This window comes from Mobula hypostoma, chromosome 23, assembly GCF_963921235.1.
Source record: "Mobula hypostoma chromosome 23, sMobHyp1.1, whole genome shotgun sequence".
Taxonomy (NCBI): domain Eukaryota; kingdom Metazoa; phylum Chordata; class Chondrichthyes; order Myliobatiformes; family Myliobatidae; genus Mobula; species Mobula hypostoma.
In genome coordinates this window covers 57,101,933-57,225,149 of record NC_086119.1, presented here as the reverse complement: position 1 = coordinate 57,225,149, position 123,217 = coordinate 57,101,933, and the positions used below count along the sequence as shown (strand labels likewise).

General features: G+C 45.0%; 2 protein-coding genes across 9 annotated transcripts in view; both read right to left on the bottom strand.

Moving 5' to 3' along the window:
* Window positions 1-4,978: 4,978 nt before the first annotated feature.
* On the bottom strand, window positions 4,979-84,867 carry LOC134336968 (coiled-coil domain-containing protein 74A-like). Of its 5 annotated transcripts, none has more exons than XM_063031700.1 (9): window positions 84,806-84,867; window positions 78,894-79,621; window positions 77,731-77,775; window positions 69,812-69,877; window positions 56,301-56,378; window positions 19,236-19,377; window positions 17,167-17,395; window positions 12,302-12,402; window positions 4,979-5,250 (listed from the first exon to the last, which is right to left on the bottom strand). In XM_063031700.1, the coding sequence occupies exons 2-9, from the start codon at window positions 79,201-79,203 to the stop codon at window positions 5,115-5,117; spliced, it is 1,107 nt and encodes a 368-aa protein (XP_062887770.1). In that variant the 5' UTR covers window positions 79,204-79,621; window positions 84,806-84,867; the 3' UTR covers window positions 4,979-5,114. The 5 variants fall into 5 exon arrangements, with proteins under 5 accessions (XP_062887770.1, XP_062887771.1, XP_062887775.1 ...); XM_063031701.1 differs by having other exon boundaries at window positions 17,167-17,380; XM_063031705.1 differs by lacking the exon at window positions 12,302-12,402 and having other exon boundaries at window positions 17,167-17,262.
* Window positions 84,868-103,441: 18,574 nt separating this feature from the next.
* med15 (mediator complex subunit 15) overlaps window positions 103,442-123,217 on the bottom strand; it is a 184,527-nt gene continuing 164,751 nt past the window's right edge. For all 4 annotated transcript variants that reach the window (XM_063031694.1, XM_063031696.1, XM_063031695.1 and 1 more), the window contains 3 exons: window positions 118,850-119,016; window positions 118,580-118,678; window positions 103,442-103,767 (listed from right to left, as the gene is read on the bottom strand). In XM_063031694.1, the coding sequence (XP_062887764.1) occupies window positions 103,631-103,767; window positions 118,580-118,678; window positions 118,850-119,016 (403 nt within the window). In that variant the 3' untranslated portion in view covers window positions 103,442-103,630. The remainder of the gene's footprint in view (window positions 103,768-118,579; window positions 118,679-118,849; window positions 119,017-123,217) is intronic.

Genomic DNA, 123,217 nt, shown 5'->3' with positions numbered 1-123,217 from the left:
GACAGAGTAGATGTGGAAAGGGTGTTTCCCATGGTGGGAGAGTCTAGGACAAGAGGGCACAGCCTCAGGATAGAGGGGTGTCCATTTAAAACAGAGAAGCTGAGAAATTTCTTTCACCAGACAGTAGTGAATTTGTGGGATTTATTATCACTGGCAGCTATGGAGGCCAAGTCTTTGGGTGTACTTAAGACAGAGCTTGCTAGGTTCGTGATTGGACACGGCATCAAAGGTTACGGGGAGAAGCCAGGACCTAAAGTTGAGGAGGAGATTAAAAAAAGGATCAGCCATGATTGAATGGCAGGGAAGACTTGATGGGCCAGATGGTCTAATTCTGCTCCTATGTCTTATGGTTTTATGGTCTATTATCTTACCATTTGCTCAGACCTGGCTGGATCTGAGTTGCCAGATTTCTAAGGTAGAGACATGTTCGGCACAGCTTTGTGGGCCGAAGGGCCTGCATTGTGCCATAGGCTTTCTATGTTTCTACGTTTCGAAGCACCCAGTAAGGCCAGTACCCTGTTTACTGGAGCTCGCTGTATGCTTCATATTAGCACTAACACAGTACATGGGATATAACCATATAACAATTACAGCACAGAAACAGTCCATCTCAGCCTTTCTAGTCCATGCCGAACTCTTACTCTCACCTAGTCCCACCGACCTGCACTCAGCCCATAACCCTCCATTCCTTTCCTTCCATATAACTATCCAATTTAACTTTAAACGACAACATCGAACCTGCCTAAACCACTTCTGCTGGAAGCTCGTTCCACACAGCTACCACTCTCTGAGTAAAGAAGTTCCCCCTCATGTTACCCCTAAACTTTTACCCTTTAACTCTCAACTCACGTCCTCTTGTTTGAATCTCCCCCACTCTCAATGGAAAAAGCCTATCCACGTCAACTCTATCTATCCCCCTCATAATTTTAAATACCTCTATCAAGTCCCCCCTCAACCTTCTACATTCCAAAGGATAAAGACCCAACTTGTTCAACCTTTCTCTGTAACTTAGCAGATGAAACCCAGGCAACATTCTAGTAAATCTTCTTCGTTCTCTCTCAATTTTGTTAACATCTTTCCTATAATTCGGTGACCAAAACTGTACACAATACTCCAAATTTGGCCTTACCAATGCCTTGTACAATTTCAACATTACAACCCAACTCCGATACTCAATGTTCTGATTTATAAAGGCCAGCATACCAAAAGCTTTCTTCACCACCCTATCCACATGAGATTCCATCTTCAGGGAACTATGCACCATTATTCCTAGATCCCTCTGTTCTACTGCATTCTTCAAAGCCCTACCATTTACCATGTATGTCCTATTTTGATTAGTCCAACCAAAATGTAGCACCTCACATTTATCAGCATTAAACTCCATCTGCCATCTTTCAGCCCACTCTTCAAACAGGCCTAAATCTCTCTGCAAGCTTTGAAAACCTACTTCATTATCCACAACTCCACCTATCTTAGTATCATTGCATACTTACTAATCCAATTTACCACACCATCATCCAGATCATTAATATATATGACAAACAACATTGGACCCAGTACAGATCCCTGAGGCACACCAGTAGACACCGGCCTCCAATCTGACAGTTATCCACCACTACTCTCTGGAGTCTCCCATCCAGCCACTATTGAATCTATTTTACTACTTCAATATTAATATCTAACAATTGAACCTTCCTAACCAACCTTCCGTGTGGAATCTTGTCAAAGGCCTTGCTGAAGTCCACATAGACAACATCCACCGCTTTACCCTCGTCAACTTTCCTAGTAACCTCATCAAAAAATTCAATAAGATTTGTCAAACATGACCTTCCACGCACAAATCCATGTTGACTGTTCCTAATCAGACCCTGTCTATCCAGATAATTATATATACCATCTCTAAGAATACTTTCCATCAATTTACCCACCACTGACGTCAACCTCACAGGCCTATAATTGCTAGGTTTACTCTTAGAACCCTTTTTAAACAATGGAACAACATGAGCAATATGCCAATCCTCCCTGTTTCTAATGACATTTGAAATATTTCTGTCAGAGCCCCTGCTATTTCCACACTAACTTCCCTCAAAGTCCTAGGGAATATCCTGTCAGGAACCGGAGACTTATCCACTTCTCTATTCCTTAAAAGCGCCAGTACTTCCTCTTCTTTAATCATCATAGTTTCCATAACTACCTTTCTTGTTTCCCTTACCTCACACAATTCAATATCCTTCTCCTTAGTGAATACCAAAAAAAAGAAATTGTTCAAAATATCCCCCATTCTTTTGGCTCCGCACATATCCGTCCACTCTGATTCTCTAAGGGACCAATTTTATCCCTCACTATCCTTTTGCTATTAATATAACTGTAGAAACCCTTTGGATTTATTTTCACCTTACTTGCCAAAGCAACCACATATCTTCTTTTAGCTTTTCTAATTTCTTTCTTAAGATTTTTTTTACATTCTTTATATTCCTCGAGCACCTCATTTACTCCAAACTGCCTAGATTTATTGTAGATCTCTCTCTTTTTCTGAACCAAGGTTCCAATATCCCTTGAAAACCATGGCTCTCTCAAGCTTCTAACCTTTCCTAACAGGAACATAAAGATTCTGTACCCTCAAAATTTCACCTTTAAATAACCTCCATTTCCCAATACATCCTTCCCATAAAACAAATTGTTCCAATCCACTCCTTGTAAATCCTTTCGCATCTCCTCAAAGTTAGCCTTTCTCCAATCAAAAATCTCAACCCTGGGTCCAGTCCTATCCTTCTCCATAATTATACTGAAACTACTGGTATTGTGATCACTGGACCCGAAGTGCTCCCCAACACATACCTCCGTCACCTGCCCTGTCTCATTCCCTAACAGGAGATCCAACACCCCTTCTCTAGTTGGTACCTCTATGTATTGCTCCAAAAAAACTATCTTGCACACATTTGACAAACTGCAAACCATCCAGCCTTTTTACAGTATGGGCTTCCTGGTCTAGGTGTGGAAAATTAAAATCTCCCACAATCACAACATTGTGCTTACTACAAATATCTGCTATCTCCTTACAAATTTGCTCCTCCAGTTCTTGCTCCCCACTAGGTGGTCTATAATAGACCCCTATAAGCATCACTACACCTTTCCTATTCCTCAATTCCACCCAAATAGCCTCCCTAGACAAGCCCTCTAATCTATCCTGCCAAAGCACCGCGGTAATATTTTCTCTGACAAGCAATGCAACACCTCCCCCTCTTGCCCCTCCGATTCTATCACACCTGAAGCAACGAAATCCAGGAATATTTAGTTGCCAATCACACCCCTCCTGCAGCCACGTTTCACTAATAGCTACAACATCATATTTCCAGATATCAATCCATGCTCTAAGCTCATCCACCTTTCTTACAATGCTCTTAGCATTAAAATAGATACATTTAAGAAACTCTCCACCTCTTACTCTCTGTTTATCCCTAATGGTGCAAACAACTTTGTTATCTTTTTCTTCCTTGTCCCCTACATCTTCGGTCTGAGTGCTCCTGATCTCTGTCCCCAGCCTATCCTCCCTCACACACTGTCGACTAGCTTTCTCTATTTGTGAACTAACCTCCTCTCTCCTAGTCTCTTCAATTTGATTCCCACCCCCCAACCATTCTAGTTTAAAGTCTCCCCAGTAGCCCTCGCAAATCTCCCCACCAGGATATTGGTCCCCCTAGGATTCAAGTGCAACCCGTCCTTTTTGTACAGGTCACACCTGCGCCAGAAGAGGTCCCAATGATCCAGAAACTTGAATCCCTGCCCCCTGCTCCAATCCCTCAGCCACACATTTATCCTCCACCTCACTCTATTCCTGCTCTCATTGTCGCGTGGCACAGGCAGTAATCCTGAGATTACTACCTTTGCAGTCCTTCTTCTCAACTCCCTTCCTAACTCCCTATATTCTTCTTTCAGGACCTCTCCCCTTTTCCAACCTATCTCATTGGTACCTATATGTACCATGACCTCTGACTCCTCACCCCCCCACTTCAGGATATCTTGAACGCGATCAGAAATATCCCGGACCTTGGCACCAGGGAGGGAAACTATCATCCGGGTCTCCTGACTGCGTCCACAGAATCGCCTCTAACCCCCTAACTATCGACTCCCCTATTACTACTGCCCTCCTCTTCCTTTCCCTACCCTTCTGAGCTACAGGGCCAGACTCTGTGCCAGAGGCACGGCCACTGTTGCTTCCCCCAGGTAAGCTGTCCGCCCACAACAGTACTCAAACAGGAGTACTTATTGTCAAGGGGCACAGCCACTGGGCAACTCTCTAGTACCTGACCCTTCCCCTTCCCCCTCCTAACCGTGACCCACTTGTCTGCCTCCCGTGGCCCCGGTGTGACCACCTCCCTGTAACTCCTCTCTATCAACTCCTCACTCTCCCTGACCAGACGAAGGTCATCGAGCTGCGGCTCCAGTTCCCTAACGCGGTCCCTTAGGAGCTGCAGCTCGGCGCACCTGGCGCAGATGTAGACGTCCGGGAGACTGGGAGACTCCAGGACCTCCCACATCCGATACCGAGAACAACAAGCAGCTCTCACACTCATACTGCCCCCTCTCCTCAAATAAGAGGAGAAAATGAATACCAAACCTTCTTCGCCTCGCCCATTTCCACCTAAGCCCGTTGAGCCAAAGCTCTTAAGCCTTCACTCTGCTTCCGGCTCACTCTGCTGCCCGCAAAGCGACGCTGCCCGCTTTATACGGCTGTGTTCCTTTTAAATCTTCCGCGTTTCACTACCCGACGTCACACGCCTGCGCAGTCCTGCCTCTCTTAACTCCGATGAGAAGAAGAAAAAATCAAAATGGCTTCCGCCGCACTCCCGCTCCGATTCTCAGACTTCCTTCTCCGAAGGAAGCCTTTGGGGGTAGGCTGAGATGGGATTTGATGTGGCTGTATGCTCCTGGTCAGCACTAACACACAGAAGGTGGGATGCGGATGTCGTTTAAGAAATGTTTTAATGCATAGTAAAGCAGAATCCCTATGGAATAAACCCACACAGCCAATCCACTGACAGAGCATTGGCCGTGCTCTGAGTTTTCAACAGATATAAATCCAGTGAGCACATATTCCTTTGTGAGCGCCAGTTCTACAGAAGGACTTTGCGGTAATGGCTCTTCCGCACAGCCCGCAGTCGCCGCTGTCGCTCTGCGGCTTGAGTCCCCACCGTCTGTTTCAGGGCAGGGAGAATGACTCTGTCTGCTTTGGTCACCGTGGCTTCATGCCTGCAAAGTGAGGAGATGTGAAACTGGGTGAAACTGGGTGAAACCAGTGCACACTTAACAAGGAGCTCAGGAGTAGCAACTTCTCAGCTCTTCCAGAACATGCCCCCGTCCACGGTGTAGCGGGACGTGCCCCCGTCCACGGTGTAGCGGGACGTGCCCCCGTCCACGGTGTAGCGGGACGTGCCCCCGTCCACGGTGTACCGGGACGTGCCCCCGTCCACGGTGTACCAGACTGAACACAGACACCTCAGCTCCTTTTGAAGTCTTGCTTTGTGAATCATTATCCTGTCACATCCTTCCAACGTGACAGTCTTAGCACCTTGATCTCATGCACTACACGAGGGCAGCTTTTCCTGATCTCAATTACTATATCCACCATGTGTCAGTATCCTACACTCTCTTGCTTTGCCCCCTATACAAATTCCAACAACTTCCTTTTCATTCACAATTCAACAGTGAAAGGAAGTAGCTCCAGGAATAGCAGGTGCTCCCTCTCGTGGAGGGAAGTAGAGCCTCGCAAATCTCACACATCAGTGCAAAGCATGATTATATGTAATGCGGAGAAGATAAACTATTGGCTGACACTGATGTAGCAGCCCAGACTGTGAAGGCTCTGTCAGTCCCTGCACTACGGCTTGTTAGCCAAGGGGCTGTGAGGGAGGTGTTCCAATCCCAGTGCTCGGGACCTTCAGCAGACTTTGTCCAAGGCCAATGAATCATTTGTTAATTCCCAATCTGTGGAATTATTCCAAAAGCATTAAGTTTCTTAATTAATTTATCCTGCTGACTTTAAGTTACCAGATCTATAATAGGCCGTGTCCAGTTAGTTTTTAGACAGGTGTAGCCACTCAGCCCCTCAAGCCATGGTTGGTTTATGCTGGCCTCAATTCCCCACATCCCTCAAATCCTCAATCTTTGAAATATTTATCTACCTCCACCATAAAAACATCCAATAATCTGGTCACCACCACCACTGGGGCAGAGAATTCTGAAGATTGGCCCCTGTGACAGAAGTTATTTCTATTTCCTATTTCAAGCATCAGTGTAGAAGATGATCCTAAATGCATTCTGTAATCTTAGCTCTATTTTGTTAGACCATAACACATAGAAACAGAATGAGGCCATTCAGCCCATTGAGTCTGCTGTGCCATTCTATCATGGCTGATCCTGGATCCCACTCAACTGGTCAGGAAATGATCAACTTCTGTCTTCAATATGCCCACGGACTTGGCCTCCGCTGCAGTCTGTGGAAGAGCATTCCACAGATTCACCACTCTCTGGCTGAAAAAATTCCTCCTTACCTCCGTTCTGAAAGGTCACTCCTCAATTCTGAGGCTGTTCCCTCGAGTTCTGGATACCCCCACCACAGGAAACAAACTCTGTACAGCCACCCTATCTAGTCCTCTCAACATTCAGCAGGTTTCAATGAAATCCCACAACCTCCCCATTCTCCTAAATTCCAGTGAGTACAGGCCCAAGGGTGCTGAATGCTTCTCATAGGTTCCCGGAATCATCCTCGTGAACCTCCTCTGGACCCTCTCCAATGACAACACTTCCTTTCTGAGAGGCCAAGTCCTTCGGCAGAAGTTGATCATTTCCTGATCAGTCCGGGTACAGCCATGGCGGAGTGGTACTCGATGGTAATGGCCTCATTCTGCTCCTATGTCCTATGGTCTAAGAATGTGGCAGCAACAGAGAGAATGTGGAAGTGATTCATCAGGATGTTTCCTGCAATAGAAAGAGACTGGATTGGTATTCTTAGTGGAATGTATGAAGCTGAGGGGTGACCGACAGAAGCTGATAAAATTATAAAGGGCATAATTTATTCTGACCGATAGAATCTTTTTCAGTGGGTAGAGATTCCTTCCCTTTAAGGCAATAGGTTTGGAACGAGAGGTGAGGTGAGGAGCATACATTGAAAGAAGATCTGAGGGGCAGGTTTTTTAGGTCAGGTGGTGAGTATTTGGAACAAGGTGGTGACAGATATATTGACAACATTAGGACTGCTACTTGAATAGGAAATTCAGAGGGGTTAGGATTAGTGTAGACAGAGATCAGGGCCAGCATGGACAAGGTGGGCGAAACAGCAGTCAACCCAAGAGTCAAGAGACATCCCCAATCTTCCTTAGCTCTACCCAAACAGCTTTCCCAGTTGGACGCCACTGTTCTGTCGAGGATAGCAGATATGTCCAACCTGTAGTGAACTTACAGTTTTATCGCCGGCCCTTTCAAAGGCACTTGGGGCAATTGTACAATTTCCTGTTCCCTGGGAGGGGAAAATTCACAAAGTTAAACTGTGCCTTGGAACATTGCACACATCTCAACAGCACTGCACACCAGCAACCCCTCACTGGAGGGCAGGAGAGCATTTTTTTGGCGTACACATCATGTGACACTACCAACTGGGATCAAAACAGGCACTGCTGGAAACACTCAGCGGGTCAGGCAGCATCTGTGGAGAGAGAGAAAGAGCCTACGGCTCAGGTCTAGGACTTTCATCAAAACAAAAGCTATTTTTAAGTAGCAGAGGGAAAGCATGTGGAGGTAGGAATGATGGTCTGGACTAAAGAAGGATTTATGATAAGAAATCACAAAGAGAGCTTGCTTCTAGTCAGCTACCTGATGGATTAGTGAGGGAAAACTGTAGGATAAATGCCAGAGCTATTGCTGAGATGTGAAAGCAGAAGAGGAATGTTGGAAATATCTAGCTGATCAGCAGCATCTGTGGAGAAAGAAAAGCTGAAGTAGTGTCACAGACTTTCAGCTTTCTCCTGGTTTCAAGAACTGTATTTAACACCTTGTAGGACCAAAAGACCATAAGACATAGGAACAGAATTAGGCCCTCTGGCCCATTGAGTCTGATCTGCCGTTCAATCATGGCTGATCGTTTTTCCTTCTCCTCTTCAACCCCAGTTCCCGGCCTTCTCCCCATAACCTTTGATGCCATGTCCAATCAAGAACCTATCAATCTCTGCCTTCAATACACCCAACGACCTGGCCTCCACAGCTGCACGTGGTAACGAATTCCACAAATTCACCATCCTTTTGTCACGGTCCCGACCGTTAACTCCCCATTTTCTCCTAATTTCCTTTGATGGCGACACACCTGGTTTTCATCAAGACCTGCAGCATAAGAACCCCGGCTTTGCACCCACTAGTTGCCAGATCATTGGTTTTACCAGTGTGGTAATTAATGTTTCCCGGCCGCTTAGGATTTGTGTCCTATGTCTTGCCTCAGTACCGAGATTTACCTGTGAAACTCAGTCTCTCCGTGTCAGGATAAGTTTTCTAAGTTCTACTCCAGTTCCAAGGTTTACCTGTGAAACTCAGGGTCTCCATGTCAAGATAACATAGAACATAGAACAGTACAGCACAGTACAGGCCCTTCGGCCCACAATGTTGTGCTGACTCTCAAACCCTGCCTCCCATATAACCCCCCACCTTAACTTTCTGAATAAGCCTACCGTGTGGAACCTTGTCAAATGCCTTACTAAAATCCATATAGATCACATCCACTGCACTACCCTCATCTATATGCCTGGTCACCTCCTCAAAGAACTCTATCAGGCTTGTTAGACACGATCTGCCCTTCACAAAGCCATGCTGACTGTCCCTGATCAGACCATGATTCTCTAAATGCCTATAGATCCTATCTCTAAGAATCTTTTCCAACAGCTTTCCCACCACAGACGTAAGGCTCACTGGTCTATAATTACCCGGACTATCCCTACTACCTTTTTTGAACAAGGGAACAACATTTGCCTCCCTCCAATCCTCCGGTACCATTCCCGTGGACAACGAGGACATAAAGATCCTAGCCAGAGGCTCAGCAATCTCTTCTCTCGCCTCGTGGAGCAGCCTGGGGAATATTCCGTCAGGCCCCGGGGACCTATCTGTCCTAATGTATTTTAACAACTCCAACACCTCCTCCCCCTTAATATCAGCATGCTCCAGAACATCAACCATCTTTTAAATTTTAATTTTCCAATTTTTTAATGGCTCTGGGTCTGTACTCGCTGGAATTCATAAGGATGAGGGGGATCATATTGAAACCTTTCGAATGTTGAAAGGTCTAATCAGAGTAGATGTGGAAAGGATGGGAGAGTCTAGGACAAGAGAGCATAGCCTTAGGATAGAGGGGCGTCCTTTCAAGCAGATGCGGAGGAATTTCTTTAGCTAAAGGTGTTGCAACGAACGAGGCGAACCCAAACGCAGGACACAGGCACGGAGATTGAGTTAGGATGCTTACGCGGGCGTGAGCGTTGAACGGCAAACAGGAGGGAGTGCGGGAAAGAAGGAGCCAGGCAGAACTTATCTTGACATGGAGCGTAGAAAGGAAAGCGGCTGACAAAAATCTTCTTAGCACGGAGAGACGGAGTTACACAGGTAAACCTCGGTGCTGAGGTAGAAATTAGAAAACTTAGTTTGGCCAGGTGGATTCAGAATTGGCTTGCCTGCAGAAGGCAGAGGGTGGTGGTGGAGGGAGTACATTCAGATTGGAGGATTGTGACTTGTGGTGTCCCACAAGGATCTGTTCTGGGACCTCTACTTTCGTGGTTTTTATTAACAACCTGGATGTTGGGGTAGAAGGGTGGGTTATCAAGTTTGCAGACGACACAAAGTTTGGTGGTTTTGTAGGTATTGTAGAGGATTGTCAAAGATTGCAGAGAGACATTGATAGGATGCAGAAGTGGGCTGAGAAGTGACAGATAGAGTTCAACCTGGAGAAGTGTGAGGTGGTACACTTTGGAAGGACAAACTCCAAGGCAGAGTACAAAGTAAATGGCAGGATACTTGGTAGTGTGGAGGAGCAGAGGGATCTCGGGGTACATGTCCACAGATCCCTGAAAGTTGCCTCACAGGTGGATAGGGTAGTTAAGAAAGCTTATGGGGTGTTAGCTTTCATAAGTCGAGGGATAGAGTTTAAGAGTCGCGATGTAATGATGCAGCTCTATAAAACTCTGGTTAGGTCACACTTAGAGTACTGTGTCCAGTTCTGGTTGCCTCACTGTAGGAAGGATGTGGAAGCATTGGAAAGGGTACAGAGGAGATCTACCAGGATGCTGCCTGGTTTAGAGAGTATGCATTATGATCAGAGATTAAGGGAGCTAGGGCTTTACTCTTTGGAGAGAAGGAGGATGAGAGGAGACATGATAGAGGTGTGCAAGATAATAACAGGAATAGATAGAGTGGATAGCCAGTGCCTCTTCCCCAGGGCACCACTGCTCAATACAAGGGGACATGGCTTTAAGGTAAGGGATGGGAAATTCAAGGGGGATATTAGAGGAAGGTTTTTTTACTCAGAGAGTGGTTGGTGCGTGGAATGCACTACCTGAGTCAGTGGTGGAGGCAGATACACTAGTGAAGTTTAAGAGACTACTAGACAGGTATATGGAGGAATCTAAGGTGGGGGCTTATATGGGAGGCAGGGTTTGAGGGTCAGCACAACATTGTGGGCTGAAGGGCCTGTACTGTGCTGTACTATTCTATGTTCTATGTTCTAAATGTTCCTTGTATGATAACCCTTTCAGTCCTGGATTCATCCTTTCTAACCTCCTCTGGACCCTCTCCAATGACAGCACATCTTTCCTAAGATGAGGGGCCCAAAACTGTTCACAATACTCAAGGTGAGGCCACACAAGTGCCTTATAAAGCCTCAGCATCACATCCCTGCTCTTGTATTCGGGACCTCTTGAAATGAAGCCTTTGCCTTCCTCACCACTGACTTGACCTGCAAGTTAACCTTTAGGGTGTTCTGCACAAGGACTTCCAAGTCACTTTGCATCTCAGATTTTTGGATTTTCTCCAAAATAGCCTGCACATTTATTTCCCTGCCTCCCCTTTATCTATCCTACTTGTAATCTTTTCAAAAAATTCCAGTAGGTTCGTCAGGCAAGATTTTCTCTGAAGGAAACCATGCTGACTTTGTACTATCTTGTCCTGTGTCACCAAGTACTCCATAAACTCATCCTTAACAATTGATTCTAACATCTTCCCAACCACTGAGGTCAGGCTAACTGGTCTATAATTTCCTTTCTGATATCTTCCTCCTTTCTTAAAGAGTGCAGTAACATTTGCAATTTTCCAGTCCTCTGGCACCATGCCAGAGTCCAACGATTTTTGACAGATCATTTCTAACGCCACCACAATCTCTAACGCTGCCTCTTTCAGAACCCTAGGGTGCAGTTCATCTGGTCCGGGTGACTTATGTACCTTTAGGTCTTCCAGCTTTTTGAGCACCTTCTCCCTTGTAACAGTAACTGCACCCACTTCTCTTCCTTCACACACTACAACATCTGACACACTGCTAGTGTCGTCCACTGTGAAGACTGATGCAAAATACTCATTTAATTCATCAGCCATCTCCTTGTCCCCGTTATTATTTCTGCTTGATTTTCTAGCAGTCCTATATCCACTCTCATTTCTCTTATTTTTAACAAACTTGAAAAAACTTTTTCTATCCAGTTTGATATTATTTGCTAGCTTGCTTTCATATTTCATCTTTTTCCTTCTAATGATCTTTTTAGTTGCTCTCTATAGGTGTTTAATAACTTCCCAATCCCTTATCTTTCCACTCATTTTTGCTTTGTTGTATGCCCTTTGTTTGCTTTTACAGTAGCTTTGACTTCCCTTGTCAGCCCTGGATGCACTATTTTACCATTTGAGTACGTCTTCATTTGTGGAATACCTTCCTCATTTTCCCCAGAAATCCACGCCATTGCTGCTCTGCTGGTATGCTGGCAACCAGGCAGTTCTGTAAACATTGGAATCACTATGGAAACTCTGTCAGTGATGTTCCCTTTCCCTATCGACCCCTCTCCCGCACCGTTTCAACTATTTAAACAATGTCTTTCTACTTTGTCAGCTTTTTCCCAATCCTGGCCCGAAACGTCAACGGTACTCTTTTCCATGGATGCTGCCTGGCCTGCTGGGTTCCTGCAGCATGTCGTGTGTGGAACATAGACTGTACATTGATTGATGTTGTTTCCTTCAGCCCTTCTCAGACTAAGAATAATCAGAAAACTTCCCGTGAGACGCGATAAACACTCACTGACTCAGCTCAGCTAGGTAGGCCTTTGCGAGGAGGTAGGCATCCAGAGTCCATTTGTTGGAGCATAACATATCCTTTAAACTCGTCTTCAGACGTAGGAGCTACAAGAGACCAGAGGATACCTGTCATACAATCACTGCAGTACAGTGTGAAAGGCCGCCTTGTGCTTATTCATTCACAACTCGTGTCTTCCAGTGGACAGCACTTGTAACCCAGTGGGTAGGGCCTAACGTCACTTTTCGATATTGGAAATGGGTTAGTGAGGCGATGTGAACACCTGCTATTCAGAAATAACAAAGCCGCAAAGACCCACTATCTAACCCATTTTAATTGGATAGTTTCTATTTTATATGGCAGAATTAGGCCATTTGGCCCATCAAACCAGCCATTCAAACATGGCTGATTCTTTTTTCCCCTCCTCAACCCCATTCTCCGGCCTTCTCCCTGTAACCTTTGATGCCGTGTCCAATCAAGAACCTATCAGGATCTTCCTTAAATACACCCAACGACCTGGCCTCCTCTGCTGCCCGTGGTAATAAATTTCACAAATTCATCACCCTCTGGCTCAAGAAATTTCTCCGCATCTCTGTTTTAAATGGACGCCCCTCTATCCTGAGGCTGTGCCCTCTTGTCCTAGGCTTCCCCCACCATGGGAAACGTCCTTTCCACATCTACTCATCCTTCCAAATTCCAGTGAGTACAGACCCAGAGCCATCAAATATTCCTCGTATGATAACCCTTTCGTTCCCAGAATCATCCTTGTGAACCTCCTCTGGACCCTCTCCAATGCCAGCACATCTTTTCCTAGATGAGGAGCCCAAAACTGTTCACAATACTCAAGGTGAGGCCACACAAGTGCCTTATAAAGCCTCAGCATCACATTCCTGCTCTTGTATTCTGGACCTCTTGAAATGAATGTTAACTTTGCATTTGCCTTCCTCACCACCAACTCAACCTGCAAGTCAACCTTTAAGGTGTTCTGCACAAGGATTCCTGTCCCTTTGTGTCTCAGATTTTTGGATTTTCTCCAAAATAGCCTGCACATTTATTTCTAATACCAAAGTGCATGACCATGCATTTTCCAACATTGTATTTCATTTGCCACTTTCTTGGCCATTCTCCTTATTTGTCTCAGTCCTTCTGCATCCTACCTGTTTCCTCAACACTACCTGCCTCTCCACCAATCTTCGTATCATCTGCAAACTTGGCAACAAAACCATTTATTCCATCATCTAAATCATTTATATACAGCATAAAAAGAAATGGTCACAACACCAACCCCTGCGGAACACCACTAGTCACAGGCAGCCAACCAGGAAGGATCCTTTTATTCCCACTCACTGCCTCCTACCAATCAGCCAATGCTCTAACCATGTTAGTAACTTTCCTGTAACACCATGGTCTCTTAACTTGGTAAGCAGCCTCATATGTGGCACTTTGTCAAAGGCCTTCTGAAAGTCCAAATATACAACATCCACTGCATCCCCTTTATCTATCCTACTTGTAATCTCCTCAAAGAATTCCAACAAGTTCGTCAGGCAGGATTTTCCCTGAAGGAAACTATGCTGACTTTGTCCTATCTTGTCCTGTGTCACCAAGTACTCCATCACCTCCTCTTTAAAATAAATGGATCTCAGTTAACGTGGGTGCAGCAGCTGGTGATACTTTCAGAAGGGATGCTGCATTTCTGAGAGGCTGCAGTGCACCACCTCTCCTGTAGAAGACCTCTGGCTCAGAGTTACAAAGAACGTCCCAGGGTAAGGTATCAGAGAGATTCAAAGTACACTGATTATCAAAGAATGTGTAAATTATACAACCTTGAGGTTTGCTTGCTCACTGGTAGCCACAAAGCAAGAAACCCAAAAGAACTCAATTAAAGAAAATAAATAAATAAAAGAGCAACATCCAATGCGCAAGAGAATTGGGGAAGAAACACAAGTCATGCAAATAATTGAGGTGAGTAACAACATGGCAATCAAAAATTTAGTCTTCAGGTCGGAACCATGGAGTAGGCCTAAATCCTTGCTCATCAGTTCATCATTTCAGGCACAAATCACAGCAGCTGGTGGGGCGGGGGGAGGCAGGGAGGGAGGGTAGTCATCATAGCTTCAGCGCCATGGACAGAGGAGTGACCATTGCAGAGAGTGAGTGAAATTGGTTCTCGCCCCAAATCCAGACACCCTGTCTTTTCAGTCTATCTGGGCCGGCATTTAAATTCACCAAACAATGGAACAGCGAAAGGCTCCACCACCCTGGAGAGAGGAGTGAATATCGCAGGCAGAAAGCAAAATCGGCTTTTGCTTCTGATCTGGCTGATGTTTAAATTGTCTAAACAGCAAATCATACCTCGTGCTCGGACCCAGCTACTGTGAAGGACTCAGGCCTGGACCACGCCACCCGGTAACTTGCTCCAGGCCGAGAATTCATTTTCCAGCCCAAAGCTGCTCTAAAACTCCTCAAAGCAGCTTGGCACCCAAAGCAATCGAACCTCGCGCCTGGGCGAGTTGTATGGGCATCAGAGCTCCAACTGCAATGATTCTGCAACACACCATCTCGACTTATTCCCCCAAACTTGTCTCGGCACCACTGTTTGCGGTGATAATTTAGCACAATTTACCTCAGAAGAGGCATTCTTAGTGATTTTTTCAGTCACATTTATTAACTCTTTAATTACCAGTAAGCTGCCACACACATTCAGTAGCCCGAACTTAACCCAAAGTTTGGAGTTACCACTTCCAAAGTACTGGATGGAGGAGGTAAGGAAGAGAGCCAGAGGGAATTATGAACCAGCTAATTCATTATGGTGCCTGCCACAATGCTTCATCGTCATGTTAACTAGGAGTCACAGTCAAGCCATATCTAGGACAGCAGCAGTCCCCAACCACCGAGTTAGCTGCACCTTTTCCTCATTCCCTGTCACGCACTGTTGGACTTGAACATAGGGTTGCCAACTGTCGCGTATTTGCCGGGACATCCCATATATTGGGCTAAATTGGTTTGTCTCATACGGGACTGCCCTTGTCCCGTATTTCCCCTGCTAAGGTAGAGCGTTCCTACGAAACCTTTCATAAGCTGAAATGATGTGAAGCGAAGAAGCAATTACCATTAATTTATATGGAAAAAAGTTTTGAGCGTTCCCAGACCCAAAAAATAACATAACAAATCATACCAAATAGCACATAAAACTGAAAATAAGTAACACTAACATATAGTGAAAGCAGTAATGATATGATAAATACACAGCCTATATAAAGTAGAAATAATGTATGTACAGAATAGTCAGGAAGACGAGGGCAAAACCGATTTGTGGGGTAAAAAATCGGCACGTATGCGCGTGCACACACAGGTGCCCACGCAAGGCTTCATGGTCATGGTAGTCTTTCCTGGGGTAAAGTGTCCCGGGATTTGACTGCTACTTTTGTCCCTTATTTGGGAGTGAGGAAGTTGGCAACCCTAACTGTAAAAGACAGGTTGAGGTGAGTTCAACCCTACTTGAACACGCTCCCCCCCACCCCCGCCCCGGCCGGCCGGTCTGCCAGAATATTGTCAATATTAGACCGGTCTGCGGTGCAAAAAAGGTTGGGGACCCCTGATCTAGGAGACACATACTGGCTGATATCGTATGTTCCTGACACCAAGTATTCACAATAAACACTGACACAAGATTCAGCTCTACTCATGACCCCTAAGACAATGAAGGACACATGCCTGCCAAGACACAGACAATGTTCACACGATAAGGAGTGCAGGATTGTTGCACATCATCAGCCTGTAGTGTGGGTGAAAGAGTCACCACTGAGCACAAAGCCCCCAGGTTTTTCCACGTCAACAAAACACATCAGTACCCTTCCCTTGTTGGGGAGGGAGTGCAACTCCAATGATCCTCAGAGCACCCGTTGACATCCAGGACAAAACAGCCCATCTGACGGACCACCAGACTGAGCGTGGCTCCTTCTACCAGCTGCAAACCCCTGCAACAGGGTGTGCCAGTCACCAATGAATTGAAGCAACTTGCATCTCAACTCAGGTCCCCACCACTGGGACAATGGCAACAAGTAGATACTGACCCAGATTCCCCTCCAGCGCAAAAAGACACTACCCTTTCCTGGGAGTGGCCTCAGTGACTGGCAGCTTTCACAGATCAACAGGCAACTTGGCATCTCCTTTTAAGGACAATTGGGGTTACCAATAAACACTGGTCTTGTGACACCCACACAGATAAACCCTCGACATGTAGGTAAGACATACCAAGCAAGGGGGTTATGTTTGTAGATAGTGAATAATTTTTTAAAAGTTATTTTATTTATAAATACAGCACTGTAACAGCCCTTCCGGCTCAACGAGCCCTTGCTGATCTGGCAATATTAATCAGTGTCCGAGCAAACCCCACCAGCCTGAAGTCAGGTGGATTGGCTCTATGATTCAGCTTGGAGAGGAAGTGTGATCAAACAAGCAGCAGCCAAGGCATCGTGTGTAGAGAGTGAGTGCGCTGTGTCCCTCTTGTTTTGTGAGACTGAGAAGAAAATAAAGATTATTTCATTTACCAGTAGATGTTGTGTTGGTGATATCAGCAGCACTTTGCTGAGGTACAATACAAACTCAGGGTTCAGATTCAGATTTATTTATCACATGTACATCAAAACACAATGAAATGCATTGCTACACTAACAACTAACATATCTAAGGATGTGCTGGGGTTCCTACTTTCTGGCACCAAAATAGCATACCCACTGCACACAACCCGATCAGAACAAAACTGAACATACCAAGCAATGAATCAATCGCAGCAAAACAAGCTCCAGTCCCAGCTCCCTCCCACCTCCGCTTCCAACCCTAGCTCCTCCGTAATGCTCCGGCATCCTTACCTCCTGAGACTGCAGGCTGCTGGTGTTGTGCAAGTGTCGGACAATAACAGCGCACTCCTGCAGCGTTGGAGCCCGAGGAGTGCCCGAAGGAGTAACCTTGATCAAAAGAGGTGTGAGAGATGTGATGAGCATCTGTGCCTCGTCCGGTTCGGGATGAAGAGTCAGCACGGGCAAAGCCGCACAAGCCTGTGGGCAGGGTGCCGTCCCATTGCTCCTACAACAGACAGATCTGTGTCGGTGTCAGGCACAACTCAGTACATTTCCACTTCTGCCTAGCAGCGTCCGAGAAAGGTAATGACTTGGAAACAGGGAGAGTATGGTATCCATTCATGCACAGGACTCAGGGTTCAATGAAACCTCACTCTTGCAAATGGCTGTAACTCAGTCTCAATCCTGTTTTTAATGGGCACAGGACAAAAGACTGGCCAGCACCGGACTGTACATGGAGAAAGGAGTGAAAGAATGCAGCCGAGATCTTGCAGGTTGAGCACTCCAGAACCTTGAGGAATTGGGACCATGTTTGAGGGACAGCCGAACTTTACAAGACCAACAGAATGGGATCAATATTCCGGAGGGGAGTTATCCCGATAGTCTAACACATTCAGGACTTCAGTGATACCACACTTCCTGGTTTTATGGGCTATTGGATTTTGCTTGAGTAACACTCTAACCCGCTTTCAAATCACTTCGTTAGATTTTAATAAGCATTAAAATAAATGTTCCAGTGAACCAGTTGTAGAGAGTACAGGAATTGGGGCTTTGATAAATGGAAAGGAGTGGGGCAAATTACTTGGTGAGCCAGACACCAAATCACTGGGATTTCTAAAGAACTGGACTGCAGATTACTGCAGCTTTAGTGCTTCAATAAAGTGACTACCCACATACTTCACAATAATGTTAACTGGGAATCGCAGTCAGTTTAGCCTAAGACTGGAATCAGAAGAGAGTAAAGCTGAGGTAGCTGTGGTTCAGGTGAGGGAGTAATCAGTAAGGAAATGGCAACAGAACACAAAACTGAGAGTCTATTTGCACCAGCAAATGAAGTCAAAGTCCAAATGAATTTATTGACAGAGTATGTATCTGTCACCATATATTATCTTGAGATTCATTTTCCTGTAGCCAGGTGTTGTGGCCACTTTATTCGGTTCACCTGCTTGTTAATGCAAATATCTAATCAGCCATTCATGTGGCAGCAACTCACTGCATAAAAGCATTCAGACATGGTCAAGAGGTTCAGTCGTTGTTCAGACCATACATCAGAATGGGGAAAAATGCGCTCTAAGTGACTTTGACTGGTCTGTTGGTGCCAGATGGGGTGGTTTGACTATCTCAGGAACTGCTGATCTCCTGTGATTTTCACACACAGCAGTCTCTGGAGATTGCAGAGAATGGCATAAAAAACAAAGAAACATCTAGTAAGCAACAGTTCTGTAGACAAAAATGCCTCTGTTAATGAGAGGTCAGAGGAGAGTGGCTAGACTGGTTCAAGCTAACAGGAGGGTGACAGCAACTCAAATAACCACATTACAACAGTGATGTGCAGAAGAGCATCTCTGAATGCACAATGTTGAACCTTGAAGTGGACGGAAAACATCAGCAGAAGACCACACCAGGTTCTACTCCTGTGGCCATTTCATTATGTACACCTCTATACCTAATAAAGTGGCCACTGAGTGTATGTGACAGTAAGATACAAAGGTACAGCTCGGACTCACTTCGTGTACAGCAAAACTCCCTCTAGGTCACACAACCTCAGTGACACCTGAGAACATGCTCTGGGTGAGACAGAGCCGGGTCAGGAACGGGGTGAAGCTGCCTAAACCCATTCCACCGTAGACCCTAATAGCCAGCAAATTGGAGAGAAGGGTCACCATTCACCTTGGGCCTGAATGGAACATCAGACCTACCCTACCACGCCATCCCCCTTTCTTCACTCCTGCCTTTCTCCACTGGGTGTGGTTTTATAAAGAATCGGATTCCTTCAGTCTCAGTAGAACCCACCCATGACCCAAAGCAACAAAAGGAAGCGACTGAAGGACTGGTTGGTGTATGAGGGCTTTCGTCCTTACCTCATGGCTGCTGTGTCTGTGGAGAGCTTGCGTCGAGTGGAGCTGGGTTTCTGGAGCTCTTTCTGGGCTACCTTCTGCTCTCTGACCCCATCCTCTGGCAGTACGGGGCGGCGCTGGGCTCCCTTCTGAGAATGCTTCTTACCTGCAACAAAGGTACAACAAAATCAACTTTCGGAAGGTCACGTGACCTCAGGATCCAACTTCTCTAGTGGTTAACTGCACTTCCACTGGAAGGAAAAAGAAAAGAAAAATTAGGAAGACATTAACTGAACATTTATGGTTCGATAACTAAAACTACGGAATATGGACTTGACCACAGGTTGGCAGATAAGTTGAATGTGCTGCCACGTAGTGGAGCTAAAATGTATCAGGTCCATTTTCCAAGGAAAGTGAGTGAGAATATGCTGTTTTTGCAGTGAGGAAAGTGCATTCATATTTCAGTTTTCAAAACACAATGAAATTAAATGAGAAGTCAGAAGCACACCAGTCCTCATTGGGGTCAGTGTGGAAAAGGTGAGCAGCTTCAAGTTCCTGAGTGTCAACAAATCAGAGGATCTATCTTCAACCCAACACATTGACAACATCTTCAAGAGGTTGTGTCTCCTAGTGAGGCATCCATCACTAAGGCTCCTTGCCATCCGGAACAGGTCTTCGTCTCGCTACAACTATCAGCACGAGCCTGAAGACCCAGACTCAACAGCTTCTTCCCTTTCTGAATTGTTCATGAACACTATCTTGTTATTCTTTTTTTGTATTCTGTTTTTGTAATTTACAACACAGAGCATTTATAGTACGGTGCCTATAAAAAGTACTCACCTCCTCCCCCGGAAGTTTACTTGTTTTATTGTTTTACAGCATTGAATCACAGTGTATTTAATCTGGCTTTGTTGACACGGGTCAACAGAAAAGACTTTCGTGTCAAAGTGAAAACAGATGTCTACAAAGTGATCTAAATTAATTACAAATATAAAACAAAAAATAATTGATTGCATAAGTATTCACCCCCTTCATGTCAGTATTTAGTAGATGTACCTTTGGCAGCAATTACAGCCTTGAGTCTGTGTGGATAGGTCTCTATCAGCTTTGCACATCTGGACACTGCAATTTCTCCCCATTCTTCTGCACAACACTGTTCTCAAGCTCTGTCAGATTGTATGGGGACCGTGGGTGAACAACCCTTTTCAAGTCCAGCCATAAATTCTCATTTGGGTTGAGGTCTGGACTCTGACTTGGCCACTCCGTTGTTTTTAAGCCATTCCTGTGTAACTTTGGCTTTATACTTGGGGTCATTGTCTTGCTGGAAAACAAATCTTCTCCCAAGTCACAGTTCTCTTGCAGACTGCATCAGCTTTTCCTCCAGGATTTCCCTGTATTTTGCTCCATCCATTGTACGCTCTACCTTCACAGGCCTTCCAGGGTCTGCTGCAGTGAAGTATCCCCACAGCATGATGTGGCCACCACCATGCTTCACGGTAGGGATGGTGTGTTTTTGATGATGTGCAGTGATTGGCTTATGCCAAACATAGCATTTAGTCTGATGGGCGAAAAGCTCAATCTTACCTTCTTCCAACTGACTTCAGAGTCTCCCATGTGCCTTCTGGCAAACTCGAGCCAAGATTTAATGTGCTTTTCTCCAACAAGTCTTTCTCTTGCCACTCTCCCATAAAGCTGTGACTGTTGAAGCACCCGGGCAACAGTTGTTGTATTCGCAGTCTCTCCCATCTCAGCCACTGAAGCTTGTATCTCCTGCAGAGTTGTCATAGTTCTCTTGGTGGTCTCCCTCACTGGTCCCCTTCTTGCACAGTCACTCAGTTTTTGAAACCAGCCTGCTCCAGGATGATTGACTTAGCTGTACTCCAAGAGATATTCAGTGACTTAGAAATTTTCTTGTATCCATCACCTGACTTGTGCTTTTCAATAACCTTTTCACAGAGTTGCTTAAAGTGTACTTTTGTCTTCATGGTGTAGTTTTTGCCAGGATACTGACCCACCAGCAGTTGGACCTTCCAGATACAGGTGCATTTTTACTATAATCAATTGAAATACCTTGACTACACATGTCATATTAAAGGGGGTGAATACTTTTGCAATCAATTATTCTGTATATTTGTAATTAATTTAGATCACTTTGTAGAGATCTGTTTTCACTTTAACACGAAAGAGATTTCTTCTGTTGATCAGTGTCAAAAAAGTTAAATTAAATCCACTGTGATTCAATTTTGTAAAACAACAAAACCTGAAAATTTCCTTGGGGGTGAATACTTTTTATAGGCACTGTACACTACAGCCAGTACAGATCCTTTGGGCCATGATGTTGTGCCAACCTTTTAACCCTCTAAAACCAATCTAACCCTTCCCCTTCTACATAGTCCTCCATCTCTCTATCAACTTTACCTAAGAGTTTCTTAAATATCACTATTGTATCTGCCTCTTCCACCTCTCCAGGCAGGGCATTTCACACACCCTGTCATGGTCCAGTCCATGGATTCTGTATTCCAGCTATTCCTTTTTTCCCTTGTTCCACTGGGCGCCTTAACTGAGGCACCTGATTGTCATTTCGGGCTGGCAACGTAAATAGCTCTGGGGTCCAGTGATTCCTTGCTGGACCATTCTCATCAGTAAACTCGTCAGAATCCCCGTCAAGTCAACCCACCGGAGTGAGACTAGAGCCGCTGTCTGTAGTTCCTGGGCCGCGTCGAGGGCTTGCCACTACTTGGAGCCTTCTCATGTCAAGATAAAGAACAGTCTATCGTTTTGTGGTTTTGTCTCTCAGTGTTCTCTCCTCTGCTGGGTAGGTCCGGCCGTTTGCCGCTACCGAGGGGGGAATGGTCTCAGTGTTTTGTGTCCTGTGTCTAAGAAGAGTCCTGGCTCTATATCCTGTGTCAAGGAGGAGCCCCGGCTCAGAGTTCTGTGTCCTGTGTCTAAGTCAAGTTTGAGCCTAGTCCAAGTCAAGAGTCAAGTTCCAAGTCCGAGTCGAAAGTCAAGTTCCAAGTCCAAGTCAAGAGTCAAGTTCCAAGTCCAAGTCAAGAATCAAGTTCCAAGTCCAAGTCAAGAGTCAATTCTGAGTCAAATCCAAGCCAAGTCCCAGTCAAGTCCAAGCCAAGAGCCCAAGTCTAGACCCAGGTACCGAGTCCCTGCCAAGACCCAAGTCCCGAGTCATGACCTGAGTTCCCTGTCAAGTTCAAGACCCAAGTCCAAGTCCAGGTTCTCCGGTTTGTCACTCTTCATCTAGCTTCGTGTTATAATTTTGACCTCGCTCCTTGGCTTCCCTAGCATTCTTAATAAACATATTCCAGTTCCTAGTTCTTCAGTGTCTGTGTCTTGCATTTGGGTCCGCTATTAACGCCCTCTTATGACACACCCACCAACCCTCTGTGTAAAGAATATTCCTCTGACATTCCCCTCTATACTTTTCTCCAATCACCTTAAAATTATGCTCTCTCACATTAGCCATTTCTGCCTTTGGGGGAAAAAGGTCTCAGTCTCTTATCACCTTGTATACATCTATCAAGTAACCTCTCATTCTCCCTCAACCTGTCCTCATAACACATGCTCACTAATCCAGGAAGCATCCTGGTAAATCTCCTCTACACCTTCTCTAAAGCTTCCACATTCTTTCAATAATGAGAAAACTAAAATTGAACACAATATTCCAAGTGTGATCTGACCAGGATTTTATAGAGCTGGGTGTTCTTGAACTCAGTCCTGCGACTATTGAAGACCAACACACAATATGTCTTCTTACCAACTTGTGCAGCAACTTCGAGATCTTTAGTTATGAACCCCAAGATCCTTCTGTCTCTCCACACTGCTAATAATCCTGCCATTAACCCTTTTTTCTGCTGTCAAATTTGACATTTCAATGTATTAAATATTCACTTCTTGTTTTTTTTTACTACGTTTGCTTTCTAAATACCAGCTGCCACTTATAAGATTAAACTGTTTTAAGTAAACTTTCAACTAACAGTTTGTTTAGTTTCTGGTCATAAATGGAAGTAAGTCTTCAGTTCTTAAAATGTAAATGACAAACAGTAATCAGCTTGAAGTTCAAAATCAAATAAGTTCTGTACTTTTCAGACACTCTGTCTGTGAGTTGCAGATGCTAGTCACTGCACCTGTTTTATTACTACTCAAGATAGAGTATAAGAGAATGGGTGGTTTAATTTGAGTTGTTTCAAACAGACAAGCTGACTCTTTAGTGGCTTAGTTCAAGGAACTTTGCAGAACAGATGGACAATGTAATTTAGAATATCAATAATTAATGTGTTTATATTTGTAAGGGTTTTATGTACTCAAGGAAAGCTTTACAGCGTTAATGCTAGCTAGCTGAGGTCTATGTCTCTGAAAATGGTTTTAGACCATTTGTGTTAAAAGGATATCTGATGAAAAATCATAAGTGTGTGAATTCACCCCAGTGGGAGAAAAGGGGTATATATGTAAAAAGCAATTCAGGCTTATTAGGAATGGGGTAAGGAACATCAAAAAGCATAAAAGAAACACAGGGTGAATGAGAATCCATCCTCCAGCTTCAGTTTCTGTGACAGATGGTTCATTTGTCAGCAGCATGGGCCTGTATTTTTAGCTTATAGGAATCATATTGTGTTTTGGAAATCCTTAATGCTTTATCCTTTGTGCTTTGTTTTAGAAATGTTTTATAAGATAGAAATCCTTTGCGAGAATTTGGAAATGTTTAAGATAGAAATCCCCAATGAGCTTTAAAAGTGTTTTAAGAGTGTTGTGTGGATTTGAATGTGTATCAATGAAAATAAATAAACTGCTTAAAACTACTTTGCGAGCTGGAAGTACATTCTCCTTGGTAGAGAGAGGGGACCTACCACTCGAACAGTTGATGTTAGCATGGAGAATAAACAGGGAAGTTAGTCTTTGAAGATTGGGTAGTTACAGTATAATCTCCCTTCAGTGAGAGCACCCATGCCTACTTATATCAGACAGGGCTTAAAGTCTTCGTCTGAGTTTAGAACTTCACAGCCAGCAAACCCAGTACCACCATGGGTGATGGCTGACATGGTCACATTATACCAAAAGTATTGTTTTAGAAAGAATTATTATTTAGCAGTAGTCCAACTCAAAAAGCTCTCAACAAGTGCTATGGCACCACATCTTGTACTATAAAATGGTCGACATCTGGTTTTAAGCCACTGGGCAGGCGAATGCTGGTTGATATAATGAATGTGTTAATAATATATCAGAAATGCAAGATACTGGTCCAACTGTTCCTCAAATTGAACATGATGAATATTTTATTCCTGAAGTTAGAGAATGGAACGATGAAGGAATAGAACACAGAGTAGGATGCCGATTAGACAGACCAAACCCCACTGTATGACCTGCTGGACTCAAGACCATCACAATTTGTACCAGATCCCAACAACATAGCAATAATTTGTGCCTGGAGACAACAAATTGGCCTCTTTTTAGCTCAAAACCAAGCTCCCTGGTGGACACCACATGATTATGTGATAGAACCTGGTGACCCATATCTTAACTGGATTTTTGACTATTCAGAGTTTGCAGGCCATTTGTGGAATACCTCCAGTTGATGCTAAAGGAATTCTGAAGTGACTATGGTTATTTTCTACAGACTTAGTACCACCTCTATGTGAGTGTGGAAATCCATATCAGATACATGCGTTGATTTATAAACAAATCAATAATGGAGACATAGACAGAGGACTTAGCATTGTATTGAGTAAAATAGTCAAAAGCCAGAGCTTAATAGCAGCTTATAAGATTGAAGAACAAATGGCAAGGATAGACTGAGACCAAGTTATAACATTCTATAATGTTATCCCTTTATCCTAGTGAAAACCCCCACACCATGTGCTGACTTTATCCTATCTTGTCCTGTGTCACCAAGTACTCCATAACCTCATCCTTAACAATTGACTCCAACAACTTCCCATTTATATTGTTTGCTAGCTTGCTTTCATAGTTCACCTTTTATCTCCTAATGATTCTTTTCATTGCTCTCTGTAAGTTTTTAAAAGCTTCCCATTCCTCTGTCTTCCCACTAATTTTTGCTTTGTTGTATGTCCTCTCTTTCGCTTTTACACTAGCTTTGACATCCCTTGTCAGCCACAGTTGTACTATTTTGCTATTTGAGTATTATTTTGTCTTTGAAATACATTTGTCTTGCTCCTTCCTCATTTTCCCAGAAACTCACGCCATTGCTGCTCTGCTGACGTCCCTGCCAGCATCTTCTTCCAATTTACAACTCTTTCACACCACTGTAATTTCCCTTATTCCACTGAAATACTGCTATGTCAGACTTTGCTTTCTCCCTATCAAATTTCAAGTTGAACTCATATTGTGAACACTGGCTCCTAAGGGTTCTTTTACCTTAAGCTCCTTAATCACCTCCGGTTCATTACATCACACTCAATCCAGTATAGCTGATCCCCTAATAGTCTCAATGACAAACTGCTCTAAAAAGCCATCTCGTAGGTATTCGACAAACTCACTCTCTTGATATCCATTACCAACCTGATTTTCCCAATTGAGATACATGTTGAAATCTCCCATGACTATCATATCACTGCCCTTTTGATATGCCTTCTCTATTTCCTGTTGTAATCTGTGGTCCACCTCCCAGCCACCGTTGGGAGGCCTGTATATAACTGCCATCAACATCCCCTTACCCTTGCAGTTTCTTAACTCAACCCTTAATTCAACAGCTTCCAATCCATGTCACATCTTTCTACTAACTTGATGCCATTCTTTACCAGCAGAGCCACAACCCCCTCCCGCCTACCCTTCCTATCCCTTCGATACAACATGGAACATAGAACAATATGAACAGTCAGCTCTCAACTACAACCATCCTTCAGCCATGGTCACAGCATCATACCTGACAATCTGTAATTGTGCCACAAGATTATCCACCCTATTTCTTATATTTTGTTGATTGAGATATAACACTTTGAGTACTGCATTTGCTACTCTTTTTGATTCTGCATCCCGAATGCACTGATGGCTGCAATTTTGCCTGACAGTCTGACTTTTTTACCATCTGTCTTATCCTGAATCCCCTCAGTCTGGTTCACACCCCTCTGCCAAATTAGTTTAAAGCCTCCCCAACGGCTCTAACAAACTTGCCCTTGAGAATATTGGCCCCTCTCAGGTTCAGGTGCAACCCATCACTTTTGAATCAGTCACACCTCCTTCAGAAGAGAACCCGATGATCGAAGAAACTGAAGCCCTGCCCCCTGCACCAGCTTCTCAGCCACGTATTAATCTGCCAAATCACCCCATTTCCACTTTCACTGGCAGCAATCCAGAAATTACTAGCCAGGAGGTCCTGCTTCTCAGCTTTCTACCTAGCTCTCTAAATTCTCTTTTCAGGACCTCTTCGCTTTTCCTTCCAATGTCCTTATTGAAAACCTGATAGATATATTCTTGTGATAACTGATCTTCGTGTGGGATATACGTAGTAAGTCTCCAAGTCTTCTTGTAGTGAGAGCTCACCCCTCACAGCACTTCAAAACTTCACATTCCCAAATGCTTGCACCCGCCTGCATCACACTGCCCAAGGGTCTGCCTTCAGTAGTAAAGGCTTTCAAGCCATGTGTGAACAAACAGGCATAGAAGTGGAGCACAGCCCTCCATTCCAGCCGAAATTGAGTAGCATGGTGGAATGAAGGAATCAGAAGGTTATGCGAGGCCTAGCAGAAACGGTCTAGGAGTCAAAAGATCCAGGGTAGTGGTGGTTGTCGCAATGCCACACATCCCACCCTGCAAAAACACATTTCAGGGAGGTAGCACCCCGGTCCCCCCCACCCCCCGGTTGACGTCCAAGGGTGTATGTAATACCTTGTTTAGTGATTTTGTCTAATCTGTAAACCAAGTTGGGTATATGCAGAAAATGTGATTAAAATATGTACTTATATTATATTATATCACCATGTTTATTCCATTACAACTTGAAGCAAGTCTTCAGGGAGTTTGGCCTCAACACGTAGGACATCAATAGAGTAGCTCCTTAGCAGCGAGCCAACTAGTTTAAATAACGTTAGCTATGCTAATGAACAAATGACACCTGTTAAACTCACCTCAACATGTCGTTTACATTTTAACCCACCATGGGCAATAGAAAATCACTGTTGCAAACAGTGCAGCGAGCATCACTGTCATTATTTTTGAGGTCGACTGTAAAGCCCGCCCACAGAGAAAACTGATCGGTCTACTTAGCAGGGGTCCCCAACCCTTTTTTGCACCGTGGACTGGTTTAATATTGACAACATTCTTGCGGACCGGCCGACCGGGGAGGGAGGTGTTAATCACAACCAGAATATAGGTGAAAAGCCAATTATAAGTCACCTATAAGTGGCTAATACACTCAATTTTGTTTCTAAAAGGGTTTATCTAACAAATTTTATATTAAACACACAGCGCATATTTTCCTCGCATGAATATAGTGATAAGTCAATTATGTCAATAGCATCATAACATCCTAAGTAACATTTGGATATTAAACACAGAGCGCATATTTTCCCTGCATGAACATATAAAATCATTGCAACAGACCAATATCGCTGAATCAGTGGGAGCCCTGGGCTTGTTTCCCTGCAACAAGACGGTGCCATCGAGGGGTGATTGGAGACAGTGATACTCAAAGGGGGTTCCTTATGTACAGTCTATTCCACAATTTAGTTTTCATTGCATTCATTGCAGCGATATGTTGGAAATGGAAGCAATGTTTTCAGTGCTTTCGTGGCTATCTCAGGATATTCAGCCTTGACTTTGATCCAGAATGCCGGCAGAGATGTTATGTCAAACATACTTTTCAGCCCGCCACCATTTGCAAGCTTAAGGAGTTGATCTTCCCGCACTGACACGGATGACGCGCGGGTAATGACCTCACGTGTGTTCAAATTCAACAGTGGGCGTGACAGGGAATGAGGAAAGGTGCAGCTGACTCATATCGGTTCATACCACCAAATCCTATTGTTTCCTTGCGGCCCGGTGGTTGAGGGCCACTCTTAGCACGAAGATCGACCAATCAGGATGCTCGCTCTCCCTCTCCCTCTCAAAAAAATCGATTTCCGGGATATTGTATATAATTTCTGGGTGTCAGGGAGCCACTATCAATATGCAGGAGACTCCCGGAACTCCCGGGAGAGGTGGGATGTCTGCAACGCTATCACAGCTCGGGGCGTTCCGGAGTTTGGAGTTCACTTCCGGCATGTTCTGTGAGGAGTCTCTGTACATCCTTCCCGTGGAATGTGTGGGTTTTCTCCGGGTCCTCCCACAGTCCAAAAACGTACTGGGTAGGTTAATGGGTCATTGTTAATTGTCTGTCCGATTGGATCACTGTGGCTGAAAGGGCTGGACAGGCCTACTCCCTGTTGCATCACTCATTAAACACAGTAGGCTACAGTTTCCTCAAAGTGCCAATTGTGAAAATAGGAGTACATGTCACACTTTATTTCTTAATGTACAATGTCCACCTAAAAACAACCCTGATCATCAGATTAGGCCAACCATCACCTTTTCCCAATACAACTCTCCTTAAGGAATTGAGTGAGTTCATGGGAATAACCTGACAAGACAGTTTGGAGAGCACAAAAAGGAGACCGAGTCCAACAAAAGAAATTCCATAAAGATAATCCGGACCCTAGTTTCTGCCCGAGATGGAAACTTCCTTTTCTCATTACCCAGGTTATCAACAATAGGAATGTGGCAGTTGAGAATGGGAGGGGAAACAAGACTATAAGTAAAACTGGCACCATAGAGAACACCAAATCTTCCCCAGCAGGACTCAATCCCCTAGATTCAGGGAACCCTTCTATCAGATCAGAACCCCTACACGCCTGAAGGGGAGAGGGGTGAGATGAATTGAAAAGATAAAACACATGTTTAGATCTGAAAAGCAACAAAAAAAATTCTGTTCACTTAAGGAAGATGTAAAAGATATATTGCCCAGGGATAATACACCCAGAATGCATTTAAAAACGCAAACACAAGGAAATCTGCAGATGCTGGAACTTACTACTCTTACTAGCTCTTCTTTCAGTTAGTCCTGACGAAGGGTCTCGGCCCGAAACGTCGACTGTACCTCTTCCTAGAGATGCTGCCTGGCCTGCTGTGTTCACCAGCAACTTTTATGTGTGTTTCCAGAATGCATTGTTGTTTTCAGAGTAAGGCAGAGTCAAACTCCAGGAAGAAATGTTACTTTGCTGTATTTTATTTTTAATATTTGTGCTTATAATAATATTGTTCACTTATTTACTTTTTCCAGACAGTGTCGCATCTATTACGGAAACTGTCTCATCTGGATCAGACACCCTTAAAACCTAATGGCTCAGAAAATATTAGATTAAGGGGCTCTGTGAGCAATGATGATTCTAATTTAAATATCAATAAATGGGTGGCCCTTACCTCTTGGACATATGTCAACTACTACACAGGAACCCTTAACACTTGCCTCTGGCAAAGTGATTGTTCCTATCCACTTAAACAGTCACTCTGGCTGTATTGCAGTTGAATTAACATAGATACATGGGAAGGCAAAGAATCACTTGCAGAAATGATTGTTGACACCCTAGCAAACAAAGATTGCAGCCTAGATATTGAAGGTAAACGAATAGAGAACTCTCTTGATTTGGATCCCTCTATACGGTACTTGAAGTATAAATACTTATGTCATTGAACGGTCCCAGTCATGGGAACAGGACGAGAGCATTGTGAAAAATTCTATTTTTTAATGAAGACTTCTACATTAACAGGTATCTTATTGTACCTTTGTGACCAACAAGTATTTGAATAAACTTAATACAAAAATTTTAAAAACGCAAACACAAGGAATTCTGCAGATGCTGGAATTTCAAGCAACACAGATAAAAGTTGCTGGTGAAAGCAGCAGGCCAGGCAGCATCTCTAGGAAGAGGTACAGTTGACGTTTCGGGCCGATACCCTTCGTCAGGACTAACTGAAGGAAGAGATAGTAAGAGATTTGAAAGTGGGAGGGGGAGGGGGAGATCCAAAATGATAGGAGAAGACAGGAGGGGGAGGGATGGAGCCAAGAGCTGGAAAGTTGATTGGCAAAAGGGATATGAGAGGATCATGGGACAGACGGGAGGCCTAGGGAGAAAGAAAGGGGGAGTGGGGAAGCCCAGAGGATGGGCAAGGGGTATAGTGAGAGGGACAGAGGGAGAAAAAGGAGAGAGAGAAAAAAATAATAATGAAAAATAAATAAATAAGGGATGGGGTATGAAGGGGAGGTGGGGCATTAACGGAAGTTAGAGAAGTCAATGTTCATGCCATCAGGTTGGAGGCTACCCAGACGGAATATAAGGTGTTGTTCCTCCAACCTGAGTGTGCCTTCATCTTGACAGTAGAGGAGGCCGTGGATAGACATATCAGAACGGGAATGGGACGTGGAATTAAAATGTGTGGCCACTGGGAGATCCTGCTTTCTCTGGCGGACAGAGCGTAGGTGTTCAGCAAAGTGGTCTCCCAGTCTGCGTCGGGTCTTGCCAATATATAAAAGGCCACATCGGGAGCACCGGACGCAGTATATCACCCCAGTCGACTCACAGGTGAAGTGTCGCCTCACCTGGAAGGACTGTCTGGGGCCCTGAATGGTGGTGAGGGAGGAAGTGTAAGGACATGTGTAGCACTTGTTCCGCTTACAAGGATAAGTGCCAGGAGGGAGATCGGTGGGGAGGGATGGGGGGGGACGAATGGACAAGGGGGTCGCGTAGGGAGCGATCCCAGCGGAAAGCAGAGAGGGGGGGAGGGAAAGATGTGCTTAGTGGTGGGATCCCGTTGGAGGTGGTGGAAGTTACGGAGAATAATATGTTGGACCCGGAGGCTGGTGGGGTGGTAGGTGAGGACAAGGGGAACCCTATTCCTAGTGGGGTGGCGGGAGGTTGGGGTGAGAGCAGATGTGCGCAAAATGGGAGAGATGCATTTGAGAGCAGAGTTGATGGTGGAGGAAGGGAAGCCCCTTTCTTTAAAAAAGGAGGACATCTCCCTCGTCCTGGAATGAAAAGCCTCATCCTGAGAGCAGATGCAGCGGAGACGGAGGAATTGCGAGAAGGGGATGGCATTTTTGCAAGAGACAGGGTGAGAAGAGAAATAGTTCAGGTAGCTGTGAGAGTCAGTAGGCTTATAGTAGACATCAGTAGATAAGCTGTCTCCAGAGACAGAGACAGAAAGATCTAGAAAGGGGAGGGAGGTGTCGGAAATGGACCAGGTAAACTCGAGGGCAGGGTGAAAGTTGGAGGCAAAGTTAATAAAGTCAACGAGCTCAGCATGCATGCAGGAAGCAGCACCAATGCAGTCGTCGATGTAGCCAAGGAAAAGTGGGGGACAGATACCAGTATAGGCACGGAACATAGATTGTTCCACAAAGCCATCAAAAAGACAGGCATAGCTGGCTACCTTGTCAATGTCTTATATCCTACAACAACCTTCTAAACTAGACACAACTCCACCCAGGTTTCTATCATTTGCAAAAATACTGCAGTAATTTTTACTATTAGAGCAGTATTTCAGCAATTTGACATTTTGAGCTGCACTACTGCCACAAAACAGCAGATTTCATGCTATCTAAATCAGTGATAACAACCCTGCGTCTGTAACACACTACTGTCATTTCTGTAAACACAAGGAATTCTGCAGATGCTGGAAATTCAAGCAACACACATCAAAGTTGCTGGTGAACACAGCAGGCCAGGCAGCATCTCTAGGAAGGGGTACAGTCGACGTTTCAGGCCGCGACCCTTCGTTAGTCGACTGTACCTCTTCCTACAGATGCCGCCTGGCCTGCTGCGTTCACCAGCAACTTTGATGTGTGTTGCACTGTCATTTCTGTGATGAGAAGCAATTTATTAGTTCATTCAGCAATGAAGACCAGTCGGCAGGCTAGGAAGGTCCAGTGCAGGGCATGCGCAGTGATTAAAAAAAAGATGAAAATTAAATTTGAGGCATTTAGAATATATTCTGTTTAAGGGGATTTGTCGTTTATATTATTACACAGAACAAGATGAACAAGTATAGTTTGGCCACTGATCTGTTGTAAAATGTAACAAGCAGTTTGTGACCAGTCTCTCCCCACTTTGTTTTTGCTCACATTGTCCTTGAAGAGATTAAATCTCTGAGGAGGCATCTGTGAAAGTCCAATATGTAGTTTGAAACTTCTGGATGCATTACTGTAGAACCTAGCAGTCAGATATTTGACGGTGTAGGTACATCGCTATAGATCAGGCCACGAGTAACAAGTACAGTGTATCTGAAAGGAAGCTAAGATCCTCAGTGTCTGACGTCCACATTTACCCATCGAACGTGCAGCAAAGAATTCTGCCAACCATGTTCACTGATGAAATTAAATTAGAATCTCAATTTAATAAAAAATAATATCAGGTTCATGTAGTAGGCGATCTCTGCGTTGCAAAGACTGATCTTTCACAGTTTCTGATAACTATCTGCAACAGGCCTGTTTGCAGCAACCCCAAAGAACACAAACAACGCAAAGATTTTGAAAGGCCAGAATCTGAGCTAATTGCCTGCTACACTGCAGAGCTACAATCAGCTATTGAGATTATATGCAAGTTTTATAATTCTTGCCCTTGAGATATTCTTCGGACAATGGGTGTGGCCAACATAGTTTATTTATAACCGGACTCCATCACGTGAAATGTTTTAAAACAAATGCTCACCATCCCTCACAGTGCCCAGGTCTAATTGTCCAACCAAAAATGCAACTAACCAAGGCAGGGCATTTTTGCTATGGGAGGAGTAAATTCTAATCCATGAAGCCCTGGAACAAGTACTGGGGAGGGCTGCTGTGGTGGGATGGATTTAACTTGAATTAGGTTGGGACTAGGGGTCAGGTACTGTGATCACCTTATTTACTTAATGATACAGAGTGGAGTAGGCTGTATCCGGGTCTTCACACCATGCCACCAACTTTAACACCAGCCTAATCACGGCACAATTTGCAAAGACCTATTACCCTACTGACCAGTACGTCTTTGGACTGTGGGAGGAAACCAGAGCACCCAGAGGAAACCCACGCATTCCTACAGCACGTAGTAGACCGTTACAGCCACGCCACTCAGAAACAGCCAATTTAACCCTTCCAGCCACGCCACTCCGAAACAGCCAATTTAACCCTTCCAGCCACGCCACCCAGAAACAGCCAATTTAACCCTTCCAGCCAGTTAACCCTGTTAAATTGGGTGTTTCGGAGTGGTGTAGCTGGAAGGGTTAAATTGGCTGTTTCGGAGGAGTGGCATGGCTGGAAGGGTTAAATTGGGTATATTTAAAGTGAAAACTGTTAGTTTCCTGTTGGTCAGGGCATCAAAGGATATGGCGAGATGGCAGGTGTATGGGGTTGAGTGGGATCTGTGATCAGCCATGATGGAATGGCAGAGCAGACTCGATGGGCTGAATGGCCTAATTCTGCTCCTATGTCTTATGGTCTAATCATTTCTTAGATAAGGGGCCCAAAACTGCTCATAATATTCCAAGTGAGGCCTCACCAGTGCTTTATAGTCTCAACATTACATCCTTGTGTTTATATTCCAGTTCTCTCGAAATGAATCCTAACATCCTCACCACACCTCACCACAGACTCAACCTGAAAATTAACCTTTAGAGAATCCTGCACGAGGACTCCCAAATCCCTTTGCTCCCCAGATTTCTGTATTTTTTTGCCATTTAGAAAATAGTCAATCCTTTCATCTACCAAAGTGCACGACCACATACTTTCCGACACTGTATTCCACCTGCCATTTCTTTGCCCATTCTCCTAATCTGTCTAAGTCCTTCTGTAGCTACCTTACTTCCACAGAACAACCTGCTACTAAATTTATCTTCATATCTTCTGCAAACTTTGCAACAAAGCCATCAATTCCATCACCCAAGTCATTGACATATAACATAAAAAAGAATCAGTCCCAACACAGATGCCTGTGGAACACCAATAGTCACTGGCAGCCAAGCAGGAAAGGCCCCCTTAATTCCTAGATTTTGCTTCTGCAGACAGATATTGATAGGTTAAGTGAGTGGGCAAGGGTCTGGCAAATGGAGTACAATGTTGAAAAAGTGAGATCATCCACTTTGGAAGGGAAAATGAAAGAGTAGATTATTACTTAAATGGTAAGTAATTGCAGCACGCTGCTGTGTAGAGGGACTGGGAGTGCTTGTGCATGAATTGCAAAAGGTTGGTTTGCAGGTGCAGCAGGCTATCAAGATGGCAAATGGGATGTTGGCCTTCATTGCTAGAGGGATTGAATTTAAGCGCAGGGAGGTTATGTTGCAACTGTACAGTGTACCTGTGAGGCCGCACCTGGAGTACTGCGTGCAGTTCTGGTCTCCTTACATGAGGAAGGATATACTGGCTTTGGAGGAGGTGCAGAGGAGGTTCACCAGATTGACTCCAGAGATGAGGGATTAGACTATGAGGAGAGATTAAGTCATCTGGGTCTGCACTCGCTGGAATTCAGAAGAATGAGAGGAAATCTTATATAAGCATATAAAATTGTGAAAGGGGATAGATAAGATAGGGGCAGGAAAGTTGTTTCCACTGGTAGGCGAAACTAGAACTAGGGGACATAGCCTCAAGATTTGGGGGAGTAGATTGAGAAGACAGAGGTGAGGAGGAACTGCTTTTCCCAGAGGGTGGTGAATCTGTCGAATTCTCTGACCAATGAAGCAGTGAAGGCTACCTCAGTACATATATTTAAGACGAAGTTGGATAGATTTTTGCATAGAAGGGGAATTCAGGGTTATGGGGAAAAGGCCGGTAGGTGGAGATGAGTCCATGGTCAGATCAGCCATGATCTTATTGAATGGCGGAGCAGGCTTGACGGGCCAGATGCTCTACTCCTGCTCCTATTTCATATGTCCAAGTGAGGCTTCACCAATGCCTATACAGCCTCAGCGTTACATCCTTGCTTTTATATTCTAGTCCTCTTGAAATGAATGCTAACGTTGAATTTGTCTTCTTCACCACTGATTCAACCTGCAAGTTAACCTTTTGGGAATCTTGCACAAGAGTTTTTGTTTTTTTCTCCCTGTTTAGAAAATAGACAATGCTTTTATTCCTTCTAAAAGTGCATAACCATTCACTTCCTGACACTGTATTCCATCTGCCATTTCTTTGCCCATTCTCTGAATCTGTCTAAGTCATAGAGTCATAGAAAAGTACAGCGGAGAATCAGACCCTCCAGCCCACCTAGTTAGTGCTGAAACTTTGAAGATGCCTACTTCCATCAGCAGGACCAGGACCAGGACCATAGCCCTCCATATCCCTACCATCCCTGTACCTATCCAACATCTCCTAAACATTGAAATGAAGCTTGCATTAATAGATATCATGCCAAAACTTTGCAAACTTCTAAGGAAGTAAAGTAGTGGCATTGGCATGCTTTATTTGAAATTGCACTTACATGCTGGGCCCAGAATATGTCGCCAGAAATGGTTAGACTGAGGAATTTAAAGTTGCTGACCCTCTCCACCTTTGATCCCCTGATACGGACTGCCTTATGGACCTTTGGTTTCCTCTTCCTGAAGTCAATAATCAGCTCCTGAGTCTTTCTGACATTGAGTGAGAGGTCCTTCTTCAGCATCCTATCTTCCTCAACACTACCTGCTCCTCCACTTATCTTCATATCATCCACAAACTTGACCACAAAGCCATCAATTCCAAATACCAAATCACTGACATAAAATGTAAAAAGAAGTCATCCCAACACAGACCCCTGTGGAATACTAGCAGTCACTGGCAGCCAGTCAGAAAAGGCTCCATTTATTCCCACTCTTTGCCTCCTGCCAATCAGCCACAGCTTTATCCATGCTAATATCTTCCTGTAGTACCATAGGCTCTTATCTTGCCAAGCAGCCTCATATGCAGCATCTTGTCAAAGGCCTTCTGAAAATCCAAGAACACAACATCCACTGACGCTCTTTTGTCTATTCTGCTTGCTATTTCCTCAAAGAAATCCAACAGATTTGTCAGGGAAGATTTTCCCTTAAGGAAACTGTGCTGATTTTCACCTATTCTATCGTCTGCCTCCAAGTACCCTGAAATTTCATCTTAAACAATTGACTCTAACATTTTCCCAACCACTGAAGTCAAGCTAACAGGCCTATCATTTCCTTTCTTCTGCCTCCCTCCCTTCTCAAAGAGTGGAGTGACATTTGCAATTATCCAGTCCTCCAGAACCATGGTAGAAACTATTGGTTCTTGAAAGATCACGACTAATGCCTCCACAATCTCTTCAGCTACCTCTTTCAGAGCCATTAAGGTGTAGGCCATCTAGCCCAGGTGAAAGGCTCAGACCTTTCAGCTTACCCTGCACCTTCTCCCCGGAAATAGCACTTGCACTCTCTTTTGCCCCCGACACTCTTGAACATCCAACATACCTAGTGTCTTCCACAGTGACGACTGATGCAAAATAGTTATTCAGTTTGTCTGCCATTTCACTGTCCCCTATTACTACCTCTCCAGCATCATTTTCCTGTGGTCCGATATATACTTTCACTTCTCTTTTATAAGACCATAAGGCATAGAAACAGAATTAGGTCACCTGGCCCATCGAGTCTGCTCCACCATTCAATCATAGCTGATCCTTTCTTTTCTCGTCTTTAACCCCAGTTCCCAGCTTTTTCCTCATAACCTTTGAAACCATGTCCAATCAAGAATCTATCAATCCACCCAATAACCTGGCCTCCACAGCTGCATGTGGCAACAAATTCCACAAATTCACCACCCTTTGGCTAAAGAGATATCTCTGCTCTCAGTTTTAAAAGGGCGCCCCCTAACCTGAGGCTGTACCCTCTTGTCCTAGACTCACTCACCATGGAAAATACCCTTCCCGCATCTACTCTGTCTAGGCCTTTCAACATTCGAAAGGTTTCAATGAGATTCCCCCCGCCCCATCCTTCTGAATTCCAGCGAGTACAGACCCAGACCCATCAAATGCCCCTTGTATGTTAACCCTTTCATTCCTGGAATCATCCTTGTGAACCTCCTCTGGACCCTCTCCAATGTCAGCACATCTTTTCTAAGATGAGGGTCCCAAAACTTTAACAATACTCAAGGTGAGGCCTCACCAGTGCTTTATAAAGCCTCAGCATTACATCCTTGCTTTTGTATTCTAGACCTCTTGAAATGAATGCTAACATTGCATTTGCCTTCCTCACCACTGACTACCTGTCAGTTAACCTTTAGGATGTTCTGCACAAGGACTCCCAAGTCCCTTTGCATCTCAGATTTTTGGATTCTCTCCTCATTTAGAAAATAGTTTGCACATTTATTTCTACCAAAGTGCATGACCATGTATTTTCCAACATTGTATTTCATTTGCCACTTTCTTGCCCATTGTCCTAATCTGTCTAAGTCCTTCTGCATCCTACCTGTTTCCTCAACACTACCTACCCCTCCACCAATCTTTGTATCAATCTGCAAAATTGGCAACAAAACCATCTATTCCGTCATCTTGATCATTTATGTACAGCATAAAAAGAAGCGGTCCCAACACCGACCCCTACAGAACACCACTAGCCACTGGCAGCCAACCAGAAAAGGATCCTTTTATTCCCAGTCACTGCCTCCTGCCAATCGGCCAATGCTCTAACCATGTTAGTTGCCTGTAATACCATGGGCTCTTAACTTGATTTACTCCTTATGTATCTGGAAAAAAACTTTTGGTATCCTCTTTTGATAACAATATTATTGGCTAGCTTCCCTTCATGGAGCACATGGAAGGGGCAGCACCTCTAGATGGGGGGCTTGTCACAGTCCTTGGAGTGACTCGTCATCTATTGTTTCCCCACCAACACCTGGCTCTCGCCTGTGGTTCCCCCATAGCTGTTTCATGCGACAGTGGCCATCCCGGGCAACAGCTTCGACAGGCCAGCTAAACCAGGTGAGGGTAGCCGATGGGTCTGAAACCCTTGGTGAGATAGGAATTTGCTCATCCTAGCATGCGAAGACTGCTTCGGTGGATCAGGCGGAGGAAACCCGGGAGTTCACGACTGAGAAGGCGTTGCAGCAGCGCATTGTGGAGTGCGTAGGGCGCGGCGGAGCACTTAAGAAGACGCGGCCATCCAACGCAGCCAAGGGAGTTGTCAGACGTAATGATTCTTCGTGCCACTGGATCCTGACTTCCGAGGCCGAGAGAGTGGGATTGTCTCTGTGCAAGGCTTTTCCACTTTAATATCTTTCACGCACTGGTTGCATTGTGCAACGTTCATCTCCCAACTTTCAATTCCTACCAGTCTTCTACAAGTCCTATGGCGGTGGAGGAGCGGCGAAGCAACAGGTGGAGGTGACCGCTGGGAATTGTGGTCACAAACCCGCACGTAGGCAGCCCTTGGACAAGTGGTTGTTCTGCTCTGTACCCAGGGCAGCAGAGGAGTCTGACAGCACCACTGGTGACTGAGCAGCCCTTTCCAGGACAGCACTGCTCACCCTTTGATAGGGAGGGGCCGAGAAAAACTGGCCTGAACATTGCCTGCCCTACAGACAGATAACTGGCCAGCTTGCTGCGGCTGGCAGTTCATCTGCCAAGGCGGTTACACTCAAAGGAGAAGAAAGAAACTTCTGTTGGATCATGGAATGTCCACACACTCATGGACAGAGAGAACTCAGCAAGACCCCAAAGAAGAACAGCCCTTGTTGCCAAGGAACTTTCACGCTACAACATCGACATGGCAGCCCTAAGTGAAACCAGGCTTGCAGAGGAAGGATCACTGACTGAAACCACCAGCGGCTACACTTTCTTTTGGAAAGGAAAAGCAGAAGATGAAGAGAGGATTCATGGAGTTGGATTTGCAGTCAAGTCCAGCTTCCTGAAACAACTCTCCGACCTGCCCGTGGGAACCAATGAAAGGCTTATGTGGCTACGTCTGCCCCTCGGCCACAAACGTCACGCAACAGTCGTCAGCGCTTATGCCCTCACCATGACCAGCAAATACGAGACCATTGAACAGTTCTATGCCGAACTTAGCTCTGTTCAGTGCTCAGTCCCTGCCAACGACAAACTAATCCTGCTCGGTGACTTCAATGCCTGAGCAGGCTGCGATCACAGTTGCTGGGAAGGGGTTCTAGGCAAACATAGTATTGGCAATATGAACAGCAACAGCCTCTTGCTCCTTAGCAAATGTGCAGAATACGACCTCCTGATCACAATCACAGTGTTCAGGCTGGTGAACAAGTACAAGACAACATGGATGCACTCAAGATCCAAACATTGGCACATGATCGACTATGTTATAGTACATCGCCGAGACATCCGGGATGTCCTCGTCACCAGAGCCATACGAGGAGTAGAGTGCTGGACTGACCACAGGCTTGTCCACACTGAAACTACGTATTGCTCCCCACCATCCCAAGTGCCCTAGGTTCATCAGAACAGCTTTTAACACCGCCAGACTCCAACAGCCGCTGTATCTTCAAAAGTTCCAGACCACCATTGATGAGAAGCTGTCTGCCAATGGACCACTAACTGGTGGGCCAACCCAGAAGTGGAATCAGTTTAGAGAGATGGTGATGGAGACAGCAAAATCAGTCCTCAGCCCCAAGGACTGGAACCACCAAGATTGGTTTGACGAGAATGACAGTGCCATCAAAGATCTCCTGGCCAGGAAGAACAAAGCATTCATGGAGTAGCAAAACAACCCAAGCTCCATTCCCAAAAAAGAGCGGTTCAAGTCCCTTAGGCCCATGCCCAACGGGAAATTCACAAGATGCACGACCTGTGGTGGGATAGGAAAGCTGAAGAGGTGCAAAGCTTCACCGACATCAACAACTCGAGGCTGCTCTACAACTCCATCAAGATGATCTTCAGCCCCTCAAGATCTGGCTCATCTCCACTGTTGTCCACTGATGGAACCACACTGTTGAAGGACAAGGAGAGCACCCAACACAGATGGAAAGAGCATTTCAGCCAGCTCCTGAACCGCCCCTCATCGGTCGACCAGTCTGCTCTGGACCTAATCCCCCAACAGCCTATTCACGAGCAACTAGATGATCCTCCCTCGATCGATGAAGTCAAGAAGGCTATCACGCAGATGAGCAGTGGCAAGGTGCCTGGCAAGGATGGAATACCTGCTGAACTGTACAAGGCACCCAGCAAGGAATCACTTGAGGCTTTCCACAGCACCCTGACTAGCATTTGGGAAGAAGAAGAAGAGATGCCCCCTGACCTCAGAGACGCAACGATAATCTCCCTCTACAAAAAGAGGCATCTCACTACTTTCCATTGCCGGAACAATCCTCGCCCACATCATCCTCAACAGACTGATTGCAACAGTGTCAGAAGAGAACCTTCCCGAGTCGCAATGCGGCTTTCATCCCGAACGCAGCACTGTCAATATGATCTTCACAGTGAGACAGATACAGGAGAAATGCCTGGAACTGAACATGACATTATACTCTGTCTTTATTGATCTGATGAAGGCGTTTGACACGGTCAACAGAAACGCACTGTGGATCATCCTTAGAGAGCTTGGCTGTCTGCATAAATCACTACACTCACCCGCCTGCTCCACGATGGCATGACAGAAGAAGTGTTCTCAGATGGTTCCCCACCTGAGACTTTCAACATCTCAAATGGCGTGAAGCAAGGGTGCGTTCTAGCACCAGTGCTCTTCAACCTCTTCTTCACCCAAGTGCTGAAGCATGCTGTTAAGGACCAAGACCTGGGTATTTACGTAAGATATCGCCTAGACGGATCGATGTTTGACCTGAGATGCCTTGCTGCTGTGAGGGGATCCAGGAGAGCCCCTATTAACTGTTTGAAGAGAGACAGAGAGAGTCATTCATCATTGATGGTTCGTTTAGAAAGGAGAGACAGACAAAGATTAACAGTTGGACTGTCACTTTAAGGCATTGGAAGTAACTTCGGATTTCTACTGAGTTTGGAGTTGGAGACAGCACCGAGCAGCTCGAAGGTTGCTATGGTGACCGAAGGCAGATTGTTGATATTTCTTCAAGGACCTGTTGCCTGCTTGTGCATTTCTTCACAGACAGAGGAAGGAGGGACTCTTTGAATGACAGGTGATGCTCAGCACAGAGAAATAAATGAGGGGTCAGATGATACAGACCTCAGACACATGATCTGGACACTGAATGAGCATTGTTGTGCCCGCAGGAAAAGTGGGTTTTGGAGGATCAATCAGGCGGATTGATCCAAATTGCTATTCCAACGTAGGAGAAGGGGTTGACTGGTGGGGATCTGTCTATGTGTCCACCCTTGCCGGGGTGATAGCTCCACCACAGGAAAACCGGTCCCCCTGGTTAAAGTCACAGTCGGTGACTTGTATACTTCCATCCCCCATCAGGAAGGTCTCAAAGCTCTACGCTTCTTTTTGGATTCCAGACCTAATCAGTTCCCCTCTACCACCACTCTGCTCCGTCTAGCGGAATTAGTCCTTACTCTTAATAATTTCTCCTTTGGCTCCTCCCACTTCTTTCAAACTAAAGGTGTAGCTTTGGGCACCTGTATGGGTCCTAGCTATGCCTGCCTTTTTGTTGGGTTTGTGGAACAATCTATGTTCCGTGCCTATTCTGGTATCTGTCCCCCACTTTTCCTTCGCTACATCAACGACTGCATTGGCGCTGCTTCCTGCACGCATGCAGAACTCGTTGACTTTATTAACTTTGCCTCCAACTTTCACCCTGCCCTCAAGTTTACCTGGTCCATTTCCGATACCTCCCTCCCCTTTCTAGATCTTTCTGTCTCTGTCTCTGGAGACAGCTTATCCACTGATGTCTACTATAAGCCTACTGACTCTCACAGCTATCTGGACTATTCCTCTTCTCACCCTGTCTCTTGCAAAAACGCCATCCCCTTCTCCCAATTCCTCCGTCTCCGCCGCATCTTCTCTCAGGATGAGGCTTTTCATTCCAGCACGAGGGAGATGTCCTCCTTTTTTAAAGAAAGGGGCTTCCCTTCCTCCACTATCAACTCTGCTCTTAAACGCATCTCCCCCATTTCACGTACATCTGCTCTCACTCCATCCTCCCGCCACCCCACTAGGAATAGGGTTCCCCTGGTCCTCACCTACCACCCCACCAGCCTCCGGGTCCAACATATTATTCTCCTTAACTTCCGCCACCTCCAATGGGATCCCACCACTAAGCACATCTTTCCCTCCCCCCCCCCTGCATTCCGCAGGGATTGCTCCCGACTCGACTCCCTTGTCCATTCGTTCCCCCCCATCCCTCCCCACTGATCTCCCTCCTGGCACTTATCCGTGTAAGCGGAACAAGTGCTACACATGCCCTTACACTTCCTCCCTCACCACCATTCAGGGCCCCAAACAGTCCTTCCAGGTGAGGCAACACTTCACCTGTGAGTCGACTGGGGTGATATACTGCGTCCGGTGCTCCCGATGTGGCCTTTTATATATTGGCGAGACCCAACGCAGACTGGGAGACTGCTTTGCTGAACATCTACGCTCTGTCTGCCAGAGAAAGCAGGATCTCCCAGTGGCCACACATTTTAATTCCACATCCCATTCCCATTCTGATATGTCTATCCACGGCCTCCTCTACTGTAAAGATGAAGCCACACTCAGGTTGGAGGAACAACACCTTATATTCCGTCTGGGTAGCCTCCAACCTGATGGCATGAACATCGACTTCTCTAACTTCCGCTAAGGCCCCACCTCCCCGTCGTACCCTATCTGTTACTTATTTTTATGCACACATTCTTTCTCTCACTCTCCTTTTTCTCCCTCTGTCCCTCTGAATATACCTCTTGCCCATCCTCTGGGTCCCCCTCCCCCTTGTCTTTCTTCCCGGACCTCCTGTCCCATGAACCTCTCGTATCCCCTTTGCCAATCACCTGTCCAGCTCTTGGCTCCATCCCTCCCCCTCCTGTCTTCTCCTATCATTTTGGATCTCCCCCTCTCCCTCCCCCTCGAAATTTCAAATCCCTTACTAGCTCTTCCTTCAGTTAGTCCTGATGAAGGGTCTCGGCCTGAAACGGCGACTGCACCTCTTCCTACAGATGCTGCCTGGCCTGCTGCGTTCACCAGCAACTTTGATGTGTGTTGCTTGAATTTCCAGCATCTGCAGATTTCCTGTTGTTTGTCGGTGACTTGTGAAGGATTTCGGAGGATGACGAGAAGATCGACGGCATCAGTTCACCTGAAGATTCAACTCACTCTCTCTCTCTCTCTCTCTCCATCACTATTCAACTACATACCACAAACTGAACTGAACTGACTTTACTCAACATCGTAAGACTGTATCCTTTTACCCCTAGACTTAAAGAAGCTTGGTTTTCATACATATATATTCCACACTTACTTTTATACCTAATCATTGCTAACCTGTTTGATTTATCTTCATTTATATTACTGTATTGTGTAGTTACTAATAAATATCAGTAGTTTATACCAATACGAGACTCCAAAGTGGTTTCTATTTCTGCTGGCTTTTTATTCCCGTCACGGGGTACGTGACACTGCAAAGACCGAAATGTTGAGGAGGCTCATCACGGAAGCCCTGTTTGCTGATGACTGTGCCCTCGTGGCCCACCAGGAGAACCACCCGCAGACGATTGTCGACAAGTTCTCAGCAGCTTCAAAGCTGTTCGGCCTGACAATTAGCCTCGGTAAGACAGAAGTTCTCCTACAACCTGCACCAAACAGTCACCCTCCTCAGCCATGCATCACCATCGACGGCACTGTCCTGAAGAATGTGAAGAGCTTCAAGTATCTAGGAAGCACCAACTCCAGTGACGGATCCCTTGACAAAAAGATCATAGCAAGGATCCAGAAAGCTAGCCAGGCACTCGGGAAACTCCGTGTCAAAGTTCTGGAGCACAAGGACATTCAGCTTTGAACCAAGCTCAAGGTGTACAAGGCTGTGGTCCTCACCTCTCTCCTGTACATCTGTGAAACCTGGACCCTGTACTGCAGGCACATCAAACAGCTGGAGCAGTTTCACATGCGCTCTCTGCGGTCGATCATGAGGATTCGATGGCAGGACCGAATCACCAACCAGGAAGTCCTGGACAGAGCCAACAGCACTGAGGCAAGGATCCTCCAGGCCCAGCTACGCTGGACTGGCCGTGTAATCTGCATGGGTGAAACAGGAATCCCCAGGCAGCTGCTCTACGGTGAGCTTGAGGATGGCAGTCACAATCGGGGCCACCCCAAAAAAAGATTCAAAAACAATCTGAAATGGTACATCAAATGGGCAGACCTCCAGCCTTGACAACTTGAGGGGTCCGCAGTCGACAGGGCTACGTGGCACGCCCCGACCAGAAAAGCTGCATCTGACTTTGAGGATGACCTAAATCAGCGCCAGCACGAGACCGACACCACAAAGCTGTGTATGAACCTGTTCCAACAACCACCATTCCGTGTCCAACCTGCAACCACATGTGTGCTTCCGCCTTCGAAGCCACATGCGTATCCACAGATGACTACACAATGTTTAGTCTTCCTCGGACCCCGAGAGACAACCACCACCACCTTCATATTTCACCTTTTCCCTCCTTATTGCTTTTTAGTTGCTCTCTGTTGGATTTTAAAAACTTCCCAATTCTCTCACTTCCCACTATTTTTTTTCTCTATTATATGCTCTCTACTTTTCTTTTACGTTGTCAGCCGTTCTGTCCTACTGCCTCTTCTTCTTTGGGATATATCAATCCTGGGCCCTCTGAGTTGCTCCCAGAAACTCCAGCCATTGCTTCTCTGCTGTCGTCCATGCTAGTGTCCCCTTCCAATCAACTTTAGCCAGCTCCTCTCTCATTCCTCTGTAATTCCCTTTACTCCACTATAATATTGATATATCAGTGGGGGGGATGGGAATCAGTTTGATACAACTAAGGATGAGCCAGCAAGTAGATGATGTAATCTATCATATGAATGTAAGGAAGGACAAGGCAATGATTGGGTACAAATGCAGACGGAGTAAAGATTTAAATTCATAAGGGTGAAGTATGCAGGTGCTGTATTTAAATGTGCGTAGCATTTGGAATAAGGTGGATAAACTCTTGACTCAGTCAGATATTGGTTGGAATGATGGTGTAAGGATCACCGAGTTGTGGCTGAAAGAAGGCTATAGATGGGAGTTTAACATCAAAGGATATACTTTGTATCAAAAGGACAGGCAGGAAGGCATTGGCGATGGTGTGGTTTTATTGGTAAGAGGTAGAATTATATCTTTGGAAAGAGGTGGTATAGGGTCAGAGAATGTTGAATCTTTGTGGGTGGAGTGAAGAAATTGCCAAGGATTTAAAAAAAACATTATGGGAATCATATATCGGCCTCCAAATAATAGCCAAGATATGGGGCTGAGATTGAAAAGGGAGCTGGAAAGGACATGTAATAAGGATAATGTCACAATTATAATGGGGGGCTTCAATATGCAAGCAATTGGGAAAATCAGGCTGGTGTCAAATCACAAAAGAGGGAATTTATTGAATGCCTACAAAATGGCTTTTTAGAGCAGTTTGTGCTCAAACCTTCTCGGGGTGAGGCTATTTTAGATTGTGTGTTGTGTAATAAACCAGATCTTATCAGGACGTTTAATGTAAAGGAACCTTTTAACCAAAGACTGATGAATTTATGGAATGCTCTGCCACACACTCTGGTTGAGGCCAAGTCCATAGGTATATTTCAAGCTGAAGTTAATAGATTCCTGATTGGTTGGGCCATCAAGGGCAGGTGTATGGGGTCAAATGGGATGCAGGATCAGCCATGATGAAATAGCAGAGCAGACTCGATGGGCTGAATGTCCTAATTCTGCTTCTATGTCTTATGGATTCATATCCAACTTCAGCTTCTCCTCTCAAACTGCCGTTGTCGTGTCTATCCCTCGAGGTCGAGGATGATGGTCTTCGTTCTGTTGATCTACTTATGGGCTCTCAAGTGGCTTATGAGTCCAATCTTGGCTTTGAAAATTCCTCCGCATTCAGGACAGGTAGTTCCAGATGGCAGATCGGGCTTTGGTTGTTGCTGCCCCTCTTTCCAATTTCTTCTCTTTTCTTCTAATTCTGCACATCTGTTGGCTTTGAAAGTCGCTGTTCCTTCTCGGATGATGGCTTGCCAGAGTTTCCTGTCCTTGGCATTGGTTTCCCAATTGTTGATGTCGATGTTACATTTCTTCATGTTGGCTTTTAAGTCGTCTTTGAATCTCTTCTGTTGTCCGCCTCTTTTACGTTTGCCTTCTTTAAGCTGGGAGTAGAAGATTTGTTTCGGCAGACATTCATCTTTCATCTGAACAACATGACTGCTCCATCTTAGTTGGTTCTTGATGACGTAGGCTTCAATGCTTGTTGTTTTTGCTTCATTGAGCACACTGACGTTGGTTCTTCTATCTTCCCAGCTGATATTTAAGGTGTTTCGAAGACAGCATTGATGGAATTTTTCAAGTGCCTTCAGATGTCGTCGGTATGTTGTCCAGGTTTCTGATGCATACAGGAGCGTTGGGATCACCGCTGCTTTGTACACTAACATTTTGGTGTCTGTTCGGATGTCACAATCATGAAAGACTCTTGTTCGGAGATGTCCAAAAGCTGTTTCAGCGCATTTAAGACGATGTTGGATCTCGTCATTAAAGGCATTGGAGGAGAGATGACTTCCAAGATACGGAAAGTAGTCCACGTTTTCCAAGGTTGTTTCACCAAATTGAATTGATGGTCCTATCCGATTTGTCTCAGTTGGTGACGGTTGATAGATGACCTGAGTTTTCTTGGAATTGATGGTAAGTCCAAGTTTCGTGTATGCACGGTTGAATGCAGTCAGAATCTGTTGTAGGTGGTTTTCTGAGAGAACTGCAACACTGTTGTCATCTGCATATTGGAACTCGATGAGGGAACTTGTGGATGTCTTGTTTTTGTACTTGAGACAGGCAAGATTGAAAAGTCTGCCACCTGTTCTGTAGCCAATCTTGATTCCTGGGGGTAGGTCGTCCTTGATGATGTGGGTGATTATCGCAATGAAGATGGTGAAGAAAGTTGGGGTAAGGTTTAGGGCAAGGGATTCAGGGCAGGAGTTTCTAGGCAGGAGATTCAGGGCAGAAGTTTCAGGGCAGGAGCTTCAGGGCATGAGTTTCAGGGCAGGAGATTCAGGGCAGGAGTTTCAGGGCAGGAGCTTCAGGGCATGAGTTTCAGGGCAGGAGATTCAGGGCAGGAGTTTCAGGGCAGGAGATTCAGGGCATGAGTTTCAGGGCAGGAGATTCAGGGCAGGAGTTTCAGGGCATGAAAAACATGTAAAACACGCATCCCTGTTTTACTCCTGATCTAACTTGAAAAGGCTCACAGTTACTGTTGCTGGCCATGACTGTGGCAAGCATGCCATCGTGGAGGAGTCTCAGGATTTGAATGTACTTGATCTTGAGGTCCGTGTCCATAGGACACTCAAAACTGCTACACAGGTTGACAGCGTTGTTAAGAAGGTGTATGGTGCGTAAATTGGCCTGTTACGTGGATGACATTTTGATCTATCTAGGGCAACCAACATACTCTTTACCTAAATTGATGCAATCCTTTGAACAATATGGTCAATTATCAGTACACAAGATCAACATAGATAAAACCCAACTACTTTCATAGAACTATAGCCCACCAAGGGAAATTGAAAGTAGATATCCTCGGGCATGGCAAACAGAGTCCGTCAAATATTTGGGCATCATTATGCCAAAAGATTTAGCAAAATTATCAGAATGCAATTATCAGCCTATATATAAAAAAATTAAGGAAGATATAACAAGATGGAACCTAATTCCTTTTCTTGGTCTCAGTTCAAGGATTGAATCTATTAAAATGAATATACTGCCCAGACTACTATATCTCTTTCAGACCCACCAATAGAGATTAATCAAAATCAATTCAATGAATGGAACAAAATGCTATCAAGATATATATGGCAAGGTAAAAGGCCTAGGGTCCATCTCAAAATTTTGCAATTAGCCAAGGAAAAGGGGGGATGGGGCCTACCTTCTCTTAGAGATTATTATTTTGCAGCACAGTTGAGGCTGTGATATGCTGGTGCAACCCATCATATGACGCTCAATGGAAAAACATTGAGGAGAGGATACTTCCCATCCCCATACAGGCAATTTTGGCTGATAACAACCTACAAAGTTACATAAGTAATATTGACAACCCGTGGGTGAAATGGACTCATAAAATATGGAAAACTATTATAAAAGAATATAAACTAGAGAGAGACATTGCAATTCTTAAATGGTGTGCATATGACTCTGATTTTACGCCAAATAAACTGGATGCTAGATTTAAGGACTGGACAGCTAAAGGAATAACAGCTATTTGCAATATAATGAAAGAAGGAACACAGTTCGGTTTTGAAATGCTCAAAGAGAAACAGTTATTAGAAAAACAAAACTTTTACCGGTATTTACAGATGCCGCAGTATGTTAACAGGATGGTTAAAAATGAAACCCAGGCAAGTACATGTCTGATAGAGCTATTTAGAAAAGCATATAATTCAGATACGGTAGTAGAATAATTTCAAGCGTGTATAAGGGTTTGTCAAATATTAAAACACATTCGACTTCATACATTAAAACAAAATGGGAGAAGGAAGTAGGGATAATTACATCTGAGGAAGAATGGACAATAATATGGAGGTATCAATGGAAGTGTACCAGTTCACAGAAATGGAGGGAGTTCAGGTGGAAAACTTGATAAGATATTTTATTACACCCTCTCAGAAATCCCATTATAATAGTAACTCCCCTGCTTGCTGGAGAAATTGTGGAAATCAAAATGCAAACCATTATCATATTTTCTGGGAATTCCCCGTTATTAAAGACTATTAGATTGGGATACGTAATGCCCTACAATACATCTTTAAATGTGAAATACCTTTAGAGAGTAAGACCATATATTTTGGGTATATACCTCAAGAATGGTTGAAAAGAGATAAATATTTAATGAATATACTGCTGGTGGCTGGTAAAAAGACCCTTACCAGGAAATGGTTATCTCAGGAGAGCCCAACTTTAAATGTATGGATGGAAATTACAATGGACATTTACAAAATGGAGAAGATAACAGCATCTGTTAATCATAAGTTGGAACAATTTTATTCATACTGGAAAAAATGGTTTAACTACATAACACCTCATAGGCCTGATTTTATTCTCACAAGTCAATGAATATGTTGTAAAAAAAATCACTCCCTACTTTGTACATAGTTTTCTTCTTTCGATTGTTCTTTCTTTCCTCTCCTTTCTATAAGTGTATACCTCAGATAAATATTATGTGGAGATTTGTGACAAATACGATTATATGATATATATGTACAGTATCTGAAATACATCTTATGGAAATGTTTGTTTGATGATGAAATTCAATAAAAAATAAATTATAAAAAAAAGGAGGCGTATGGTGCGTTGGCATTCATCGACTGTGGGTTTGAGTTCAAGAGCCATGAGGTAATGTTACAGCTATACAAGACCTTGGTCAGACCCCACTTGGAGTACTGTGTTCAGATCTGGTCATCTCACTACAGGAAGGATGTGGATACTATAGAAAGGGTGCAGAGAAGATTTACAAGGATGTCGCCTTGATTGAAGAGCATTCTTATGAGAATAGATTGAATGAACTTGGCCTTTTCTCCTTGGAGCGATGGAGGACGAGAGGTGACCTGATAGAGGTGTATAAGATAATGAGAGGCATTGATCATGTGGATAGCCAGAGACTTTTTCCCAGGGCTGAAATGGCTAATATGATGAGCCATAGTTTTAAGGAGCTTGGAAGTAGGTACAGAGGGAATGTCAGGGGTAAGTTTTTCACATACAGAGTGGTGGGTGTGTGGAATACACTGCCAGAAACAGTGATGGAGGTAGATGCAATAGGGTCTTTTACGAGACTCTTAGATAGGTACATAGAGCTTAGAAAAATAGATGGCTATGCAGTCGAGTAATTCTTGGCAGTTTCTAGAGTAAATTACATAGTTGGCACAACATTGTGGGCTGAAGGGCCCGTAATCTGCTGTAGATTTCTATGTTCTATGTTCCCAGAAGGTTAGTTCACAGGTTGAGTCTGTGGTAAAGTAGGCAAATGCAATGTTGGCATTTATTTCAAGGGGATCATCACCATCATCAGGTGCCATGCCCAGTTTGGGTTTTGACTGCCATGGCCCACACACTCCTGTTTCGGGTCAAGTGGATCAATTCATTGGTATTCATTTCCAGTTCTCTGGCTCCGTCTCCATCATCATTTGTCTTTGTCTTCCTCTTGCTTTCTTCCCTTCAATCCTTCCCTATAATTACCGTGCATTCTAACTCCTCTTTCCTAATCACATGTCCAATGAAGTTACGTTGCCTTTTCATGATCTCATACATTATTTCTCTTTTTGTGTTTGCTCTGTTCATGACATCCTTGTTAGATATTCATTTCGTCCATGATATTCTTTGCATCCTCCTCAAAAATCACATCTCTGCTGCTACAATTCATTTCCTCATGTTACTAGATATTGTCCAACATGCTGAGCCATATAACATAACTGGATAAATGTAACATTTCAGTACTCTGAGGCAGGTTGTCATGCCTAGTTTGGTATTGGTCAGTATACTCTTCATTCTCGTAAAGGTGTCTTTTGTCATCCCTATTCTTCTTTTGATGTTCATGTCGCATCTGCCATCTGATATCACCCAGCTTCCTAAGTAGCAAAAGTTCTGTAATTGTTTTATGGCTTTCCTGTTTATTCTTGGCCTGCAGGTACGATTCTCCTTCTTTTTGGATATCACCATACATTCTGTCTTTTTGCAATTGATAGATAGACCCATTTTTGCACTTTCTTCAACAACTATATCAACTAAGTTTTGTATTTCAAGGGGACTGGAATATAGAACATAGAACATAGAATATAGAATAGTTCAGCACAGCACAGGCCCTTCGGCCCACAATGTTGTGCCGACCCTCAAACCCTGCCTCCCATATAAGCCCCCACCTTAAATTCCTCCATATACCTGTCAATAAGTCTCTTAAACTTCACTAGTGTATCTGCCTCCACCACTGACTCAGGCAGTGCATTCCACGCACCAACCACTCTCTGAGTAAAAAACCTTCCTCTAATATCCCCCTTGAACTTCCCACCCCTTACCTTAAAGCCATGTCCTCTTGTACTGAGCAGTGGTGCCCTGGGGAAGAGGCGCTGGCTATCCACTCTATCTATTCCTCTTTAAACGCAAACAACAGGAATTCTGCAGATGCTGGAAATTCAAGCAACATACATCAAAGTTGCTGGTGAACGCAGCAGGCCAAGCAGCATCTATAGGAAGAGGCGCAGTCGACGTTTCAGGCCGAGACCCTTCGTCAGGACTAACTGAAGGAAGAGTGAGTAAGGGATTTGAAAGCTGGAGGGGGAGGGGGAGATGCAAAATGATAGGAGAAGACAGGAGGGGGAGGGATAGAGCCAAGAGCTGGACAGGTGATAGGCAAAAGGGGATACGAGAGGATCATGGGACAGGAGGCCTAGGGAGAAAGAAGGGGGGGGGGTGACCCAGAGGATGGGCAAGAGGTATATTCAGAGGGACAGAGGGAGAAAAAGGAGAGTGAGAGAAAGAATGTGTGCATAAAAATGAGTAACAGCTGGGGTACGAGGGGGAGGTGGGGCCTAGTGGAAGTTAGAGAAGTCAATGTTCATGCCATCAGGTTGGAGGCTACCCAGACGGAATATAAGGTGTTGTTCCTCCAACCTGAGTGTCAAGATGAAGCCACACTCAGGTTGGAGGAACAACACCTTATATTCCGTCTGGGTAGCCTCCAACCTGATGGCATGAACATTGACTTCTCTAACTTCCGCTAGGCCCCACCTCCCCCTCGTACCCCAGCTGTTACTCATTTTTATGCACACATTCTTTCTCTCACTCTCCTTTTTCTCCCTCTGTCCCTCTGAATATATCTCTTGCCCATCCTCTGGGTCACCCCCCCCCTTCTTTCTCCCTAGGCCTCCTGTCCCATGATCATCTCGTATCCCCTTTTGCCTATCACCTGTCCAGCTCTTGGCTCTATCCCTCCCCCTCCTGTCTTCTCCTATCATTTTGCATCTCCCCCTCCCCCTCCAGCTTTCAAATCCCTTACTCACTCTTCCTTCAGTTAGTCCTGACGAAGGGTCTCGGCCTGAAACGTCGACTGCGCCTCTTCCTATAGATGCTGCTTGGCCTGCTGCGTTCACCAGCAACTTTGATGTATGTATCTATTCCTCTTATTATCTTGTACACCTCTATCATGTCTCCTCTCATCCTCCTTCTCTCCAAAGAGTAAAGCCCTAGCTCCCTTAATCTCTGATCATAATGCATACTTTCTAAACCAGGCAGCATCCTGGTAAATCTCCTCTGTACCCTTTCCAATGCTTCCACATCCTTCCTATAGTGAGGTGACCAGAACTGGACACAGTACTCCAAGTGTGGCCTAAGCAGAGTTTTATAGAGCTGCATCATTACATCGCGACTCTTAAACTCTACCCCTCGACTAGTGAAAGCTAACACTCCATAAGCTTTCTCAACTACCCTATCCACCTGTGAGGCAACTTTCAGGGATCTGTGGACATGTACCCCCAGATCCCTCTGCTCCTCCACACTACCAAGTATCCTGCCATTTACTTTGTACTCTGCCTTGGAGTTTGTCCTTCCAAAGTGTACCACCTCACACTTCTCCGGGTTGAACTCCATCTGCCACTTCTCAGCCCACTTCTGCATCCTATCAATGTCTCTCAGCAATCTTTGACAATCCTCTACACTATCTACAACACCACCAAACTTTGTGTCGTCTGCAAACTTGCCAACCCACCCTTCTACCCCCACATCCAGGTTGTTAATAAAAATCACAAAAAGTAGAGGTCCCAGAACAGATCCTTGTGGGACACCACTAGTCACAATCCTCCAATCTGAATGTACTCCCTCCACCACCACCCTCTGCCTTCTGCAGGCAAGCCAATTCTGATTCCACCTGGCCAAACTTCCCTGGATCCCATGCCTTCTAACTTTCTGAATAAGCCTACTGTGTGGAACCTTGTCAAATGCCTTACTAAAATCCATATAGATCACATCCACTGCACTACCCTCATCTATATGCCTGGTCACCTCCTCAAAGAACTCTATCAGGCTTGTTAGACACGATCTGCCCTTTACAAAGCCATGCTGACTGTCCCTGATCAGACCATGATTCTCTAAATGCCTATAGATGCCTATAAAAGCAAGAAGATAATACCAATCCTTTATAATACTCCAGTCAGGTCACACTTCAAGTATTGTCAACAGTTTTGTGCCCCATATCTCAGAAAGAATGTGTTGTCATTGGAGTAAGTCCAGAGGAGGTTCATGAGGATGTTTCCAGGAATGAAGGGGTTAACATCTGAGGAGCACTTGGCAGCTTTGGGCCTGTACTCACGGGAATTTGGAAGAATGTGGGGGTTCTCATTGAAAGCCACCGAATATTGAAAGGACCAGATAGGGTGGATGTGCAGAGGATGTTCCCTTTGATGGGGGTATCCAGAACTAAAGGGCACAGCGTCAAAATTGAGGTGCGACCCTTCAGAACAGAGGTAAGGAGGAATTTTCTTTGCCAGAAAGTAGTAAATCTGTGGAATGCTCTGCCACAGACTGCAGTAGAGGCCAAGTCTGTGGGTATATTTAAGGCAGAAGATGATCATTTCCTATCAGTCAGGGCATCAAAAGATATGGCGAGAAGGCAGGTGTATGAGATTGAGTGGGATCCCAGAACAGCCATAATGGAATAGCGGAGTAGGCTCGATGGGCTGAATGGCCTAACTCTGCTCCTATATCTTATGGTCTTACGCCTTCCACATTCACATCCAAGTCACAAACACTGTGGAACACCACTGAACACACAATCACACAAACAACCCTCTACCATCAACCTCTGCTCCTATGGCCATGCCAGTTTTGGACCCAATTTGCAAACTTGCCTTGGATCTCACGGGCCCAAGACTTTTGCACTAGTCTCCAGGTGAAGAGCTGAAGTCTGAGTGGGCAGTATAACTTGACTGGCGATGGATGTCAGTGTTGGCCACTGTAGGAGTTCTGCATCTATTCTCTATCTGCATTGTGTCTTGTGTTGCCTGTTTATTATGGTAACTGGTCAAATGAGTTGGGGGGGCATGGTAAAGCAAAGGGAAAAAGTTATGTATTCTTGCTTATTTCATTGCAGTTTGTTGCTTGGGACTGGCAGATGTCGTATCTTTTGCTGACTGCTCTATTACGCCTAGCGTACACTTGGGTATGATTAAATTTCATCACTTCAAGATTGTATGTTTGCAATTGCTAATAAAGGATCGAAATACATATCCTTGACTTTGGAGCAACCATTATAGAAGTGTGGGAGCGTCATGCGAGTATAACAAATCTGTAGGGTCGCCATCAGCGCCAATTGTTTTGCTTTGGTTGCTATAGAGACAGTTTGTATTGTAATTCTATTACACTATTTTAATTTGAACTTTCTTGTGTGACGGGGTCCTGAATTACCCCTATGAACTGTGCTTTGGAAAAGAGAGAGAGAGAGTTATTTAACACCAATAACTTGTTTTTAAAAGAGAGAGAGAGAGAGACGAAGACTGCTCACAGGTTGTTTATACTTTCTTCAAGGACATTGCCTGCTTGTACATTCTTACACAGAGAGAGGAAGGAGGAGTTATTTGAATGACAGTTGGTGCTCAGTACGGTGAGATAAATAGGAGGTCAGATGATATAGACCTCAGACACATGTTTTGGACACTAAATGAGCTTTGATGTGCCCGCAGAAAAAGTGGGTTTTTAGAGGATCGATCAGGCAGATCGATCAGCGGCTCTTGCAGTGAAAAGAAAAGGCAGTGGCCAGTGGGGAGTTGTCCATGTGTCCACCCTTACCTGGGTGATAGCTCCACCACAGAAAACCGGTCCCCTTTGTTCAAGTCACAGTCGGTGACTTTTAAAGGATTTTGGAGGACAACGGGAAGATCGACGGCGTCAGCTTACCTGAAGATTCAAATCTCTCCCTCTCTCTCTCTCTCCATCACTACTCAACTCAAAACCACGAACTGAACTAAACTTTACTCATCATCGTAAGACTGTAACTTTTTACCCCTAGAATTGAAGAAGCTTGATTTTCATATATTTCCACACTTACTGATTTACTTACTTATATATAATTATTGCTAACCTGTTTGATTTATCCACATTTATATTACTGTAATGCGTAGTTACTAATAAATATTATTAGTTATAGCAATACGGGACTCCAAAGTGTTTTCCATCTCCACTGGTTCTTTATTCCCGTCACGGGGTACGTGACACTTGTGTTGAATTGACTTTAAAGAAAAAAGAAAAACAGCATTGACGCAACAACTTTTTACAATCTTGTGTGGGGGTGATGGGGGAAAGGGGCTTGATTTGCTATTGTTGTCTTGTTTTGTTCTGTAGTTTTCGTTGCTACTTGTGTTGTTATGCAGAGTATTGTGGGCGTGCTATATTGACACCAGAATATGTGCCGACACTTACGGGCTGGGCTGCCCCCAACACATCCTCAAGTTGAGTTGGTTGTTAATGCAAATGACGCATTTTCGATGTACATGTAATAAATAAATATGAATCTCATCTGGAAAGTTGATTTGTCCCTGCCTTTCCAAGTGAGGATTGGTCCTGTTCCGTCTTGTCCACTCTGGTTGATGAAATTCCTGTCCTTTGGAACTTCCTCCTATGTATTCCCTAACATTGAAATTTGAGTCAAAAGTCCATAGTTACCAGGCTGCCTTTCTTGAAAAGGTGGAGGGGGCACATTTGCTGTCTTCCAGTCATTTGATATTTCACATTTTGCCAGCAAAGATTTAAAAACCTTAGCATTAATCCCAGCAATATTATCTCCCACAGCCCCCCCACCCCGTAGCAGCCTGATGTATACCCCACTGTATACTGAAACACTGAACAGAATACGTGAGCTATTCTCCTTAACACAGATCTCTGTTTCACACTTCAAACCAGCGAGGAGGTAGCTGGAGCTGCAGCTCCTGTGCTGAAGGTGTGGAACGTGCTGCAGAGGAAGAGGTTACACTGAACATCAGTACTGGGGCTGGAGCAATCACACCCAGTGATGGAGCCATTACCTGTAGAGTGATCTCTGCAAATCATCTGGGCAGCGTCTGTGAGTGAAGTTGTCTGACCAGCACATGATAAGGTTCCCACTGAAAGTGAAAACAAGCAAGTCATTCAGCCAGTTGAAACAATACTATCTCCTTACTGGATATAAAACCACTTCTGCTATTTCCTCCAATTCCTACAACAAATATTTATCCAATTTTCCTTTAAAGGAAACAATAATCTCTGCCTTGAAGCCCTTCCATTTCCATCTCATTTTGACTCCCAAACTCTGGCAGGATGCAGCTCACATGAAAACCCATTTCCCTAAAGCCTTTTATGCTACATCTCAATTTGCCAAATCTACTTTTCTGCTGTCAGTATGTACCCTGTGAACCAAGCCCAAATGAAATACGTCTATCACAAAAAGAGTGCCCACCTGGATGACCACTTCCTTACCTGTCCTGGAGCAGCACCAACTTGCATGCTGCTTCTTGTGAATTCAACCCAACAAATTCCCAATGTCGACAAAAAAAAATCAGTCTTAAACTGCCAGCAGTTTCCACCAGCTGAGTATCTCCAACAGTCTACTTTTATCTGAGGGAGCTTTGGCTATCCGGTAAGGATGCATCTTGAGGATTCCAATCCCCTGGCTCAGGGCTTGAGCAGTCAGGCGCTCCCTCTGGCTACAGTGAAATCCAGTGTCTCTCCCCCCCCCCGGCTACAGTGAAATCCAGTGTCACATCCCCCTGGCTACAGTGAAATCCAGTGTCAAGCAGCTGTTTGCAGTGGAATCCAGTGTCACAGCAGCTGTTTGCAGTGAAATCCAGTGTCGCAGCAGCTGTTTGCAGTGAAATCCAGTGTCAAGCAGCTGTTTGCAGTGAAATCCAGTGTCAAGCAGCTGTTTGCTGAAGGCTGGCTTTTGGCAGACTCCACATGGCTCAGGTGTACAGCTCCATTACAGATCCTCTGTCCCAAAGCAGACTACAACAAGAGGAGGCGGATGAAGTTTGGTGGATATATGCAGGTAAAGAGATGCACAATAAAAACCTGGACGTTTGAGAATTGAAATTGTGGGATATAACTGCACCTGAGCCTCCTTGCCTCTAACTCGCTACAGGTCACTGCTTGTGTAGGTGCTGGGCTCTGTGAAAGGCTCTAGTCATTGTGAAAAGATCTTCCGACAGTTTGCCTCTTGGAGTAACTTTTCCTGTAAGATCGATCTTAGAGTAGGTTACAAAGTTGGCAGGTGGTGGGATGAAGGGTATGGTGCTGTTATGTTCTATGTTCTATTAGGGGGGTTCATGTATGAAAATAAAACATAGTTGACTATGAAGCGTGAGGTGTGTAAGCGTGAGAGCAGTGTTAAGTGTGAGGTATGCAAGTGTGTGAGGTGTGAAAGTGTGAGAGAAGTGTTAAGTGTGAGGTGTGTAAGTGTGTGAGGTGTGTAAGTGTGTGCAGTGTGTAAGTGTGAGAGAAGTGTTAAGTGTGAGGTGTGTAAGTGTGAGAGAAGTGTTAAGTGTGAGAGAAGTGTTAAGTGTGAGGTGTGTAAGTGTGAGGTGTGTAAGTGTGTGCAGTGTGTAAGTGTGAGGTGTGTAAGTGTGAGAGAAGTGCTAAGTGTGGGGTGTGTAAGTGTGAGAGAAGTGCTAAGTGTGAGGTGTGTAAGTGTGAGACGTGTGTAAGTGTGTGCGGTGTGTAAGTGTGTGAGGTGTGTAAGTGTGTGCAGTGTGTTAAGTGTGAGGTGTGTAAGTGTGTGAGGATTAAGTGTGAGAGCAGTGTTAAGTGTGAGGTGTGTAAGTGTGAGAGAAGTGCTAAGTGTGAGGTGTGTAAGTGTGAGACGTGTGTAAGTGTGTGCGGTGTGTAAGTGTGTGAGGTGTGTAAGTGTGTGCGGTGTGTTAAGTGTGAGGTGTGTAAGTGTGTGAGGATTAAGTGTGAGAGCAGTGTTAGGTGTGAGGTGTGTAAGTGTGAGAGAAGTGCTAAGTGTGAGGTGTGTAAGTGTGAGACGTGTGTAAGTGTGTGAGGTGTGTAAGTGTGTGCGGTGTGTAAGTGTGAGAGCAGTGTTAAGTGTGAGGGTGTAGCAAACCAAATCTTATCAGCCAAAATTTGTGGTATTAATCTTAACTAAACAAGTGCCAACAGGTCCAGTGTGCCCACTTTCCTTTTCACTCATCTCAATGCCACTTCAGCTAGGCCTAGAGTTGGTCTCCTATGACCCCCCGTGGTCACTGCCCCTTATAGGGTGATGGCTCCTCACCCTAGACAATGGGATGCCTAGGGGTGGGTGTCTGAATCTGGGTGAGGCTTCTATCCCAGTCAGCCATAATGCAGTGCGGATACTGTCCATTAGTTTGTATCATTGTGAGCCCGCGTGAGGCGAAGACCGGCTGGAGTTTGTGCTGGTTCATCCCCACTGTGCACAGCATTCAGCAGAATGCAGGATCTCACCTGCTCTTCACTGACACCGAGCTCAGACACTTGAGAATGGTGCAAGGTGAAAAGCTGTCTCAATAGCAATAGGAATCAGGTTTATTATCACCGGCATGTGAACTTAACAGCAACAGTTCAATGCGATACATAATCTAGCAGAGAGAGAGAAAAAAATAAATAAAATAAAACATAATCATAAATAAACAAGTAAATAAACTATATATATTGAATAGATTATTTAAAAATGTGCAAAAACAGAAATACTGTAAAAAAAAGTGAGGTAGTGTCCAAAGCTTCAAAGTCCATTTAGGAATCGGATGGCAGAGGGGAAGAAGCTGTTCCTGAATCACTGAGTGTGTGCCTTCAGGCTTCTGTACCTCCTCCCTGATGGTAACAGTGAGAAAAGGGCATGTCCTGGGTTACCACACCCTTTCTGAGACCATGCAGTTGTTCTGGCCCCAATGTTACCACTTCTGCTATAATTTTGGAATTTTGAAAGACTAATACCTCTTAATAATTATAAAATCATTCCTGATCATACCTGTCAAATCTTCCCCATCCATTACCAACTTCCAAGGCCACTCAAGCACACCTTTGCCAAACTGAATGGACCAAGTTTCTGCATGTTGGGGATCACTCAGGTTATCTGGAACTTAGTCAGTGGCGGTGGTGGAATCAGTTTCCATCAATGTACTTAGTGTAAAGATACTGTATTCAGAAAGACACTGAGAAAAGGCAACGTAGAGGGGAATGAAGTCCTGATGTGAACCAATGCTATTAGCGTAGAGCAGGTGGTCTTTTAAGAGACCCTTAGATAGGTACATGGAGCTTAGGAAAGCAGAGGGCTACGCGGTAGGGAAATTCTCAGGAGTTTCCAGAGTAGAGTCGAAGGGCCTGTAATTTGTTGTAGGTTTCTATGTTAAGAACAGCAATGTTGGCACGGACATGGTGGTCAGGCAGTTGATTGGACATGGAGTGCAAAGTGAACACCAGGTCTCCCAGATTGCCGCTGGGCACTTACTATCATTCCACCATACCCCATACGGTGGGGAGCTTTTGACCCCCACTCCCGACTATCCTGCTGGTGGCTGTACAATCTCTGCAAGATAAAACTGAAGACCTCAGAGCAAGGCTGCTGCACCAGAGGGACATCAGGGACTGCTCTGTGCTTTTCTTCACGGAGATACAGCTATCCGTCACCATTTTGGATGCAGTGCTGTAGCTCAATGGCTTCATGACTCTTCGTTAAGACAGGGCAGTCTTTTAAAGGCAGAGGAGGTGGAGTATGCTTTATGATTAACTCATCAGGGTCCCCATAAGTGGCGGTTCTGTCTCAGTCTTGTTCACCTAACCTGCAACACCTAGCGGTCAAATGTCGTCCATTTTATCTGCCAAGGGAGTTTTCTGCCATTATCTCGGTAGCACTGTACATTCCAGCTTAGGTCAATGCCCGGCAAGCACTGGAGGAGCTGAGCAAAGTAATCAGCAGGCACAAAACTCTACACCCTGATGCTTTCCCTATCATTGTGGGAGATTTCAACCAGACCAGCCGAGGAAGTCTCTGAACAGCTACCACCTGTGGAACCAGACCACTGTTACTCCAACACTGAGATGCTGACCGTGCCATTGCATGACCACACTTTGGAAAGTTGAATCATCTGGCTGTACTCCTACTCTCAACTAAAGACCGCAGCTTCAGTGATGAGGACCAAGAAGGCATAAGACATAAGAGCAGAATTTGGCATTCAGCCCATCGAATCTGCTCCACCATTCCAGCATGGCTGGTCCCGGATCCCACTCAACCCCATACACCTGCCGTCTTGCCATATCCTTTGATGCCCTCACCGATCAGGAAACTATCAACGTCCACGTTAAATCTATCCACAGATTTGGCCTCCACACTGTCTGTGGCACAGCATTCCATGGATTCACTACTCTCTGGTTAAAAAATACCTCCTTGCCTCAGTTCTAAAAGGTCATCCCTCAATTTTGAGGCTGTGCTTTCTAGTTCTGGACAGACCCACCACAGGAAACATCTTTGCTACATCCACCTTATCAAGTCCTTTCAACATTCAGTAGGTTTTGATGAGATCCCCCCGCATTCTTCTAAATGCCAGTGAGAACTGACCCAAAGCTGCCAAACGCTCCTCATATGTTAACCCCTTCATTCCCAAAATCATCCTCGTAAACCTCCTCCGGACTCTCTCCAATGACAACACATCCTTCCTGAGATACGGGACCCAAAACTGTTGACAATTCTCCAAGTGTCTTGTGTCTTATAAAGCCTCAGCATTATCTCCTTGCTTTTATATTTTATTCCCCTTGAAATAAATGGCAGCATTGCATTTGCCTACTTTACCACAGACTCCACGTGTAAACTGGCCATCTGAAAGCCTTACACCAGGACTTCTAAAACCTTCTGCACCTCTGATGTTTGAAGCTTCTCCCCATTTAGATAATAGTCCACACTATTGTTCCTTCTACCAAAATGCATTATCATACATTTCCCAACTCTGTATTCCATCGGCCACTTTTTGCCCATTCTTCCAATTTGTCCAAGTCCCGCTGCAATTGCATTGCTTCCTCAGCACTACCTACCCCTCCACCTTTCTTTGTATTATCCGCAATCTTTGCCACAAAGCCATCAATTCCATTATCCAAATCATTGACAAATGGAAAGTAGCAGTCCCAATACTAACTCCTGAGGAACACCACTAGTCACTGGTAGCCAACCAGAAAAGGCCCCTTTTTATTCCCACTCGCTGCCTCCTGCCTGTCAGCCATTCTGCTATCCATGCCAGTATCTTTCCTGTAGGATTTTATCTTGTTAAGCAACCTTATGTGTGGCACCTTATCCAATACCTTTTGGAAGTCCAAATAAATAACATCCACTGCCTCTTCTTTGTCCACCCTGCTGGTTACTTCCTTGAAGAATTCTTAACAGAATTGTCAGGCATGATCTCCGTTTAAAGAAACCATGCTGACTTTGACTTTTTTGTCATTAGTCTTCAAGCACGTTGAAACCTCGTCCTTAATAATAGATTCCAACACTGAGGTTGGCTAAGTGGCCCATTATTTCCTTTCTTTTGCCTTCCTCCCTTCTTAAAGAGTGGAGTTCTGGAAGATTTGCAATCTACTTCTAGAACTACTTCTTCTGTAGCAATATCTATCCCGTGCCTTGCGACTTACTCCCAGAAACTTTGGACATCTCTGCTCTGCCGTCATCCCCACCAGTATGCTCCCCAATTCGTCTGGGTAAGCTCCTCTCTCATGCCTCGCTAATTCCCTGTATTCCATTACAACATTGATACATGTGACTTATGATTCTCCCTCTCAAATTGCAGTATGAATTCAGTCATACATATTATAACCACTGTCTCATAAGGGTTTCTTTACATTAAGCTCCCTAATAAGATCTGGGTTATTATACAACATCCAACCTAAGTTAGCTTTTCCTCTAAAAAGCATATTGTAGAGATTCAACAAATTCCCTTTCTTGTGATCCAATGCCAACCTTGTATATTGAAGTCCCCCATAACAACTGTGACATTACTCTTATTACATGCCCTTTCCAGCTCCCATTGCAATCTCAATCCCATATCTTGGCTACTATTTGGAGGTCTATATATGATTCCATTCATGGCTTTTTCACCCTTGCCCTTTCTGAACTCCACCCACAAAGATTCAACATTCTCTGACCCTATGTTATCTCTTTCTAAAGATGTAATTCCATCTCTTACCAACAGAGCCACATCACTGCCTGTGCTTTCCTGTCTGTCCTTTTAACACAAAATATGTCCTTTGATGTTAAGCTCGCAACTATGGCCTTCTTTCAGCCACGACTCAGTGATGCCCACAACATCATAACAATCAATCTCTAACTGCACATTTAAATACAGACCTTCACTCCTGCATTCTTTGCCCTTTTGAATTTTGCCTCTGTGGAACAACTTAACTCTTTGCTCTGTTTGCATTTGTATCCAATTATTGGTTTGTCCTTTCTTACATTCATGTTACACCCATCATCTACTTGTAAACCTGCTGGCTCACCCTCAGCTCTATCACACTGTTCCCATCCCTCTGCCATATTAGTTTAAACCACTCCCAACAGCTCTAGTAAACTTGCCCCCCTCGGATTCAAGTGCAACCCATCCCTTTTGTACAGGTCACACCTGCCCCAGAATTAGTCCCAATTATCCAGAAATCTAAATGCCTGCCCTTCCCCAATTCTTCAGCCATTCTGCCACCTCATTCTATTCCTATCCTCACAATCGCGTGGCACAGGCAGCAATTCCAAGATTACTACCCTTGAGGTCCTGCTTCTCAGCTTCCTTCGTAGGTCCCCGTATTTTGTTTTCACGACCTCCTCCCCTTTTCTTCCTATGTCATTGGTACCAATATATATCACAACTTCTGGCTGCTCACCCTCCCTTTTCAGGATATTGTGGACGCGTTCAGACACCGCGGACCCTGGCACCATCCGTGTTTCTTTATCGCGCCCACAGAACCGCATATGTGTGCCCCTAAGAATTGAGTTCCCTATTACTGCTGCCATCCTCTTCATTCTCTACCCTTCTGAGCCACAGGGCCAGACTCAGTGCCAGGAGCACGACCACTGTTGCTTCCCCCAGTAGGCCATCCCCCCCACAGTACTCAAAATGAAGTACTTATTGTTGAAGGGGACAGCCACACTGATGTTCTCCTCTATCTGACGTCCTCCCTTCCCTCTCCTGACAGTCTCCTGGATGTACGGTAAAGGGAGCTGGAGAAGTGCTTACAGACATGCTTTGAGTAGGTGGACTGGACAACATTCAGGGACTCATCTTAGAATCTGAATGAATATGTCACGGTTGTCACCAACTTCATCAACATCTGCATGGATGAGTGTGTGTCTTCAAGAACATTATCAGACATACCCAAACCAAAAGCCGTGGATGAACCAGGAGATTCATTGTCTGCTGAGGGCGAGGTCTGTGGTATTCAAGACCAGTGATCCACAACTTTACAAAGAGACCGAGTGTAACCTACGGAACACTATTTTAAGGATGAGAAATCTATTTTGACTGAGATTAGAGATTAGAGATGGAACTGGATGCACGTCAATTCTGGCAGGTTTTGTGGGCCATTACTTCCTACAAGGTGAAACCTAGCATCATGAATGGCTTCACTCCCAGATGAGCTCAATGCCTTTTATGCAGCTTTAAAAGAGAGAATAAAACTACACCTGTGCAAATCTCTGCAGCATCTAATGACCCTTTGATCTCTGTCTCAGAGGCCGACATCAAAACATCTTACATGAGGGTGAACCCTCTCGAGGCAACAGGCTTTGAAAACCTGTGCCAACCAACTGGCAGAAGTGTTCAAGGACATCTTCAATCTCTCACTGCTGCAGTCAGAGATTCCCACCTTCTCTGAAAGGGCGATAGTCATACCGGTGGCCGAGGAGAGTTTGCCTCCCAGGTACCAGGGTCCGTGGTGTCTGAACACGTCTACAATATCCTGAAAAAGGAGGGTGAGCAGCCAGAAGTCATGGTACATATTGGTACCAATCACATAGGTAGAAAAAGGGAGGAGGTCCTGAAAAAAGAATACAGGGAGTTAGGAAGGAACCTGAGAAACAGGACCTCAAGGATAGCAATCTCAGGATTGCTGCCTGTGCCATGCAACAGTGAGGACAGGAATAGAATGCGGTGGCAGATAAATGTGCGGCTGAAGAATTGGAGCAGGGGGAAGGGATTTGGATTTCTGGATAATTGGGACCTTTTTTTAGGGGAGGCGGGACCTGTACAAAAGGGACAAGTTGCACTTGAACCCGAGGGGGACAAATATTCTTGCGGGCAGGTTTACTGGAGCTGTTGGGAGTGGTTTAAACTAATATGGCAGGGGGGGTGGGAACCAGTGTGATAGAGCTGAGGATGAGCCAGCAGGTTTACAAGTCGATGATGGGTATAAGATGAACATGAGGAAGGACAAACCAATGACTGAGTACAAATGCATTCAGAGCAAAGAATTAAATTATATCACAGAGGCAAAATTCAAAATGGTAAGGAATGCAGGACTGAAGGTGCTGTATTTAAATGTGCATAGCATTCTGAATAAGATGAGCCTACTTGGGGAAAGGCTATCTTAGATTTGGTGTTGTGTAATAACCCAGATCTTATTAGAAGGCTTAATGTAAAGGAGCCCTTAGGAGGCAGTGATCATAATATGATTGAATTCATACTACAGTTTGAGAGGGAGAAGCATAAGTCACGTGTATCAGTATTGCAATGGAATAAAGGGAATTACAGAGGCACGAGAGAGGAGCTTGCCCAGGCGGATTGGAAGAGGATACTGGTGAGGATGACAACAGAGCAGAGATGGCTGAAGTTTCTGGGAATATTTCACAAGGTGCAGAACAAATATGTCTCACAGAAGAAGTAGTTCTCAAATGGCAGGGGTAGACAATCATGGCTGACAAGGGATATTAAGGACTGCATAAAAGTGAAGGAAAGGGCTAATAAGGTAACAAAAGTGAGTGTGAAGTTTTTAAAATCCAACAAAAGGTAAATAAAAAAAGCTATAAGATGGAAAAGGTGAAATATGAGAGCAAACTAGCCAATCATATTAAGCAGAATACTAAAAGTTTTTTCAGTTATATAAAGAGGAAAAGGGGGTTTAGAGCTGATATTGCACCACAGGAAAATGTTTCTGGTGAGGTAGTAATGGGGGACAAAGAAAAGGCAGATGAAGATAATAGGTACTTCACATCAGTCTTCACTGTGGAAGACACCAGCTTGTATGCCAGAGGCCCATGAGTGTCAGGGAGCAAGAGTGAGTTCCATTGCTGTTACAAAGGAAAAGTCAAACTGAAAGGTCTTGAGGTGGATAAGTCACCTGGGCCAGATGGACTACATCCCAGAGTCCTGAGAGAGGTTGCTGAAGAGATAAAGGATGCATCGGTCATGATCTTTCATGAATCACTTAATCTTGGCAGGGTGACAGAGTACGGTAAGATTGCAAATGTCACTTCACTCTTTAAGAAGGGAGGAAGGCAAAAGAAAGGAAATTATAGGCCAGTTAGCCTAACCTCAGTCGTTGGGTAAGTGTTGGAGTCTATTATTAAGGATGAGGTTTCAGGTTGCTTGGAAACTAATGATAAAATTAGTCAAAGTCAGCATGGTTTCTATTAATAGAAACCATGCCTGACAAATCTATTAGATTTCTTTGAGGAAGTAACCAGAAGGGTGGACAAAGGAGAGGTAGTGGATGTCATTTACTTAGATTTCAGAAGGCTTTTGATAAGGTGCCACACACGAGGCTGCTGAACCAGATAAAATTACAAGGAAGATACTGGCATGGGTAGAGGAATGGCTGACAGGCAGGAGGCAGCGAGTGGGAATAAAAGGGGCCTTTTCTAGTTGACTGCCAGTGACTAGTGGTATTCCTCAGAGATCAGTGTTGGGCATGCAATTTTTCACATTGTTTGTCAATGATTTAGATAATGGAATTGATGGCTTTGTGGCAAAGTTTGCGGATGATATAAAGATAGGAGGAGGGGTAGGTAGTGCTGAGGAAGCAATGTGATTGTAGCAGGACTTAGACAAATTGGAAGAATGGGTGAAAAGTGGCAGATGGAATACAGTGTTGGGAAATGTATGATGATGCATTTTGGCAAAAGGAACAATAGTACAGAATATTATGATGTATGATGGAATACATTGTTGGGAAATGTATGATAATGCATTCTGGCAAAAAGAACAATATTGCGAACTGTTATCTAAATGGGGAGAAAGTTCAAACATCAGAGGTGCAGAGGCTCTTGGGAGTTCTCGTGCAAGACTCCCAGAAGGTCAATTGACAGGTTGAGTCTGTGGTAAAGAAGGCAAATGCAATGTTGGCATTTATTTCAAAGGGAATAGAATATAAAAGCAAGGAGGTAATGCTGAGCCTTTAGAAGACACTACTCAGGCCGCACTTGGAGTATTGGCAACAGTTTTGGGCCCCATATCTCAGAATGGATGTATTGTCATTGGAGAGAGTCCAGAGGAGGTTCACGAGGATAATTCTGGGAATGAAGGGTTTATATCTGAGGAGCATTTCGCAACTTTGGGCCTGTCTCATTGGAATTTAGAAAAAGTGTGGCGATCTCATTGAAACCTACTGAATACTGAAAGGACTAGATCGGGTGGATGTGGAGAGGATGTTTCTTATGGTGGAGGTATCTAGAGTTAGTGGACAAAGCCTCAAAATTGAGTGGCGACCTTTTAGAACAGAGGTAAGGAGGAATTTTTTTAGCCAAAGACTGGTGAATCTGTGGAATGCTCTGCCACAGACTGTGGTGGAGGCCAAGTCCGTGGGTATACTTAACGCAGAAGTTGTTAGTTTCCTGATCGGTCATGGCATCAAAGGATATGGCAAGAATGCAGGTATATGGGGTTGAGTGGATCCGGGATCAGCCATGATGAAATGCTGCAGCAGACTCGATGGGCTGAATGGCCTAATTCTGTTCCTGTGTCTCCTGATCTTATGGTCCAAGAGCCGGAAGAGCTGCCTCAACGACTGATACCCAGCGGCACGCACAACTAACATGATGAAGTGCTTTGAGAGTTTGGTCATGGCTGGAGTCAACTGCTGCCTGAGCAAGGACTTGCAATTTGCCTATCACCACAATAGATCCACAACAGATGCAGTCTCACTGGCTCTGCACTCAGCCTTGGATCCCCCTGGACAATAGCAATACCTACATCAGACTGCTGTTTATTGACTACTACAGCTCAGCATTCAACACAATCATATTCTCAATTCGCATTAACAAGCTCCAAAATCTGGGCCTCTGTACATCGCTCTGCACTGAATCCTTGACTTCCTCACCAAGAGACTGGAATCTGCATGGATTAGAAATAAAAATCTCCTCCTCACTGACTGTAATCAACACTGGCACACTTCAAGGACGTGTGCTGCTGTTTGTACACCCACTAATGTGTGGCTAGGCACATGTATAAATATACTGATGACACGACTGTTATTGGCAGAATTTCAGATGGTGATGAGGTAGCATACAGGGATAAGATTGACCAGTTGGCTGAGTGGTGTCACAGCAACAATCTCACACTCAACATCAGTAAGACCAAGGAATTGACTGTGGACTTCAGAAGTCAAAGGAACACGCTCCAGTCCTCAGTGAGGGATCAGAAGTGAAAAGGGTATATAGTTCCTGATGGTCAACATCTCTGAAAATCTAACCTGGGTCCAATATATTGATGCAATTACAAAGAAGGCATGGCAGTGGCTATATCTCATTAGGGGTTTGAGGAGAATTGGTAGGTCACCAAGACACCCTCACAAATTTCTGTAGATGGACTATGGAGAGCATTATAACTGATTGCGCCACTGTTTTGTAAGAAGGATTGGAAAAAGCTGAAGAGTTTACAACTCAGCCAACTCCATAAGATATAGGAGCAGAAGTAGGCCTTTCGGCCCATCGAGTCTACCCCGCTATTCAATCATGGGCTAATCCAATTATTCCAGTCATCCCCACTCCCCTGCCTTCTCCCCATATCCTTTGATGCCCTGGATAAGCAAGAACCTATCTATCTCTGTCTTAAATACACCCAGTGATTTTTTGCCACATGCGGCTGTGGAGGCCAAATCGCACAGATTTACCACCCTCTGACTAAAGTCATTTCTCCGCATCTCTGTCTAAATGGACGTCCTTCAATCCTGAAGTCCTGTCCTCTTGTCCTAGACTCCCCTACCATGAGCACTAGTCTCCCCAGCATCCAGGACACCTTCAAAAGGCAATGTCTCAAAAAGGCAGCACCCACATCACTCAGGACATGCCCTCTCTTCATTGGTACGGTCAAGGAGGAGATACAGGAGCCTGAAGAAACATACTCAACATTTCAGGATTTCTCTATTCACTAGATTTCTGGATGAAGTCATGAACACAATCCCAGTATGTTTTCCTCTCCTTTAGCATGGCTTATTTAACTATATTTTCTTTTTATCTATACTTTTTTTTAGAACATAGAATATTACAGCACATTACAGGCCCTTTGGCCCACAATGTTGTGCCGACCCTCAAACCCTGCCTCCCATATAACCCCCCACCTTAAATTTCTCCATATGGCTGTCTAGTAGTCTCTTAAACTTCACTAGTGTATCTGCCTCCACCACTGACTCAGGCAGTGCATTCCACGCACCAACCACTCTCTGAGTAAAAAACCTTCCTCTAATATCCCCCTTGAACTTCCCACCCCTTACCTTAAAGCCATGTCCTCTTGTATTGAGCAGTGGTGCCCTGGGGAAGAGGCGCTGGCTATCCACTCTATCTATTCCTCTTATTATCTTGTACACCTCTATCATGTCTCCTCTCATCCTCCTTCTCTCCAAAGAGTAAAGCCCTAGCTCCCTTAATCTCTGATCATAATCCATACTCTCTAAACCAGGCAGCATCCTGGTAAATCTCCTCTGTACCCTTTCCAATGCTTCCACATCCTTCCTATAGTGAGGTGACCAGAACTGGACACAGTACTTCAGGTCTGGCCTAACCAGAGTTTTATAGAGCTGCATCATTACATCATGACTCTTAAACTCTATCCCTCGACTTATGAAAGCTAACACCCCATAAGCTTTCTTAACTACCCTATCCACCTGTGAGGCAACTTTCAGGGATCTGTGGACATGTACCCCCAGATCCCTCTGCTCCTCCTCACCACCAAGTATCCTGCCATTTACTTTGTACTCTGCCTTGGAGTTTGTCCTTCCAAAGTGTACCACCTCACACTTCTCCGGGTTGAACTTCATCTGCCACTTCTCAGCTCACTTCTGCATCCTATCAATGTCTCTCTGCAATCTTTGACAATCCTCTACACTATCTACAACACCACCAACCTTTGTGTCGAATGCAAACTTGCCAACCCACCCTTCTACCCCCACATCCAGGTCGTTAATAAAAATCACGAAAGTAGAGGTCCCAGAACAGCTCATAGTTTTTATTATTATGGATTGCAAAATAATGCTTCCACAAAACAACAAATTTCACGACATATACCAGTGATATTAAACCTGATTCTGCTTATGTTGCAGTTGGCTGCTTTAAACCTTATCTACTATTGCACAGTCAACTTACACATTTTGTTCAGATGCAACTTCAGAGTTCCGTGCTTCATTTCCACCGACTCTCCTGGTTTAAGATCTGAAAATGCAGTCATAATATATGGAGTTTCTGAATCCATTTATTTTTACAGTGGTGTTCCAGGAGTTCCCAGCTCAAAGCCTCAGAGTCTCATAAGGATCAGGAAGGTCAAATGGGAAAGTGCCAGTTATTTTCACTGTCAAGTCTATGCTCCTATTCAGAATCCCTAGTCTACCTTATGACATAAACCTTGTATCTGGAACTTAATCAAATGTCTTTTGGAGGATCAGGTGCAGGCCACTAAAACTTACCACAGAAAATTTGGGTTCTCAATGAATCCAAAGAAGATAGAAGGGTTGGTTCTTCCCCTACTGGCCCAGAGATCACTGCAGTTACCATATTATTAGATGTTCAATCTTCAAGCCCACTACTGATAACTTGTCTAATCCAACAAATGTACATTTTTTGGTAAATTATGAGACCCTTCCCTATGAGCACAAGTACTTACTTTTCACAGCTCTCAGTAGAAGATATTTATAGGTCAGTGAGCCTGACACAGTAGTGGGAAAGTTATTTGCACGGTATTTTACAGGACTGGATATACAAGTATTTGGATAGACTTGGACTGATTAAGGATAGCCAGCATGGGTTTGTGCATGGTAGGACATACCTAACCAATCTAATAGAGTTCTTCGAGGAGGAAATTATCAGGATCATTGATGAAAGCAAGGCAGTGGATATTGTCTACATGCACTTTAGCAAGGCATTTGGCAAGATCCCACATGGGAGCTTGGTCAGGAAGGTTCAGTCGCTTGGCATCCAAGATAAGGTAATATATTGGATTAGACACTAGCTTTGTGGGAGCAGCCAGAGACTGGTAGTAGATGGTTGCCTCTCTGACTGATGGTCTGTGTCTAGTGGAGTGCCACAGGGATTGGTGCTAGATCGGTTGTTGTTTGTCATCTATGTCAATGATCAGGCTGAAAATGTAGTTAACTGGACCAGCAAATTGTGGATGACAGCAAGATTGGAAGTGTAATGAACACAAGGAAGGCTATCATGGTTTGCAGTGGAATCGGGACCGACTGGAAAAATGGGCTGAAAAACGGCAGATGGAATTTAAAGCAGACAAGTGCGAGGTGTTGCACTTCAGTAGGACCAACCAGGGTAGGTCTTACACGATGAACTGAGGACTGTGGTAGAAGAAAGGGATCCGGGAACACAGGTCTACAACTTGTTGAAAGTGGTGTCTCAGGTAGATAGGGTCATAAAGAAAGTTTTTGGCACATAGGCCTCATAAACCAAAGTATTAAGTACAGGAGATGGGACGATATGTTGAAGTTGTATAAGACATTATTGAGGCCTAATTTGGAGTATTGTGTGCAGTTTTAGTCTCCTACCTACAGGAAAGATGTAAATAAGATTGAAAGAGTACAGAGAAAATATACAATGATGTTGCCAGGTCTGGAGGACCTGAGCTACAGGGAAAGACTGAGTAAGGACTTTATTCTTGCAATGTAGAAGATTGAGAGGAAATTTGTTAAAGGTATGCAAAATTATGAGGAGTATGGATAGGTTAAATGCAAGCAGGCTTTTTCCACTGAGGTTAGATGGGACTACAAGCAGAGATCATGGGTTAAAGGTGAAAGGTAAAAAGCTTAAGGGGAACATGAGGGAAAATGTCTTCACTCAGAGGGTTGTGAGAGTGTGGAACAAGCTGCCAGCACATTTGGTGCATGCGATCTCAATTTCAACGTTTAAGAGAAGTTTGGATAGACACATGAATAATAGGGGTATGGAGAGCTATGGTCCCAGTCGATGATTAGGCTAGATGAGCCGAAGGGTCTGTTTCTGTACTGTACTCTTCTATAGCTCGATAACCAAATCTTCAACTCTACACCCATGTGTTTGATTATAAGGGGAAGCAATTAAACAAAACAATGAATTACAATTTCCTTCAAAAGTTTGAGTTCATGAATGATGAAACATTATATGATCGATCTGGAACAGTTACACCTGATGGCATCATCGTACAGAATAGAAAGAGACCCTTCAGCCTAAATGGTCCATGCTGATCACGTACCTTTAAAATGTTGTTAATGTACTTGCCTGGTCACTTCCTCGTTTCAAATATTGACCACCCTCTGGGTGAAAAGGTTGTCCCTCAGGTTCCTATTAAATCTCTCCCCTCTCACCATGGACCTATACCCTCCAGAACCATAGAACACTATAGCACAGAAAACAGGCCATTCAGCCCTTCTAGTCTGTGCCGAAACATTATTCTGCTGGTCCCATTGACCTGCATCCAGTCCATAACCCTCCAGACTTCTCCCATCCATGTACTTATCCAATTTATTCTTAAAATTTAAGAGTGAGCCCACATTTACTACATCAGATGGCAGCTCATTCCACACTCGCACCACTCTCTGAGTGAAGAAGTTCCCCCCGATGTTCCCCCTAAACCTTTCTCCTTTCACCCTAAAGCCATGTCCTCTCGTATTTATCTCTCCTAATCTAAGTGGAAAGAGCCTATTCACATTGTCTATACCCCTCATAATTTTGTAAACCTCTATCAAATCTCCCCTCATTCTTCTACGCTCCAAGGAATAAAATCCTAACCCGTTCAATCTTTCCCTGTAACTCAACTCCTGAAGACCCGGCAACATCCTAGTAAATCTTCTCTGCACTCTTGCAATCTTACTGATATCTTTCCTATAGTTCGGTGACCAGAACTGTACACAATACTCCAAATTTGGCCTCACCAATATCTTATACAACCTCCCCATAACATCTAGTTTGAGACTCACCAACCCTAGGGAAAAGTGTGTGTATTCTCTCGATCCATGCCCCTCATGACTTTAACCATCTTTATTAGATTGCCACTTATTCTCCTACATTGAATGAAAAATGTCCCTACGTCCTCAACTTCTCTCCACAACTCAATCCCTCAGGTCCCAACAACCTCCTCTGCACACCTTCCAGGATAAAGGCACCTTCCCTAAGCAGGATGACCAAAACTGAACACAATATTCCAACACCTTGTACAACTGTAAGGTACCATTCTGACTTCCCTACTCAATGCCCTGACCAACGGAGGTCAGAATGCCAAAAGCCTTCGGCACCCTTCTTACTTACTTACTTGTGTTTCTAAGTTTCCACTTATATGAACCTCTGTCCATTAATTTTTGTTCAGATCCCTCACAATCAACCTAATTGCGTAATGTTCTCACTTTCTTCAAACCTAAGAACCTCTGTCATCTGAAAGATCAGAAGAAATGCCAGGCATGTGATACAATGCTGCTGACTAGCAGTCTGGAGCACTGTGCTGCCCAAGGAAGTTATTCTCCTCCAACTGCTGCTTAACTAACAGTACTAGAATAAATCAGCAAGGCAAACAAATGGACTGTGAGCAAAACTTTTATAGTCTGCAGTCTCCATTGGGACAACATTGGTTACTGTGACTGCATTGTGAGTAAATTCTTACCAATAGCATTTTATATACTGGTGTGATTTAAAGTGCAGAGTTTCTGCTCCCACTGATCTAAGGGACTTAACTGTAGAAGCCTCAGTTTTGTGAACAATACTCACCTAATTTAATGCTGTCACTCTACATCGGCCCCAAGGTAGGAGGAATTGTAAATTGTCGGCAGCAGGTGAAACAGAAAGTTGCAGAGACTTTGATATACTAAATTAATAATGAAATATGCCTCACTTATGGTTCTGTGGGATAAATCCTTCCAAAGACACAAGCCATTGCCACAATGTATTACCAACAAATCCTACCTGTGATAGTCTCTAAGATATAATGTTTTCATTGGTATACTAACTATGTATCCAACAAAGATGGAGAGAACTCCTGAGTTATGCACAAGAAAACTTTATTGCTCCTTTTATATCCAAGAAAGATTTACCAGTTATATTTTTAAACTAGAAGCTATAAATTGTGGAAAAGAAAACAATTATGCCAAGGCCCAAAATCAAAGTAACTCTGAAATTGAAACAGTAGATAAAGAGTGACCAGCTCAAAATGTGAACTGCTTCTCTCCCGTCAGATTCTGCCTCACATCCTGAATCTTTCCAGTCCCTCTGTTCTTATTTCAACTATCTTGTGTCTCATTACAGAAAGTAAGGGTTAAGGTAGTCTATTCCATCATTGCCTCTAAGCCATTCCTGAAAACTGCCCCAAATGTTTTTTCCTAAAACTCCAAATTTCACAACTACAAGCTTATTTGGAACTCTCCCTCAGAAATCTGTTTAGGCTCGAGTGGTCATGAAACAAAGGTGATGATAATAGATCTGTATTAGACATAGGCATCAAGGGATATGAAGCAAGCGTGTTGAAAATGCACTTCGGATCAGTGAAGAGATTTCTGAATGATGGAACATTGAGAAGAGAGTGCAGAGCATTCTTCAGTTCCCAGGTACCCACCATTTCTGCTGGAATATAGTACAAAGTCCCTCACATCATCTTCCCCATGCTCTCCATTAGGAAGTGTTGGCAGGCTCCAGCGGGCACTTCAACTAACACCAAGGATGTCCTCAGATAAATACACAACGCAGCAGCATCCTCCTGCCCTTCATGACTCTCCCCCAACAGTCATAGATCAAGTGGACAGCCATGGACCTTTTCCAAGGGTGGAAATAGCTAAACTTTAAATGGCATAATTTCAATATGACTGTTAGAAAGTATAAGGGAGATGTCAGAAATAGTTATTTTGCAGAGAGTGCTGGGTGCATGTAACGCCCCTGCCAGGGGTAGTGCTGGTGAGAGATACATTAAGGACATTTACAAAATTCTGAGATAGGCACATAGACAACAGAAAATTGGAGGGCTATAGGAGGAAAAAAATTAGATCGACCTTTGGAGTAAGTTGAAAGCTTGGTATAATAACGTGTGCAGAAGGGTCTGGATTATGCTGTAATGTGCTATGTTCTAACCACAATGACCATAAGACCAGGAGACACAGGAACAGAATTAGGCCATTCAGCCCATCGAGTCTGTCCCACCATTCCATCATGGCTGATCCCGGATCTACTCAACCCCATACACCTGCCTTCTTGCCATATCCTTTGATGCCCTGACCGATCAGGAAACTATCCACTTCTGCCTTAAATATACCCACGGACTTGGCCTCCACCACAGTCTGTGGCAGAGCATTCCACGGATTCACTACTTTCTGGCTAAAAAAATTCCTCCTTACCTCTGTTCTAAAAGGTCGCCACTCAATTTTGAAGCTTTGCCTTCTAACTCTAGATACCTCCACCATAAGAAACATCCTCTCCACATCCACCCGATCTAGTCCTTTCAGTATTCCGTAGGTTTCAATGAGATCTCCACACTTTTTCTAAATTCCAATGAGTACAGGCCCAAAGTTGCGAAACACTCCTCAGATATAAACCAACATACATCAAAGTTGCTGCTTGGCCTGCTGCGTTCACCAGCAACTTTGATGTATGTTGCTTGAATTTCCAGCATCTGCAGAATTCCTGTTGTTTTCAGATATAAACCCTTCATTCCCAGAATTATCCTCGTGAACCTCCTCTGGACTCTCTCCAATGACAACACATCCATTCTGAGATATGGGGCCCAAAACTGTTGCCAATACTCCAAGTGCGGCCTGAGTAGTGTCTTCTAAAGGCTCAGCATTACCTCCTTGCTTTTATATTCTATTCCCTTTGAAATAAATGCCAACATTGCATTTGCCTTCTTTACCACAGACTCAACCTGTCAATTGACCTTCTGGGAGTCTTGCACGAGAACTCCTAAGAGCCTCTGCACCTCTGATGTTTGAACTTTCTCCTCATTTAGATAACAGTTCGCAATATTGTTCCTTTTGCCAGAATGCATTATCATACATTTCCCAACAATGTATTCCATTTGCCACTGTTTACCCTTCTTCCAATTAGATTATGAAGACACGCAGTCCTCTTTTATTGTCATTTAGTAATGCATGCATTAAGAAATGATACAATATTTCCTCCGATGTGTTATCACAAAACACAGGACGGACCAAGACTGAAAAAACTGACAAAACCACATAATTATAACATATTATAACAAGAGTGCAACAATACCATATCTTGATGAAGAAGTCCATGAGCACAGTAAAAGTTCAAAGTCTCTCAAACGTCCCACATCTCACGCAGACGGGAGAAGGAAGAACTCTCCCTGCCATGCCAACCACAATCCGACTCTGAGTCATCCGAAAACTTGGAGCTCTGATCAGCTCTCCGACACCGAGTACTGAGCGCCATCTCTGTCCGAACGATTCAACCTCAATCTTGGTTGCCAACAGCAGGCAAAGCCGGGGATTTTGAGGCCTACCCTCCGAAAGATTCCCAACCACACAGTAACGACAGCAGCGAACGAGCGTTTCAGAAATTTCTCCAGATGTTCCTCTGTACTTTCCCGTCCTCTCCATCAAATCAGAATTGTCCACGGCTGCTATTTAACGGATACAATATCATTTTTCACCGGAGGGCTGTGCACACACGGTACGTTGCTCTCTCTCCTCCCGCTGACTAAATTTGTCTAAATCCTGCTACAATCACATTGCTTCCTCAGCACTACCTACCCCTCCACCTATCTTTATATCATCTGCAAACTTTGCCACAAAGCCATCAATTCCATTATCTAAATCATTGACAAACAATGTGAAAAATTGCATGCCCAACACTGATCTCTGAGGAATACCACTAGTCACTGGCAGTCAACTAGAAAAGGCCCCTTTTATTCCCACTCGCTGCCTCCTGCCTGTCAGCCATTCCTCTACCCATGCCAGTATCTTCCTTGTAATTTTATCTGGTTCAGCAGCCTCGTGTGTGGCACCTTATCAAAAGTCTTCTGAAATCAAGTAAATGACATCCACTACCTCTCCTTTGTCCACCCTGCTGGTTACTTCCTCAAAGAAATCTAATAGATTGTCAGGCATGGTTTCTCTTAATAGAAACCATGCTGACTTTGACTAATTTTATCATCAGTCTCCAAGCAGCCTGAAACCTCATCCTTAATAATAGACTCCAACACTTACCCAACGACTGAGGTTAGGCTAACTGGCCTATAATTTCCTTTCTTTTGCTTTCCTCCCTTCTTAAAGAGTGGAATGACATTTGCAATTTTAGCGTACTCCGTCACCCTGCCAAGATTAAGTGATTCTTGAAAGATCATGACCAATGTATCCTTTATCTCTTCAGCAACCTCTCTCAGGACTCTGGGATGTAGTCCATCCGACCCAGGTGACTTATCCACCTTAAGACCTTTCAGTTTGTCTGGCACTTTTTCCTTTGTAATAGTAATGGCACTCACTCCTGCTCCCTGACCTCCCTGTTCCTCCTCCCCACGGACCTCTGGCACAATGCTAGTGTCTTCCACAGTGAAGACTGATGCAAAGTACTCATCTGCCGTTTCTTTGCCCCCTGTTACTACCTCACCAGCATCTTTTTCCAGCAACTCTCACCTCCCTTTTACTCTTTATATGCTGTTACTCAGAGGCACCAAGTGTCCAGCCAGGTACAAACCAAGGTGAATCAACATTCTGAGTATGGATAAGGATCTGGTTCAGGAGTTTCTGATCTGTCTGGCTTTATTCTGAGCAGTAGCTTGCCTTTAAAGGCAGCAAGTTGCTGCATTTTACTTAGCTCCAGTAACCCCAACTTGTCTATGTGCAGCTTCCATGTTTCCCTGTTGTTTTCCCCTGGGTTCTCTCTGGTTTCCTCCCACACACCCCAAAGATGTGCTTAGTAGGGTAACTTTTAGAGTAAATAGGGTTTGGTGGTCATCGTGGACTCGGTGAGCTGAAGAAGCTATCTCCAGCCTGTGGCTCCGTCTTTACCAACCACCTCGTTTGGGAATCTTTCAGCAGAAAGGAAAGAATAAATCTAATGAAGAGATTAAAAACTGATGAAACACTTACCTTGATCGATCAACTCCTGGTTCATTATCATCCTAAAAATGAGATCTGTTGTAAAATAATAACAACTTGTTATTATACATCAATAAACAGTGAAGGGAACCAAGATGCAGAATATTATCAGGGACTGAATCCTTTTGAAAAATTGGCTGAGCAACTTACAATACACCATAAACCTGCTACAGGCTGTCACCAGGACATTAGGAAGGGTTGTATTATGACTGCCTTCTGTCCAAAAATACTTTGCAGCAAGGTAATGTTTTCAAATTATAATCAAGGTTATAATCAAGGGTGGGGAAAGCAGCAGGCAGCAAGACCCAGTGAAATACAATAAAATAAATTGTTCGCTAGGTTTTTCCTTCAAAGTGATGGTTGCGGGACAAGTATTTGCTGGGATACTGAGAGAATTTCCTTGCCCACCTGAGCAGCAGTTAAGGTCTTGGTTTAATATCTTAAGCACAAAATGGCATTGACAACATTAAAACTCCCTCCTTTGTACTACACCAGAGAGTTGTCCTAGGTTCTGCACTCAACTCTGTGGAATGGAACGTGTACGCAAGAGCTGATTGTGCAATTAATTGACCCAAATAAACAGGGATGGAGAATGTGCAGAAGTTCAATGTCACTGTATAATACCTAGACCGAAGCCAGAAGAGACACTCTTGAGCTGTCTACTAGCTACCGACCAAGAGATAGAACCAATGAATAACAAAACTCCCATACAAGAAGGAAGCCACACTTTTCTGCCTTTTGGATTAATAATGATGCCACACTGGCACCAGCAGTATCATGGTAACAATGTAATGACATAGCTGGCATTGTCAGACCTCAACCATCACTACAGGAATTCATCTGGTTAGAGACCCAGCCTCCACTCCATTTCTCAAAGGAAACCACAAACAATTTCTGCACAGTGTCTCCCTTACTGCTGTAATCCAGCATGTTTTGGGACTTCCTGGTGCCAGAGTAGCATATATTCCAGACAATTGGACATTATTAATACTGAAAAATACTTTTAATTCATGTTTTAATGTTACATCATAGAATAATAAAATGTCCCAGTGAACCTGGCCAGTTAGGGGGGAAAATGGGTACTGGGGTCCCAGTTTCTTTAACTCCGAACCCAATTCATATTTCCCAAGTTACAATGTACAGCAGCTACACACCTTGATTGGCCTGCTTGAGCAGCTCAATTTCCTTGTGCAGCTTCTCCAGGGTTTCAGAGTGCTGCTCCTGCAGGAACTTGAGATTCCTCTCCAGCGTGGTCGCCCTCAGGTTTGGATCCACCTCGCAGTGCTCATTTACATGGCTAGGCTGTTGAGGGGCCTCTGGTTTACTTGTCTTCAAGGCAGGAGACAGAGGGATTGGATGAATGTTATTCTGGGAGAACGAGCAAGGATACCGAGTTCTATCAAGCGTCCCCACATGAGACCACTGGGGCAGGTTACGCAGAGGGGGCAGGCTGGTGCTCGACATGTTTCCAGCAGAAAGAGCTTCCAGAGATTCACACTAAGTGGCAGTGTTGCAAATTTCACCCTGCTCCAAACCGACACTTACTTTTCTCCAGATTATTAAACAATAAATTTGTCTGTGAAATTAGAATTTTGCTCATATGTTGCTGCTGATGACGTAACCAACTACTGAAAATGCTTGTCTGGAATAAAGTCAATTTTTTTTGTCCTTCCCAATAAATAAAACATCCATTGAATGCTTAACAGCAAAGTGTTAAAAAGTTTAGCTAATCCCTGACGTGGATCGAACTTCACTGGGTAAACTCTCCCTGTGGCTCAGCTGCTAATTCCAGAATTGTATCCTCATTGAACATCCCTCTGGCTGTTCACAAGCTTCATCACCTTGATGAATCACTCTCCCGAGTATATATCCAGACAGATCACTGCAAGAGAGGTAAAAGTCAGTGAGTGGCCGGGGAGTTTTCAATGCATCAATCAGATTCTGGAAGCAGGCAGCAACAGCCCCTTACTTGTAACAGCATCGTCCATGCAGTAAAATGTCCCAGACTACTTTACAAACAGGAATGGATATTAGATCCGGGACACTACCAGGTCCTGGTCCAAGATTTGGTTTGGAAAGATTTTAAAGAGCGGTTCCGAGGGAGAATTAGTTTAAGGATTGGCATTCTGAATCATGGAAAGTGACAAATACAAATTCAGCATTTACATCAACTTTCATCCAACATTCTCAATGTATAGCAAGTATTTGAGTTAGGTAACAGAGGAGAATCCAGGATCTATAAAATGGGAAGATGGATCAAGTGCTTTCATTACTGGATTTCATGTTAACTAACCATTTATGAGAACAGAAGCATCTGTTTACGGCATTGACATCTTGTCTCCCCACCACCAAAGAAATCTCTCGATCTACTCTGCTCACACCAACCCTCCCTTCCACCAACACATCTCAGTTGCTTCACAGAACTGTTCAGGCATACAGTCCGATGACCTCCCAGTGCAGCAGCTGCAGGGAGCAGCATGACCACCAGCCCCATCATCACCCCGGTAAACTACCCACAAACCCACGTCAGCGCCAGTCCCCACATACCCACCCCCACCCTCATCCACATCAGTCCCCTCATACCCACCCAACACCCATCAGTCCCGTCATACCCACCCCACCCCCATCAGTCACCTCATACCCACCCCAGACCCATCAGTCCCCTCATACCCACCCCACACCCATCAGTCCCGTCATACCCACCCCACCCCCATCAGTCACCTCATACCCACCCCAGACCCATCAGTCCCCTCATACCCACCCCACACCCATCAGTCCCGTCATACCCACCCCACCCCCATCAGTCACCTCATACCCACCCCAGACCCATCAGTCCCCTCATACCCACCCCACACCCATCAGTCCCGTCATACCCACCCCACCCCCATCAGTCACCTCATACCCACCCCACACCCATCAGTCCCCTCATACCCACCCCAGACCCATCAGTCCCCTCATACCCACCCCACACCCATCAGTCCCCACATACCCACCCCAGACCCATCAGTCCCCTCATACCCACCCCACACCCATCAGTCCCCACATACCCACCCCCGTCAGTCCCCACATACACAGCCCCACCCCCATCAGTCCCCTCATACCCACCCCACACCCATCAGTCCCCTCATACCCACCCCACACCCATCAGTCCCCACATACCCACCCCCATCAGTCCCCACATACACAGCCCCACCCCCATCAGTCCCCTCATACCCACCCCACACCCATCAGTCCCCTCATACCCACCCTCACCCCCATCAGTCCCCACATACACACCCTCACACCATCGACATCAGTTCCCTCATACCCATGCCACTCCCGTCAGTCCCCACATACCCACCACCACCCCCATCAGTCACCTCATACCCACCCCACACCCATCAGTCCCCTCATACCCACCCCAGACCCATCAGTCCCCTCATACCCACCCCACACCCATCAGTCCCCACAACCCCCGTCAGTCCCCAACCCCCATCAGTCCCCACATACCCACCCCACACCCATCAGTCCCCACATACCCACCCCACCCCCATCAGTCCCCACATACCCACCCCACACCCATCAGTCCCCTCATACCCACCCCAGACCCATCAGTCCCCTCATACCCACCCCACACCCATCAGTCCCCACATACCCACCCCAGACCCATCAGTCCCCTCATACCCACCCCACACCCATCAGTCCCCACATACCCACCCCCGTCAGTCCCCACATACACAGCCCCACCCCCATCAGTCACCTCATACCCACCCCACCCCCATCAGTCCCCTCATACCCACCCCACACCCATCAGTCCCCACATACCCACCCCACCCCCATCAGTCACCTCATACCCACCCCACACCCATCAGTCCCCTCATACCCACCCCAGACCTATCAGTCCCCTCATACCCACCCCACACCCATCAGTCCCCACATACCCACCCCAGACCCATCAGTCCCCTCATACCCACCCCACACCCATCAGTCCCCACATACCCACCCCCGTCAGTCCCCACATACACAGCCCCACCCCCATCAGTCCCCTCATACCCACCCCACACCCATCAGTCCCCTCATACCCACCCTCACCCCCATCAGTCCCCACATACACACCCTCACACCATCGACATCAGTTCCCTCATACCCATGCCACTCCCGTCAGTCCCCACATACCCACCACCACCCCCTTCAGCTACCCGCTTCAAACCTGCTCTCCACCTACCACCTTCCCAAACGTCCTCCCCTCCCCCACCCTCCCACGCACCCACTACCCTCCCAAATCCCCTATCAAACCTCCTCGCACACCCTCCACACTCCCTACCCCACCATCCCAAACCTCCTTCCCTCCTCCACCCTCTCTCTTCCAATCTTGCTTGGAAGGCTTCAGGTGATTGTTTACTGAGTCCCTCATCGGCACCCATCACGTTGCCGGAACAAGCTAATGGTGGCGGTCCACATCATTGCAGAAGCTGGATGACAGATGCTCCATGGGCATCACAGCTGGGCTGTGACATCAGTTGGTTTGGAAATGGTGAACACAAGATTGGTATAGGTTTCGGGTGATTGCAGGAAAGTATAAGGGGGTCAGAAGTAACTTTATTTTTGGAGTGGCAGAAGGCTGTGCCAGGGGTGGGGATAGAGGCAGATATATTCGGGGCAATTAAGGACATGGATGACAGAACTGATGGCGAAACGGATGGCCGGGTTCGATTCATCGTGAGCAGCCACAACGCCATGGGCTGAAGTGCCTTACTGTGTGCTCTGTGACCAAGCCTTCTCTTCACCGGGGAAGTCAATGTTCCAAATACTGTCTAACAAATTTGCTGACGTTTTTTGAGGGGGCAAGTATATTTAAGAGAGTAACGTGCTAGATGTCGCCCGTAGGGTCTCAGGCTGGTAACTGACATGGGTGACATGGTAATAGGAAGTCGAGGATGTTGGTGGAGGGTTGTGGTGTTTCACACGGACCTTTGGGTTTGTGATAAACGTTAGCTACTTGGATGTGAACATAGGAGCCATATTTAATAAGTCTGCAGCTGACACGAACATAGGTGGTATTGTGAATAGTGAGGAGGTTGGTCTAATGTTACAACAGGATAGTGATCAGGAGGATTGTTGGCGGATGGAATTTAATCTGACAAGTGCAAGAAAATGTTCTTTGAAAGGCGAAACTGCGACGTTGACACAAAAGGAGCCAAGATATCTGTGAAAGTGCAAACACAGGAGGACACGGTGGCGGAGGACCCGTGTGGAATGATTGCCTCGTAAGGGCGAGGAGATACTGTCATCATGCGGCTCTGTTTCTGGGTGGTATGGGTTTGGTTTTCCCGGAGGAGAGGAGAATGGGGGTATGCTGGGGAGTGCACAGGGAAGTGGGGATGTCCAAGCGGGCGCGTTGGAGTTTGAAACGGGCTGGGGGGTGATAAGTAACGATGAGGACGTGGGCATGATGATCCGTGCCCTTCACTAACTTTTCCCATAAGGTCACTACAAATGACTACATTCCCACGACAGACCGAATGGTTCACTGAGGCGGGGCAGGGCGGCTCGGCCCGGTCTCCTCACGGAGAGGATGGAGCTCAGTGCGGGCTTTCACTGCCGCAGGGGGGTCGGGGGTCGGGGATCGGGGGTCGGGCGATTGAGTCCGGACTGCTGCCGAGCGGGCAGTGGGAAGGCCGGAGGGGACGGAGCCCGGGCCCGGCTATCGGGTGTTGTTGGTGTCCGGGACGCTCCGCTGCTCGGCGGGGAGAAGGCGGGCCGGGGCCGGGGTGTTGTCCTTGCCCAGAGCTGGGGTGGTTGGGGAGAGGGAGGAGCCGGGCCAGGGTCCACTCACTCCCTGGCTGACTGTCGGTCTGGGATGGGCCGCAGCGGGATGAGAGGAGACCCGGCCTACCGGGGTCCGAATGAGTTGCCAAACTCGGGGAGGATGAGGAGACTCCGGGGTCTGGGGTGTTGGAGCGGAACCCGGGGTTGCTGGAGGGGATCCGGGCAGGGGGCCGCCGGGTGTGGAGGGGATCCGGGCCGGGACGGAACCCGCGGTTGCTGGTGGGGATCGGGGCCGGGGGCTGCCGGGTGTGGTGGGGATCTGGACCGGGGACTGCCGGGTGTGGAGGGGATCCGGACCGGGGACCGCCGGCTGTCGATGGGATCCGGGCCCGGGACCGCCGGCTGTCGATGGGATCCGGGCCCGGGACCGCCGGCTGTCGATGGGATCCGGGCCCGGGACCGCCGGCTGTCGATGGGATCCGGGCCCGGGACCGCCGGCTGTGGAGGGGATCCGGACCGGGGGTCGCCGGGTGTGGAGCGTTCCGGGCCGGGGACCGCCGGGTGTGGTGGGGATCCGGACCGGGGGCCGCCGGCTGTGGAGGGGATCCGGACCGGGAACCGCCGGGTGTGGTGGGGATCCGGGCCGGGGGCCGCCGGGTGTGGAGGGGATCCGGACCGGGGACCGCCGGGTGTGGAGGGGATCCGGGCCGGGGACCGCCGGGTGTGGAGGGGATCCGGGCCGGGGACCGCCGGCTGTCAATGGGATCCGGGCCCGGGACCGCCGGCTGTGGAGGGGATCCGGACCGGGGGCTGCCGGGTGTGGAGCGTTCCGGGCCGGGGACCGCCGGGTGTGGAGGGGATCCGGACCGGGGACCGCCGGGTGTGGAGGGGATCCGGACCGGGGACCGCCGGGTGTGGAGCGTTCCGGGCCGGGGACCGCCGGGTGTGGTGGGGATCGGGGCCGGGGGCTGCCGGGTGTGGTGGGGATCCGGGCCGGGGGCTGCCGGGTGTGGTGGGGATCCGGGCCGGGGGCCGCCGGGTGTGGTGGGGATCGGGGCCGGGGGCTGCCGGGTGTGGTGGGGATCGGGGCCGGGGGCTGCCGGGTGTGGTGGGGATCCGGGCCGGGGGCTGCCGGGTGTGGTGGGGATCCGGGCCGGGGGCCGCCGGGTGTGGTGGGGATCGGGGCCGGGGGCTGCCGGGTGTGGTGGGGATCGGGGCCGGGGGCTGCCGGGTGTGGTGGGGATCCGGGCCGGGGACCGCCGGCTGAGCCCGGAGCCCGGAGCCCGGAGCCCGGAGCCCGGATAAGGGGCCCACTCACCGGCGGAACTGCTGCAAATCGCCGGGCGCCGACTCAGACTCTGCCTCTGCCTCGGCCGTTGCCAGGGCGACTACTGTTGCCCTGGTTACACTGGGCGATGCCACTAGTCGGCGCAGCCGCAGAGGGTTGGCCCGGCCCCCACCCCTTCCCGCGGTGCTGCCACCTACCGTCCTCCACGTGTCCTACAGTACATCGACCGCTGCTTCCCACACTCCTTAATTCATCCACTTTGCCTCCAACTTCCACGCTGTGCTCTCAAAAGTACCTGGTCCTTTTCCGACACCCCCCTTCCCTTTCGCGATCTCTCTGTCTCTATCTCTGGAGCCAGCTTATCCACCGATGTCTGTTATAAACCCACTCATTCTCACAGCTACCTGGACTACCTGGGGTGGCTCTGCTGGTGAGGAATGAAATTGTAGAATCAGGAGACGTAGAGTCAGTATGGATAGAACTGAAAAATTGTAAGGGCAAGAAGACCCTGATGGGAGTTATCTACAGGCCCCCAAACAGTAGCCTGGATATAGGGTGCAAGTTAAATCAAGAGTTAAAATTGGCATGTCGCAAAGGTAATACTACAGTTGTTATGGGGGATTTCAACATGCAGGTAGACCGGAGGAATCAGGTTGGTGCTGGACCCCAAGAAAGGGAGTTTGTGGAATGCCTCCAAGATGGATTCTTAGAGCAGCTTGTATTAGAGCCTACCAGGGAGAAGACAATTCTGGATTGAGTGTTGTGTAATGAACCGGATTTGATAGGGAACTCGAGGTAAAGGAGCCATTAGGAGATACTGACCATAATATGATAAGTTTTAATCTATAATTTGAGAGGGAGAAGGGAAACTCGGAAGTGTCAGTATTACAGTTGAACTAAGGAACTATGGTGCTATGAGGAAGGAGCTGGCCAAAGTTGACTGGAAAGATACCCTAGCAGGGATGACAGTGGAACAACAATGGCAGGTATTTCTGGGAATAATACAGAAGGTGCAGGATCAGTTCATTCCAAAGAGGAAGAAAGATTCTAAGGGGAGTAAAGGGCGACCATGTCTGACGAGGAAAGTCAAGGACAGTATAAAAATAAAGGAGAAGAAGTATAACATAGCAAGGATGAGCGGGAAGCCAGAGGATTGGGGAACTTTTAAAGACCAACAGAAGATAACTAAAAAGGCAATATGGGGAAAAAAGATGAGGTACAAAGGTAAGCTAGCCAAGAATATAAAGGGGGATAGTAAAAGCTTCTTTAGGTATGTGAAGAAATAGTTAAGACCAAAGCTGGATCCTTAAGGACAGAAATGGGTGAAATTATTATGGGGAACAATGAAATGGCAGACGAGTTGAACAGGTACTTTGGATCTGTCTTCACTATGGAAGACACAAACAATCTCCCAGATGAAATAGTGGCCAGAGGACCTTGGGTAATGGAGGAACTGAAGGAGATTCACATTAGGCAGCAAATGGTGTTGGGTAAACTGATGGGACTGAAGGCTGATAAATTCCCAGGGCCTGATGGTCTGCATCCCAGGTACTTAAGGAGGTGGCTCTAGAAATTGTGGATGCATTGGTGATCATTTTTCAATGTGGGGAAGATGCTGGAGTCAATTATAAAAGATGAAATAGCGGCATATTTGGATAGCAGTAACAGGATCAGTCTGAGTCAGCGTGGATTTACGAAGGGGAAATCGTGCTTGACTAATCTTCTGGAATTTTTTGACGATGTAACTATGAAAATGGACAAGGGATAGCCAGTGGATGTAGTGTACCTGGACTTTCAGAAAATCTTTGATAAGGTCCCACATAGGAGATTAGTGGGCAAAATCAGAGCACATGGTATTGGGGGTAGGGTACTGACATGGATAGAAAGTTGGTTGGCAGACAGGAAACAAAGAGCAGGGATTAATGGGTCCTTTTCAGAATGGCAGGCAGTGACTAGTGGGGTACCGCAGGGTTCAGTGCTGGGACCACAGCTATTTACAATATACACTAATGATTTAGATGAAGGGATTAAAAGTAACATTAGCAAATTTTCAGATGACACAAAACTGGGTGGAAGTGTGAAATGTGAGGAGGATGTTATGACAATGCAGGGTGACTTGGACAGTTTGGGTGAGTGGGCAGATGCAGTTTAATGTGGATAAGTATGAGGTTATCCACTTTGGTGGCAAGAACAGGAAGGCAGATTACTATCTGAATGGTGTCAAGTTAGGAAAAGTGGAAGTACAATGAGATCGAGATGTCTTTGTTCATCAGTCACTGAAAGTAAGCATGCAGGTACAGCAGGCAGTGAAGAAAGCTAATGGCATGTTGGCCTTCATAACAAGGGGAGTTGAGTATAGGAGCAAAGAGGTCCTTCTGCAGTTGTACAAGGCCCTGGTGAGACCACATTTGGAGTATTGCGTGCAGTTTTGGACTCCAAATTTGAGGGAGGACATTCTTGCTATTGAAGGAGTGCAGCACAGGTTCACAAGGTTAATTCCCGGGATGGCAGGACTGTCATATGTTGAAAGACTGGAGCAACTGGGCTTGTATACACAAACAACAGGAATTCTGCAGATGCTGGAAATTCAAGCAACATACATCAAAGCTGCTGGTGAACGCAGCAGGCCAAGCAGCATCTATAGGAAGAGGCGCAGTCGACGTTTCAGGCCGAGACCCTTCGTCAGGACTAACTGAAGGAAGAGTGAGTAAGGGATTTGAAAGCTGGAGGGGGAGGGGGAGATGCAAAATGATAAGAGAAGACAGGAGGGGGAGGGATAGAACCGAGAGCTGGACAGGTGATAGGCAAAAGGGGATACGAGAGGATCATGGGACAGGAGGTCTGGGAAGAAAGACGGGGGGGGGGGTGACCCAGAGGATGGGCAAGAGGTATATTCAGAGGGACAGAGGGAGAAAAAGGAGAGTGAGAGAAAGAATGTGTGCATAAAAATGAGTAACAGATGGGGTACGAGGGGGAGGTGGGGCCTAGCGGAAGTTAGAGAAGTCAATGTTCATGCCATCAGGTTGGAGGCTACCCAGACTTTCAAATCCCTTACTCACTCTTCCTTCAGTTAGTCCTGACGAAGGGTCTCGGCCTGAAACGTCGACTGCACCTCTTCCTATAGATGCTGCTTGGCCTGCTGCGTTCACCAGCAGCTTTGATGTATGGGCTTGTATACACTGGAATTTAGAAGGATGAGAGGGGGTTCTGATTGAAACATACAAGATTATTAAGGGATTGGACATGCTAGAAGCAGGAAACAAGTTCCCGATGTTGGAGGAGCCCAGAACCAGAGGCCACAGTTTAAGAAAAAGGGGTAAGCTATTTAGAACGGAGTTGAGGAAAAACTTTTTCACCCAGAGAGTTGTGGATCTGTGGAATGCTCTGCCTCAGAAGGCAGTGGAGGCCAATTCTCTGGATGCTTTCAAGAGAAAGTTAGATAGAGCTCTTAATGATAGCAGAGTGAAGGGATATGGGGAGAAGGCAGGAACGGGGTACTGATCGTGGTTGATCAGCCATGATCACAGTGAATGGTGGTGCTCGCTCGAAGGGCCGAATGGCCTACTCCTGCACCTATTACCTATTGTCTATTGTCTATTATCTACACCTCGTCCCACCCTGTTACTTGTAAAAACGCCATCCCCTTATTTCAATTCCTCCATCTCTATCACATCTGCTCTCAGGATGAGGCTTTTCATTATAGAACAAAGGAGGTGTCCTCCTTTTTCAAAGGAAGGGGCTTCACTTCCTCCACCATCAACCCTGCCCTCAAACCGCATTTAACGGATGTCTGCTCTTATCCCATCCTCCCGCCCAGGGATAGGGTTCCTCTTGCCCTCATCTACTGTCACCAGCCTCCACGTCCAGCACCTAATACTCCGAAACTTCCACCACCTCCAACTGGATCCCACTACCAAATACAGCTTTCCCAGAACAAATCCCTGAGGCACACCACTGGTCACCAGCCTCCATGCAGAATATGACCCATCTGCAACCACTCTTTGCCTTCTGTAGGCAAGCCAGTTCTGGATCCTTCGGCTCCCATACCTACTTACTTTCTCAATAAGCCTTGTGTTACGTACCCCGTAACTGGGTGGCCAAACCAGCAGAAATGGACCACTCAGTTGGAGTCTGGATTACTAGAACTAAGAAAGTTTTATTAAAGAAATAAGCTACACAGTACTCTAATAGTAAGGATATAAATGCAACAGGTTAGCAATGAATAAACACACATGTACACAGAACTAGGATAATAGGGTCAATCAAGCTCTATCGCAGTCTAGGGGTAAGATGATCAATCACAAGTGACAGAGTTCAGTTCAGTTCGCAGTAACCGCCGTCATGCCATTGGGGAGAGAGAGAGAATGTATGAATATGCAAATCGGATTCCAAACAGACCTTCGATATTCCTCACAGTTAGTTTTCGGGCGAGCCCTTTGTAATGTCTTCTGAGGTCACCGACTGTGACCCCTTCGTTCCAGACACGATCATTCTTCAGCGGTGAACCCGGCACTCAGGCAAGGGCGGACACACACCAGGTTCCCGCCGACCGTATCTTTCCACCCTGTGCGTCTATGGCCGGTCCCGCGACTAGACCTCCAAAACTCTCACCGACTTGTGGGGGCGCACCGCTTCCAGGGTCTCGTTACCTCGTGGTGTCGTGTGTCGTGTCTTAGCGAACCTGTCCCTTTTTATCCCCCTGCTGGGGTATCGCCTGCCCATCACACTTCAAACAGTTCAGGGTTCAAAAGGAGCCGGTCTTGACAATACTCAGACCGGTGTCTCCTTCCGTTAAACTCTCTCATCTCTTCATTACCATTTCCAAATGCTGCTCCATTGTCTTACTTATCTCTCTCTCCTGAAGACAGGTGGCAGCTCAACTGTTGATCCCACTGGTGCTAGCACAGGACAGTTAACATCTTAGTCTATGTGTACTTTTGTAACCCTCTTTCGTCACACTTGCATGGGGTACCTTATCAAATGCCTTGCTGAAATCCATATACACTACATCTACTGCTCTACCTTCATCAATGTGTTTAGTCACATCCTCAAAAAATTCTATAAGGCTCGTAAGGCACGACCTGCCTTTGACAAAGCCATGCTGACTATTCCTAATCATATTATGCCTCTACAAATGTTCATAAATCCTGCCTCTCAGGATCTTCTCTAACAATTTACCAACCACTGAAGTAAGACTCACTGGTTTAGAGTTTCCTGGGCTATCCCTACTCCCTTTCTTGAATAATGGAACAACATTCACAACCCTCCAATCCTCTAGAACCTCTCCTGACTCCATTGATGATGCAAAGATCATCGCCAGAGGCTCAGCAATCTCCTCCTTGCCTCTCACAGTAGCCTGGGGTATATCTTGTCCGGTCCCGGTGACTTATCCAACTTGATTCTTTCCAAAAGCTCCAGCACATCCTCTTTCTTAATATCTACATGCTCAAGCCTTTCAGTCTGCTGCAAGTCATCACTACAATTGCCAAATCCTTTTCCGTAGTGAATACTGAAGCAAAGTATTCATTAAGTACCTCCCGTAACTCCTCCGGTTCCATACACACTTTTCCATTGTCACACTTGATTGGTCCTATTCTCTTACGTCTTATTCTCTTGCTCTTTACATACTTGTAGAATGCCTTGGGGTTTTCCTTATTCCTGTCTGCCAAGGCCTTCTCATGGCCCCTTCTGGCTCTCCTAATTTCTTTCTTAAACTCCTTCCTGCTAGCCTTATAATCTTCTAGATTTCTATCATTACCTATTTTTGAACCTTTTGTAAGCTTTTCTTTTCTTCTTGACTAGATTTACAACAGCCTTTGTACACCATGGTTCCCGTACCCTACCATCCTTTCCCTGTCTCATTGGAACGTACCTATGCAGAACTCCACACAAATATTCCCTGAACATTTGCCACATTTCTTCCATACGTTTCCCTGAGAACATCTGTTCCCAATTTATGCTTCCGATTTCCTGTCTGATAGCCTCATATTTCCCTTTACTCCAATTAAACACTTTCCTAACTTGTCTGTTCCTATCCCTCTCCAATGCTATGGTAAAGGAGATAGAATTATGATCACTATCTCCAAAATGCTCTCCCACTGAGAGACCTGACACCTGACCAGGTTCATTTCCCAATACCAGATCAAGTACAGCCTCTCCTCTTGTAGGCTTAGCTACATATTGTGTCAAGAAACCTTCCTGAACACACCTAACAAACTCCATCCCATCTAAACCCCTTGCTCTAGAGAGATGCCAATCGATATTTAGGAAACTAAAATCTCCCACCACGACCACCCTGTTATTATTACACCTTTCCAGAATCTGTCTCCCTATCTGTTCCTCGATGCCCCTGTAACTATTGGGTGGTCGAGAAAAAAACACCCTGTGGAGTTATTGACCCTTCCTGTTATTGTTATTGACACTCAAGGGTGGCAGGGAAGAGAAGTGTGCGCAGTCACAATTATGACAGAGAAAGTACTCAGGAAGCTGAATAGTTTAAAGGTAGATAAATCTCCGGGACCAGATGGAATGCACCCACGTGTTCTGAAGGAAGTAGCTGTGGAGATTGCAGAGGCATTAGCGATGATCTTTTAAAAGTCGATAGATTCTGGCATGGTTCCGGAAGACTGGAAGATTGCAAATGTCACTCCGCTATTTAAGAAGGGGGCAAGGAAGCAAAAAGGAAATTATATACCTGCTGTAGCTTGGCATTGGTGGTTGGGAAGTTGTTGGAGTCGATTGTCAAGGATGAGGTTACAGAGTACCTGGAGGCATATGACAAGATAGGCAGAACTCAGCATGGATTCCTTAAAGGAAAATCCTGCCTGACAAACCTATTACAATATTTTGAGGAAATTACCAGTAGGCTAGACAAGGCAGATGCAGTGGGTGTTGTATATTTGGATTTTCAGAAGGCCTTTGACAAGGTGCCACACATGAGGCTACTTAACAAGATAAGAGCCCATTGAATTACAGGAAAGTTACATACGTGGATGGAGCGTTGGTTGATTGGCAGGAAACAGAGAGTGGGAATAAAGGGATCCTATTCTGGTTGGCTGCCGGTTACCAGTGGTGTTCCACAGGGGTCCATGTTGGGGCCGCTTCTTTTTACATTGTACATCAACGATTTGGATTATGGAATACATGGTTTTGTGGCTAAGTTTGCTGATGATACGAAGATAGGTGGAGGGGCCGGTAGTGCTGAGGAAACGGAGAGTCTGCAGAGAGACTTGGATAGATTGGAAGAATGGGAAAAGTGGCAAATGAAATACAATGTTGGAAAGTGTATGGTTATGCACTTTGGCAGAAGAAATAAATGGGCAGACTATTATTTAAGTGGGGAAAGAGTTCAAAGTTCTGAGATGCAATGGGACTTGGGAGTCCTCGTACAGGATACCCTTAAGGTTAACCTCCAGGTTGAGTCAGTAGTGAAGAAGGCGAATGCAATGTTGGCATTCATTTCTAGAGGAATAGAGTATAGGAGCAGGGATGTGATGTTGAGGCTCTATAAGGCGCTGGTGAGACCTCACTTGGAGTACTGTGGGCAGTTTTGGTCTCCTTATGTAAGAAAGGATGTGCTGACGTTGGGAGGGGGTACGGAGAAGATTCATTAGAATGATTCCGGGAATGAGAGGGTTAACATATGAGGAACGTTTGTCCGCTCTTGCACTGTATTCCTTGGAGTTTAGAAGAATGAGGGGAGACCTCATAGAAACATTTCGAATGTTTTTTTAAATATAATTTTTAATTGAATTTTCAAAAAGAATACATGAAAAAAAATCTACCCTCCCCCCCCCCCCGCCCATATATAGTCCTACCTAAAAAGAAAGAAAAAGAAAAAAAAAGAAAAGAGCCGCCTGGGTATTGGAAGGTTTCCACATGCTCCATGGGATTCAAAATAAATTTGGTATAATTATTCGTTACTTTCCCCAAGTGACCAAAGTCTTTATCGGAGCACTTAAATATGCCATCCTATCTTTTGTAAATAAGGTGCCAAATAATCAAAAATGTTACATATTTATCTCTTAAATTATAAGTAATTTTTTCGAGTGGAATAGAACTAGCCAACGATCCATACTTAAATACGAATCAGATTTCCAAGTAACTGCTATAGTCTTCTTAGCTACTGCCAAAGCAATTTTTATAAATTCTTTCTGATATTTATTCAATTTAAGTTTCGGTTTTATCCCTTCAATATCACCTAATAAAAATAATACAGGGTTATGTGGAAGTTGAGTTGCAGTAATTTGTTCCAATAAGATTCTTAAATTTATCCAAAAGGGTTGAATTTTAAAACAAGACCAAGTAGAATGTAAAAAAGTACCAATTTCTTGATTACACCGAAAACATTTATCAGATAGATTTGAATTTAATCTATTTATTTTTTGCGGTGTAATATATAATTGGTTTAAAAAATTATATTGTACTAATCTAAGTTGAACATTTATTGTATTTGTCATACTGTCAAGACAAAGTCTTGACCAATTTGTTTCATCAATAATAATATTCAGATCTGTTTCCCATTTTTGCTTTGACTTATGGGTTCCTTGTTTAATTGTCCGTTCTTGAATCAAATTATACATACAAGAAATAAATTTTTTAATTTTCCCTTTTTGAATTAAAATTTCAATTTCATTAGGTTTTGGCAAAAACATTGTTTGACCCAGCTTACCTTTTAAGTAAGCCCTTAATTGAAAGTAACAAAAGAATGTATTATTAGATATTTTATATTTATCCTTTAATTGTTCAAATGACATCAATATACCTCGTTCAAAACAATCTCCTATAAATTTAATCCCTTTTTGGTACCAATTATATAAAAGTTGATTGTCCATTGTAAAAGGAATAAGTCTGTTTTGGAACAAAGGTCTCCTTGCTAATAGAGATTTCTGCGTTTCATTATCAACATTTATCTTATTCCATAGATCAATCAAATGTGTTAATATAGGAGATTCTTTCTCTTCCCGTATCGATTTAAATTCCCATTTATATATAAAATCTTCAGGTCTATTTTCTCCTATCTTGTCTAGTTCTATTTTAATCCATGCTGGTTTTCGATCATCGAAGAAAGATGCAATAAATCTAAGTTGATTTGCTTTATAATAGTTTTTAAAGTTTGGAAGTTGTAACCCTCCTAACCCAAATTTACATGTCAATTTTTCCAATGATATTCTTGACATTTTACCTTTCCAAAGAAATTTTCTCACACATTTATTTAACTCTTGAAAAAATTTCTGTGGCAATTGTATTGGTAATGTTTGAAACAAATACTGTAATCTAGGAAATATATTCATTATTACAACATTGACTCTACCTACTAATGTTATTGGTAATATCATCCATTTGTCAAGATCTTCTTGAATTTTTTTCAATAGTGGTAAATAATTAAATTTATATAAATTCTTTAGATCATTATCAAGTCTTATACCTAAATACTTTATACCATTTACCGGCCATCTAAATTGGGTTACTAATCGACATTGACTATAGTCTCCTTTAGTAAGAGGTAAAATTTCACTTTTATCCCAATTTATTTTGTAACCTGATACCTTCCCATATTCATCCAATCTAGAAGATAATTTATGTAACGAATGTTGTGGATTTGTTAAATAGATCAAAACATCATCGGCAAAAAGATTAATTTTATATTCCTCCTGATTAACTCTAAAACCCATAATATCTGGATCAATTCTAATTAGTTCTGCTAATGGCTCTATCGCCAATACAAATAGAGCAGGTGATAGTGGACAACCTTGTTTAGTTGACCTTTTTAACTGGAATGGTGTTGAAATTTGAGAGTTTGTCACTACTTTAGCTTTAGGGTTAGAATTTAAAGTTTTAATCCAATTTATAAAAGATGTTCCTAACCCATATTTTTCTAGTACTTTAAATAAAAAATCCCATTCTAATCTATCAAATGCTTTTTCTGCATCCAAAGCTACTACTATACTCTTCTCATCCCTTTTTTGTGCCAAATGAATTATACTGAGTAGCCGAGTTACATTATCTGCCAATTGTCTATTTTTAATAAATCCTGTTTGATCCATATGTATTAATTTTGGTAAATATTTAGATAATCTATTCGATAAAATTTTTGCTATTATTTTATAATCCGTATTCAATAAAGAAATAGGCCTATATGATGCTGGTTTCATAGGATCTCTGTCTTTTTTTGGCAATACTATTACAATCGCTGTTGAAAAAGATTCAGGAAGTTTATGTATTTTTTCTGCTTGACGTATTAGTTCCATAAAAAGAGGAAATAATAAATCTTTAAATTTTTTATAAAATTCAGGTGGAAAACCATCTTCTCCTGGAGATTTATTATTTTGGAGTGATCCTAAAGCTTCTTCAACTTCTTTTAATGTAAAAGGCATATCTAATCCCTTCTGTTCTTCCGAATTCAATCTTGGAAGAGAAACTTGTGATAAAAACCTTTCTATCTCATTAACATCATTTTGGGATTCTGATTGATATAATTCAGAATAGAAATTTTTAAAAGTTTCATTTATTTCAAGAGGTTTATAAGATATTTTATTTGCCCTTGTTCTAATTGCATTTATTGTTTTGGAAGCTTGTTCTGTTTTCAACTGCCAGGCAAGAATTTTATGTGCTCTCTCACCTATCTCTTAATACCTTTGTTTAGTTCTTATAATTGCTTTTTCCGTTCTATATGTCTGAAGCGTATTATATTGTAACTTCTTATTGACAAGTTGTTTTCGTTTTTCTTCTGACATATATCTTTGAGATTCTTTTTCTATTTTTGTAATCTCTTTTTCCAATTGATCTAGTTCTGCCATATATTCTTTCTTAATTTTAGACGTATAACTTATTATCTGGCCCCTAAGATATGCTTTCATCGCATCCCATAATATAAATTTATCATCCACTGAATGAAAATTTGTATCCAAAAAAAATTGAATCTGCTTTTTCATAAAATCACAAAAATCTTGACGTTTTAATAATGTTGAATTAAATCTCCATCTATAAGCCACTTCTTCCTTATCAGCCATTATTATTGTCATTAATAAAGGGGAATGATCTGATAATATTCTTGCTTTATATTCCATATTTTTCACTCTGTGTTGAATATGCATTGATAATAGAAACAAATCTATCCTTGAGAAAGTTTTATGTCTATGGGAGTAGAACGAATAGTCTCTTTCTTTAGGATTGATTCTTCTCCATATATCAATCAGATTTAAATTCTTCATCAATGATAAAGTTAAATTTACTACCTTCGATTTTATAACAGCCTTGGTTGATCTATCTAAGACTGGGTCTAAGCAAAAATTAAAGTCTCCTCCAATTAATATTTTTTCATGCGCATCCGCCAAATTCAGAAAAGCTTCTTGTATGAATTTTGCATCATTTTCATTTGGTGCATAAATGTTCATAAAAGTCCATAGTTCAGAAAAAAGTTGACAATGTATAATCACATATCTCCCCGCAGAATCAGTTATTACATTTTGTATTCTAATTGGTAACGTTTTATTGATCAAAATTGCTACTCCCCTCGCTTTTGAATTAAATGAAGCCGCAACAGCACTACCCACCCAATCTCTCTTTAGTTTCTGATGTTCTGTTTCCGTTAGGTGCGTTTCCTGTAAAAAAGCTAAATCTATCTTCATTTTTTTAATATGTGTTAAGATTCTTTTTCTTTTCACTGGTCCATTAAGCCCGTTAACATTAAAACTCAAAGAATTCAATAAATTAGTCATTATTCTTAACAAAGTTATTCCAATCTAAAACATTATTTATCTTCTCAACTTTCATAGTTCCTTGGGGAATCTCTTTAAACTTCACCATGATGCTATGTGTCCCCCCCCCCCCAACCTTCCAGGCAGAAAGAAAAAAGAAGATAGAAAAAGTACAAAAAAAGAAAAAACAAAATACCCCCCCACTAATGTTGTGAATGAAAAGATACACAACACTACCCCCCTCCATTTTACAGGTCGTGGCAAAAGCCACGCTTGCACACATGACTAACGTAGCAATCGATCAGTGCTTCTTCCAGCTCCCCCGCAACAAAAAAACATTATATATATATATAGACAAAATTAGTATTACTATTCGCAACTAATATTCCTCCAGTTTTAACCTTTCTTACCCCCCTCGTATAATTAATAATATATTTATACATTCATCCAGCTTCAAAAATCCATCAAGTCCATTCTTTAACCCAATCTTCATCTTCAATCTATCTCGCTATCCTGGGTTTGTTCATGTATCTGGTGAGTTTTCAGAAAATCTTGCACAAACTGCTCTGCTTTCTGGTAATCATCAAAAACTTTTTTCTCCACCAGGCAAAAAAATCTTCAAGGTTGCAGGATAACGCAGTGTAAATTGATAACCATGATCCCATAGGGTTTTTTTCACTGGATTAAATTTCTTCCTTCTCTTCAAAAGTTCGTAACTTATATCAGGGTAGAAAAAAATTTTGTTCCCTTCAATTATCAATGGCCCTTTTCTATCTTTGGCAGCTCGAGCAGCTGCCTGTAGAATCCTTTCCTTGTCTTGAAATCTTAAGAATTTTATTAAAATTGATCGTGGATATTGGTCATCTTTTGGTTTTGGTCTTAAAGCTCTATGTGCCTGCTGAATTTCAATTGATCGAACCTCCTCTTCCATTTACAAAACATCCGGGATCCATCTTTGAAAAAATTCTATTGGTTTATCTCCCTCCATACCTTTTTTAAGACCAACAATTTTAATATTATTACGTCTACTGAAATTTTCCAACATGTCCACTTTCTCCAAGAGTCGGTTTCTTTCTGAATTCCAGACAAGCAAATCATTTTCTGTTTTTTCCACTCTATCATTCATGTGCCCCATTGCTCTTTCCATCTTCTGAGGCTTCTTATCCATTTTGTCCTGTCTTGCCATAACTTTATCATAGCACATCTTCGTATCTCTAAGCTCTTCTCTTACTTTTCTTAATTCAGCCGTTAATTGCAATATAGCCTCTCTCATGTCTCTATCATCTCCTTTACTTCCACTCGCTTCCAATTCTTCCTCCTCTTTTTCATCTGTGTTCTCTACAGAATCCGATTCTGACTCTGAGTCATTTTCAATTGCAGTGGCTGTCGGTTCTTGTAGTTTGTGTTGTGTCGGTTTGCGCATGCGCATTTCCGGTATCTTCTTCGGAGAAACCGCTACCGCCGCCTTGGCCCCCTGTTCTACCGAAGGAGATCCAACCTGAGTCCGAGGCTCCATCGTTGCAGTAGGCCCTTTTCTCTTCCCAACTCGCGGCTGCTTCGCAACAGCAGACTTCTTTTGTTGCGGTTTAGGAGGCATATCGTAAAGTAGTCTTGCAAAGTTTATAAATAGTTTTCAGAAAATATTTACTAACTTTGTTTTGTTTAAACGGTACTTTACTGACTTGCTGCGGGAGAGCTGGATTTACGTCTCAATCCCACGTCATCACGTGACGCCCCCCATTTCGAATGTTGAAAGGCATGGGCAGAGAAGATGTGACAAAGTTGTTTCCCATGATGGGGGAGTCTAGTACGAGAGGGCACGACTTCAGGATTGAAGGGCGCCCATTCAGAATAGAAATGCGAAGAAATTTTTTTAGTCAGAGGGTGGTGAATCTATGGAATTTGTTGCCACGGGCAGCAGTGGGGGCCAAATCATTGGGTGTATTTAAGGCAGAGATTGATAGGTATCTGAGTAGCCAGGGCATCAAAGGTTATGGTGAGAAGGCAGGGGAGTGGAACTAAATGGGAGAATGGATCAGCTCATGATAAAAGGGCGGAGCAGACTCGATTGGCCGAATGACCGACTTCTGCTCCTTTGTCTTATGGTCTGTTCCTAACTTCTGCCCACAGAGACTCCGTAGACAATCCCTCCATGTCTTCCTCCTTTTCTGCAGCCATGACACAATCTGATCAACAGTGCTACGCCCCCACCTCTTTTACCTCCCCCCCTGCCCTTTCTGAAACATCTAAAGCCTAGCACTCGAAGTAACCATTCCTGCCCTGAGCCATCCAAGTGTCTGTAACGGCCACCACATCATAGCTCCAAGTACTGATCCACGCTCTAAGCTCATCCGCTTTGTTCATTATACTCCTTGCATTAAAACAGATACATCTCAAACCATCCATCTGAGCGCATCCCTTCTCTATCGCCCGCCTATCCCCCCTCTCGCACTGTCTGCGAGCTTTCTCTATTTGTGAGCCACACTTAGGTTGGAGGAACACCACCTAATATTCCATTTGGATAGCCCCAACCTGATGAACATTGATTTCTCAAGCTCCCTCCCGTTCCACCATTTCCCATCCCTTTGTCATGTTATCTCCTTGCCTGCCCGTTGCCTCCCTCTGGTGCTCCCCCCCCCTTTTCTTTCTTCCATGGCCTTCTGTCTCTTTCATTAATCAACTTCCCAGTTCTTTGTTTCATCCCTCCCTCTCCAAGTTTCACCTATCTCTGGTGTGTTTCTCGCTCCCCGCCTCCATATTTCAAATCTACTCCAGCCCTTTTTTCTCCAGTTCTGCCGAAGGGTTTTGGTCTGAAATGTCGACTGCACCTTTTTCTATATATGTTGCCTGGCCTGCCGAGTTCCTCCAGCGTTTGTGTGTGTCGCTCGGATTTCCGGCATCTACAGATTTTCTCGTTTGTGATTTGACCTACAGGTAGGTAGCAGGGAACACACCTGGTCATTAAATAGTGAACAGTCTCGACGTGCTGGTTCTCTGGGCGGCCCGGCCGCAGTTCGGCACCTTGCATAGTGTCAGTGTGGCCGGCGGCTGTTGCCCGTCCTACACGCACACACTTACTCGTCATATCTGTTCTGTCATTCTATTTGTCTAGGTTGCGAGCGAGTCAGGATTAATGTGTATCATGGTCTCTTCCAGCATCGTCCCGTTCGTTATAAAAGAGACACATTTAACAAGTTTAATTAATTCCTGATATGGTGCCCATCACAAGTCTCCCGCTCCCGTTCATCTTACAATGCAAGGAAGAGGAATGTCCAGATTTACACGGTGATAACGGCAGACTGGTAATATACGCTCATTCGAAGTAATGCGGAGCAGAACTTGTATGTGGTGGTGTCAGGGGGCTGCCCTTGTCCTTGGAGATGCTGTGGTGAGTTGTCTGGATTGCAGAGAACACACTCTGCAGCTACAGTACTGTATGTACGCCAGTGGTGGGGGGAGTGCGTGTGAAGTACCAGGCAACCAAGGTGCTTTATTCTGAATGGTCTCTTTATTTTGGTTCTGGGGAGGGCAGGAGAAACGCCAGTCTGCACAGGTCCACATTTCCACAGTGGAAGCAGGAGCTCACAACAATCACCCTGTCAGACAAGGAGCAGTCCTGGGCTGCACACCTCAGCACAGACCGGCCACCCTAACCTGTCCAACATCGGCTCCCACAACAGCCCCTCCACATCCACTCACAGGTCAAGTCACTGATGTGCAGCACCCGCAGACGGCAGGGTTCCAGTCAACCGCCCAGAACGGCGGCAAGCGGGCGGTGGGAATGACTGTTAAATACAGATGGATATACAATACGTACCTGCGTGTGTCAGAACAGGAGAAACAAGGGCAAGTTTGAGAGTCCGGGCCAGTGACGGGAGGTTGAAGGCCCAATGCCTGAGATTCTGGAGCCAAAATCTGCATGTGTGGGGTGTGTGTGGGGGGGGGGGGGCAGACAGTAGGAAAGGGGCTTGCTTTGTTGTTGACTTCTGTGGTCCTGTTGCTGTCTGTATTGCGTTGAAGATTCAGGGGACACTCTATTGGCACCAAGTGTGGCAACACTCACTGTCTGTCCCCAGCACATCCTTGGATAGTAAAAAATAACACATTTCACTGTATGTTTCAATGCACATGATTAAATCTCAAACTCAACTATAAACAAGTGCAGGGCAGTGCTGTGTAGAGCAGGTGTAAGGCGACTAGTTAAAGGAGGCATGGTGAATTTATCTTATAGAATACTTCCCCCCAAAAGCTCAAGACCTTCTACAGGGGCACCACTGAGGGCATCCTGACTGGCTGGTATGGCAACTGCACCAACCTTGATCGCTGGGCACCGCAGAGAGTGGTACAGACAACCCAGCGCACCTGTGGATGTGAACTTCCCTCCATTCAGGACATTCATAGAGCAGGTGCAGAAAGGAGGCCTGGAAGATCATCGGGGACGCCGGTCACCCCGACCATAAACTGTTCCAGCTGCTTCCGCCTGTCAAATGCCACGGCAGCATTGAAGCCAGAACCAACAGGCTACGGGACAGCTGCTTTCCACAGGACATTAGACTTTTAAATTCACATGTCTGTACATCGCAATGGAGTTATAACACAAAGATTTTTACTCCCTCATGTCGTGGAATGTATGTAAGATTTAAATAAATAAAATAAACTTTAACATGGCCTGGGAGGTTGGTGGGAAAGACACCCGTCTCCACTCTGGGATTCCGACACCCGTCTCCGCGCTGTGATTCGGACACCCGTCTCCGCGCTGTGATTCGGACATCCGTCTCCACGCTGTGATTCGGACACGTGTCTCCGCGCTGTGATTCGGACGCCCGTCTCCGCGCTGTGATTCGGACGCCCGTCTCCGCCCTGTGATTCGGACACGTGTCTCCGCGCTGTGATTCGGACACCCGTCTCCGCGCTGTGATTCCGACACCCGTCTGCACGCTGTCATTCGGACACCCGTCTCCACGCTGTGATTCAGACACCCGTCTCCACCCTGTGATTCGGACACCCGTCTCCACACTGGGATTCGGACACGTGTCTCCGCGCTGTGATTCCGACACCCGTCTCCACCCTGTGATTCGGACACCCGTCTCCACACTGGGATTCGGACACGTGTCTCCGCGCTGTGATTCCGACACCCGTCTCCGCGCAGTGATTCGGACACCCGTCTCCATTCTGGGATTCGGACACCCGTCTCCACGCAGTGATTCACCTATCTCCACGCTGTGATTCATCCGTCTCCATGCTGTGATTCGGACACCCGTCTCCACCCTGGGATTCGGACACCCGTCTCCACTCTGGGATTCGGACACCCGTCTCCGCGCTGTGATTCGGACACCCGTCTCCACGCTGTGATTCACCCGTCTCCTCACTGGGTCCTTTGCTACCTATTCCACAACTGTGCCTATTACTGATATTGGGCACTGATCTTTGACTCAGCAACATTGATGCCAGTCTCTGCTAAGGCTGTCGGCTGTGAAAGTTTATAATTGGCAATCAAGGTCACTTCACATCACATCCCTAGCCTAAACAAAAGTCCTTTGAAGATTAATTTTTGGTTAAAACTTGCTTTTTTTTAAAAAAAGGAAAGAGTTATGTGTCTCCAATGACAATTATTTTTTCTGCTCCTTCCTCCTCACTGGAATTCACATGATATCTTTGTGTGGCTTTCCCTATTAGTCATTGACCTCAGCCAGAGATTACTCTCTGCTCGGTCATCCTGAATGCAGTTGTCTCTACGCAGTGGTTAGGAGTGGAAATGCTGATGATCTTTTCATATCCATTTGTCAGGATTATACAGGCCAAAGCTGTCCAAGGTGAGATCTATCAAGATCAGTGGACGCGGCAGGATGGCAGAGGGGAAGTTTGGGAGTCAGGGTGAGGGGAGTTCCTTTTGCAAGTCATTCCAGAAACATCTCTTACACCACATGTACACCTCCAGCCTGAAGAAAATCTCTAAAAATTGCTTTTTAAAATTATTTGTCTCCAAGGACGAGTAAGGCAGAACACACTTTGCACAGTCAGTTCCTGGCAAGAACAGGGAGACAAGGACCATGTAATCTGCTTTCAGTGATGTTGGCTTGAAAAGGAAGAATGTCTGAGATACCCAAAGAACTCGCTTTCAAATACTGTGGTAATTTACTCCATTTTAGTAGCCTAACAAATAAAAACATAGAAAATGTTGATCAACTGAAATGCAAATAAACTGCTGAAAATACTCCACAGCTCAGTCAGCGGAGAGAAGCCATTAACGTTTCAGCTTAATGAAAGCCACACAAGTTAAACATTGAAACAAGAACAAAATGTTGGAGAAACCCAGCAGGTCAGTTCCTCCAACAGTCTGTTTGTTAATCCAGACTACAAAAATACTTTTGTAGTCATTTGTGTCTCAAAGTTAAAACACCGGAAATACTTCAAGCTGCAGAGAGGGGGACGGGTTGGACAGAGCAGGAGTTGACTGATTTGTGGGGACCGAGAAAATCTGAGAACAGTGATTGATGGCGGTGCTGACCCAGCCGGGGTGAAGGCTTGTTAAGTGCAGCTCATCCCATTTCTGATGAGAGGTCAGTTTTTGAGCGCTAAATTTCTTTCTCTGTCCCAGGTGTTGCTAATCTGGTGAGAATTTGTACGTTAACTGCTGACGTTGCCAGTTTAATGTTCTTCCAGCACAGTATGCCCCAGCATTAGAGCAGGGATTAATCAGCTCATGTTCCCAAGTGGAGTTGAATGACAGTATGCACTCTCAGAATTTCACCAGACAGGCAATGACTACAAGGTCAAGCTGTAAATCCTTAGATAAATAAAATAAAACTATTAACAATTCTGTGGAAAACAATTTACTCCAGTGGTAACTTCACTGATACATTATTAAAAACAGGCTCACCCAGGTAACATATGGGAAACTAAAATCCACTTTGGGCTATAAGCAAAAAGACGGTCTGAAAGAAAAACAAAGACTGTAGATAATGTGTTGACTTTTTGATACATATTTTTATATCCAGCAATTACAATGGAAAGGTCCTGTGTATTTCAAGGTGACCAGTAAGAGAGATGAAAGGTGCAAGCCCTCCAATATATCTAGCTTCCTGATGAACCCATTGCAAGGCTGTTGGTTGCAGACTGGTTCAGCGGGAAGGTGCTCACACCTTGCATGAGGACGTCACGCAGCAGACAGGCACGCCTGCTTCACGCTTTGCGCCCAGGTGTTGAGGAGTGCAGTGACAGAGTGTTTATCGGGCAGCTGCAGGAGCCTGGATGTCATTGCACGGTGAACCATCTGCAGGAAGGGGTTGGCCTCTGCAACGGAACAGAAAGTATTTGAGAGTTGTCAATGCATATAGTTACACTCTCTAATTTAACCCATCATTCAATCTATTATCAATGTACATATATGTCACTAGATACAACTTGCAAGCATTTATGGAAAATATAAAATAGAATTTATGAAAAAATCTACACATAAAAACTGACAAACAACCAATGTGCAAAAAAAGACAAAAAGTGCAAATAAAAAATATGTAAATAATGCCGAGAATGTGAGTTGCACGGTCCTTAAAGTGAGTCTGCAGGCTGTGCAACCAGTTTAGGGTTGAGGAGAGTGGAGTTATTCGTGCTGTTTCAGGACCCTGACAGTTTAGGGTAGTAATTGCTCCTAAAACTGGTAGTGTGGGAACTAACTCTAACCTGAACCCTAAAGCATCTCTAATTTGCAAGTGGAAAAAAAGCCCGGATTCAGTCCAGGTCTTCTACGCACGTCCAATTATTTAATAACTGAAAACCCGAACTCACATCTGACAACAGGCTGAGACTGCACACGATCCTAAAGCTCATTCAGTTGATGAGTCAGAGTAACATGGGTGTGCACCTGTTGGTAAAATGACAGCTTCACTTCATCACACGATCCAGTACAGTCAGTGGTCACACTGTCCACTGAGACAGCAGTTAATACCACGCTCCTTCTTTGGAAGCATTACTAAATCTGCTTCCCGCCTTACAGTAAGAACACCTCCGTAGAAATATCTCCTTGCACAATCTCTAGCTCTTTTGCTAATGATCACAAATCTACATCTTCAGCCATTAGAAACAATTCTCACTCACTGTACCGAATAAACTTAATGATTTTGAATATTCTTTTTTTTGGAATTTATTTTTTTATTGAAGTTCATCATCAAACAAACATTTCCATAAGATGTATTTCAGATATGATATAGTCATATTTGTCACAAACCTCCACATAATATTTATCTAAGGTATATACTTATAGAAAAGAGAGGAAAGAAAGAACAAGCAAAAGGAGAAAACTATTTAAAGATTGCATGGATGAACTACAACAATTGTTCATCCCAGTTTGGCAAAAGAATAAATCAAGGAAGGTAGTGCACCCGTGGCTGACAAGAGAAATTAGGGATAGTATCAATTCCAAAGAAGAAGCATACAAATTAGCCAGAAAAAGTGGCTCACCCGAGGACTGGGAGAAATTCAGAGTTCAGCAGAGGAGGACAAAGGGCTTAATTAGGAAGGGGAAAAAAAGATTATGAGAGAAAACTGGCAGGGAACATAAAAACTGACTGTAAAAGCTTTTATAGATATGTAAAAAGGAAAAGACTGGTAAAGACAAATGTAGGTCCCCTACAGACAGAAACAGGTGAATTGATTATGGGGAGCAAGGACATGGCAGACCAATTGAATAATTACTTTGGTTCTGTCTTCACTAAGGAGGACATAAATAATCTTCCAGAAATAGTAAGGGACAGAGGGTCCAGTGAGATGGAGGAACTGAGCGAAATACATGTTAGTAGGGAAGTGGTGTTAGGTAAATTGAAAGGATTGAAGGCAGATAAATCCCCAGGGCCAGATGGTCTGCATCCCAGAGTGCTTAAGGAAGTGGCCCAAGAAATAGTGGATGCATTAGTGATAATTTTTCAAAACTCGTTAGATTCTGGGCTAGTTCCTGAGGATTGGAGGATGGCTAATGTAACCCCACTTTTTAAAAAAGGAGGGAGAGAGAAACCGGGGAATTATAGACCGGTTAGCCTAACGTCGGTGGTGGGGAAACTGCTGGAGTCAGTTATCAAAGATGTGATAACAGCACATTTGGAAAGCGGTGAAATCATCGCACAAAGTCAGCATGGATTTGTGAAAGGAAAATCATGTCTGACGAACCTCATAGAATTTTTTGAGGATGTAACTAGTAGAGTGGATAGGGGAGAACCAGTGGATGTGGTATATTTGGATCTTCAAAAAGCTTTTGACAAGGTCCCACACAGGAGATTAGTGTGCAAACTTAAAGCACACAGTATTGGGGGTAAGGTATTGATGTGGATAGAGAATTGGTTAGCAGACAGGAAGCAAAGAGTGGGAATAAACGGGACCTTTTCAGAATGGCAGGCAGTGACTAGTGGGGTACCGCAAGGCTCAGTGCTGGGACCCCAGTTGTTTACAATATATATTAATGACTTGGATGAGGGAATTAAATGCAGCATCTCCAAGTTTGCGGATGACACGAAGCTGGGTGGCAGTGTTAGCTGTGAGGAGGATGCTAAGAGGATGCAGAGTGACTTGGATAGGTTGGGTGAGTGGGCAAATTCATGGCAGATGCAATTTAATGTGGAGAACTGTGAAGTTATCCACTTTGGTGGCAAAAATAGGAAAACAGATTATTATCTGAATGGTGGCCGATTAGGAAAAGGGGAGGTGCAACGAGACCTGGGTGTCATTATACACCAGTCATTGAAAGCGGGCATGCAGGTACAGCAGGCGGTGAAAAAGGCGAATGGTATGCTGGCATTTATAGCAAGAGGATTCGAGTACAGGAGCAGGGAGGTACTACTGAAGTTGTACAAGGCCTTGGTGAGACCACACCTGGAGTATTGTGTGCAGTTTTGGTCCCCTAATCTGAGGGAAGACATCCTTGCCATAGAGGGAGTACAAAGAAGGTTCACCAGATTGATTCCTGGGATGGCAGGACTTTCATATGAAGAAAGACTGGATGAACTGGGCTTGTACTCGTTGGAATTTAGAAGATTGAGGGGGGATCCGATTGAAACATATATAATCCTAAAGGGATTCGACAGGCTAGATGCAGGAAGATTGTTCCCGATGTTGGAGAAGTCCAGAACGAGGGGTCACAGTTTGAGGATAAAGGGGAAGCCTTTTAGGACCGAGATTAGGAAAAACTTCTTCACACAGAGAGTGGTGAATCTGTGGAATTCTCTGCCACAGTAAACAGTTGAGGCCAGTTCATTGGCTATATTTAAGAGGGAGTTAGATATGGCCCTTGTGGCTACGGGGGTCAGGGGGTATGGAGGGAAGGCTGGGGCAGGGTTCTGAGTTGGATGATCAGCCATGATAATAAATGGCGGTGAAGGCTCGAAGGGCCGAATGGCCTACTCCTGCACTTATTTTCTATGTTTCTATGTCTATGTACAAGTAGGGAGTAATCTCTTTTTTTATAACATATTCATTGGTTTGTGAGAATAAACCAATGAGGTGTTATGTAGTTAAACCATTTTTCCCAGTATTAATCAAATTGTTCCAATTTATGATTAACAGATGCTGTTATCTTCTCCATTTTGTAAATATCCATTGTAATTTCCATCCAAACATTTAAAGTTGGGCTCTCCTGTGATAACTATTTCCTGGTAAGGGTCTTTTTACCGGCCACCAGCAGTACATTCATTAAATATTTATCTCTTTTCAACCATTCTTGAGGTACATACACAAAATATATGGTCTTACTCTCTAAGGGTATTTCACATTTAAAGATGTATTGTAGGGCATTATGTATTCCAATCTAATAGTCTTTAATAACGGGGCATTCCCAGAACATATGATAATGGTTTGCATTTTGATTTCCACAATTTCTCCAGCAAACAGGGAGGTTACCGTCATAATGGGATTTCTGAGAGGGTGTAATAAAATACCTTATCAAGTTTTTCCACCCGAACTCCCTCCGTTTCTGTGAACTGGTACACTTCCACTGATACCTCCATATTATTTTCCATTCTTCCTCAGATATAATTATCCCTTCTTCTTTCTCCCATTTTGTTTTAATGTATGAAGCTGAATGTGTTTTAAGATTTGACAAACCCTTATACACACTTGAAATTATTCTACTACCATTATCCGAATTATATGCTTTTCTAAATAGCTCTATCAGACATGTACTTGCCTTGGTTACATTTTTAATCATCCTATTAACATACTGTTGCATCTGTAAATACCGGTAAAAGTCTTGTTTTTCTAGTAAGTGTTTCTCTTTGAGCATTTCAAAACCGAACTGTGTTCCTTCTTTCATTATATTGCAAATAGCTGCTATTCCTTTAGCTGTCCAGTCCTTAAATCTAGCATCCAGTTTATTTGGCGTAAAATCAGAGTCATATGCACACCATTTAAGAATTGCAATATCTCCCTCTAGTTTATATTCTTTTATAATAGTTTTCCATATTTTAAGAGTCCATTTCACCCATGGGTTATCAACAGTATTTATGTACCTTTGTAGGTTGTTATCAGCCAAAATTGCCTGTATGGGGATGGAAAGTATCCTCTCCTCAATGTTTTTCCATTGAGCGTCATATGATGGGTTGCACCAGCATATCACAGCCTCAACTGTGCTGCAAAATAATAATCTCTAAGAGAAGGTAGGCCCCATCTCCCCTTTTCCTTGGCTAATTGCAAAGTTTTGAGACGAACTCTAGGGCTTTTACCTTGCCGTATATATCCTGATAGCATCTTGTTCCATTCATTGAATTGATTTTGATTAATCTCTATTGGTGGGTCTGAAAGAGATATAGTAGTCTGGGCAGTATATTCATTTTAATAGATTCAATCCTTGAACTGAGACCAAGAAAAGGAATGAGGTTCTATCTTGTTATATCTTCCTTAATTTTTTTTATATGTAGGCTGATAATTGCATTCTGATAATTTTGCCAAGTCTTTTGGCATAATGATGCCCAAATATTTGAAAGGCTCTGTTTGCCATGCCCAGGAATATCTACTTTCAATTTCTCTCGTTGGACTATAGTTATATGAAAGTAATTGGGTTTTATCTATGTTGATCTTGTATCCTGATAATTGACCATATTGTTCAAAGGATTGCATCAATTTAGGTAAAGAGTATGTTGGTTGCCCTAGATAGATCAGAATGTCATCCGCATACAGGCCAATTTATGCTCCGTCCGGTTAATAGTTATTCCCCTGATATCTTCATTTTGTCTGACGTATTGAGCAAATGGTTCCAGATATAATGTGGAGTAGCGGTGACCGTGCACAACCCTGTCTCGTGCCCCTTTCTACGGTAAAACTATTTGATAAATATCCATTGATTTTAATCCTAGCAGTATGGTTGTCATACAGTGCCTGTATAGTTTTAATAATTGTGTGATTTTGAATATTCTATCTAGTCATCCAAGTGTAACCCCAATCTCTCCTCTGTCTACAGACAACTAAAATCTAACTCTTCCAATAACTCAAAAGCGGTACTGCAGATGCTAGAAATCTGAAGAAATTACAGATAGCAATAAATACCTGACAGGTCAGACGGAAGAAAAGACAATGGCTTGAAATGTTGACCAGCCTAATAAATCTCCTTCTCACTTCTAAACTGTGATGACCAGAAATGAGTCCAACACTCCAGCTGCAGCTTTAGGAAATACTCATGACTTAGTCTGTACTCCATGCGTCTATGAATATAAGCAAGGATTCTGAGTGCGAAACAAAGCCAACACAAAAGCCAAGGAGAGGGCATATAATACAGCAAAGATCAATGGGAAGTTAGAGGCTTGGGAAGCTTTTAAAAACCAACAGAAGGCAACCAAAAAAGTCATTAACAATGTAGAGATGGAATACAAAAGCTAGCCAATAATATTAATGAGGATACCACAAGTTTCTTCAGATATATTAAGAATGGATATTAGACCACTGGAAAACAATCCTGGATAGATAGTAATGAGGGACAATGAAATGGTGGACAAACTGAGTAAGTATTCACTGTGGAAGACACTAGCAGTATGATGGAAGTTCCAGGTGTCAGGAAGCATGAGGTGTGTGAAGTTACCATAACTAGACAGAAGGTTCTTGGGAAACTAAAAGGTCTGAAGGTAGATTATTCACCTGGACCAGATGGTGTACACATCAGGGTTCTGAAAGCAGTGGCTGAAGAGATTCTGGAGGCATTAGCAATGACCTTTTAAGAATCACTAGATTCTGGAATGGGTCCAGAAGACTGGAAAATTGCAAATGTCACTCCACTCTTCAAGAAGGGGGAGAGGCAGAAGAAAGGAAACTATAGGCCAGTTAGTCTGACCTCAGTAGATGGGAAGATGTTGGAGCCAATTATTAAGGATGAGAACTCAGGGTATTTGGAGGCACATGATAAAATAGGTCATAGTCTGCGTGGTTTCCTCAGGGGAAAATCTTGCCTGCCAAATCTGTTGGAATTCTTTGAAGAAGTAACTAGTAGGATAAAGATAAGGAGAATCAGTAGATGTTGTGTACCTGGATTTTCAGAAGGCCTTTGACAAGGTGCCATACACAAGGCTGCTTAACAAGCTACGATCCATGGTATAAATGGAAAGATTCTAGCATGGATAAAGCAGTGGCTGATTGGCAGGAGAGAAACATTGGGAATAAAGGGAACCTTTTTCTGTCTGGCTGCCAGTGGCTCGCTGTGTTTCACAGGGGTCTGTGTTTTGGCCGATTCTTTATACGTTATACGTCAATAATGTGAATGATGGAATTGATGGCTTTGTTGCAAAGTTTGCAGACAATATGAAGATAGTTTTGAGGAATTAGGGAGGCTACAGAAGGACTTTGACAGATTAGAGAATGGGCTAAGAAACAGCAGACGGAATACAGTGTCAGGAAGTGTATGGTCATGCACTTTGCTAGAAGAAATGAAAGGGTTGACCATTTTCTAAATGGAGTGAAAATACAAAAACTAAGGTGCAAAGGGTCTTGGGAGTCCTTGAGCAGGATTCTCTAAAGGTTCATTTGCAGGTTGAGTCTGTGGTGAGGAAAGCTAATGCAATGTTAGCATTCATTTCAGGAGGACTAGAATATAACAGCAAGGATGTAGTTGAGACTTTATAAAGTGCTAATGAGGCCCCCCTTGGAGTATTGTGAGCAGGTTTGGGCCCATTATCTTAGAAAGGATGTGCTGAAACTGGACAGGGTTCAAAGGAGGTTCACAAAAATGATTCCAGGATTGAATGGCTTGTCATATGAGGAGTGTCTGGTGGCTCTGTGCCTGTATTCACAAGAATTCAGAAGAATGAAGGGTGACCTCATTGAAACCTATCGAATGGTGAAAGGTCTTGATAGAGTGGATGTGAAGAGGATGTCTCCTATGGTGAGAGTGTCTAGGACCAGAGGACACAACCTCAGAATAGAGGGTGTCCTTTTAGAACAGAGGAATTTCTTTAGCCAGTGGATAATGATTCTGTGGAATTCTTTGCCACAGACAGCAATGGAGGCCAAGTCATTGGGTATATTTAAGGTTGATAGATTCTTTATTAGTTAGGGCATGAAGGAATACAGGAAGAAGGCAGGAGATTGGAGCTGAGAGGAAAATTGGATCAGCCATGATGAAATGGCGGAGCAGACTTGATGGGCCAAATAGCCTAACTCTGCTCCTTCAGATATTGTGCAGATACAGACCAGCTTCCCTCTCCAGCTTCCCATTTAACACTGAACTATTCAGTATTAAATACAGACCAGCTTCCCATTTAACACTGAACTATTCATATACAGACCAGCTTCCCATTTAACACTGAACTATTCAGTATTAAATACAGACCAGCTTCCCTCCCCAGCATCCCACTTAACACTGAACTATTCAGTATTGAATACAGACCAGCTTCCCATTTAACACTGAACTATTCAGCTGTCTGCCCAGTTTACCACCACTGTTCTACAGCACATTCGACTGTGCTGCCCCATTTGAGCTTTGAAGTATTTGTGAATTTTGAAGTTTATGCACCTTGTAGATAAATCCAGGCCATTAACAGACTGAGAAAAGCAAGTGAAACCAGGTGGGGGAGGGGTGAAGTAAAGAGCTGGGGGGTTGATTGGTGAAGGAGGTACAGGGCTGGAGAAGGGGGAATCTGATAGGAGAGGACAGGCCATGGAAGAAAGAAAAAGGGAAGGAGCACCAGAGGGAAGTGATAAGGGGAGAGGGGGAAACGGGAATGGATAATGGTGGGGGGGGGGGGGTGTTCGAGAAATTGATGTTCATGCCATCAGGTTGGAGGCTACCCAGGCAGAATACAAGGTGTTGTTCCTCCAACCTGAGTGTGGCCTCATCGTGACAGAAGAGGAGGCCATGGACTGACATGTCGGAATGGGAATGGGAAGAGGAATTAAAATGGGTGACCACTGAGAGGTCCCACCTTTTCTGGTGGATGGATCCAAGACCACTGGATACAGTAGATGACCCCTACAGACTCACAGGTGAAGTGTCCCACCACCAAGCACATCTCCTCTCACCTCCCACTTGCTGCTTTCCGCAGGGAACGCTCCCTGCATGACTCCCTTCTCCGTTTGTCCCTCCCCACTGATCTCCCTCCTGGCAAACAGAACAAGTGCTACACCTGCCCCTACATCTCCTCCCTCACTACCATTCAGGGCCCCAAACAGACCTTCCAGGTGAGGTGACACTTCACCCATAAGTCTGTTGGGGTCATCTACTGTATCAGGTGGTCCCGTTGTGGCCTCCTGCATATCGGGGAGACCCGACAGAGATTGGAGACCACTTCACCGAGCCCCTACACTTCATCCACCAGAAAGAGTGGAATCTCCTAGTGGCCACTCATTTTTAACTACTTCCCTTTCCAACATGTCAGTCCATGGTCTCCTCTACTGTCGATATGAGGTCACACACAACTTGGAGGAAAAACACCTTATATTTCATCTGGGTAGCCTCCAAATCGAAGGTACAGACATCAATTTCTTGAACTTCTGGTAATGCCTCCCGCCCTCCCCTTCACCGTTCCCCATTTCCTCTGGTGCCCCTCCCACATTTCTTTCTTCCATGATCTGTCCTCACCTATCAGATTCCCCCTTCTCCAATCAACTTCCCCTCTTCCCCTCCCCCTCCCACCTTGTGGTTCTTCCTCCCCTCCTCCTCTGACTCCTCATCTCCCCCCCCCCCCAGTCCTGATGGCCCGAAACATCCACTGTCCTTTTCTCCAGAGATACTGCCTGGCCTGCTGAGTTCCCCCAGCATTTTACGTGTGTTGCTTGGTTTTCCAGCATCTGCAGGTTTTCCCTTGTTTCAAATTGCTCACAATGAGGCAGGTTTCAGGTATTTTGGCAGCCACGGGCAAGTTGCTCGGGATCATTGTGGACTGCAGAATCCTGCCCACTGTGGAGAGTCCAGCACAGATTCAGTGGGGTGTTATGTTTTCACAGCACGCAGGACTTCACAACGCTGGTACAGCACTGTAACCAGTCAGATGGTTTCTGTAATTGAACGTGCAGGATGAGGCAGTACAAATATAACAGACAGATGGAGATCTGATTAACCTGCTGCTTCCAAACAAGAGAAAATCTGCAGATGCTGGAAATCCAAGCAACACACGCAAAATGCTGGAGGAACTCAGCAGGCCAGCCGAAGGGTCTTGGCCCAAAATGTCGACCGTCCTCTTTCCCACAGACGCCGCCTGACCTGCAGAGTTCCTCCAGCATCCTGTGTGTGTTGCTTCCAAACAAGAAGGCTCTCGCCAAGATTAAAGATTAGCTCTACTTGTCACCTGTACGTAGTAAAATGCAGCGTTTGCGTCAAATCAATTCAGCAAGATTGTGCTGGGGCAGCCTGCAAGTTGACCACACTTCTCACACTAACATGGCATACCCACAACTCACTAACCCTCACCATACATCTTTGGAATGTGGGAAACCCACATGGCCACGGAGAGACATACAAAACTTCTTACAGACAGTGTGAGAATCGAACCCCGTCACAGTTACAACATTACACTAACTGCTATGCGACCGTGCCACCCCAGGGGCTGGAGATCTGTTCACAAAGCGAGTTACCTCTGTAGGATTGCGGGTGAAGGTGATAGCTTTGGGAACACAAATGGTCGGCAGAGGAATTCCATCTACTAATAACAAGTTTGTTGATAGAAATGACCTTTGAAGGATGTGACCCCAAATGATTGGTGAAAACAAGATGAGAAGGGGTCTCAGATTGTATTGTCAAGATGTAATAGATAAATGCCAATATCGTACGACACAGGAGCAGAATTAGGCCATTCTGTCCATCAAGTCTGCTCCACCATTCCATCATGGCTGATCCTGGATCCTACTCAACCCCATACACCTGCCTTCTCACCATATCCTTTAGTGCCCTGACCGATCAGGAAACTATCAATTTTCGCTTTAAATATCCCACAGACTTGCCTCCACCACAGTCTGTGGCACAGCATTCCACAGATTCACTACTCTCTGGCTAAAAAAAATCCTCTTACTCTGTTCTAAAAGGTCACCCCTCAATTTTGAGGCTGTGCCCCACCACAGGAACCATCCTCTCCTCATTCACCCGATCTCGTTCTTTCTACACTCAGTAGGTTTCAATGAGATACCCCCCACCCCCGCATTCTTCAAAATTCCAGTGAGTACAGGCCCAAAGCTGCCAAACTCTCCTCATATTTAACTCCTTCATTCCAGGAATAATCCTTGTGAATCTCCTCTGGACTCCCTCCAATGACTACACATCCTTCCTGAGATATGGGGCCCAGAACTGTTGATAAGTACTTCAGGTGCGGGGTGACTAGTGTCTTATAAAGCCTCAGCATTATCTCCTTGTTTTTTTATTCCCCTTGAAATGAATGCTAACATTATATTTGCCTTCTTTAGCACAGACTCAAACTGTAAATTAACCTTCAACAGGTTTCAAAGGTACATTTAATGCCAGAGAAATGTATACAATACACATCCTGAAATTCTTTTTCTTCTGGGAGTCTTACATAAGGACTCCTAGAAGTCCCTCTGCACCTCTGATGTTTGAATTTTCTCCCCATTTAGATAATAGTTGCACTATTGTTCCTTTTACCAAAATGCATTCTCATACATTTCCCAACACTGTATTCCATCTGCCACTTTTTTGCCCATTCCTCCAATTTGTTTAAGTCCTAAAGTAATCCCATTCATTCCTCAGCACCAACTACCCCTTCACCAGTGAACCTATCATCTGCAAATTTTGCCACAAAGCCTTTAATTCACTGACAAACAACGTGAAAAGTAGTGGTCCCAATACTGACCCCTGAAGAACACCGCTAGTCACTGGCAGCCAACCAGAAAAGGCCCCTTTTATTCCCAGTATCCGTATTAGTGGATTTGTCAAGAAATTACTTTCTGTAATGTGTAACCTTAGAATGGGATGATACACGTCATGTACAATTATGTTGAGAGTATAATAATCACTGCATGGGTGTGATTTTTAAGTCTCTGGATGTCAGGCGATTTCCTTGGATGTGCCGGACTAAACTGGTAAAAGAAGGAAGTTGTTTTTTACTGATGACTGCGGGGCATGAGACAGAATGAACTCCCATATCTGTTACTGTCCTGGTTTCATTCAACACCAGATTAGTTCCGGGCACAGCCTCTGTAGCTCGTATCCAGATTCTGGGGCCTACACAGACGCTAGATGGAGTCAATAATTTCCTGTTGAAGTTTGGATACCCGCCTGATACACAACTTTTGTACACTTACTCCCACCTCCTTCTCCTGTAGCATCATTAGGGTGTCTCAGGAGTCAGTGCTGGGCCTCAACACTTCACAACGTTACGGACAAAGTTACCAGTGTATGGTAATTAAATATACTGATGGTAGTCGTGCAATCACTCAAGTCGAGTATGATGTTCTCTCTATTGGTGGGTCCTCAGGTGGGTGTAGGATCCACACATTTTTGTGCAGCGTGAGAGTAACACAGCTGCCTCTTGTTCTTCCTTGCTGACGATCAACACTGGCGCACCTTGGGTGTGTGTACTTAGCCCACTGCTCTACTCTCTCTACACCCATGACTGTCTGGCTAGGCATAGCTCAAATACCAGCTAGAAATTTGCTGACGATACAACCATTGTTGGTAGAATCTCAGGTGGTGACAAGAGGGCATACTGGAGCAAGATATGCCAACTAATGGAGTGGTGTCGCAGCAACAACCTGGCACTCAACGTCAGTAAGACAAAAGAGCTGATTGTGGACTTCAGGAAGGGTGAGATGAATGAACACATACCAATCCTCATAGAGGGATCAGAAGTGGAGAGATCAAGCAGCTTCAAGTTCCTGGGTGTCAAGATCTCTGAGGATCTAACCTGGTCCCAACATATTGATGTAGTTATAAAGAAGGCAAAGCAGAAGCTATATTTTATTAGGAGTTTGAAGAGATTTGGCATGTCAACAAATACGCTCAAAAACTTCTGTTGTTGTACCGTGGAGAGCATTCTGACAGGCTGCATCACTGTCTGGTATGGAGGGGTTACTGTACAGGACCGAAAGAAGCTGCAGAGGATTGTAAATCTAGTCAGCTCCATCTTGGGTACTAGCCTACAAAGTACCCAGGACATCTTCAGGGAGCGGTGTCTCAGAAAGGCAGCATCCATTATTAAGGACCTCCAGCACCCAGGGCATGCCCTTTTCTCACTGTTACCATCAGGTAGGAGATACAGAAGCCTGAAGGCTCACACTCAGCGATTCAGGAACAGCTTCTTCCCCTCTGCCATCCGATTCCTAAATGGACTTTGAAGCTTTGGACACGACCTCACTTTTTTAATAGACAGTATTTCTGTTTCGCACATTTTTAATAATCTATTCAATATACATAATTGATTTACTTGTTTATTTATTATGTTTTTTTCTCTCTCTGCTAGATTATGTATTGCATTGAACTGCGGCTGCTAAGTCAACAGATTTCACGTTACATGCTGGTGATGATAAACCTGATTCTGATTCAGTGGCGGTCATAGCTGATGGTACAAAGGTAAGCAGCAAAATAATAGAATTAAGGCTAAGTCAATGGATAAGTATTATGTGGACAATATGAGATCAGTCACTTTAGAGAGAATGACAAAATGAGCGAGAGTACCAAATGCCGAATGGCGAATGGCAATGGGGGCCGCGTGTCCTCGTGCATGAAGTACAAAACCTCAACCTGCAGCTACAGCAAGGTCAATGAACTGTTGGCCTCTATTGCAAGGGGAGGGGTGTGACGTAGGGAGTTCTGATGCAACAGTGCAGGGTACGGCTGACGCCACCTGGAGTACTGGGGACAGCTTAGGTTTCCGTATCAGGTCCCTGCTTTGACCATAAGACTTAGGAGCAGAATTAGGCCATTTGACCCACTGAATCTGTGCCACCATTCCATCACGGTTGATTCATTATCCCTCTCAAACCCACTCTCCTGCCTTCTCCCGGTAACCTCTGACGCCCTTACTAATCAGGCACCTGTCAACTTCTGCTTCAAGTATAACCAATGACTTGGCTTCCACAGTCGTCTGTGGCATTGAATTCCACTGATTCACTGACCTCTGGCTAAAGAAATTTCTCTCAGTTCCTACACTCCTCCAACATAGAAAAAATCCACTCCATCTAGGTAGTTCAGAGTAAGTTTACTATGAAGATTGCTGGAATGAAGGGGTCAGGCCTACATCCATCAGAGTTTTGAAGAATGAGGAATAATCTGACTGAATCACACGGGTCTGAGGGACATTAATAGGGAGAGAGCTGAGAGGATGTGAGCCCTGATGGGATATGTCGGGGTAAGTCAACAGGGTTTCACAATCAGGGCGTTACCCTTTTAAGATAAAGCTGGAGGAATTTCTCGCTTTGAAGCTCTTTACCTCTGTGAGGAAGAAGACTGGCAGATGTCTTAACTACTAGGAGCATGGGGAAGAGAGCAGGAAAACGGCAAAGGAACCAAGAGCATTCTGAATGGTAAAGCAGTTTCAAGTGAAAAAGTCAATTGCGTAGAGGATGTGGAGATATAGATAGGTGAAGTGGAGATATAGATAGGTGAAGTGGGTGTGCAAGAGTCCAGAAGATGGAGTACAATGTTGGTAAAACCAAGGTTATCCACTTGGGAAAGAAAAACAGAAGGTAAGATTATTACTTAAATGGCAAAAGTTTGCAGCAGGTGGCTGTGCAGAAAGGCTTGGGAGTGTTAGCGCACAGGATATCAAAGTGGCAAATGGAACAATGGCCTTCACTGCTAAAGGGATTGAAATTAAGAGCAGAGATGCTATGCAACTGTACAGGGTACTGGTAAGGCCACACCTGGAGTACTGTGTGCAGTTCTGGTCTTCTTACTTGAGAAAAGACATATTGGCTTTGGAGGTGTACAGAGGGGGGCCACCAGGTTGATTCTGAAGTGGGGGTGGGGGTGGTTAGCCTATGAGGAGAAATTGAGTCACCTGGGACTACACTCACTGGAATTCAGAAGGATCAGAAGGGATCTTAAAGAAACAGAAAATTATGAAAAGGATAGAAAAGATAGAGGCAGGAAATTTGTTTCCACTGGTGAGACTGGAACGAGGGGACATAGCCTCCAGATTTAGGGGAGTATATTTAGGATGGGGATGAGGAGGACCCAGAGAGCAGTGAATTTGTGCAATTCTTTATCCAGGGAAGTAGTAGAGGCTACTTCATTAAATATATTTAAGACATAGGTTTTGCATAGTGGGAGAATTAAGGGTTGTGAGGAAAAGGTAGGAAACTGAGTCCACGCCCAGACCAGCCAGGAATGGAGCAGCAGGCTCAGTGGGCCAGATGGCAGACTCCTGCTCCCCTTCTTGTGCTCTAAAATTCTAAGGCACTGACTGACCAAACCTCTGCTCTTCTTTTCCTCATTCCTTGAGAACGTCCAGTGTTCCTACTAAAATCAGTGTGGGTGTAAAATCATCATCGTAGCTTGTCACACCAGCCAGCCAGCCACTCTAGTGTTGTTTGGTTGATGTTGAGCAGGTCAGGGTCAGCTAAATCAGGTGAGAGTGGGTGTAAAATGGTGTCACTACGCTGGAGGAGACTCTCCACTCTATATGCATAAAGGACTGCCTGCACAATGGGAGCCAGCAGCCCATCCAGAAACCACCCAAACCTCCCCTTGTGAACTTACCATACTGTTGGGAGTCGTCTGTCCACTGAGGGCTCTGGTCTGGGTAGTCGGCTGGGACACTGAGCTGTAGTGGGGGGACACTGGGGAGACTCTTGTCATCTGATTAAAAAGAGATCACATCAACATTATCTCAAGTAATCAGCATCTCCATCCAGCCATCCTGGAGGAGTTACGGTTGCAGGACCATGCACCAGGTGACTCGTGAATCTCTCAAAATTCTTGCTCCACATCATGAAAATAATAACATTGGTCTGAACCATCTTTACTCACCCAGCTTGCATATGAGGTGGACTGTTCCATTGTTACTGCAGTGGGAAGGGTCCAAATTCACCAGGAATTTTGGATTTAGTCGTGCAACCTCCCCCTGTAAAACATTGGGAATGGTTTGTCTCTCGTCCTCTTCGTGCCTGCGTTTCCGTGCAGGGATCAGAGGGGCCCTGTGTGGAAAACGTTACTGGGCATTAGTCAAGTATAGTGGCTGACATCTTTCATGTTTTAAAGCAGCTTTTGTGCTGCATTATAAATGAAAATGATTTTAAAATTCGTTATGTGTTCTTTCCCGATTCACATATGTACTCTCAAACAAAGGAGATGACGCATGATCAAGGCCACAAGAAAACACTTTATTAGAACTAGCACAAGCGCAAAACAAAAGAAAAAACAAATCTCTATAGCAGCAAGTAGAAGCAGTACAGAAATCGAAGTAATACTCGTCACCCTCCAAATGAGCTGATCTGTGGAATGCTTCCATGCAGCCTCTCTCCTCCCTGTCTCTCTCTCCTCTCTCTCTCTGTCTCTCTCCCTCCTCTCTCTCTCCTCCCTGTCTCTCTCTCTCTCTCTCCGTCTCTCTCTCCCTCCTCTCTCTCTCCGTCTCTCTCTCTGTCTGTCTCTCTCCTCTCTCTCCTTGTCTCTCTCTCCTCTCTCTCTGTCTCTCTCTCCTCTCTGTCTCTCCCTCCCTGTGTCTCTCTCCTCCCTCTCTCTCTCCCTGTCTCCCTCTCTCTCTCTGTCTGTCTCTCTCTCTCTGTCTCTCCGTCTGTCTCTGTCTCTCTCTCCCTCTTTCTCTTCTCTCCTCTCTGTCTCTCTCCTCTCTCTCTCTTCCTCTCTCTCTCTGTCTCTCTCTCCCTGTCTCTCTCTCCCTGTCCCTCTCTCCCCCTCTCTCTGTCTGACTCTCTCCTCTCTGTCTCTCTCTCCCTTTCTCTTCTCTCCTCTCCCCGTCTCTCTCCCCTCTCTCCCTGTCTCTCTCTCCCCTCTCTCACTCTTCTCTCCTCTCTCTCCCTCTTTCTCTTCTCTCCTCTCTCCGTCTCTCTCTCTCCTCTTTCTCCGTCTCTCTCTCCTCTCTGTCTGTCTCTCTCTCCCTCTTTCTCTTCTCTCCTCTCTGTCTCTCTCTCTTCTCTCCTCTCTCTCTGTCTCTCTCTCTCTCTCTCTCTCTCTCTGTCTAACATACTGTCCCCTACCTGAGCACTAGTCATCAGCCAGGACAAAACTCTCTCCTCTTGCACCAAAAAAGGTGCCGCTTTTTTACCCTTCAAACCCTTACATTGGTACTTTTCCATGCATTTAGTATCTGTACCTGTGCAATGACCTCACTTTCTCTCCAAGCTAACAAGCACCTTTTCTTACAGACTTCCAAACATAAAACATAGAAAACCTACAGCACAATACAGGCCCTTCGGCCCACAAAGTTGTGCCGAACAAGTCCCTACCTTAGAAATTACTAGGCTTACCTATAGCCCTCTATTTTTCTAAGCTCCATGTACCTATCCAAAAGTCTCTTAAAAGACCCTATCGTATCCGCCTCCACCACCATTGCCGGCAGCCCATTCCACGCACTCACCACTCTCTGAGTAAAAAACTTACCCCTGACATCTCCTCTGTACCTACTGCTCAGCACCTTAAACCTGTGTCCTCTTGTGGCAACCATTTCAGCCCTGGGAAAAGCCTCTGACTATCCACATGATCAATGCCTCTCATCATCTTATACACCTCTTATCAGGTCACCACTCATCCTCCATTGCTCCAAGGAGAAAAGGTCAAGTATCACAGGCTGCAAATCCCATACAACCAACCTCTACTGGGAGACACCTCGCTCTCCATCCAGCCTGCTGACAGTTGCTGACCAGTCCTGTGTAGTTGGAGAGCTTCCTTTCAAAGGCCTCTTCCAAGCTATCTTCCCATGGTTCGGTCAGCTCCAGCAGCACCACTTGCTTGGTAGACTCAGACACTAGGGCAATGTCTGGTTGCGGGGTGGTGGCTGCGATATGGTTGGGGAACTTCAGCTGCCCTTCGAGGTCCACCAACAGCTGCCAGTCCCTTGCAGAGGTCAGAATGCCTGCAGATGTTCTTTTGGCAGCTATTGGCTGCTCCCCAGCTCTGTCAAAGGCAATGGTCTGCTTGGAGGGTCAGGACCGCTTCGCCCACTCAACTCCTGCACTGACGGCTTCAGCGATGGTCTTCAGGACCTGATCATGCCTCCACCTGTACCGTTCCTCACCAAGTGTCCTTGCGCAGCCGCTGAGGATGTGCTCCAAGGTTCCTCGCTTGGAGGACAGTGGGCACGCAGATGACTCTGCCTTGCCCCATGTGTGCAGGTTTGATGGGCTTGGAAGCACATCGTACACTGCCTGGATGAGAAATTGGATGCAATGTGGTTCAGCTTTCCAAAGATCAGCCCAGGTCACTTTCCTCTCAACCACATTCTCCCATTTTGTCCAAGCTCCCTGTTGCTTCATTCCCACCGCCTTGCAGGTTCTCATCTCCTCCACTACTGCTCTCACCTCCTCCTGAACTAGATGGCACCTTTCCTTCCCTCTGGTGTCCATTTGGGGAGTTGGAAAGGATCCTAGCCCAGCTCGGCCTCGTGTGACCATTCCCACCAGCCTCCTGTGACGCAGCCTCGCCCCTGCCTCCTGAACAGCTTCCTCTGCCCTCCACTTCCTGCCAGTCCTCACTTGGATCCCTGCCCTTCGGGTCACTTGAGTCCCTGTACTGTAGCACTTCTCTGGCTCTTGTTACCTTGAATCCTTCCTCCAAGGATTTGAAGGGCAGTTGCAGTTTGTTGTGGTGTCCATAGAGTGCGATGCTGCTCAGGCTATTTGGCAGCCCCAGCCATCTCCTGAGGTGGCTGCTAACCCCCCTCTCTAAGGAGCCCCTGCAGAACCCACCGGCAGCCTGGGACTGATTCTGTGGTGACTGTGAGGTCATCCATGAATGCCCTGATAGGTGGTTGCCATTGAGCGGAATTCATTCTGGGCCCTCTGCACTCTGGTTCAGCAGACTTAGTGAGCATGTTCATGGCCAGGGAGAACAGTGTCACTGAGATAGTGCACCCTGTAATGATGCCGACCTCCACCTTGTGCCAGGTTGATGTAATTGCTCCTGAAGAGACCCTCATCCTGAAGTTGCTGTAATAATCAGCGATAAGGTCTCTGATTCTGCTGGGGACGTGATATTTGCCAGGTCGAGCCACAACACTGACAGGTTGCCCTTGTTCTCTCTGGCCTCCCTGATGAGCTGTGTCACCACACCGATGTGCTCCAGACAGCCCGGCATCCCTGAAATGCCACCCTTCTGGACTGATGTATCAATATAGGTGTTCTTTGCTAGGTAGGGTGCACAGCCAGTTAGAAACGGCACTGAAGAAGATCTTCGCCTCGACACACAGCAGGGAGATGATGCGAAACTGATCTATCTGGGTGGCATTTTCCTCCTTCGGGATCCACACCCCTTCAGCTACTCTCCACTGTTCTGGGATCTTCCCCCTTCTCCAGAAGACTCGCAGGATCTTCTGCAGACGCAGCAGGAGTTTGGGGCAGTTCTTGTACACTTTGTACGAGGTGTTGCTTGGTCCTGGAGCCGAGCTTGCCCTTGCTTTGCCGACGACCTCTCTGACTTCCATTAGTTGAAGCTCTGACATGTCGAACTGCACATCCGGTTCAGGTGGATCTGTTAGGATGTTGCACTCTCCCAACTCCTGCTCTCTTTCAGGATCATTATATATCTTCTTCAGATGTGGGTCTATGTCTTCCTGTGAACAGGCCAGTTTCCCACTGCGCTTCTCCCCCAGCAACTCCTTGGTGAACTTGAAGGGGATGGCGATAAAGGCAGCACGTTTTCAGGCCCTTTCACAACGCCACCTCCAATGCCACTCTGCCCGGCGGAGGACCCTGATCTTCTTTCGTAGCATGCACATCAGCTGGGCCAAGCCAATCGCTCCTCTTCTCCTGCCTCCTTGTATTGGGACTTCAGCGCTTTCATCTCCTGCCTGATGTTGTGAATCCTCAACGCTCTTTGGTTTTTCGAGTAAGGTGTTTTGGAGCCTTCCTTCTCCTCTTCTCCAAACCGTTCAGCTGTGATGCCGACAATGATTGTTGTCATGGCTTGCAGCTTCCTATTGACCCCTCCCTTTGCCGCTGCCTCCAGAATTTGGTTGACATCTTCTGTTAGCTGCAGGCCATTTGATCCGCCTCCTGTTAGACTTGATGTTAGAGGGGTTAGTTTGCAACACTTGGAGGTTCTGGGCACTGTGGGGTGACTCTGGGCCTGGCACCTCCTTCGTCTCATCAGGTTGGACGCCTGCACGTTGTGCTGCTCCTGCTCCCGCCAGACACTTCATCCTCGCTTGGTGAATTTTCAAGCTGC

Bases quoted from the DNA above. Each gene is read 5' to 3' on its own strand.
- LOC134336968 (XM_063031700.1), bottom strand. From the start codon at position 79,203: ATGTCGAGCACCAGCCTGCCCCCTCTGCGTAACCTGCCCCAGTGGTCT. The intron at 56,379-69,811 runs GTAAGTTGACTG...TTTCACTTTCAG, and splicing joins GTTGCATCTGAACAAAATGT to TGGGAACCTTATCATGTGCT. The intron at 17,396-19,235 runs GTAAGGACGAAA...ACACCGACACAG, and splicing joins ACAGACACAGCAGCCATGAG to ATCTGTCTGTTGTAGGAGCA.